We start from the raw sequence: 139,049 nt of genomic DNA, 5'->3' as shown, positions 1-139,049 counted from the left end.
GATTTTCTGGCTGTGAGGTCATATGCTGTGCTTACAACAGCTGGGTTATGGAGTTCCACAAGGGAGCCGATCCTTAAGTTGCTAGAATAACTTTTTCTTTTGTTTTGCTATTGCTACCTGTAGCTCATGGTAATTTCATTCTGTCAAAATTTCAGGGTTGAGTACCCTACTCTATTATGTTGTTGTAATAATAGAACACAAATTTCCAACTGTGTAGGAAACTCCTACAAACTTTCTATTTGTAAAGCTACAAATTCATTAAAGCTATATGTTCCAGTTGTATTTGATATTGGTTTGTCACTTTTTGCTGGTTGCTGTTGTTTTTTCAGTGGGAACACAATTAAAGTGGCTCCAGTGGGTGAAGTGTTCTGTGTGAAAATGCAATGTAGAGAGTGTACGGCCCCCGATTGCTATACGGTTGTTTTTAAATAAAATTGCGGGGAGTGACCCATTTAAAAGTACGTTCGAAAAAAAAATTGCTATTTTAAAACATAGACAATTTTACTTTTTTGTGTAGGAGGATAGTGTGTGTTTTACGTCGATGCAATTTTTGGTCTGAAGTGTTGCTAGTCAACAGTATTTCTTTGTGGTTAAGCTTCGAGTTGGATTTCTGTACGATAATGAAATTCCTGCAAAATAAGAATATGGTCAAAGGGTCTTCGGTTGGAGCCGAAGACTCTTTGATGCTTAAGTTAGCATTTTATGTGTGAATAAAAATATATAATGATAATATGCCTCTAATATCATATAATTTGTATATAAAGTGAGATATATAAAAGAGAGCGAGAGAGATTATGGAGAAATAATAGTTTCTTTGAGAAAGGGAGACGTGGAAGAGAGTCATGGAGAAAGAGAGACATTTTTGTTTTTATGAGCCAATGGTGACATGTGTCACCATATGAATAAACAATAACAAATAGTAAATAAATATAAATAGGTGGACATATTTTATCCTTAACATTTTAAAAATTATATAATTTTAAAGATTGATGTTCAATCTCAATAAAGTTTTCCATATAATCTGTTGTGAAAGACTATTTTATTTTTTATTATTAAAATTAAATAGATTATATTAAATAATGAATCAAAATGAAAACCCCTCTTTTCGTATTTAGCAGACAAACAAGGGCTTAACCGGTTAACCCGCGAAAGGCTAATACCTTGGTTTGCTGGTGCCAAAAAAAAAAGCACAGAACCCACAGCACATCTTAGCCGTCAAAATTCAAACCTGTGCTGACGATTGTGAACCTCCAAAGCCTCAGGGTGGGTCCACTTGTTGACAAGTCAGCATTTTTGGCAGTCGGTGTTTGGTAAAAACGAGGTCGTATAATAGCCAAAGTTTATCGTACCATATTCCTCTCTGGTTCTTCCTCTGCTCTCCAGTTTTCCCGACAATCTCAGAGGAAAAACCAATTTCTCCATTCTCATGGCTTCAGGTATTATAATTACTCCCCAAATTTTCTAATTTTCGGTTCAATTAGATTGATTAATCGTCGAATTCCCGTACGGTTTTAGCCGCTAAACCGTTTCAATTCATTGGAATTAAGCGTGAAGTTATAATCTTTTGTAGAATATTCGTGAAACCCATATGCTAGCTTGTTGGATTTTTTTTCGGATTTTGATATTTTTCGTTTTGGGTATCCATCAAGTATCCACATGTACTATAATTTTCATCTGGTTGTTTCGAAGATTGGATATATTTGTATGAATTCAAACTAAATCTCAATTTAGCAAGCATGCTATTGTGATGCTGTGGAAATGCAATAATCAATAAATTTGGAATCTTTGCGTTTCATTTCCTTTCAATCTTTTAGAGAATTAATCAAGTGTCTATATTTCCCTCTACAACTCACCGCACCTGAGTCAAGAAGTTGCAATAGGCACATTTTGATTTGGTTTATTGTTTTCTCAACTCCCACATGGTGGACAAATAAAATTCAAGTTATATTGTTTTGCTTCGATTGAGCTTGAAAGTGAAAAGGCATGTGCTTCTCGGTTACATCAATCTCAATTAGTTATAACTCCTTGCAGATTTTGCCTTATCAGTTCCTGCTGAACTTGAGTCGGCTTTGCGGTTGAAGGCGGTTCAGTACTTTGTAACGAAAAGGCCTTGGCTTGGTAATCATTTTATTTTATTTTATTATATCTCTATTAACATATATTGTCTCCTCCATGTTGAGGGTTCCTATTGTATACTTCTTGTGTACTAGGATTGGGGCCCTATGCACTTTTAATGAGATTAAATTACTTTAAAAAAAAAAACTATTAACATATACTTTCTGTGTGATCTAAATTTGTACTTTGGAATTAGATTTTTATGAGTTCTTATTCTTTTCAGGTTTTATGTTTCAGATCTCTATGGGATTAATGTGAAGCCTGTTGCACCATTTGGAAGTGTCAGCAGAAAACCATTTGTTGATCCAGCACTAATTCATCGTTGTTTGCCCGATGAACTGCTCTTTGAGGTATTGCATGTTCGGCCAAGAAGCTACTGGCTATGACCTATTTTATGAAGAAGACTTACTAGCTACTGGAACTATTTTTATTTATTCTCTACCCATTATCTTCTGTTTTGTTTAGCTGAGGAATGGTATGCAAAAGAATAGAACCAAAACCCTTTTGTTACGAATATAAAAGTACTATAGAGGAGAACCGTAATGGATATTTATACCCAGGTCTTTGCAAGAATGACTCCATATGATTTAGGAAGGGCAGGTTGTGTATGTCGTAAATGGAGGTACACAATTCGTAACCCTGTGTTTTGGCGCAGTGCATGTCTGAAGGCTTGGCAGGTAAACTTGGTATCTATTGGGAAACATGAACCATTTCTCATTTATTGCATGTAATGTTGAAGCTTAAAAAACTGCGACTTCTTTTATGAAGCTCTCTGGAGTGGTGGAAAATTATAAAGTTTTGCAGTCCAGATATGAGGGGTCATGGAGGAAAATGTGGCTTTTAAGACCAAGGGTCCGTACAGATGGTGAGATATGCTTACACAAATCTTCTTGTTTAAATTTTGAGCATTTTACATGTCTGTATCTCATATACTTCAATGCTGTTGATCTCTTAGTCTGGCCATAAAGAGAAGATATGCACTTCAGGACCTTGAATGTGTTCAATGTTTATAAACAAAACCTGAATGCCATTCTTTTAATATTGTTCCATTTATCTTAACTTTTGGCTTGCTGAAGAACATTATGAAGTTAACACAAGTTTTCACATCTCAGGCCTTTATGTGAGTAGGAATACCTATATTCGTGCCGGAGTTGCAGAGTGGAAAGTTACCAATCCAGTCCATTTGGTATATTTTTATTATTTGTCGTACGTATGTGATTATTCTTTACAATTTATACTGTTCATTAAAAGGTTTGTTCCTGTAGAAGATGCATATTTGTTTCATGGACGAGGGATCTACACTATCAAGAAAGCCAAAATCCCAATTTAGTGTGCTCAGCCCTACTGCTTCACTTTCTTACAAATCAGAAAAATAAATCCCACTACCCATTGATACTAAGATTTTAGTTGTGAAAAGATAACTGGATTTGAGAAAAATAAGATATGGTAGGATCATGCTTGTAGTTTTTGGCACATTCTCTAGTGTGAAATTGTGCCTACACTGGGCATAGAAAAATTAAAGCATTATAAACTAAGAGAAACAGAAGTCAGATTTTGGGTGCCCCTTGAATTTTATGAAATAGGGGTACCATACCATAAATTATAATTTTATGTAATTTGAGAAGCTAATAGCATCATATCTATTGTATGAAAACAACATAACATTATAGAAGATTTCTATTTTTGTCTATTCGAGAAGGAAGAGTTGAATTGTAATATAAAAGTTGCCTCAACCTAGTTGTTATGCAACCAATTCATTTTCTCTTCTGTTAATATTTCTTTATATTTCTGGGTTTGTAGGTATGCTATTTCCGTTACATGAGATTTTTTCCTTCTGGAAGATTTCTGTACAAGGTTATTGTCCTTCTAACGAACTTGGTGCTTCTAAAAAGTGGAAGTGTTTCTCTAGCTGATTACTTCCATTTACTCTGTTAATTTGCAATCAGAATTCTTCGCAAAAAGTCAAAGATGTGGCAAAATACATGAACTTTCGTGCATCTAAAGCAGAGGGTGTTTTTAGAGGCCATTACACATTGTCAGATGACCAGGTCAGGTTCTACTTTTTACCAATTCCTGAACATCTGAATTAATATTTGCAGGTTTGGATATCCTCTTGTTTATATTACGTCTGATTGATTACACAAATCGAATTGATCCCTGCTTTACAGTTCCATCTTATTCTGCTTTTCTATTGCTCAATATGCCTATTGAAGGTATGTATGGTTACTCTTTGATTGCAGATAGAAGCTGCTGTGTTGTATCCTGGTATGCGCCCAACTGTGTTGAGAATCCGTCTAAGGTATTCATCACCTATTATTCTTTTATTTATCATTTTTTACTTCCAAAAGAAGAAGATTTAAAATTGTTTCTTTATTTTTCCGTAGGTGGCTTCCTGTTATTGTTATTGTTGCTATTTTTTTTTTTCCTTCAAGTAGTTAAGTGACGGAAGAACTCAAACATACATGATGTTGAAAACTGTCACATAGGGGTTGAAACAGTGCTTTAGAGAAATTAACAATGGGCCAACTCTTATGGTCTTTTGCCTCAAAGCTTGGTAATCAGCCACCTCATTCTTGATCTTCTTCTTTTTTCTAAATGAGTTTAAAGCTCTTTATCATAACGTATGGGCAGCAAAGAAGGTAAATTACACCATAATTGTGAATTCACTTTGGAGAGATTGATCTGACAAACGCCTGTTTGGGCAACCACTCATTGTTGTTGAACCTATTGGCAGGCTGTGAAATGAACTCTTAAATGTAACCTTTAGTTGCAAGTTTTTTCTTTTCACCAAATTGCAAGGATTTGTGGGCTTATCTGCTTTTTTCACAGGTTAAGAGGAACAACAGCAGGGGCTAACAATCGGATGGATCTACTCTCACTTGTTACTAGTGGTGTGAACGATAATGAGGTCCAAAATCCTGATGAGGAGGACATCCTTGGAGTGGTCGAAGGGTGGCAGGATGATGAATCACACAACCCAGATGTGCCTGCAGTCTCACACAAGAGGGGCATGGGGCCTTTTGTCTTCATTCCTTTTGAAGAGGTATACACACAAATTTCTACTGTTTTTCCCCCTGAATTTAGGAGAGCATTAAAAGGTCTTCAAACTCCTCCACCAATGGTTGCATGCACCGCTTGTCATAGTGTTTGATTTTAATTATGAGTGGAATGAGAATAATCAAGATGTTTGCCCAGAAATAATTTTCCACATTGAAGATTCCATAATTTATTTCATGGTAGACAAAGTTTCTTCTTCTAACCTCCCAGCCTGTGGCATGAAAACTAGAGAGCATGAAAAAGGATTTTTATTTTTTATTTTATTTTTTTTATGATAGTAGCATGTTGTGCTTTATTTTAAATGTTTGGCATTTGTTGTCTTTCTTGGTACAGGTGGAAACGTCGGTTCTGAATCTGCCTGTGGAGAAGATGGATTATTTTGTACCTGGTTGATACCTCAAAAGACCAAGGATCTCCATTCTGTAAATAAAAATTTGAATTCCTTGGCATTATAGGTTACCTGGATTGCTGTATTTTATGTATAAAATAACCGAGAAGTCATAAAATAGCTTGATGTTGTAATTCATGTCCTTGATTATGGTGCTGGTTTCAGTGTGTTCTCTCCTGTATTTGCTTCTGCCGCTTACTGTTGTGTGATGGCATCCTATGTATCAAATAACAGTCTTGTGTTGATGGTGAATCATGAACTACTGTTATCCTTTTTTGACAATTTTATGGATTCAAATTTTTAATGCCGATCAGTTCCAAATGGTAACTGGACAAGATAGGAAAGAAGATTGGAGGAAAAAGAAATCAATGAATGGTGATAAGTAGAAAGTGTCAGCCTTGTATTACAACTTTTTAACGTAAGATGTAGGGCTAAAAGTGGGATTTCTTCGGCTCTAATGCTAACAACTTTTTCATTTCTTTTCAGGGTTAGATATACTATACGGGCCTGTGTCGGCTCACTCCAAAAGGAGCGTAGACTCGTTAAATGTTTAACATTAGAAGATGCCACAAGTTGCAAAAATAAATAATTAATGTAGGAGACTCAATAGCAGAGATAAGAAATACCTGGAAATGAAATATTCTTATTACTTAAATGCAACACAGAAACAGTTCTGGCTACGAATGACACAAATCCCTTTACGATGAGAACAAAGTAAGCAAAAGAACATCTGCTTAATTAGGTAGTTTACAACTTAACAAACACTTTCCCCAAGCACTCCTCAAAGAGCAGAACTCGTTCCAATATTAGATTTGGCATCTTCTGAGTATAACAGAGAATTCCAGGTGGGGTTTCGCAGAAGAAAAGTGTCCTGCCAAGGGGAAAAAGAAAAGAGCATGAGTTAATTCAAAGCATTGACTAGGCAAGTCCTAGAAACACCATGTTAGAGGAGGCGATATGAGAGCTTGGGTGTTCGGAGGAGTTTGAGCATGATGTATATAAATTGCGGGACAGCTTTCTTTTAGAGATGATGATCACAGAGTCAAACCCTTTGGATGACTAGTTCTGTTCTTACTTCTTAGGCCTGTTTATCATATATACATATATAAATATAGCCGAAAGAATCCAAGAGTTTTTTTTTTGGCCGGGATCAAAATTAGTACTTCTGATCATCAAAACTCGCGTAAAAAACACACAAACTTAAAAATACGCAGAGATAGTCCCAAGACAAAGCACATAGAAAACAAACACGAATTCATTACAAATGTCCAAGAAATCAGAGGAAATTGAGAGAAACCCAGAAAGGGAAATAGAGAAATGAACTGACCGAGACGTAAGAACAGGTTGGTATGACAGAGATGGAGTGGGATTTGGCGTGGTTGAAGGCCGCAACGCAGAGGTGGGAAGCCAAACCTAGGCCTCTCTTGGAAGATGGTACGAAGGTGTGGAACAAGTCCATCACTTTTCCATCGTTCCTGAGCACGTATTCTATGTATGCCTTCTTGTCCTCTGTCTCGAACCTGTGTTGTGCCTCGTTCCACACTATCTTTGGAGCCTCAGCGGCAGCGCCACCCCCTCCTACTCCCGATATTCTTGTCGTTGCCATCCCTCTCTCTCTCTCTCTCTCTCTCTGTGACTCTGCGTTTAGGTCCAAAAGTTTGAAGTTTGAACACGTATGGACCATTTTGAAAAATCAGGACCGTCCGATTTTTATACAAATAAGGTTTTTTTTTTTTTTTTTTCTAAGCTACACACAAGTAATTAATTGAACAGAAGTGGATGAGAGATAATAAACACAATTTTAAGGTAGTCTATTTTTTATTCCACCTTTTTTTTTTTTTAAAAAAAAAAAAAAAAAAAAAAAAGGATAGGAGGACGGGACAGTCGGAGATCAACACCCATCGGCTAAGATTCTCCCACCCATCGCAGTTTGATATATAAAAGTTGAGCAGCAATGGAGGCCTCGCAGAAGAAATATTAGATGTACATTCTGGTGAAGGTTGAGGATTAGGAAGAGGTGATTTTGGCAATTGATTGCAGATATCGTGGAACTGTGAAGAAGATGATGAGGAAGTAATGCATAGCTCTTATGTGAATGCTATACAACTATGATGATGCTGAAATAAAAATTAACTTTTAAATCAATAAAGACTTATAAAAAATAAAATAAATAGTTAATATTCATTACCACATCATTATAGTTATATAACAATAGTATAAAAGTACTAAATATCATTTCTCAATAAATCTAGATATAAAAGAAGAAGACGATGATGATGGCGAAGAAATTAGAGAAAACTCTTAAGCATACTGCCGAATTGTAATGGTAGTAATCCGTTCTTATTTAACAATGTATCGTCACAACTACGCTCATAAAGTACTGTCCGAATAAACTCGTTTCAGTTAAATTTTAATACAGAGAAGCAAAAAAAAAAAAAAAAAATCAAGAAACATGGCCTCCTTTAATCTGCGCGAGATTGGCCTGCTCGGGATGAAAGGATGATCCCCACAATGAGACCATAGAGAGCAAGTGCTTCAGCAAAGATGAGGATCAGAATCATGCCCACAAACAGCTTCGGCTGCTGCGCATTAGCCCTGAAAACAATCCCAAAAACAAAAATATAAGTACAAAAAATCATCTCATGTGGCATGTTATTGAATCTCATTGTTCGTAGTACTACCAACATGTGGCATGGTGTATAATCTTATGAAAAAACATATTGATTCAACTCAAATACAATTTTGTGTCAACAAACATAACTAAAAATGCAACTCAAACAAAAAACATTTCATTCAGAACTGGAAAATAAGCCATAAGATTATTGGAATAGGATCCTCTCCTTCTACTAAAGCAAAGCATCGTCTCTAACAAATGTATTTTCTCATTATATACAAAGAAATGCATAGGAAAGCCATTAAGGTATGTGGAATTCCAAACTAACACTTCTTAACCAGCTTCACTTTACGATTTTCATGCCAAAAGCAAGAGAAGAGAAAAGGAGGATGGGGGGAGGGGGGGCGCAACTCAATTTTTAAAAGGCACTTTCGTCCCCATTGTAGCATGGAAATCAGTTCTAATTCAACAACCAAAAACCACTACATGATCACAAAAATTATACTATGGTGCCTGAGATTGCATCACCAGCACTCAGATGAGTTATAACCAACAATTTCTCCTGAAATGAAATAAAGCACGTCCCACTTCTTAGAATTATGAAGTAATGAGAATTTATTAACTCGATGGCTATCAGAACATTAATCCAGCCTTTCATCACAATTTTATAAGAATAGAACTAGGGGCTGATCAAGGGACCTGAAAATCTGACCCAACTGACGCTGCCAGCTTGAAACCACTAGATATCAATCAGTTTATAATAGTCTAATGGAGCCAATGCAGGCGAATTTCAGAAATAGATGCCCATTAGGTTGGTAGTCAGTTCTTGGAATCATTTGTTCAAGAAAACCCAACCTAACCGACTTCAATAAAAATCCGAATTTCCTGCACTTTTTTAAGTTTTTGAAACCTCAACCAGCCATAGCCTTTGCCGCCCTCGTCAGACCTCACACCTGAAACCCAACACATCCCTTGAACCACCACACCTATGGGTGAACCCAAACCTGACACTCAACAACGTGTGTTAGCCACTGTGACCAAACATGAACCCATGTATCCCAACCGGTGAACATGGACAACCAGGGCCCATGATCACCGTAGCACCTCAAACCCACCGTGTAAACGCCGAGACCTAATCCCCACAATCCTCCAACCTTCAACCGACCTCAACCACCATGAAAGAATCATCCACGGGCATTGAATCACATGACTACCACAAATTGATGATCCAATCACCACATGCTGCCAGTCACCTCTAAAGTCGCCAAAGCTCTGAATTAAGGAAGGACTTTATTTATTTATTTTTTTTTTTTCTATTCGAACTAAGGAAGGACTTGATGATGAACCGGTGGATCTGTTGCCCAATCATCACAGTCTCTTCTCTTTCTTTCTCTTGATTTCCTATTTCCATGGTTTTAATTTGAATCCAAGCCAAACTTAATAACCAAACAGGCCCAAGCAGAAGGTCCAGGAGACAAATATTTGCCCTAATGATACAATGGGCCCACAATGGCCAAATTAAAACTGAAAAGCCAGCCCAATTGGCCAGCCAACCTGCACAGCACCGAGTGCAGACGATGCAGGTCAGCTCAATTTCTGTCCACCGTTCGATGTGGTCCAGTAGATGGTTTCTGATAAGCAACAGCATCAGCTCAGTCACTGGACAGACGAAAACTGATAGCACTGATTAGTGGTCATCCCTAAACTGAACTTAAGTTTTGCCCTCAAGACCAGCAAACAGAAAAAATATGACTTATAATTGGCCCCTAAGATGGGCATTGGGCAACCTAAACCCCAATCATCAGAAGATGCAGCACCCTTCCCATGCACAATTCGAAAGTTTAACACAAATCTAAATTCAAAAGCAAAACTAACACTAAAATGAAATGTAAGCCCCCCTGTATTTTGGTAAATTGAAGCATAAACCCAGTATGCGAGGGGAAACTGATCCCTTCATAAGCAAGGCATCTCTTGCCTTCCAGGTTTATAATAGACAACCATCAAACCTTTCGAACTAAACCATAGACCACTTACCAAATAAAATTTAACCATTCTTTAAATCAACCCACTTTGCGCTCCACTTGATCAGCGAGCTTGTCAACAAGACACCATTTCATTGTTCAACCTTAGGTGAAAATCCCCAGTACCAGTGACCAAAACAAATTCTAGTGGAAAAGATAACAGAGGGATAAATTTGGCACAACTACTTTTATATATTGTGCTCCCCAACCCCAAATGCGCAAAGACATTATTTACTACCTCATATATAGAACACTCAATAGCCAGTCATTCAATAAAAGGTTAAATATTTCACCATGTTACACTTCAAGACAACCAACGTGTTATTTTATTAACGCAATCTCATACTTAATAAAAAAAAAAACTTCACTTTACTTATCGGAGCCAAATGCACTAAAAAGCGGGTAAAAAAATTAAAATTTAAAACAAAAAAAATCATTTTATTAAGTAAAAATAAAAGGTATGGTAGTAGAAAGATATAATCACCGGACTCCGGCGTCACCAACGATCCCAATGGCCATGCCGGCTGAGAGGCCAGCGAGGCCACAAGCAAGCCCTGACGACAAGTGCGCGTAGCCATCAAAGAGATAATACGACTTGGCCTTGGGGTTTATTCCAGTGCTGATAATCACCGCTATGATCAGCCCGTAGATCCCCAACACTCCGGCCATAACCACCGGTACAATTGACTTCATTACCAGCTCCGGCCGCATCACTCCCATGGACGCCACGCCCACTCCGCTCTTCGCCGTCCCGTACGCCGCGCCCATGCCTGAAAAGAGAAATTCGAGGGTTAGGTCGATTAATTTTCTCGGGAAAATGTTTCCCCACGAAAGCAACAGTGGAATTACATGAGAAGACGAGAGCCGCGGCGGCCCCGAGGAAGCCGAAGAAGGGGGCGGTTTCGTCGCCGCTGAAAGAGGACGAAGACATCTTCCCGGTGTTTGGTTGCCGGGATAGGGTGCGCTAATCACAGTTTTGGACAGAATTCTGTTCTTCGTTTGGCTGTCGTCTGCGAGAGGAAGAGATCGGATCGGTGGTGATGATGATTGACTGAGAGAGAGTGGCTGATGAGTCACGGGCACGGAAAGGAAACGTTGGGGTGTGGGTTTACGAGAATGCCCTCGCGGTTACGTGGAATTCTGGCGACAGTTTCTGATGTGGCATGTGCTGATAGGGTCGGCGGGCAAAGGAAGCAAAATGACATCTTTTACGTTAAAATCTAATAAAAACTCCACATTTTGTCCATAAAAATTCATGTAAGAAGATGGTACATCATATTTTTTAAAAAAAAAATACTAAAATCTAATAAAAACTTCATATTTTGTTTATAAGATTCCACGTGATAAGATGTCACGTCATTTTTTTTTGAAGAAAAAAGACAATAAAAAAAAGATGATGTGACATCTTGCCACATAGACTTTTATGGACAAAATATTAAATTTTTATTAAATTCTAGCATATATCTATTTTTTGTGAAGAGAAAAAGACAACAAAAAGAAGATGATGTGACATCTTACTACATAAACTTTAATAGGCAAAATGTAAAATTTTTATTAGATTCTAGCATATCTTTATCTAAAATTCAAGAAAATTAATCCATACAGGAAAATAAGTTTTTTTTTTTTTTTTTTTGTGAAATCGGAAAATATGTAATTTTAAGGGATCCCTTGCAATCCCTTTTATTTTTTATTTTTTGGTTTCTCTTTTCATCTTTTTTTTTTAAAAAAAAAGGCACCACTTTGTACAAACTTTTGCACATGTTACCTTATTGAATAAGTCGAGTTTGGTTTACAACTTGTACACCAAACAATATAAAGCCAATTAGGTCGGAAGAAAGTCTTTTTAGATGGTAAAAGGGTTTGGGTCAATTCTCAATTTTCGATATATGGGTGGTTTTTTGAGCTGGAAAAGCCACAGATCTATTAGGATGGAATCTATAGAACAAAGGATTCTTATTTTATTTCTTCTTTCTGTTTTGCCTTTTTAATCATACTAGATTTTCCTTTAATTTCAATTTAAATATTACACTTGTTTGTTGGAGGATCAATTTTACTGTTATCACATGGCATCATTTACACATTTAGATCAATTAGTACATTTGCAATACAATTCTTGCCTACGGGAAAAATACATTTTATCCCTTAAACTATTTACTCATTTACACTTTTAACCCTAATGTTTAAAAAGTGACACTTTACCCCCTCCAAACTTTCAAATTGTTGCAATTCGACCATTTTTTCCTAAAATGCCCCTATTCCAAGTTTAAAAAAATAATAATAATAATTAAGGGGTGGTTTAATTTTTTTTATTATTATTATTATTATTTTAAACTTGAGATAGGGTCATTTTGAAAAAAAAAAAAAAAAGTCAGAATAGTCGAATTACAACAATTTGGAAGTTTGAGGGGGTAAAGTGTTACTTTTTAAACATTTGAATTAAAAGTGTAAATTAGTGGATAGTTCATAGGATAAAGTGTATTTTTCCCTAGGTTTTTATGTCACGTGACATTAACAACTAAAGCTGAAAAATTTTATGTCACGTGACTTTAACATTACTATTATTATTATGGATAGAGTTTTCCTTTAAATTGAGTTTGAGAAACTTAATTTAACACAGTCTATATAAATGACATGTGTCTATTTTTTAATAACAATTGAAATGCACATTTGCATTTTATATGCTCAAATAATATATGTCATTTTTATAGAATAAGTTCCAGGAATTTTTTCCGACCCAATTTAGATGAAAACTATTTATTCGAAATTTGGATTACAAATTTACAAAACTTTTTACCTCGCGGCAAAAGAACATGTATTCACTATTCACGAAGTATGACATGTTCAACGGACACAATAGAAAAAGACGTAATTCGTAAGCACAAAGTCTTCGCGGCTTCCCCTGTCTGTCCCTCTCTCTCTCTCTTTCTCCCCCTCAAAAGCACAGTTAGACTTGCAGACTGAGAGAAGAGAGAGAAGCGCGTAAAGATGGCCGATTCCAAGGTGGAGACGATCTCAAGACTGGCGCAATGGAAAATCGACAATTTCGGACCCTGCTCTTTCAAAAAATCCGAGCCTTTCAAGGTCGGAATCTGGAACTGGTAACCCAACACCCCCCCCTCTCAGTATTTGTGGATGTAATTATGTGTGTGTCGTTGAATTTTGAGCTGGTGGTTGATGTTTTGGAGATGGGTTTGCAGGCATTTATCCATAGAGAAGAATCGGTACCTCTACATTCGCCTATTTCCAGAGCCCTCGCGGGTCTCCAAGGAGCAGCCTCCGCTTGCTCGCTTTGTCCTCCGAGTCTCTAACACTGGCGCTAACCGCAGGCCCTACATCTCCCCAAGTATGCATCGCTTTGTTCTCTTCCTCCCTCTTGTTATCGGCATATGTGCATGTTGAGTTGTGTTTTTTTTTTTTTTTAGTTGGATAATTAAGTTTTAGGATCATAGCAGGTATTGGGAATTTCTAGTATTTGGTTGATATATATAAAGGAAAAATGTACTTTAACCCCCCGGAGTTGTACACTTTTTCGATCTCGTCTTTACGTTTAAAAAGTGACGATCAACCCACCAAAGTTTTGAACAATTAGCAAATTTGCCCATTCGCTAGCCTTCAAATGCATTGCATGTGATTTTTTAGGGGATGAAGTCTTCAAAATGCCCCTATAAGGTGTTAAAAAGAAAAAAAGTTAAATACAAATTAAAAAAATAATAATAATTAAACCCCCCCTCCAAAAAAAAAAAAAAAATAGGGTGACCGAAACCACCCCATAAGCCATTTGGAGGTGTCCGGTCACCCTCATTTGGCCGGGATGGGGGTGGCCAAAACCATCTCCAAATGCTTAGGGGTGGTCTCGTGGTTCCCCGTTTAAAAAATAAAAAACAAAAAATTGTATTTAAATTTTTTTGTTTTTTTTTTTTTAACACTTTAAACCCTAGGGCATTTTGGGGACTTCATCCACCCCCTTAGGGGCATTTTGGAGACTTCATCCCCTAAAAACTCACATGCAATGCACACGGATTATTTTCCATCTTTCCTGACGAAAAATGCTAACAAATGGGCAAACTTGCTAATGGTTGAAACTTCGAGGAGCCAATTGCCACTTTTTAAACAATGGAGGTGAGATCAAGGTAAACCTTTATGCAGGCCAGGAACTGAGATGCAGAAGATGTTTTGTTCTTAATAATGTATAATAATTTGTATTGTAATATGATGGGGATAACTACTTGTTAGGGAGATTAAAGTGAGATTGTGATATAACATGTTGAGACAATATTATATTCACCGCTCACTTTTGTTCTTATTACTCCGACGTGAGATTCTATCATAGGTGACACTCTAACACTATTATATATACGTTGTTACAATGAATTGAGAAGCCAATGTGTGTTTTGAAGAAATCTTAGTTGCTTGCTCTTTTTGTGTGTGTATGCCTGTGTGATATTAACTTGGACTACTACTTGTATGGGGATGGGATTTGAGATTTGATGGCAAGTTGGCAAGTCAGTTTAGGACTCTGCTTGTTGTGGATGAAACACAAACTTAGCTAAATATGTGTCTGCACTCTAATTTTGATCAATGCATGATTGTTTTGCAGATATATAAGTTATAATAACATCTGTATCTGAGGTTGGCTAACTAAAAATTAAAAAGCATCCGTATTATAGTTTTAAAAAAAGGTAGCAAAAGCCATAAGGAATATAGCTAATGGAGAGTAGATAAGGTAGTGTCTATTTGATTGCTGTGACAAACTACATCGATTTTTAAACTGATCCCATTTACTTAAACCTAACTCTGCTCTTAGTCTGCTGGCTAGGAGGCATGGCAACACTAGAATCTTGCACAAAGGAGATGAAACTGTGAGGATGTACCTTGATGCCCCAATAGAGTGGAGGTATTCATCAAAAAAAAAAAAAAAGTAAGAGGGGACAAAAGGCAAAGTGGGGTGGGTTTTTTAGTGGTCGGTTGACCCAGTTTCTTGTCAAAAAGAGATGTACTAGATATAGGCAAGATTTGAGACACAAACAGATGCCAACAGGAATGTTTTGTCCTTAAAAAGTTGGTTGAACATCTTGTGATCAAGTGTTCAACCACATGCTATATTTCTTACTTTTTTTGTGAGAAAATCACATGATCTTTTTGCCCCAGTGATTCCTTGAGGTGGATCTCACTTGTTCCCCTGCATCTATTATGCTAGAATTTTGACAGATGGTCAGGGTCTTGTTGTTTGAACTGGATGAGATCTATTTCTTAGTAGATAGATTTTGCTCGGTGTTGCTGAACCTAGTGTGCAATGACTCGAGTTAAAATAAGCAGGTACCATGCTGTTTCCCATTTAATTTTTGTTTTGAACGCTCAATTGAACTCTTTGTACTCCATATTATAGGTATGCAAAGCTTCTGTGCTGCTCTTTTCTACAATATGTTTCTGTCTTTCTTGCAAATAATCTAACTCTTGTCTCTTAATCTGGTTTTTAGTTGACAGCATGTAGTTGTTATACCTTCATTTTTTTTCAAAAGAAAAAAAAGAAAAGATAAGAAAAGGAACTTTAAAGTATAATGCTATAATGAGCCACTGAGTAGTGTTCTTGTAAATATTACATACAGAGGAGATGAAGTCAGGCTGCAATTATATTACAGTGGGTAAAATAAAACAAAGGTTTGACCTACTTGACACAAAGAAGTAAAATCAGTTCTAAGAAGTTGTTTATTGATCATCCAACATAGAGTATTGAAATTCATGTATCTTATTTTAAGCTCCAGTGTGGTGATATATGTTTTGCATATAAGCATCAGGTGGATAATGCTGTATTGTGTCATACTGCAGTTCATGAGAGACTACTTCGGACATCCGAAGACTTTGTTTGGCCTGTTGATTCCACGTTCCTTGGTCGCTTCATCATTGACGTTGAGTTTCTGGACCTGAAGATCTGCCCTCTGAATGTGAGTACCTTTCTGTAGTCTTATTTGAGGTGCTATGACGTTGGTTTGTGCAAAGTTGTTTTAGTGAAAAGTTGTTAATGTGCTCTTGGAGATCCGGCTTTAATATGAATGCATTCAAATGTATGTCGTATAATTTCTCTAGTGGCAGAAAGTTGAAATTGTGAGCCTTTCAAATTTACTTGTTTCCAGTCTGCTTCCTCTATGATGAAGTAGCTTTTAACAAAAAAATACATTTTAAATGAATTTATTCTATTTTTTTTAAAAAAAAAAAAAAAAAAAAAAAGCGCTTAGGAAATCATGCATCGAAACAAACTCAAAGTGCGTCATAATTTCTTTAAACCTTGATATGCCTTTGCTTCATTAATTGTTGGTCTTTGCGTGCTTAAACACAGGGTGGGGAATCCTGTTCTATATGGCCCAGTGATGGGATGATGCAATCTTTGTCAGCCCAAAGCACTCTTCGGTGTCTCTCTCGTATGCTTGATGAGGCCATCCATGCTGATCTCACCATTAACACTGCTGACGGCACTTTAAGATCTCACAAGGCAGTTTTGTCTGCAAGTTCTCCCGTGTTTCATAGCATGTTCCATCACAACCTCAAGGAAAAAGAATCCTCCACAATCTACATAGAAGACATGTCACTGGAATCTTGCATGGCCCTCCTCAGTTACATTTATGGAACCATAAAACAAGAGGATTTCTGGAAGCACCGGCTGGCACTACTTGGGGCAGCCAACAAATATGACATTGCTGACCTCAAAGACGCGTGTGAGAAAAGCCTCTTGGAAGACATTAACTCAGGAAATGTTCTTGAGAGGCTGCAAGAGGCTTGGCTTTACCAGTTGGACAAGTTGAAGAAAGGATGCATGATGTACTTGTTTGATTTTGGCAAGATATATGATGTTAGAGATGAAGTTAATAACTTTTTCAGGCATGCAGACAGGGAATTGATGATGGAGATGTTCCACGAGGTGCTTACAGTTTGGAAGCCTGTATAAAATACTAACATGGGAATCATAGGTACCTGTATATATACTGCTGCATATATGAGCATGCTAGGTTTTGCATGTCAGGAAGCAATAGTTTCAGTTGTTTAAGAATGTTTTAATTTGGGACCATTGTGAATCTTGATCTGGGGATAACAATCCTGTAATTATGTTTGAAGTAAATGAGGCAGTGTTTTGTTGCTCCTATCTATGTGTTTCACCTCGAATGTTGTCTCATATCATGTGCGCTCTTAGGCAAGAATATGGGTGGCCTCTCCTATTGTTGAGTATTTAGATTATATTGGTCCTCTGTTAAATTATCATTTGTTTTAATAGTTTAAACAGTTAGAAAATGAGAATTTAATAATTTAATTAAAATTTTAACTATTTGTTAAAAATACTATTATCATTCGTCAAGTATATTTACCTTTTTTTAATAAGTCAATAAGACGAAGATATTTATGGCCTTATGGGTGCAATAATTCATATAACTATCTTTAACATGAAAACCCACTTATTAAGATTAAGAGGCAAAGATAAGTACGTTGAAATCCCAAAAATACACACAATTTCCACACTCCTTTTACCCTCATATTCACCATTAACTTCGCTCTTACTTGATTTTTTTTATATATGATTCAAAGAAAAAGGCTAGAAATTACACTTTTATGTAGTCAATATATATTTTGTTTGTGGCAGTTTATTTATTTTGTTTGTTTTTGTCTATGCAAATCAACCCTTAATGGATTAGCCTTTATTGAAATAAATATGAGAAACTTCACAAAATCTCCCCGCGCGTTTTGAAATTATCCCTTTCAATATTTAAAAACTCTCAATTTAAGGTATCAAACTTTTAATTTTTTCCAATGTCCTCACTATGTTAGGATTTTCTATTACATCTTGTCAAAATTCCTAAAATACTCATTTTTGTATAATAATATTTTTTTTCAAAGATTCATATGTAGATATTTTTGCAAATTCCATTAAATCCTGACCAACATATAAATCTTTGCAATTTTTCTTTTTCTTTTTTCATAATAATAATAAAAAGGATAATTTAAAAATTTTAACAGGATTTAACCAAAAATCCTAACGGATGGATAATATTACAAAAAAATGGAAGTTCCATATACGAACTAAATTGAAAGTTTTTAAACTTTAGAAAGTAATTACAAAAGTGATGAAAGTTCAAGGAATTAAGTGAAATTTTTTCAAATATATAAATGTAAGAGTTGATTGGTACTGTTACATCAGCAGAGTGAGATAATAATAAATTAAAAGTATGATTTATAGCATACTTAATCCCTAATTCTTAATCCCTAATTTAATAATTGATTTGCACGGTCACATCATCGGAGTGAGATGTTATAGAGTTAGAGTAGAATTTGTAGTCCTTAATTTAGAGATGAGATGTTATAGAGTTAGAGTAAGATTTGTAGTCCTTAATTTAGAGATAAAAGAAAAAGAAAAAAAAAAAATCATATTTCTCAAACCTTCTTTGCCAAGAAACCATCTTCGATCACTCTCTGTACTATCTCCACCGATGGAATCCATATACGAATACCACATCTGCAGGGAAGAGCAAGAGCAAGACGACGACAATCACATACAACTCCCCTGCGATTGTTTCCTCATCCACCTGTACTTCCGCCATGTGCTCCAAGTGGATTACCCACAACGCGCTGTCATCCCCATGGCCTCCTTTTGCCAGCCATTCCTGGTACCATGCGACGCCTTCTTTGCTCTCGGCCCGACAATCTTGCACGACATGTTCTCCGAAACGGGGGTGTCTCAGGACTTCTTGGAAGCGGCTACGCCTCACATACTGTCCTTTGCCTTGGACATGGTTGAGGAGGGCACAACCCGTAGCGCCGGGGGTGCCTTGTTGCCTGTGGCTTTGGTGGTTCTGGTTGCGACACCCTATGACGACCGCGACGAGATCGAGAGGGCAATAAGGGAATCGACGGAAGAAGCCCGGAGTGTGATTGTGACAGTGCCAGCGACTAAGTCGTCCATTGATGAGGCGTTGAGGAATGTGAGAATTGACGACGGTTCTTGTCCGACGAGAGAATGTAGCATTTGCTTGGAAGAGTTCTGTAATGGGTTGGAGCCGGAGGTTGTCTGCATGCCTTGCTCCCATGTTTATCATAGGAGTTGTATTGTCCGGTGGCTGCAGACGAGTCATTTGTGTCCGATGTGTCGCTTTCCGATGCCAACTTGATTACAGTTCATAAATTGGTTTAATTGGGGCAATTTTTTCAGTACAGTAATATTGGAGGCTGCTGGTGGTGGAGGCGAATTCGAAAGGTAAATTATTTAAAACATTTCGGATTTACTGGTACATAGACATCAACCTAGTGATCGATCATCATTGATTTATTGAGCTGCCATTAGCATTCATATAAAATTACTAATCTCTTGGTGATTGCAAACTTTCTGTTGCATTGGAAAATTGAGTATGAAATGGGACAAATTTTTCATTCAACATGCTCTATTAAAAATGAAGGTGGGTTGGACGAAATTCTTCCGATCCAATTTGAAGGAAAACTTTGTTTGCAAATACAAGCTCCTAACGGCCTTGTGTTGATCAGCTATAGTAGTTCTGTCTCAATTGTTATTGTTCTTTCTATGTAGTTGCCTGTTTTAAATTTGTTCTGTCACTAAAGCTATCAATTCTCTCTGGATGTCTACCTTACTAATGATCAATGATGAGATTTTAGTTGGATATTATAACTAAACATTTGTAGCACCATCCAGGCAAGGGAAATGGGCTAGCTGTGCAGAGCAAAAGTGGAAGCAGGGCCACAGACTCTCACACTCAAAGAGCGTTTGCACTTGATTTGGGGATTTAAGGCGCAGGGCTAGCTGGACCGGAAGAGAATGTTGGGACCAGGTACTTTTTGTTGCTCATTATCTTTCCAACTATACCATCATTTGTGAAAGTTTTGGCACCTTGAGTTCCTTGCAGCTCAATACTGTAAGTATTAAGTTTTATGATTGTTTGTTTTAATTTCACATATGATTCTTATCAATGATGATAAAAAGGGTTTATATCGAATGAATCCTCTTATGCTACTGACTACAACTCTAAAGATAAGGGCAATATCTCATACATCTTTTGCGCTTGTTGCTCCCATAATTCTTGGAAAAATAGTTCCTGGGACTCCCATTCGAATCATTCCAAGAGCTCCTGAATCTCTGCTTTTGTTCTCGTTTCAACCCCTTTTGTTGAGCTCCTGTCAAATCTAATGTAGATTCAAGTATATCATATCCTGATTCTACCATGTCCCATAGATCTATGGAAACAAATAAAGTCTTCATCTTTATACACAAAAAATCATAATTCTCGAACCTTGAACATTACTCCAGTTTACACTAGTCAAAGTCTCCTTTGTTTTCTTTTCGACTTTCTGCCCTAAACTCTCCTTTAAACGTGACTCTATTGCCAAATCTGTTGGCTGGATGTTCCAGCAAGACGATCACCAAATGGCTGTAAAGTAGACAAAGAAAACAAAAGGCAAGAAGAGGAAATATTGACGCAGAATTTTCTGCAGAAAGAGAGCTCAAAAACAGAGGAGGTGGAGATATGAACTGAACTTTTTCTTCTTCTATTTTCTACATCTTCTTTTCATACAAGCTACCTTTTACACTTTTAAGAATACAAACTTTCTACAACATACATGTGGGCTAAGTTAAAGTCATTCATTTTCACCTAACACAAACCAAGGTTAACAAAATACTAAAGTAAAACAGGAAATTTCAAGGCATATTATCCGTAACACAACGGCACTACTAAGACGGTTAGAATGACATAATGGAGTTCCTAAACATTGTTGGTTCGATTTCAGACACAGCCACATTATTGTGTTGATAAACATTTCAATATAGATGGAGCAAAAGCATGTGATGAAATGGGGTAAAATTATAACATCTTGGGGATTAATTGACAAAACTGTGCACATGTATATTTCTCTTGTTGACTTTACACTTTTATTCAGATTTCATGTCTGTGACAGTGAAACTCTCTTGCATTCATATTAATTTTCTGTTTATTCCACAGGATATAATAGAATTTTGTTTGCGATAAACATGGTGAATGAGAACCGTACATGGATGAGAAGTGTATCACACTTGCGGAGTTTGCAGCTACAGCTGTTGATTTTCCTAAGACTGGGCAGCAGCTTTGTCGCCATGCCTCCATGGGAAAGAGGATTACCAATCCTACAAGTCGACTAAGATTTTGGGAAGACTTTATTGCCAGATTAAGGAGGCTTATGATCAAGATGTTGCTACTTGCAACATCTTCAGAGCTAAAAATTTTGTTCCTGCTCAAGTACCTTTTGATACAGATGTTGTCGTTCCAGGATCTACTGATTTCATTATGGAGGCATGGGATCAAAAGTGCTCTTATCATGGGTAGCTGAATGGTCTACTAGGACAGTATGTATAAGGTGAAGAGGGAAGAAGAGATTGTAACTACGCACATCTGCTCCTTGCCCAAGTACAACACTAGGAAGCTCAAGGAGAAGCTCAAGCATTCCTACAGTGCTATGAAGAAAGAGTTCAGGAAAAAGTACACCCCCTAACAACATTTTTAATAGGTAGCATTTCTCAAGTATTCATGGAAATTTCATAAGTTTAGAATTTACAATTTTTTGAAAAGAAAATTCTTGTATACCCATATTTGAACATTTGCACTTAGAGAGAGAGAGAGAGGGGGCCCTCTAGGCCCATTAGACGGATGCTAATTGCGGCTATAGGAATCAACTTTTTCTTCAAGTGTTCAAGGCTGCCCCCATATTTCCTTTCTATTGCTCTAGGCCCTTTACTTGGACAGGTTCGGGAGGCAGCTCCTTTTGTTGTTGGGCTCGGCTGGTTAGCTGGGCTAGGCTTGGGCTCGAAGTTTCTCGACCATTCGGATAGTACGCCAGCATGGGCCATTGTGCGTGCATTCAGCCTGTCTGGGCTAATGTATCCTTTTTAATTGGGCGTCAGCCCATCATGCGGGTTTACTCATCGGAGCTTTTTCCTATGAAGAGATTAAGGGCCCAAGGTTCGAGCCTGGCCATTTCGGTGAACAGCACGAGGAAATGAATCCCCGTGTTAATCTTCCTTTTATCCATGGCTGCACCTGCACCATCTGCCTGAAGGACTACCCATAGGAGACTATAAATTATAATTATATTTTAATTAATGGATAAAGATTCAAACCTAGAGCATTCACATACTATCTTTAATAAAGTAATTCCAAATACAAAGTAAAGATCATATATATCATATATGATTATAATATATTATTTATTGATATTGTCTATATTATCATTTGAATTGTTGATATGATAATTTGGTATTTGATTAGTGACTTTAATGGTATTTGAATTGTGGATTTAGAATATTTGTAATTTGTGGACCTGGATTTAGGTCGAATAACAAGTCCCCAAATACTTTTGGGTTTGCCACTGGTGTTTCTGTGCAGTGTCAATCTTCTTTTGGTTTTCAGATTTTGCATTTTCGCATTTCTTGCTTTTATTTAGGACCTCGTGGATGGTTTGTACTCATGGTTATCTACTATGTCACTTTCTGATAAATGTTACATTTAATATAAATACAATCTCAGTTTATTTCCTAGTATCCGTACTAGTTCTTTACTTTTTTTTTCTTTTTTTCTTTTTTTGCCAGACGAAAAAATCATTGGATATCTTCTCTGAAAAAACAAAGGACGGAGGTTTAAGACCAGTTTGGTAAATATGCTTTCATTAGAATTGAACTAAACAAAACTGAAGGAAGAAAGATGAATTAAACAAAACGGCATAAATGCAAACCCAAATCATGGGACTCCATGGTTCTTCATCCTCCTCTTTTGAGTTTATAAGATTCCGGACTAGATCCTTGTATTTCAAACCTCTTCCGAAGCATCACAAATGGCATAAAACTTAAATTATGTAGATAATGCTTGAAAACTAGTATTAAAAGGTAATTCAGAAACCAGGAAAATTAAATAGTAACTATTACCCATCCAACATTTAACATTTTCAAACAAAAAGAAAAATTGCTATTGAACTCCCCCACATGCAGCAAATGAAAAGGATTCTGCTTAAAAATCGAACTGTCAAAACCTTGCAATGTCGGAATCATCACTCTCAAGCAAGATTTGAGCTCTCTGGGGCCCCACCAACACCACCAGATCCACGACCAAAGCCAGGCCTTCCACCAGGACCCTGCAAGTTTGGCGCAAGAAACATAATCAATAGAGAAACTTCCGAAACTATAGTCCCATAAAAGACATGTAGGCTGCCTGAACAAACAAGTCATCCCCAATTTTTTTACAAATAACACAACCACCAATGGACATCTGGTGACTTACAAACTATAATCTCACATATTTCCCAATCAACTTAGAACCTATTTGAGATTGCATATGAGAAATAGAGCTTTTATCTAAAAAAGCTTCATTTGTAAGTTTCACCCAAAATGCAATTTTGGGCTTTTTAGAACAAAACGCGTTAAAAAAAAAAAGTGTACTTTAAACTTTTTTACCAGACAGACCTATTTTTTAAGTACTAAAAGCACTTTTAAGCTCCTTAACACAATCCCAAACAAGCTCTTAAAATATTACAAATAATTATTCAAATGTAAACAGTATCTGCAAGATTAAAATAACAAAGACTAGAATGGACAGAAAGAGTGATACTATTAATGGGCAGCTAACAATCATCAGGCAGTCAAAATTCTTAGGCTACCATATGTAGGATTGACCTCCTCGATTGTTTTTATAAAAAAACGACAAGACACCTGAGACGATAATAATTAGGGCATAGCACTAATGCATTCTATTTAGCTATAACTCCACATACAATCTAACTTCTACCTCACATCAACACAATTTAATCATTTCTCCTTTTGACCACAAATGGAAAGCTGCCAATGTGTCTCAAAATTTTCTGTTGGCTACTCAAACATCATTTCATAACACATTAAGAGGCAACTTGTTCAAACAACTAGATGAACATCAGAAACCATGCTATAAATAGAGTCAGATCTTGGTTGACAAACTGAACCAAATGAACCCAGCATTATTAACACATGATACCGCAAGAAAATAAAAAATAAGGGGGCTTAGAGAAGCCATGGGGTGGGGGGACAGGAAGCAGGGGTCAAAGACCCAAATCCTCCTTCCACACAGGTTCAGACCAGAACTTCCCCATTGTAATGGGCTGATGTACCAGTGGGCTATAATAATTACTCTTGTATGCAGCAGCAAAAACTTGTCTAAACTCTGAACTGCAGGAAAGTAAACACCAACCCCATTGGCTTAAAAGAAAACTGGATACACTAGTTTCCCTCGCTCAATGGACTCACCAAACCCATCAAACCTAACCTATAAATGGCATATTTGAAGAAAAGGAACAATGTAAAAGAAACATCATGGTGTCACTAAGAAAGAACCAATTTGTATGTTCCCCTCTCAACCTTTGGCACCAAAAATATGATACATACAGCAATAAAATCACACAAACATAATAGATGCCAAAAGAATATACTAAAGAAAGACCACAATAAAATTACCCCAAAACTAGGCCGGTAGTCAGCAGGCGCTCCACCCTTGTCACCAAAGTCACCACCTGGAGCACGGGGACCTCCACGGTACCCATCTCGGTCGCCAAATCTCCTCTCTCCCTCAAAACGAGGAGGGCCACTGATTCATTGCAACAATTTTCAATTAATCACACAAACGCTCCAAAAAATACAAATTTAAAAACAAACCTATATCATATCACAATCAATTAGAGCAATATCAGTACCCAATCCACCACAGAGAACAAGAATTTACCGGGGGCGATCTCCGGATGGGCCACCAAAGGGCCGACCGGTAGGCCGGGCCTGCTTTTTCAGAGTGGCTGGCACAATCTCTGAGGGAAGGTTGAGGTAAGTCCTGAGGAACTCAATGCCGTCGTTAGTGAGATACCAGTAGTAGTGCATCCAAGCAAAGGTCTCGCGCACGTACGCCTTGGACTTGAAGCTCTGCATCAGCTTTATTACCTGTAGATTCGGCACATCGATTTCCGGGTGCTTCGCCAGATTGAAGTCCTTTTTGGCATAGCAAACTCCCTCTGAACACAAACATTAACACAGAATTCAACAATTAAGTATAGAGATAGCTACATAGCATATGTATGTACGTATATAGAGAAACCTTGGAAGAGGTACTTGGAGATCTCACGCCGATTCTTCTCTGTAATGATCTGATAGGGAAACAATTAGACAAGTCAGAGACCGATTTTATATCTGTTTGGATGCCAAGAAACTGCGGAAAAGGAAAGGAAAATAATTTGAAGGCTTTAGACTTTCATCTAAAACCCTAATCACATGCGTTTCGTACATTTTCATTTTCCTTTCCTTTCCTAGGAAAACTTTCTCGGCAATCAAACAGAACATATAACTCTTTCACAGACAAAGTGACAGTGAGTGAGAGGTACCATGGTTGCGATGAGGTTGAGGACGCGAGGGTAAGACGAGGCGGCTAGCTCTCTGTCACGTCACACGGGAGTAAGGCTGAGGTTATATGGGGATAACTTCTACAAGCCCTGCCAATCAAAGCTGGCCACCTAAGATTATTTCACCAAACCATAACACTAAATTACATAGCTTTTTTCAATTTTTATTTTTATTTTTATTTTTATGTTTATTTTTTTTGGTAATATGGAGGAAGGCTAGCGAGCCACCCTTGGGTGGAGGTGGGTACGCAACCATCCCAGGCAAATTTTGGGTGGCTCTCTGGCCACCCTAGATGGGCCGAGGCTGGCCGCGCGACCACTTTAGCCCATCTAGGGTGGCTCTCCGATCACCCCAAATAGAGATGGGGTGGCCAGCAAGCCACCCCTTCAATTTTTGTTTTTAAAGAAATTTAATTGGTTTTTTATTTTTATTTTTTTCTTTTGAAACTTGGTATAATTTGGTGTGATAGTGTTTTCTCTTTAAACTTGGGTTTATTCTAAAATGTTATGGTGCCACTTGCCCAATGGTAAGCACAAAGGGGTGGCTTTGTGCCACCTCCGTATAGAAGTCACTCTCAATACTATGATTTATATTTTTGTCTTCTTTTTATTTTTAAAAATTAACTGTATTTTTTAAAATTAAAATTAATTCTTAAAGAATAAATTAATTTTTAAGAATAAAATAATACAAAAGTCCTTGTATGCTCATAATAGTTAGCACAAAAGTTATTTATTATTATATATATATATTTTTTAATGAAAATCTAAGGATTCCATTGACTAAAGATCACGAGAATAAAGCTCTTACAGAGTATAGTAAAAAGCTTTTACATCACTGCAAAAATCATAGCCACATGCTATGAGATTACAAAGTCATAAATATAAACAAAATTAAATACACTTAAAGAGCTGACCTGCTTTGAGTAGACTAGATCTGAAATATTAGTCAAATTTCCTAACAAAATTTATTTAAACTGGCTGTGAGATATAAACCCTCACACTCAGGCCGTGAAAAATAACCTTTCACCCCGAATTATTTATCTTCACTCATGAGAGTAGATCTAGAAAGATAAAACTCTTATTCAAAACACAAACAAACAACCAGCAAACAACATCAGCGGCCAATGAGGAGATGAATGGCACAACAAGATGAAAGGTGGATGGATGCATAGCGGAGAGGCCGAAGTTGCTGATATAGTTAGAAAACACTTACAAACATAAGGAAAAATAAAAAATAAAAAACAGAAGGGTAGAAGTAGGAGTAAGGAGTTGAAGGGGAATAAGAGAGGAAGGAGCAAATCTTGCTCCTTCCTCTTCTTAAAACTGTTTTATGAGGAGAATGACCGCTAGACGGCTCATCCCTCTTGCTAGACGGCTCATCCCTCTTGCTTCTTGTTTATATGTCAATGTATGAGGTACTCGAATTGCTACTTGATTCTTGAACATGAAAATATTTTGTCTGGAAACGCTCATTCTAAATCCAGGACTACTACGACTCCACAATGCAACGCGCTTACAAAAGTTATCTTTTCTAGATCTAAGATAGATACGATCATACGACTCCACAATGCAACGTGTTTACAAAATTTATCTTTTGAGCATCCGTAATAGTTATCACAAAAGTCCTACATATGCTCATAATAGTTATCAAAAATCTTAATCGACTTATAAAAATTTAATTTCCTCAAATATTTTAAAATCTCTTTTTGAAGTACTACAACTCTCATTAAGTTGAACAGAATTTAGACCCAGGTCTGCAATTTTAGTTATAAATACGTAACACTCATTATAATAGCATGTTGATGCTCATCTTAACATCATGATTATATGTATCACAATAATTTAAACGTAATAACATCATGCAAATAGAGCCCATCAGAATTGTTGCTTTTTGGAATCAGAAGGCCACTAATCAAAACAATTATATGTCACAAGGCCAATAGCAGGCTTGTATCAAAAAATAACCCTAATTGTTATACTTAATTTGTAGAGTTTGTTTTTTATATTTTGTTTGAAAAACATTTTAATGTGATATAAAGATAAAAGTCGTTTTTGAGTATTTTTGTATTTTAAGTTATTTATTAATATATATATATTTTTTTAAAAGAAAAAATAGAAGCAAGAAGGAAAAAACTTTTATCAAACAACCACACGTCTATCTCTTATTGTACTTCGTTAAATGAGTGGAGGTTTGTATTTTTTTTTGTTATCAATGGTTGGGATTGTTTAAAAAAAAAATTGAAGGGTAGGGATTTTTTTGGTACTACAACTTCAATAGCTTTATATATATATATATTTTAAAATTTTTTGAAATGAAAGAGGTCATATTCTTCACAAAACACCTCTTACACAAACAAATACGGAAATTGAACTTGAAAAAAAATAAAAAATAAAAATAGAGGGCCACCCTTGAATCACTTAGCGCGCAAGCTAGCAGAAACCCCCCGAATCCTCCAGAATAGGCAGAACCGGAAAAATATAAACGTTATTAGTAACCGTATTTTTGCACCGCCTCGCGCCTCTTTCCCTTTAATAAAAACAGAACTGTTTAGAAAGAAAAGGAAAAGGAAATAAGGCAAAGACACAAAGACAGGGAGGAAGGAAAGGAAAGGGAAGGAAATGTTCTTCTTCTTTGCAGGAGGAGTAGAGCAACAGGTCAGGCAGGTGCTGAAATATGGTGCGGGCAGGTGCATAGCGTGCCGATCGCCGGCTGATCTGGTGGAGTACGAGAAGGTCCTGAAGCTATTCTTCGTTCCGGTGTGGCGGTGGCGGGGGAAAGAGCCCGTGATGCACTGCAACAACTGCAACCTCTTCTTCCCTCGCTCCTACTCTCTACCGCCGCCACCGCCACTGACCGCCGATTCGGTCTCGGCCGTCTTGCGGTGCCGTTCGTGTGACCAGGCGGTGGAGCCCGATTTCAGATTCTGCCCCTTTTGTGGCTCTGCTCTGTGAGCGTTGTTTTCTCTTTTTTTGGGTTCTCTTTGGCATTGTGTCAGATGGTTGTCGTGTATAGGCGAACACTTGAGGGTTTTGGGTTTTTGTGTGGGGTTGTAATTCGTGAAATGGGTTTGTAAAAATTATGATCTTTTATAAATAGTTGTGTTAATCTCTTTGTTATAGCCTGATTTCAACGAGAGTAATTGGTGGCGAACTTTTCTCTGTAATTTCGTGAGATGGGGTTGTTTGTCTGATGCAACTTTAATAAGAATTAAGAGGCAAGTTCAATACCCATTTGGATACTAAAAGTAAATTCTTTTGAGCGTGATTTGGTAATTATCAAGTTACACTATTTGATAATGGCATCCATGTAACAATCTGCTGGATAATCAGCCCCCAACTCCTTGTTTTTGCTCATAGGCGGCATGGAAGTTGGGTTTGATTTATCGCCACTTGATGCATCACTTGTCTCTTTTTCGACAGAACTCTATTGAAAGTTTATATTGCGAGCTATGGGAGATCAGAGATCTTGGTTTTCCATTTGTTCAAAGCGATGCAGTGTAAAAGAACCAAAATTTTTTATTAGAAAGGTAAGAGACTAACACCAGCCTCTAAGACCAGAAAACAGTCTTCATCACTCCGTCAAGTGGTGAATTATTCGAGGAAAAAATTGATTTGACTGTACACAGAAACAATAAAAATTAGTGTAACAGTTTCTTTTAGTTTACAAGGGTTTGTGTAAGGACCGTTTGTTCTCTGCCTCGAATCACTAACAATTTCCGCCAAGGGGGTTTTTATTTGAGAGAGCAAGGGTATGGGAAACTGCACAACATCGGGTGCTTGTTTGCGATTCTCCGCCCTGATATCCATTAAATGTGCAAGTTGTTCGGAGGGCTCATCTACAGAAGTTAAATCCATCATCAAATGTGATTCTACATTGATTTGTTGAATGGTAGTTTAGCTCCTTTCTCCACAGCATCTCTCCATAGCCTATACCTTACACCGAGCTTGTCATAGGATACCGGCCAATTCCAGACGTTTGCACCGTTGATCATGCGCTCTTGCTGGCCGAGTACAAGCCGGAGATCCTCGTTCAAGACCTGTGTCAATTCAACATCAAGAATGTTTGGATAATAAAGTCAGTAACGAGTATAGCTGGGCAAGAAATTGACATTTTTTTCTTCTTCCACAAGAAACTAGTTAGATCCTTCTGCAACAGGCTAAACTAACAAAGTTGAGAAACGAATAAGTGAATTCTCTTTACCTGTTCTGCAAAATGCCTCCACAGATATTGCATGAAAGGAATGTGCTTAAGCAGGGGAGCAAAATCCAATGACATTCTGTATAATAACCTCGTTTTCTGCCTCGATGAAGGTAAGCACACGTGAAGTTGGTGAAGGTGTGTTGGACACTGCTGGGTACTCTGTCCTCCCAGTTTTCCGGGCTTTGAGATCCCTATGGTTGATAGCACCATACAAGGCGGCCGAAATTCCATATCTATCGGATAAGGGTCCCAATATCCTTGGAGGCCAGATTCAGGAGTCAAAAATTTCACCAAGCTGAAAGAACAGATTATTCGAATTGGTAAGAGAGTTTTGACTGGAATTTTGCATGAAAGGAATGAGTTATGGGAAACAAAGAAGCATTTCAATTGTTGGTGAGATATAGACTTGATGCCTAAACTGGGGCCGATCAGTTTAGCTGACTTCATGCCCTGCACCCCAAAACGATCCTATTTTTCTCTGTTTATGCTTTGTCTATGTTATCAATATTGTAGTATATCATGTCATTAGGTTACAAATATAAATCCTGAATGCTAAGGAGAAAAGAAAAGAAAAAAATAATGATATAATTGCTATGTAAAACAAAAATGAGAATGAGATAGCCTCATTTTTCTATGGTATCCCTCGAAAACTTCATATATTATGTATTTTTTCTTTAACTGCTTTTTGAGTAAAAATGGGTAATCTTGAGAATGATTACAGGAACCATTCTCTTGGGAAAAATGATTATGTTAAATACTAGTAATAAGAGGAACTAACCTTGGAACGCTCCATCCCTTAGCGAAGGTGGAAGTGTGAGTAAAAGGGGCATGCGCAAGATCCAAAAGATTATCTAAAAGTAGCCCATGTTCCACTGGAAGCTCCATTACAATCTGTCATATGCAAGGACATAAAAGAGATTGAGATGACCCATGTTCTCTCATAGAATCATCTAAAGCAGAATTCACATGCTTCATGCATTCACAATAATTAGAAGCCAGAAGGATATGAATGTCTGTAGCCATACCTCAGCATGGATTTGGAATCCTGGAGGTGGTTGTAAAGAAGGAATGGTGGCTGCTGGAGGGTCATTGCCAGGCCAAATCCAGATCATCCCCTCTTGCTCAAAGCATGGCAATGACTTTATCTTCACATTAAGTAATCGCGTAGATGGCATTTTCTCACATTTTCCATCTGTTGAGTACTCCCATCCTGACATTCACCCATAACGCATTATCACATAGGTTTTCATTGTTGTAGTAGCTTACAATTAAATTTTCATGTATGACCCATATATTATCGGACCACATAAACTTTAGTTATTTCACTGATTCTTACTTACCATGGTAGGGGCATTGGATGCGACCCTCATTTATTGAACCAAGGTGAAGAGGGCATGCTCTATGTGCACAGGTGTTCTGGACACATCCAGGTTTCCCATCTTTTCCACGAAAGACAACCCACGGTTCCTCAAAACAATCAATTGGTATCTGAAACAGAAAAGTGATGAGGATTTCATAAGATGACTTTCACAGAGTAGTTACTTGTGGAAAACAGAGATGATTTACACCATTAAAGCATGACAAAAATGCAATGCTCACAAAATAAGTAATCAATACATAAAAGAATGAATCACAAACTTTTCAAGCTATAGCTTACCATTGTATCATCCTTCAGATCATTGGAGAAAGCAACTGGATACCAGAAATTCTTTAAGAGTGGATGGTACGGTTGAACAGGACCCGACACATCCAAGCTCTTACGGGGCAACCTCCTCTGGACGACATCATGAGTATGTGTGGAAGTACTGGGAGATGGGGATGTTTGGTTTGATGCTGTTGCACTTCTGTCTTGTAACAGCCTATCATTCACCAATGCTTCCATGTAAGCTAGTTTATCTAAAGCAGTGGCGACCCTTGCTTCAGACATGTGAACCTGTTGTTATTCAAGGGTTAGATATCAAATGCAAACAAGATAAGATTTGTATGGAACATAAACATAAGATTCCTCAAGATCTAATAATCAGTTGGATGGTCTAAAATGAAGGGTATGTTTCAATGGAAATGTGAAATGAATTGCAATCTAATGATTTGTACGTCATTGATGGTATGTACCCTGACAGACATGATTTAATAAAAACAATTACAATTATCAAGTCAGAATTCATTATCTCATTAACTAATAATTTCAACACCTGTCTGTGAGCTTGTGATAAGTCTTCTTGCAACCCCGCGAGCTCCTTCTTCATTGTGCCAATGGACTTGTAATCACGGGCTAGAGGATTTAGAACTTCTACAACCTGCAGGCCATTTTCTAAAAATGAGAATTGCCTCACAAAAGAAAGAAACCCCTTAACAGAACCAAACTCCAAAGGATCAAATTCAGCAATCCCATTAAGGCATGATTTGCATGGACTCTAAGCTAGTGAAATCATGAAAATGAAGAGGTATCAAAAGTACCTTTTCATGAAGGAGCATGATTGTGAGCACATCTTGTCGAGCCCTCCAGTCACAGTACTGAATATCAAATCTGGCCACTTCCAGGGCTTGGTTCACATCCAAGAACTTCCCTTTGCATTGCGGGACTCTAGACCTCGGATCCTCCACATCAAACAGAGGTCCCCAGGAACTCTTCTTTTCTATCCCTCCTTCCTCTCCAAATACAGCAAAAACCCCAAATCCTCCTCTGACGCCCTGAAATTCAACCAAACCCACAACGATCTGAGTTAAACATAATCCAATCTAAGAATCAGCTAATAAATAGGTACACTTTCCCGATAAAATTTAGCAGGTGCCCAGTGCACATAAAAACTTAAAACAGAAACTTACAGTCTACAGAGAATCGTGTATTCTGGTATGAAACAACTTTCCCATACATTTTTTCGGGTGCCCATTTTATTTTATTTTTTTCAGATAAAACAAATGAAAGATCATAGTCCTTGCCCATTAAGACCATTCTTATAAGCTAGAGATCAACTAACATGTTGTTCCAGTTCTTTTACCATACACCCAGAAGAAAAAAAAGAAAGAAATTTAGTACCTTTTTAGTGTTGAACTTAGATGATCTACCAAGAGAGATTGGCAAAGAGAGTGCTGAAGCAGTAGCTACGGTGTTCATGTCTTGGCGTCTGAAACTGACAGACTCTTGGGGTGAGAGAGAGAGAGAGAGAGAGGGAGGGAGAGAGAGGGACTGAGAAAGAGAAGGAAGGAAACATGCGCAATATTAGTGAGAGAGATTTATTTTGGGGATTTTGTAGATAAGAGGTTGGTATTTCCCGCGATCTAGGTTGTCCGTCCAAGGGTTGACACGTGGACAAGCGTGGACTCCTTGGTCGAACACGTGGCCTCCCCTGCCTCCACATGCTTTTTTTGGGTCTGGGAGAGTATCGTCGCACAGTGGGGCCTGACATCTTTCCAGCTCGGACGGCAAAGACCGAAGATAAATCACTCTATCTGTTGTGTTTTGGGTTGTTTGTCTTGACTCTAGCTGCTTGGGATTTTGAAAATGTCAGGGCTGTGATCGTATGAGATCGGTAATAGCCTAATAGGCCTTTCTAAAAGCTGATGTGGACCATAACTAAATCTTATCCGTCCATCATGTTGGATATTGCAACTTCTTGTTGATTGCTTGGCACCTCAGAACCTTGCATGGAAAATGAAAGAATTGTATGGGTACAACGTTATTAATTCGTTCAATTCAGGAAAATTATTAAACCATCTTTTATGCTTTGTTCTTATTTTTTTGCCAAAACCATAAAATCACCTCAAATTGGATTCAACAGTGCTATAGTATCGTCATTTATCACTTCATTAATTATCATATTAAATAATAATTAGATAATAAATGATGATATGACAAAATCTCAATGAAAAGAAAATTACAGTTTACCCTCCTAAAGTTGACATTATTTTCCAATTTAAACACTAAAGTTTTAATTTTTGCAATCCACCTTCACAAAGTTTCAATTTTTTTTCAATTCAACCAATATTATCCCAAAACTTTCATATTGCCCCTAATTTTTATTTTTTTATGAATAAATAAATAAATTTAGAGCTGCAAAAAATGGCTAGATGGCCAAAGAGCCACCTCGAATATTTTTAAATTTTTTTTATAAAAAAATAAATAAAAATTATGGGCAATATAAAAAGTTTTGGATGCAATTGGTCAAATTGTAAAAATTTGAAACTTTGGGAGGGTGAATTACAAAAATTAAAACTTTAGTGTTTGAATTAAAAAACGCTGTCAACTTTAAGAGAGTAAACTGTAATTTTTCTCTCAATAAATTATAATGCCATTTTATCATTGGGCTTGAGTTCCGATATTTTTGGGCATGGAGGATCTTTCGAAGACACCACCTCGTCATCTTATATCGTTATTTATTAAAACAATATATCACATCAGATTGTGACATCGCACTTGAGAACCAAATTTTTTTAAAAACCTTATGATTTCTACCTCCTTCCTTCCTACTTTTGTGAATGATGGTTTGGTACTGCATTAAAGCTTTCAATGCTTTTTCATCATTAACTCCCAGTCACTATCCGCAATTGGATGGAGATTTCTTGTATTTAATGCCTAAAATTTTAGATGGTGCTCGATCTACCAAACCCTAAACAACTTAAGTTATAGATTATGCAACCCCTCTTCTCTTAGGTTGCCTAGATTTCAAAAATTCAGATAAACTAATCATAGAAGATCCCAATCCCTTACACCCCTTGATGACAAAGAGTTTTTTTGGTTTAAAGATTTTATAGTGTAGTGGTATTTTTCTTTATATATCTTAGAAGAAAATTTAAGGCTTAACTCACTGGTAGTGGAATTTATGGGAATTTCATCTATAAAAAAGTTTATGGGGAAAAGAGGTATTTCATCCATCCTTTGAAGGAAAAGCAAAGAAAATCTCTTTCCCTCACATGAAATCACTTTGAAAATATTAAGGTTTGTTACACATATACATGGGCCTATGATTGAATGCATGCATATTTATTGCATTCTGTTGAATAAATCATTTAGATTTTCTTATAAACATTATTATAAATAGAAAAAAGAAAGAAAGTAAAATTAGTTCATGTAGTTTACATGATTTGCAATTAACTAATTGTAGTATCAAAATGAACTCAAAGGTTCTCGAGGTATGCCAAAAAAATAATTTAATCCCTACAGTCAAATTATGTTCACTAACTTAATAAATTTTGATAGCGTAAAACGTTAGAACCAATAAAATTATGATATTTATCCTATTTAAATTAGTGTCACACTAACGGAATATATTAAATTAGTGGACGAAATTTGACTATAAAAACTAAATTATTTTTTTGGCATACTTCAGAGACCTCATTTTGATATCAGATGGAGCTAATTGTAAATCAAGTAAACCACAATGACTAATTTATATTTTTTCCTTATAAATATCACCAAATATAAATTAATAAAAAAAAAATTTCCATGACGATAAAGACCAATTTAATAAACTCATAAGATTAACGGTTTGATTCACTTTTTTTTTTTTTTTTTAATATCTTCATTAATATTAATATATGAAACATAAAATTTTATTGGATAACCAAAGCAACTCAAAATCTTCCCTTAATATTCCTACAAAGCCAAAAATTGTGTCTCCCTGCTGCTTGCCCGAGAAGTCTACAAGAGTTGGGTCGGCAATCGGCATCTGGTATTCGGTTCGGGACGGGTCTCGTGGACAACCCAGTGACCCACTACAAGTTTGCGGGTATTGGAAGCAAAAGCAATCCTTTTCGGTCGGCGACGAACTGAATATTTGAATCCCCAAGAAAATCAGTGGCTGGCTGCCTTTGTGTACAGCGTGGCCAGAGAAAGGGAGAGATAAGAGCGAGTGATGGCTAGAACAGCGCAAAATGAGAACAAAGCGGGGATTTTCTTCTTGGCTACCCTGGTGCTTTGGTTCGTGTCGGTTTGGTTCGAAATAGTTTTCAACAAGCGCAAGGAGCTGCTGTGTGTCATCGCTGGCTGTTGCTTTTACCAAGCGGCCAACCGGGTCATCCGCTTTTGGCTCTCTCGGGACCCTCTCTTCGTTAACACCTCCGTTTCTCTCCTCCACTCCTCCATCACCTCCGTCTCTGGTTCGTTTATTTCCAATCATTCACCTTCTCTTCGTTTCTTATTCTGGGTTTTGTTCCATATCTTGAATTGGGGTTTTTCCCTTCTTGGTATTGTCAATGCTAGTGATGAGTTATTGTTATTTCTGCTCCTGATATTTATGTGTGCTAAAGAGTGGTTTGTATTGTTTGTATTGTTGTGGTGGTAATTCTCTTTTCTAGAATTATGCATGTCCGGTAGGAATCCAGTTAGTATCCTTTGAAAATTGTTTGGAATTACGAGTCTATGCCCCTTCCTATGTTGGCATGCTTGTTGAACGCATGGTTTGGAAAATTCTTCTGATACAAATCCCATATTGGCAATACCCAATTAATGCAGCATCATGTTCAATGTTGTTATAGCAACCTTTTCAACATTCATTATTTCTTATTTTTTATATATGGATTCCTCGTCGACTCTTCCCCTCGATCCTTTTATCTTGGGCATCAGGTGTCCAAGTAACAGAATATTTTCTATAAATTAGGGTGAGGAAAGTATATGCACCATCAAGAGATGACAACTAAAAGCTCTTGTTATGCGTTCTAAGAGTGAGGATCTCAACACATGCTCCTCCAAGCTAGAAGGACTAGGTGATTATACTAAGGTGGAGTTGTTGGCTTTGTAGGAATATTAAGGGAGGGTGTGCACCTTGGTTTCTTTCACATGTTGGTTGAGAGTGTCTTTGCTTCTTTCATTTATTTGGCCGCATTGGTTTTATCCAGGTCTTGGAGGCAGGCCAATCTTATGCTGAGATTTTAAATCTTAACTTCCTTTTACTCATAATCTTTTTATATGTCAGCCGATGATTAATGTGATTTCCTAGTTAGGAGGAGGTGTTGTCAGTTGTCCCTTGAAGAATTTTTGGCTTTTATTTTTTTCTTTATACAGAGTTACTACTTGGTAAGTCTTAGCTTGGTCATCATTGTGAGGCAGCCAGAACATGGTTCTGTGGAGCTATGGAATGTTGACAATTGAGCTTCATCAAGGTTACTTGTCCAAAAAAAAAAAAATTGAGGTTCATCAAGGTTCAGATGATGGGGTGCTTTAAACATGTAAAGCGGTGAAGTTGGTGTATCGAGGAAATCCATAAATGGGAATTTGTTTGAACACTTTTCTGTAATAGATATCTTGATCAAAAACTGATTTTTAGGACTCTTCTGGGGCAGGGAGGTGGTCTTGCCTTCTAAATAAACTTACTGGTCTTGAGATAAAAATAAAAAACTGATTCAGAGATCAGTAAGTAAATTAAGTGATGAATGTCCCCTCGAAAAGATGGATTTTCTAACCTAGACAAACAATTTGGGCTGGAGGGAGTTTCTCTTTACCCCTCACACTACCATATTCAAGTTTTCAAACTAGAGGTGGGGAGAATTGTTACATTTTGAAACAGGTGTTGACTGTCGAGTTTAGCTTGGTTATCTTCTGGGTAGCTGTTGTTGGTTATCCCTTAGTTGTAGCTTTCAGGTCCATATGTGCATGTTTGCTGAAGATATACACGAATATAGGTTTCATACCTTTATTCAGTCATGCAGGCATATAAATATTAGAATTAGCTGACAAAGAGTTTTAGTATATGTACACTTGTCAAAGCTTGTTTATGATTTATACTTTGGCTGCTATTGGTTGTTAGACTTAAAAAATTAGGCTATCCTATAAATAAAATTCCATCCCCCTGATGTTTTGGTCAAGTAAGTATCTCAAAGGCTTTCTTCAGGAGATGCTGGCTAAGAGGTGTAAAGAATTTTGTTTAGTTTCTAAGTTTCCTTTGTCTTGGTTTGCGGGTTCTCCTAAGTGTTTCTGAAATGTACATTTTGATTTTTCGCTCTTATAATTTCAGATACTCATATACTCTACTGCAAATTGTGTTGTCTTAGACATTTTCGCTCGTTCTGAATTTGAGTTTTCATGTCTTTGTATTCTTAGTAATTTCAATTTTTTGTTTATCTCCTCTGCAGTGGTATTCATTTTGGTTAATGAGTGGTTAAAAAATGGATCAAATGGAATGTTTGAGCACTCACAGCTGTTTGGGGGTACTTGGCCATGGGCATATCCTGCTTTGTGTTTCTCATGTGGTTACTTTGCATATGATCAGTTGGATATGCTGCATTACCAGTTATACAGTGGTCGGATCCCTGCCATCTTAGTCCATCATCTAATACTCCTAATATGCTTCACTCTTGCTTTATATCGAAATGTCACCATCAACTACCTTATTCTCACTCTCATTTGTGAGGTATGTTTCTTTTTCTTCCCAAAAGTTCTTTCCTGTCTCTATGCAATTGTTTTTCCCTTTTCCCCATCTATATTCCTTTTGTTTAAGTATTTCCAGTTTCTCGTTTGAACTAGTATTATGGTAATGTAAATGTTGAATTGGCTTAGGCATAGATAGTGGATTATAACGTCTAGATGTTTACATTGTACCCAAGGTGAGAATCAGATCTCATAGGATGAAGTGTTTGCTCAAACAACTTGAAGAACCCTAATACTTCAAATTTTTTATTGTGGTGTAAATCTAGTGTTTGTGTTCTGTATAGTTAGTGATCTTTAAAACATGCAAAATTTTCAGATAACCAAGCCATTAGGTAAAGTCTGTGTGCTTTGCATACACACACAAGTCATGAAAAGTGGTATCCCAATTTCTTTATTTAATTTTTTTCATGGCAAAGGCTTCAATATCCATTTATCAACAAGGTGTTGGGCAATTCAATATTAGCCCTAGCCTATGTGTACCATTGATATAACTGAAGGTGAAATCTGTTCTGATGATATTGCAGCTGCATTCGATATTTCTGCACGTGAGGAAAGTAAGACGAATGACTGGTATTCGTGATGCCAAGAGCAAAATTGTAAAGTTAGAATGGGTGCTTAATTGGCTCACTTTCTTTTTAGCAAGGGTTGTATCCCACATTCTCATCACCGCCAAGCTCATCAGAGATGCTCATAAGTTCGGACGAGGCGTCGAGCTGCCGCTTGCCTTATTCGGGATGGCCGGAATGAACTTGCTTAATATTTTCCTTGGCATTGATCTTTTCAATGCTTTCAGGAAAGAGAAGAATTCCCAGGCAAATGGTCGTCGCCATCATGAATGACAGAAAGAAGGGTAAAAAGGGTTATATAATATATACTGTATCTTATGTTCAACCATTTGTTATCTTCATTTTGCATAGGAAGTTGTCAGCAAAGAATGAAATTCATTGAGAAAGAAATTAGCCATGTATATTTATCTTAGAGAGATGAAAAAGATTTATTTTTCCTTTCGGCATCTACTAATAACGCAGATAATATGGTCAATTATTATATGTTTTGAAGATCTACGATCAAAATCTCAAAGATTCTTAAAAAGCTAATGAGTCCAATACAGTATATCATCTCATGATGTCTCTAAAAGTTTTTCTACATGGGGATCTACATGAAAGGAAAATTATGAGTATTAAGGATGTGTATGTAGGTCGAAGAAGGCCTTGTATGGCTTGAAATAATCGGATTTAAAAGTTCTTATTTTATGCTCATACTAAATAAAAATAATTAAATGGTCTTTAGCCGCTTTACACCTTCAAGTCCTTTGAATATGCGAAATTCCTGGCGTTACACGTGGCTTACTTCTGGCCATTGGTGACAAATCTGCATCTTCGTCTGTTTAAAGGGATAGGAACAAAAAACAAACCAAACAAAACAGTTGGCAACCCCGGTTGGCCTCTACATTTGTTCAAACAATTGAATGGAAATCTAGGTAAAGGAGAAAAAGAAGAAAACGAGACAAAAAGAGGTCTCACCGGGAGTCGAACCCAGGTCGCTGGATTCAAAGTCCAGAGTGCTAACCACTACACCATGAAACCTTCATGTTTCTCGACATTTTAGAGTCAAACTAAAATAGTGATCCTCTTGAAACATAATGTAGATTTCTTTTGGGGCTTACAAATTATGAGGAGAATGGATCATTGTGAAATGTACGACAATAAAAGGTGAAGAGGAAAAAAAAAACAAAAAATTGCCTTGTACCCAAATCCACAGAGGGTAGCAAAGAGTCCAATCAATACAATGTAGGTAATTGTGTTGGACAAGGATCTTTTGTAGCAAGGGTTTATGAGAGAAGCTCTTAAGTTATTATGCCTCCTCTTTTATGGACAAAACAGGGAATTTGGATCAACCTATATATGCTGCCCAATTGAACAAACCAACAATGTAAAAGTACCTGCTTCTTCGAATTAGTTGGGTTTGACAACGTGTTTTAATGTCACTTAAAGGTGAATATATTTTTTAGAAGTATATTTTGATGAGCTCCACATTTGAAAATGTATTTTCTATTTAGACATGAGCTTATTTTGAAAAAAATTTAAATAAATGTAGAGTCCTTTTACATTTAAATATTTTTTGTGTGGTCAAATACCAAAACGGGGTGGTGGCGCAGTTGGCTAGCGCGTAGGTCTCATAGCTTCTGAGTTATCCTGAGGTCGAGAGTTCGAGCCTCTCTCACCCCAAATATATTTTTTCCTCCTCCGTCAATGTTATGCTAGCAAATTGTTTTTCTCCATATTTTCCTATAAACTTAATAGATTAACCATTAAATTTGTCGGAGAGAAATGTTAAGGGTCAATAAATTTATCATATTTGGCTCATATTTTCCTACAAATTTAACAAATCAATAATTAGACTTATGAGATCCATCTTTGACTTATTTGGATCTACATATAAGTCTACAAATCTAGTGGTTAATTTATAAGATGAGATGTGTCAAATATAGAAAAAAAATATTGGTCCCCAAGGGCTAGCTCAATCGACTATGAACCACGCATCATGAAGCGAAAATCACTAGTTCAAATCCCCCTTCCTTTTCCTTTGTGTGTACATGTCAAAAAAACAAAAATATTGACTCATAAGTCATAACATTTTTTTTTTGTGGGCTCTACATTGACTTTGTGTGCATTCGATATAAAGCCAAAAATCTAATAATTGATTTTTAACATAAAAAATGAGAAAAATATGAGAGAAAAAAAATATTAACACCAATTTTTTTTTTTTTTTTCTTTTTGTTTTCCAACTTCTTTTTGTATCTTCCTACAACTTATAACCTGATAAAGCTGAAGTGGATACGCCAGGGCCAGGCAAGAATACTTCGCTGAGATTAAATATAGACACATAACCAAAACAAAAGCACAATATAAGTGAACATAACCAGAGGAATTGTTTGAAATTTCAGATTTCATAGAACCCTGCTCATGTGAAACAAAATCAAACTAATTCTTTTGCCGCTGATTAATCAGCAATGTAATCAGCAGCTTTCAAATGGAAAAGAATCCTAAGCTCTCAACTCTCTACAACTGAGAAACCAATTACACCTTGTTTTGTATATCCTCACTAAATTTCTAGTCGTACCCCACTCTTGGTGCGAGAGAAAAATTTCGCAAACCCGTTTCGATTCTTCTCAGAGCTGACATGATTTGACAATGCAGCAGATGAAGAGGAAGATGGGGGTGAGTTCTCTTCAGTTTTCTTTGTTAAAGGACCAGAACTTTCATCAGCAATTTTTGAAGAGTCGGCAACTACTCTTTTAGGTGAATATGTTTCATTAGAATGCAACTTCCACGGTTCTCCATCCGCTTTGGGAATCAGTGGTGTGGCTGCAGATATCTCTGGTAGGTTGGGAGTGTCAATCAAGAAGTCTTCCAGTGTCGCTAGAGATTTCAGTTGATTCCCAAGAGACGCTATCGTTTTCTGGCACTCTGCAAGTTTTCCAGCAGCCACAGCTAGATCCTCCTGAGATTCACAAAATCTTGTAATTGTTATATGAAGGAAACATAACATTTGTCTCTAATGCCTCCAGCAAACAAATGATAGAAGTAAAAACATGCAATGTATAGTAGATAGCAAGAGTTAGCGATGACTGACCTCCTTTATCTTAAATTCACCATTTGAGCTTGCAGTTTTCTGAAGTTCAATTTCCTGCCTCTTTCTTGATAGCTCTTCTTCTAATTTCCGACACTTACCTGCAATTTCTGCTGACAAAGCCTTCTCTTTTTGAACCTCCACTTCTAAACATTCAACTTTGGCAGCCATGGTCGTGGCTTCTGCTTCCATGCTAGAGAGTCTAGAATCAACAACTTGCTTTTTTTCTTTTGCAATATTTAGCTCTCTTTGCAACTCCTCCAACTTCATTTCTGCCTCCTTCATCTGAAGTTGAGATGTCTCAATACAGTCTTGACTAGTAATTAGAGCAATCTCCAGTTCAGTTTTCTGTGCTTCCATCTTTTCTAATGTCTCTTCTAATTCAGCTATCCGACGACTCATGGTTCCAAGCTCGGTTCTCAGGGAACTTTCTACATTATTGGTTTGATTGGAAACCTCTGATGCAAGGCAATGGCTTCCATTCTTGGTTTCAGGCAGTGCAGCAAGTCGTTCCATTTCAAGAAAATCATCCATAAGATCGATATGCACAGAAGAGGCTGGGAGATTCCTTTTAACAGCCTTCTCATTTTTGAATTGATCAAGCTCTGCAATTAGGGCAGACGCCCATGTGTCAGAGCAACTAGACTCACACTTGTTTGGCTCTGAGCTACTCATCTTGCGGGTATTAACCTCTCCCAAGCTAAGCCTCTCCTCGCTCTCTGATTGACTATCTGTGAGAGATTCAACACAAATTGAGGAGGCAGTAACAGATTTATGATCAGTAACCGGGGATGATTTGGAAGCCATTGATTTTAGCCTCCGGCACTCAGCCTCAAGCTTGGCCACCTTCTTTATGCTCTCCAAATGTTGCTTGCTGGCCATCTCAGCTGCTTGGGTACTCAAGTCTCTCTCAATTGTCCGGATTTCCAACTCTTCAGATTGAGATTGGAGCTCAAGTTTGAGAGCTGAGTTCTCTCTCTCTAAATATTCAATTCTATGGCAAAGTTCAGGATCAGCATTGGCAGGAGAATCAGATTCAGCAGCTTCTGCTTTGCTCTGGAGCTCAAGAATCTGGTTCTCAAGTTTGAGTCTAGTGGTTTCCCACTCACGGGTTTTCTTCACCACAGCTTCATCGATCTTTTGTTCGTGCTCCTCTCTTGATTGTCTTAGCTGCCGAACAAGCTCTTTGATAGCCCCATCAAGATGGCTTACCCGATCTTCAAGCACCAAGTTTTGCTGAACTGCAGACTCAAATTGTTGCTTTAGAACAACCACTTCATTTTCAGCCTTCTCCCAACCTATAATTATATTGTAATGAAAGAAATATTATTAAAGATGCAAAGTGTACAGCAATCATTACCATGTTTGGTAGAGATTTGCAAAAACATTTTTTATACAGACTGTTACAAGAATATGGTCCTAAAAAGAGTACTAGTTTATTATAATATTTCAATAAGGAAGGTTGTACTCCACGTAGGGTAAGTAGAATAATTATTTATGATTTCAATAAGGAGTAATACTCCATTGCTATTTTTAGAGTCAGTAGGAGATCTTTCTAGATTCTCCTAGTTTGGGTAGTATAGGGAATTATTCTCCTAGTATGGGAAGTATTAGTAGTCAGAGTCCTATGGGGATTTGTCTTTGTTTTGTAACTCTATTTAAACCCCACAGTTGGGTGAATGAAGGCATGCAAAAGTTTATTCCTCAAACCTTGCGTTTTTGAAGAGGCTAATGATCCTCTTACAAATCCTACCGCTAATTCTCTAATTAGCAAAAATAGGCAAGAAGAAGAGGCTGGATCCAGCTTCGTTCTCGTCTTGGTTGAGAGGCGAGTTACACGATCGGTTACAAATTCTCATAACACAGACTTTGAATTCATGCAAGCTACTAGGTTTGAAACATTAGGGGCACAAATCCATTGCAACTGAGTGCTGTAACCAAACACAGTACTGTGGTTGGTTGTTGTGAGGATAAGAAAAGGCAGAGATACTTCCATGCATCATGTATTTGAGTACTACCTGCAACAGCTTCCTCTGCAACTTTGGCATGCTGCCTCGCCAAGTCATCTTTGGCACTAACATTCACAAGAGCTGCGGACAACTTCTCCATCAGGCTTTTCACACTATCATTAACATCTTTCTTTGATGAACCATCATCAACATCTTCGGCACTTGCCACAGCTTTTGATGTGACTTCAGGTGATTGAGTATTATCATTAGGAGATGACTTGAATGTCTCCTGGGTCAACAATGAGACATTGGATAAAACAATGTTTTGATTTCAAGCAAACTCACCCACAATTCAATTCTATGTTAAGAGGAAAGGGAAGAACACAAGTTTTTAACTGATTTCAGGAAATCAGGAAACAGTATGCAAACTTGAAATTTTATAACAGCTCAGATTGGAGTGACTGGCCTGTGAGGCCATGCATTTGTGCAATTCAAATCCACTTATTTATTGCCTCTGCTGCAATGAGGCCATGGATTCAAATCTGTTCACAAGACAATAATTACAAAGAAAGAGAGAGAGAAGTAAACCATAACCCTGGCATCTAGAATTAGCAATGTAAATGACGACCCTGCCTTAAAACAAGGTTGTTACATAGAGGGCAGACAATGCCAAGGATGCATTTAGGATTAACTTCACTTTTTCGAATTTTGGACATCTGAGCGTACTAGGCTTAGTTGGCTACATCTCTTGCTTATTTGGCTATGTTTACTGGCTTTGAGCATTCCTATTATATGCCTCTCTTCTTTCTTTCTTTCTTTTTTTTTTTAACTGGAATCCTGCTGGGATCTGTTTAACATCATGGACTTTCATAATTTCATCACAGAACACAACCATGTCAATAAATCTGCACCACATGCCCAGCTAATAGCGCCTCAAACTCCTGCCAATCAAAGCTTAGTTGTTTGAACTGCCATGGGTAACACTTAGGCTTTTGAATTACCCTTTTGCAACTCCCAACACGAATTATATTAGTAGCTTTACATGATGAATAATGGTCCCAATATTCAATGACTGGAGAGCAACTATCATCTCTAGAGCTCAGTAAAACCAACCTTCCTTGTTGCTCTGACAGGGTTTGTCAACATATGAAAAATCAACAAGAGGTAATGCTGCCTAGGAAGCAGACTAGATATTATACAAGATACTCCCAAATGCAATTAAACATTGCACAGTTATGGATTCACAACTTTTGTTGCAAAGCTATATATATTGGAAAACACAAGTTGCGAATCAACTCGCTATAATCTGATGTCTTAGACATAAGATAAACTTCTTCATTCAAGATAATTAATCAGCGGGGACAGCCTGAGAAAGAGTGGCCTGCTCATGCATGTTAGAGGAAATTTAGTTATGCTGAAAGAAATGGGAGGGGGACTTCAAAGAGGTTGGACAAGCAACCAAGTACCAACACTTTTTATAACTGCAAGATACTCATATTTCCTTTTTGAGATCAGACGACACTCAATTGGACGGTTAGAAAGTCAGCAAAGAACCATGTTGAGCTTTTGAAAAAAAAATTCTTAAAAATTTATCTGTAGAGCAGGTTCACATGGTAAAAGGTTGATGCCCAAATTTTTCATAATGGTAAAAATCAGAAGCAGAATGTCACACTTCCGAAATGTCAGCGAAACTTGAAACATTGCATAAATGTTTAAGTGATTTAGAGAAAAGAATAGTTTCTAACAAAAAGAAAAAATGGAGTGCAGAGATACAGAGGTTTCTGTGGTCATTATCAGTTAAAGGCTTTGAAGCTTCCTAGAAGTCAAATGTAACACAAATTTTGTTGTAGTGAGGATTCAGCTGCATACCTGATCATCAGAGTATCTCTCTGAATGCGAAGATATCGAACCTGAACTCTCAGTTTCGCCCGTGCTTTTGTCAGAAGACTTCCTCTTCCACAACCATTTCTTTTTTTCCATTGCGAGGTACAATACTGTAACATCAACAAGCACATTACAAACCGTTCATCTGCACACACATTTACACCACTTTTCAACAGGTCACTAAAATCCTATTGTAAGATCCTCCTAAAAATTGTAGGAGAAAACAAAGAACACATCAAATGGATATAGAAAAGCATCCCCGCCCTTTATTGTTAGTAACAAAACTCCCACCAGAATAAAGCCTTTGAAAAGCAGAAATACACATCCACCAACAAACTAAAAACAATTCACACAAAAAAGATGACGTGGCTTATCATTCTTTCAGCTTTGCTTCAAATCCACCCCAGGACCATCCAAACCCAACAACAAAAATATATGACATCCCAACAACCAAAATGGGTTCTCTCTAAGTTTAAAAAACCCAATTGGTACTTTACGAGAGCAGGGTAGAAAACACAGAGACATACATCTAGAAGATGAAAACGTTTCGAGCTTTTATTCACGCTTAACACCTTCAATGGCTCCTGAAACGCCCTCAAGCTGGGAAATCGCCAGAAACCCAGTACTAGAATCACAAAATGAGAACTTCCCAACTGTTAAAACTAACAAAATTTGCCAAAACATGAAGAAGATAATTAAAAACTAATGAAACAGTGGCTGGAAATAAAACGAAAAACCCAGAAATGAGCAACAAAATTTCTAAATTTCCAATCAAAAAGATCCCAAACATGAGTGACCCATCAAAGCTAAAAAGCCCAAAATCCTACTAGCTTTACCGATGACGCAACAAATTAACCAATAATTTTTCTTGATATACACATCATATTCAAATATTTTTAAGAAGTAGCTAATTAGAAGGAGCAAGACCCAGATCAAATACCTTTGACTGGGAGATTAGACAGCAACCAGTCATCAATGATTAATGAAAGAAACCAATGGATAGGTTCAGTTCAGACTTGAGATTTAAGATTGCAGAAACATGATGGCAGCATTTAATAGCAACAAAATGACTCTGCAAAAAAAACTGTTGAATGTCAGTGGGTTTTCAAATATATAGAAACAAACTGAGTAGCAGAGCAGATTTATAAATGGGGTTTCCTCTATTCCTTGGTTTTTCACTTTTACCTTTTTTTTTCCTTCCTTTTCCAAATATGTAAAAAAGAGGATCCGCATGTGACTGTCGATGTGAAGTTCAAGAATTGATAGACTGAGTGAGACCTCAAAATGCCCACTTTTTCAGCTTTTCTATTTTGAAAACTTATTACAATCGATTTTTTTTTTTTTAATTTTTGAAAACTGAGCTGCCCTTATTGAATTATTCCCGCCCTTGGATTAGGGATTATGGATTTTTCAATTAATTAATTAGTGCAATTTTCTTTGTTGCAGAGAGCTCTGTCTCTCCACTCTCTCTCTCCTCAGCTTTTCAAAAAAGTGCTTTTATATTCTTTGTCTCGGCATGGTGACGGGATCTTTATATGTGAAGGCGCGGTAGTACTAACCGTGGACTTCCTCTCATGGACGTTGGATTGGTTGCATTTCTCAAGATCTAGACCTCATTTCATGATCGCACGGTAGGGAAAGCGTGAGAGATTAGGACCCGCTTGGTGTATGCGACTTTAAAATGGGTTTTCTACGAACCATCTCATTCAATTTTTATTTTTTATTTTTTAAGCCATCTCATTCAAATTTTAAATTAGAGAAAAAAGGTCATTATTCTTAATGTCATTTTCAGCCATTAGTTTGCTGTAGATTTTAATTTGATGGCTACGTTTTTATTTTCTTGCAATCAATTTCATAATTTACTACTATTTTTTTTTATTTTTTTTATTTTACATGTCCGCATAAGAGGGAGAAGAGGATTTGAACTAGTGACTTTCACTTCATTAAGCGTGGTCCCAGCCGATTGAACTACCTCTCGGGAACTTTTTTTTAAGTACTGTATACATTACTTACTATATTTTAAATTTAACTTTGATCGACAAATCTTCTTAAATGTCAGGAGCAAAAAAATGCTAGAGGACCTATCGCGTCACTCTAAAAATGATGTAACTTTTAAAATTACCATTAAATTTATGAATAATCAGTATTAAATTTTGATCAATAAATGATTTTTAAAACCACATCATTTTTTGAGTGACAAGAATGACATAAGAGTGACTTCTAGCAAAATGTTTCGTACAATGCCAAATATACAATTTGAAATCTTCACAACTCAAACATTATCAATGAAGGGATAATTTGTTCCAAAACAAAAAAAAAAATGATTAAACTAAAGAGATAATTCTTCATTTGATTGTTATATCAATTAAGAGATAATTCGTTAAAAGAAAAAGTGTGACTTATAATATTACTCTATTAGGAGTTAATGAGTGCATATAGCCATAAAGAGTAGCATATTTTTTACTATAATTTTTTTATAAATTGACCTAACAATTTAGGTGACATTTTTTTACATCGGCCAATTCGTTGTGAATTGCCACCAATCTATCCACGTGACACTTATTTATATAAAATGTGAATTTTCACACAAATTTCAGAAAAATATAATAAAAACTATAGTACCGTAGGCATTTTTCGGGATATTTTTGGAGAGCTAATACTCCGAAGCTAGGATGGTGGATTGGTAGTATCTAGAATGGTGGTCCAATTTCGTATATTACTTATTATCCGAAGTGGTGGTCCTAAGCTTGACATCTCTTTATTATTGTTGGACCATCATGATTATTTAATACGGTGATGTTTGAATTTTTCGTTGGATCTTTAAATGGAAAGTTATTTCAACTATGATATGTGAATTGACTATATTTCTTTATGCATATAATTACCATATTTGGTGGGATCTTTCTTTCAATAGTTTTAGCTATAAAAAATAAATAATAATAATAATAATAATTACATTCTACAACTTTTGAGCCCAAAAAAAATAAATACAACTTTTTATGTGTCATTGATGTTTTGCCTCTTTTTTATAACATGCATTGGAATATAATTGAACTCTAGATTTCTTCCTTTTTCCTTTTATTTTATTTTTATTTTATTTTATGCTTGGAGTTTGTATATTGTTAAAAATGTATTAAACTTTTTTGAGAAGCTTCACATTTTGTGAAGCTTCCACTCGTTTTGACACTACTCTCAAAGTTTTAAAATTTTTAATTAAGGGTATCAAACTTTTAATTCATTTCAATTACCAAATTCCGGTAGGATTTTTCCGTTAAATCTAGATAGAATTCTCAAAATACACAATTTTTATAAAAAAAAAGGAAATTATATCTAAAATCCTTAGGTAAGCGCGCTTTTATTAAAAACTCTTTTTTTGGAAATTTAGTCCCTGGGTCACTCGAAACTACTAGAAAACTCCCTACCGTCAATTTTTGTTAACTTCCGTTTGTCTACTCAAAATTCATCATTTTATCTGATTAAAATATTATTTTTTTATTAATTTAATTTTTTTTTTTTAAAAATAAAATAAAATAAAAAATTGAAGGGTGGCCAGGGCACCACCCACCCATCCCCCCCCCCCCCCCGGCCACCCCACCCACCCCCATCCTCCCCCCCCCCCCCCCCCCATGGGGTGGCCCGCAGGCCACCCCAAACCACCCATGGGGTGGCTCGCGGCCACCCCTTTCCACCCAAGGGGTGGCTGGGGTGGCTCGCGGCCACCCCATGGGTGGAGGGGTGGCCCGCAGGCCACCCCAAACCCCCAAGGGGGTGGGTCGCGGCCACCCCTTGTGGGTTTGGGGTGGCCCGCAGGCCACCCCTCCACCCATGGGGTGGCCGCGAGCCACCCCAGCCACCCCTTGGGTGGAAAGGGGTGGCCGCGAGCCACCCCAAGCCACCCAAACCACCTGGGGGTGGCCGCAAGCCACCCCTAGGGTGGCTTGCGGCCACCCTTTAATTTTTTTTTAATTTTTTTTTTTTTAATAAGATAAAACGGTGAGTTTTGAGTAGACTAACAGAAGTTAACAAAAATTGACGGTAGAGAGTTTTCTAGTAGTTTCGAGTGACCCAGGGACTAAATTTCCAAAAAAAAATACCCAGGGAGTTTTTAATAAAAGCACTTTTACCTAAGGATTTTAGATATAATTTCCCTAAAAAAAATAAACGTCTAAATCTTTAAAATTTTTTATTTTATTTTTATAATAAAAAAATAAGTATTTTGATAATATTTGACTGAAAATCATAACGAAATGGGGTAATTGAAAGAAATTGAAAGTTTAATACCCTTAATTAAGATTTTTTAAACTTTATGGAGTAATTTTAAAACGTGTAGAAGTTCATAAGGTTTTTTGAAGTTTTTCCTAAGTTTTTTTAATTTTTTTGTTTTTTTAATTACTTTTACTATTTGAGTTCAAAGTTCAAATGTACAAATTACATGCAACTTTGAAGGAAAGAAATAGCTTGATGGGTTCTTTTTTTTGTTTTTTTTGGACAAGTTATGGTGAGCTAAAAGTAGAGAATTGTTAATTTTGTTTTTTAAGCATTGTCCATTATTACAGAATAAGTCATACATTGATTTCTTGTTAACTCTATGTTTCTTAAGGAGATAGACTTATTACAGATTAAGTCTTGAACAAGTTACTTTTTTTGTTCCTAACCTTTTAACTATGTTTCTTAAGGGCATAGATTTCCTACAAATCGGCCTCTAGATGTGACATGCATATATCTCTTAACATGTAAAATTTATATATATTTTTAATAGCACGTGCTTATTAAATATTTCTTTAATAATATGTGCTTATCAATTTTTTTTTACTAACATTAATAAGAAAACATGTATTTCACATGCTTAAAGAACTTATGTTGCTTTTATAAGTTAGTTTGTAAAAAACTCTTGCAATATAATTTGTAAGGATTTTTTTTTTTTTTTTTTTCCTGTACGTTTCTTAATTGCCTAATTGCATGTCTGTTTTGGAGACATCCAATGGAATTTTGTTTAACCTAATGGTGATTTATGACGTTTCTAAACCTAACAATCACTTGGTGATCAGCTATCTCATGAGTCATAATCTATATTTTATTTTGTTTCATGTAACGTGTACACGGTGCAGTGTTAATGTATAGTGTTGTCAATCACATCATTTAAAACTTAAGACATTATTCTTCCAACTCTTTTTTAATCTACCATTGGACCTACATATTCAATGGTAAATTTGACAAAAAAGAAATATATATATAGATAGAGTTGGATGGGTGAAAAAAAAAAATAACATTTCTCTTAAAATTTTATTTATGATAAATTAATTATTATTAGATTTTGATATAATAACAAGAGTGAAAGTCACATATAATACAAACATGAAGCAGAAACCTACTCTTAACTTACAAAGAGATGGTATCCAAAAATTTATATACGCATGGTTAAAATTATATATATATATATATATATATATATGTTTGTAGCATTACTCAACGTAGAAGTTGGAACACTTCCGACAACGGCCGCGAATATTATTCGGGCATGCTACTCTTTCTAGCCTTTTCCTTTGTCATTTGATTTTGGGTCGTCGTCTACTGGGATTCTTCTGGTCATTCGATAATTAATTTATGGACACCCGTGACTCTACCCTCTCAGTCACATGTACACTCTCTCAAGTCCTAACATTTACGTCACTGTCTTCTCTTTTCCTCAATTTACGCCACATGTACATGTTTGAATAATACTTGCGATGTTTGTTTTCTAATAGAGAAGTTATTTGTAATATATGGAATGGATGCAACAATCTTCGACTGGAATGGAAGTCCACTATCCAATTTTTAACTTAATTTGGTTAAAGATAATAGGGTATTACTGGAATGAAAGTCTGAGTTTCTGCATGTTAGGTCTACAAGCTCATCGGATAGCCTACCATTCTACTAAGCTCTGTTAATTACTATTTATCCTAAAAGTTTAGAAAAATGCTAGAAAATCAAGCAAATGAACCTATAAAAATTTTCAAACTAACGTGGCAGACCGTGAGTGGCATACAAATGAGAGAGAATTGCATTTTTTTTAAAAAAATTTAAAAACATTTGTCACGTCAATTTGAAAATTTTTCTGGGTTCATTTGTTTGGCTATTTAACACTTCTCAAAAGCTTAAGCTATGAATAGATAAATTTAATCACTTAATCATTACTTTAACCTCTCCCTCACGCGTGAGCTTAAATTCTTTTTTAATAGGTGAGGTTCAACATGTGAAATATTTAATTAAATTGAGGGTAATTTGATGGAGTCAAGGTTTGATCACATGACCCTTTGGTTTTGATACCATGTTAAATTACCATTTGTCCTAAAAGCTTAAGCTTATAGGAAAATGTCAATTTAATCACTTAATCATTACTTTAACAAGCTCATAGGACAGCCAATCCAAACACGGCCACAAAAGATTAGCAAACTTATTAAAATCCAACCTTATATGAAGTATATGTTCATGAGAGAAATTTATATCAGGCAACCATCCTCCATGGAAAGTAATGAATGCACCTACTTAACAAAGATAATTCACTAGAGGAAAGTAAATCAAAATCACCTGCACAATCGAATGCCAAATTAATGGGCGTTGTTTGACGATAATGAAAGCACATGACATAAATGATATTTAGCCTAATAAGGTCAGTAAGATACTAGACCAAAGTACACTCCGATTCCTTAATCTTCATCTATCTCTTTCATTTTCATTGTGAGAAAATCTGCATAATAATAATACTAAAAATTAGATAAAAAAAAAAAAAGTATTGGACTGCAGTTTAGAATCCAGTTTAGACTGCGTAATAATTTGGGCTTGGGTTGGACCTGTATTGGACTGCAGTTTAGAGCCAGATAATACACCCATGAAATTTTACTGGGCCTGCTGGATTGCTGTTCCTTAATTTGTTACAAAAATTGTAAAGAAAGAGATGCTTTGTGCCAAAAGAATCTTGAACCAACCAGGTGGATGGATGCTTGCTGAGGTGTCAATTCAAGATTTGTCATCTTCAGATAAGTTAGTTCCAATTCGTACTTTTGCAGGATGGGTATTTTCAGCATACGTGTGATTCTGTGTGCTACACATCCCCAACAATCTTGGGTTGCAAATTTAGTAGAAGACCCGAGTGAGACCTAAGAGAAAATTCCAAGACATGTTATTTTGTCAAGATCCTTCATGCATCTTGATGGCCGATTCATTCCTCGATGAACACAGCTATGGGGGACAGTTTTGTGAGTGGTTAAAGTATTAATTAAATGATTAAATTTATATTTGTTTTATTAACTTAAATTTTTAAAATAAGTAATGATTTAATTTAATGCGAGAACAAAATGTTAAGAGTTTAAACTTTAATTTCAATTAATATTTTTCATGTTGAGCCTCAATTATCGAGATGAATTCGAGCCACACGTAAGGAGAGTATTAGAATATTAATTAAATGATTAAATTCATAATTTTATATCAGTATCGGGAGTGATTTAACTGAATTTAGTTCGATAAAAATCTTGGAGGAAACTGCATTTACCCTCCCTAACTATTATATTTTTTTTGTAATGTCTCATTCTGCGACTCAAAAAGACAGACATTTTTTTATATTATAAACAATGAAGAACATTGTTGTCATTTTGAGTTGTGGAAGGAGAATATTGTAGCACTAATAGTAAATTAGGGAAAACATTAAAAAATACATTAATTGCACAAAGAATAGTTATTATAGGAGGCAAATGTAGTTAACCTTAAATCTTGTTCCCTTATATTCTTGCTTATAAACAAGAAAGAAAAGTTATAAGTGAAAATATAATATATTTTTTCTTTGGCGAAAATGGTTTTGTCAAAAAAAAAAAATTCCATTTAAATTCTTCTTTTCTTTGAGGCACATTGGGCTGGAGTTTACATGGCTGACAAGGGAGTCCACTTATCTTGTTTTGCGAAGTTGAATATGAGAGGTTTTTGTGCTTCAAATGAAATAGGATTCACTAGAAACGTTATCTTCAAAATACTACAAAGTACACAGAGACGTGGGCACTCTAGTTGCCCGTCATTAACTCTCACACCATATCCACATCTCTCACCATATGAACCTCAAAAACATTTGCATTAAAAGAGAGAGAGCACAAGTGTTTTGTTTCCTCACTGTCAGAAAAACATCAAACCAGCTGAAGCCATGGCTCAAACCATGTTGCTCATGTCTGGTGTTTCTACTAGCCATGTGGTGGATCTGAAGAGAGACACTTTACTCAATTTCCAAATTCAAAAACTAAGGCCCAAATCCTTCTCTCATCTACTGCTCCCTCCTCTTCCTACTGATCATTCTTCTTTATCCCAACCATTTACCACTTTTGCTCTCTTCAAATCAAAAACCAAAGCCCCTCCCAAGAAGGTTTTCGTCAATCTCCTTCTACCAAGCTTTACTTTCAACAAATGTATGCAAGAGTTTTTCCTGATTGTAATTTGCTTTCGTTTGCTAGGTTGTAGTGCCAAAGCCAAAGGTTGAAGACGGCATCTTTGGCACCTCCGGGGGCATTGGCTTCACAAAGCAGAATGAGCTCTTCGTGGGTCGCGTTGCCATGATTGGCTTTGCTGTGAGTATAGATATAATATATATACCCTCTTTTTTTCTTCCTCTTCTTCTGTAATTTACTTGCAATATGCTGATTTGTGTTTGAGGAGGAAATAATGGAGCTAGACTAATTATAATTAACCATGATGTAGATTTTGTTTTGCTGAATTTAATGGATATTTTTACAGTATTATAATTGCATGCTACATCTGAAAAGGATATATATGTTGATATGTATACTCTTGTGTGAGCAATGTGCATGGTTGATTAAGTAATAGAATCCCATATGTATGAAATAGTAATAACAAGAGTGGCCGATTAATATAATATTGTTGAATCCATTTTAAATTAAGAAAATATTGTTCTAACATAGTGTAACTGAATAATGCTATTATTCGTACTCATTTATCACAATTATTTTATATTGACTGATGTGACTTATTTTAAGTGATTATGTAAAATGGGTATGTGAGAAATAAGATTGGTATTAGAAAATTATTATTTTAGACTTAAAAGAAGGAAAAATGCTAATGATCATAATTACGGGTTTCTAGTGATAAAAAGACGTTGATTTGTGTCCTTCTAGGCTTCTATCGTGGCAGTATATAAAGAAACATAAAAGGAAAGAATGGAACTAATATATATATATATATATATATATATATAAAATATTAATTAAATGATTAAATTTATATTTTTTTACCTGAGTTTGGTTTCACACGTACTTGTTCCGGTTAAGTATTGAAAACTCAAGAAGAAAAAGAAATGTCAATCATGACAACAACAAATGTAGAATGATCACTACAATAGGCATGGAGGTTTTCAATGTCCTGCTTTGTTAATGTTATGATATGCCCTTTTGTGCAGGCATCCTTATTAGGTGAAGGAATCACAGGGAAAGGAATTCTAGCACAATTGAATCTGGAAACTGGAATCCCCATCTATGAAGCTGAGCCTCTTCTTCTCTTCTTCATTCTCTTCACCCTGCTTGGAGCCATAGGCGCTTTGGGTGATCGTGGTAAATTCGTTGATGACCCACCCACAGGTCTTGAAAAGGCTGTGATCCCCCCTGGCAAAAGCATCAGATCCGCACTGGGCCTTAAAGAAGGAGGTAATTTGCCACTCGAGCTATAATACACATTTACTAAAGAACTTGAATGTTGATTTAATTTGGTATCATTATAACATATTTGGCAATGGTTTGAAATGCAAGGTCCGCTGTTTGGATTTACAAAGTCAAACGAGCTGTTTGTAGGAAGATTGGCTCAGTTGGGGATTGCTTTCTCTTTGATTGGAGAAATTATAACCGGGAAAGGAGCTTTAGCGCAACTAAACATTGAGACAGGGCTTCCCATCAGTGAGATTGAGCCACTTGTGTTGTTCAACGTAATCTTCTTCTTCTTTGCCGCATTGAATCCTGGAACTGGTAAATTTGTGACAGATGAGGAAGACAATTAAGTAGGTGCTAGCTAGCTACTTGTGCAATTGTAAGAAGCTTTCTTGAGTTTCTTTGATGTAAGAACAATAATCTCGCCCTCTTAATCTTCATGTTCTATTTATCTGCAGCTTCGGTTTACAAAAACAGAATACGTAATATAAAGTTAATGCTTTCTTTTTCAGCAACACTTTGGATATAAATTTTTTCATGTCGTCAATACAACCTTTGACGATCTTGGATCCCGACATTGACTATAATATAGGATTAACAAAAGTAGGTACGAACAGAAAACAATCAGCTAGGTTGTTTCTCTAAAGCTGGGAATCCATGGCATTCGAGAACAGAGCCAGCCAACAGAGCATTGTTTGTGAAAGTTTAGGTTGGTCGGTCCCATACATCCCAACGTTTAGATTTTGACCATTCATTGCCTTATCTCGTGGTGGTCGGTGCAAGATTTAAAGCAGCACCATCCAATTAACTCACGTATTACTCTTCTATTAGGTAGCTCAATCGGCGGTGAACCACACTTTATAAAATGGAGATTATTAGTTCGAATTCTCTTTCTTCTTCTCTTATGTGAACATGTAAAAAAAAAATTACTCTTACTTTATTGTTAAATTTGTTTTAAACTAATCATTTTATCTGTTTATGCCACGTGAACTACCCGTTCACATTATAATAACTTACATAATAAGTATCACGTGATTTGTTGCATCAATTTGTAAACATAATAAGTGTTAAAAAAAAAAGGTACTAAATAACGCTTTAATTGTGAATTTGTTTTGAAAAGTTGTTTGTTAATATTTTTAATTTATAGAGATAAAACAAGTCATTGGAAATATATCAGAGGAGGGGGATTCGAACTAGTGATTTCTGTTTTATTTGGCGTAGTCCCAGCCGATTGAGCTATCTCTTGAGGACCTAAAATGAAGGATTTAATTGTTTATTAAGACCTCCATAATCACGTAACCTTAAAGCAAATTTAATTGTGAAAGCAAAAAGATAATTTTAATGCATTATATATCGATCCCACGTAGGTACGTGGCTGGTTATCATATGATGGCCATTTCATGATTGATGCACCCCACTTTCTTAAAGTCATATCGTGGCCAACTAAAAATGCTTTTTTTAACAAGTTTCAACGTTAACAATTTGAAAAAGGACACATGTAGGGTGTACGTAACACAATACCATTAACACTTCAATAATTCATGTCAAATGCCTTTTGCAATGATCTGGTAATGAGTCATTATTAGTAATTCAATTCTGTTAAATAACAAATTTAAATTATACGACTGAATTTATAACATATATTTTATATAAAACATTAAATAAATACCTTAAGGATTTTACAAAAAAATCTTAATTGATGTATTTTTTTTGTACAAGCTTTCTAGATGGAGGTTATAGTCGATCTAGACTCTAGAGCACTTGTAAGTTCAATAATAGAGAGATATTTATTCAAATTTAAATAGATAGAAAAGACTAATCCGATAATTAAATCAATCTCTATAAGAATTCGATAACTTTAAATTATTCCTAGTCGATTAAGCTTATGTTGTAACACCCTGGTCCCATATTGGGAAGATGAGAAGAAGCCTACATTGATTGGGTAGTTTATAGAGATAGTCATGGGTGCTAAGTCCCACATTGCCTAGTTACTAGGTGAAACTAGGCTTTATAATGAATTCTAGGGAAGCTCCAAATTGACTAGTCCTTTTGGGGTAATAGCGCAGATGTGGCTAGCGCTTTTCCCTGGGATGTTACAAATGGTATCAGAGCATTACCCAGCCTGAGATGGTGGGAGTGTGCACAAGCCTATGAGGGTCGCTAGTGGACACACGTTGGTGATGCCAAAAGTGGGTTATATTATAATGGTGTCAGTTAAGACACAATGAAATGTATAAGGGCCAAAAGTTAAGGGCCTTTAGAGTGCTTGTTAAGACACAATGAAATGAAATGAAATGTTAACGGTGACACTGGTGCCCAAGAAGAGTGCTTGTAGAGTCTCACATCGCCTGGGTATGGAATATGTTATGATATTTATTTATGAACAGATTGAATTTAAAAATTTTTATAGTAACTTGAGTAAGTTATGGTTCAAGTATGATTTGTTTTTAATTTGGGTTGCTCAATTTGAAGATAGGTGGTAATTTATGGGCTTTAATTTCGAGGACGAAATTCTAATAAGGAGGGAAGATTGTAGCACCCCAGATTTTTAAAGTCTTATTTTAGAGATATTAAATTTATGCTATGATTATATTAATATTCATATTAGGCAATGATATTAATTCTTGGGAAATTTATGAGAGTGGTAATTAGAGAATGGTAATTGGTGAAATAATAGGATAGTAAATGGTAGGTATAAGGATGGTAGAATAAGAAGGTAGAATAGTATAGGGTAGGTAGAATAGTATAGGGTTGGTGAAATAGTATAGGGTTGGTGAAATAGTAAAATGAGGGTATAATTGTAAATTGAAGGTAGAATAGTATAGGGTTGGTGAAATAGTATAGGGTTGGTGAAATAGTAAAATGAGGGTATAATTGTAAATTAAAGGTAGAATAGTGTTTGATTTTCTCCTATAAATAGAGCTCTTCTCCTTCACAATTTTCACCACTCATCTCCTCTCCCATCTCTTGCATATATTCTTCCTTCTTCCGCTTTTTACTCGGTCTTTCTTCTTTCTAAGAGTGTTTACTCAGAACAGAGAGAGAAAGGGCGAGACCAAGCGCTACAAGAAAGAAAGAACACAAGAGAAACCGAGAGTGAGATGGGAAATTTAAGACAGAGAGCTGAAGAGGAAGAAAGAGAGTTTAGGCGAGAGAGAGAGAGAGAGAGAGAGAGAGAGAAAGTCAGTGAAGGGATTGTTATGGGTATGGACCAACTGCAGCAGAACGGGTTTCAAGTAATTACCTTTGATGATCCATTCATGTAATCCACTGTAAGTATTCTTACTTACTGAGTATGATATTGATATCCAATAATACGGATTTTTGTGGTTTTATAACTTGTCTAGCATTGTATGATATTGATATCCAATAATACGGATTTTTGTGGTTTTATAACTTGTCTAGCATTTTGCTATATATGATTCAACAATGATTTATATTGTCGGAAATCAATTGACTCACTACTTCACAGTTTTTTGTAGTGCTTGCAGGAATGGAAAATCAAGGTAATTATGCAGTTGTGATTAGAGATTCATATTGAGATGTACAGAGATTCCAAGTTGGTTAAGTTTTGTCTAGAGTTTAGACTGTCGGATAGATTTGTATAAATGTCTTGTACGACATAGCTTTGGGTATTTTTGTATAAAGAAAAGTATTTTAACAGTATTTTTTTGTATTGATAATTACAGTTTTTCCGCTATATGAGATTATTTCAGCGTAACATTCGTGTTTATCTTCAAGATAAAAGAAGAGAAATATCGGGATGTTACAAAAGAATTTCAAAGCTATTTAAATAGATTATTTTGATAATAATGTTATTTTAATATCCATTGTAGCTAAGGATTTTAATTCTTGGAAAATTTATGAGAGTGGTAATTAGAGAATGGTAATTGGTGAAATAATAGGATAGTAAATGGTAGGTATAAGGATGGTAGAATAAGAAGGTAGAATAGTATAGGGTAGGTAGAATAGTATAGGGTTGGTGAAATAGTATAGGGTTAGTGAAATAGTATAGGGTTGGTGAAATAGTAAAATGAGGGTATAATTGTAAATTGAATGTAGAATAGTATAGGGTTGGTGAAATAGTATAGGGTTGGTGAAATAGTAAAATGAGGATATAATTGTAAATTGAAGGTAGAATAGTGTTTGATTTTCTCCTATAAATAGAGCTCTTCTCCTTCACAATTTTCACCACTCATCTCCTCTCCCATCTCTTGCATATATTCTTCTTTCTTCCGCTTTTTACTCGGTCTTTCTTCTTTCTAAGAGTGTTTACTCAGAACAGAGAGAGAAAGGGCGAGACCAAGCGCTACAAGAAAGAAAGAACACAAGAGATAGCGGACTTTAGAAAGTAGTTTCAAAAGATATACTAGTGGTGTTAGTCATATTGGAGCAACTAGATTCCTTCATACCACTTTTAGCTTCAGTCTAGAGGTAAGTAAATTCACTATCCCTTCTAAAGTTACTTCATGTCATGCTATTTATTCATTCTTTAGTAAATTGTAAATGATTATTTTATTTACGTATTATGAAGTTATGTTGCATGCATGAAGGATTTCTAAATGAATTATCTAGAAAGTTTCTATTTCTTTAAACGCTTTCTAAGTACAACAAGTTTATATTTGAAAAGGTTTCCATTTTTGAGAAAAGAAAGTTGAGAAATGATGATGATTATAAGAAAGAAAAATGATGATAAACCCTCCTGCATGTTGCCCTAAGATGCATCAAAAGAAGTATAAAGAAAAGTACAAGAGATGAGATAAATGTTTATGAAATGAGGGCACATGTATGGAGGAGAGTATTTTTGGCCCCAAGATAAGTAAGAATGAGAAGAGTTCGGTACCGATACTCGGATGGAGGCGAAACCACTGAAGGAGGCTATGCCAGAAGGTGGTATTCCATCAACATGACCGTTGAGTGCACCAAGAAAAGAGTTAATTAACGGTCGGGCATGGCTGAGGCCACAGTTCAGTGCCATGGTCACAAGGACCCGCAACCCTCGTACACAGGGGTAATAGTGTACATGAGCCTTATTATGAGAAAATGATACTATATTTTCAACGAAGATATGCTAAGATGATTTACAAAGATTATTTATAATGATGCATTATGATGATGATTTATAAAGATGATTTACAACGATGATCTATTACTAGATGTAATAGTATGTATATGTTACGGGAGATGCAACCGTACGTACATATATTATTATGGCTGGATGTATATTTATTTGTGAAAACGATTTTCAAAACTGAGAACAAGGAGTAAAACTATTTATGGTTGTGGATTTTACTTGCTGGGCCCCTTTTGGGCTCATTCAGTTTTATTTCTTGTTTTCAGGTAGAAAGGATGCTGGAATAGGAGGCCGGAATGGGGTGGGAATAATTATTAATTTTCAAAGTCTTTTCATATAAGTTATTGTAATGATATGATATTCCGCAACTAAAATCTAATGTTTTCTAATTCCGCTTGTAATAAAATCTCTTGAAAAAAATGTTTTACGCATTTATTGTATCTTTTAAAATCAAGTACTCTGATAGACCTTATAGATCTTTGCAAGAATTTTTGTTGAAAAAGAAGAAAAGTGGCAAACTCAGTCTTAACGGACTGGAGATGTTACAATTTTGGTGAGTTTGCCACTTTTCTTCTTTTTCAACAAAAATTCTTGCAAAGATCTATAAGGTCTATCAGAGTACTTGATTTTAAAAGATACAATAAATGCGTAAAACATTTTTTTCAAGAGATTTTATTACAAGCGGAATTAGAAAACATTAGATTTTAGTTGCGGAATATCATATCATTACAATAACTTATATGAAAAGACTTTGAAAATTAATAATTATTCCCACCCCATTCCGGCCTCCTATTCCAGCATCCTTTCTACCTGAAAACAAGAAATAAAACTGAATGAGCCCAAAGGGGGCCCAGCAAGTAAAATCCACAACCATAAATAGTTTTACTCCTTGTTCTCAGTTTTGAAAATCGTTTTCACAAATAAATATACATCCAGCCATAATAATATATGTACGTACGGTTGCATCTCCCGTAACATATACATACTATTACATCTAGTAATAGATCATCGTTGTAAATCATCTTTATAAATCATCATCATAATGCATCATTATAAATAATCTTTGTAAATCATCTTAGCATATCTTCGTTGAAAATATAGTATCATTTTCTCATAATAAGGCCCATGTACACTATTACCCCTGTGTACGAGGGTTGCGGGTCCTTGTGACCATGGCACTGAACTGTGGCCTCAGCCATGCCCGACCGTTAATTAACTCTTTTCTTGGTGCACTCAACGGTCATGTTGATGGAATACCACCTTCTGGCATAGCCTCCTTCAGTGGTTTCGCCTCCATCCGAGTATCGGTACCGAACTCCTCTCATCTTTACTTATCTTGGGGCCAAAAATACTCTCCTCCATACATGTGCCCTCATTTCATAAACATTTATCTCATCTCTTGTACTTTTCTTTGTACTTCTTTTGATGCATCTTAGGGCAACATGCAGGAGGGTTTATCATCATTTTTCTTTCTTATAATCATCATCATTTCTCAACTTTCTTTTCTCAAAAATGGAAACCTTTTCAAATATAAACTTGTTGTACTTAGAAAGCGTTTAAAGAAATAGAAACTTTCTAGATAATTCATTTAGAAATCCTTCATGCATGCAACATAACTTCATAATACGTAAATAAAATAATCATTTACAATTTACTAAAGAATGAATAAATAGCATGACATGAAGTAACTTTAGAAGGGGTAGTGAATTTACTTACCTCTAGACTGAAGCTAAAAGTGGTATGAAGGAATCTAGTTGCTCCAATATGACTAACACCACTAGTATATCTTTTGAAACTACTTTCTAAAGTCCGCTATCTCTTGTGTTCTTTCTTTCTTGTAGCGCTTGGTCTCGCCATTTCTCTCTCTGTTCTGAGTAAACACTCTTCAAAAGAAGAAAGACCGAGTAAAAAGCGGAAGAAGGAAGAATATATGCAAGAGATGGGAGAGGAGATGAGTGGTGAAAATTGTGAAGGAGAAGAGCTCTATTTATAGGAGAAGATCAAACACTATTCTACCTTCAATTTACAATTATACCCTCATTTTACTATTTCACCAACCCTATACTATTTCACCAACCCTATACTATTCTACATTCAATTTACAATTATACCCTCATTTTACTATTTCACCAACCCTATACTATTTCACCAACCCTATACTATTCTACCTACCCTATACTATTCTACCTACCCTATACTATTCTACCTTCTTATTCTACCATCCTTATACCTACCATTTACTATCCTATTATTTCACCAATTACCATTCTCTAATTACCACTCTCATAAATTTCTCAAGAATTAATATCATTGCCTAATATGAATATTAATATAATCATAGCATAAATTTAATATCTCTAAAATAAGACTTTAAAAATCTGGGGTGCTACATATGTATTCTTCAAATTTGAATAGACTTATCTAAAGTTATCTAACGAGTTTATTAGACCATATACATGACTTATTAATGTATTTTGGGAGGGTTTTTTATTTTTATTTTTTAGTTTTTGGTTTGAAAAAGTATTTTAACTTTTAACATGAATTTTATGCATGTTATTATAAATATTTGATATTTTTAGTTATTTGTTAAAATATTTATCTCAAGAACACACCACAAAAGACAAAAATAAATGGATAAACTATATGCAAAAGTGATGTTTTGCAGCATCCAATAGAAGGTGTATACATCAGCTAGTTACACATAATAGAATAGGAACAAAAATATTGAATTTTTTTTCTTTCTCTCCCACTTTCTCTTCTTCTCTCGTTCATCTTCACAGAAAATTTTATTTCCTCTTCTTCTCTTTCTCTCCCACTTTCTCTTCTTCTCTTTCTCTCCCACCATTCACCCACCACATCCACTATAGCCGCACTAGCAACATCCACGACTGGGTCACGGCAGGCGGCAGCCCTCTCCGGTGGATCCCTTTAGGGTGATAGAATCCCTAAATGATTAACCTTCCCCCTCTAGGTTTTAGTTTAGAATCAAAAAACGAGTTTCGAGGCATTAGAAACGAATTTTAAGGTTGGGTTTAGTAGAAAGTGGCCGGAGAGGATGACCCACTGCTGGGTCGTGGGTCATGGCCAAGCCCATGACGTGGGTTCGGCAAGACCCACGGCGTGGGTCGGTGTGGGTCTCGCCCATGTCCTGGGTCTAGCTGGACCCATGGCGTTGGTCTGGCCTAGGTCTTGCAGGCTAGGTTTTTTTTTTTATTTTTTTATCTTTCTCATTTTGATTTGGTATGGTTGTTCTCACCTTTTTTTGTGTTTTTGTTTTTTTTTTTTTTTTTTAAATTGATGATGTATCACATGGTAATTGGAGACTGTAAAAGAGGTGTTATCAAGATGAACATGATAGTAGGGGCTCTCAAAATAAAGAGAAAGAAGAAATAAAAACTTAATAAGCTTAATAGGTGTCGTTTATCATAGTCTATTTTGAAATAATATATAGGCAGAGTTTGTTTTTAAAAAATGTACTATTTTAAATTCTAAAACTTAATTATAAAAATTAATAAAACATTTAATTATATTTTTAAAAATTACGTTTTTAAATAATAATACATTTTAAAACTGCAAAACGACATATGGTTAATCAAAATTGAGTCAAAATCTCCGTGTTTCCGTTGTAGCCCACGTCAGACGGTCAGAGAGACAAAAACCCAGCTCTTACGTCTTTCATATGATTCCACTCCGCTCCCTCAGAGGCTCTTCCTTTCGTCTACTCTCTCTCTCTCTCTCTCTCTCTAGAAACTGCTTCGTTTTGGATCCGAATAGCCAACTCGGGTCGTTAAAGTCACCCGGACCAGCCGCACGCGCGCACTCGTCACCTCTGTCTCTGATAAACCGTGCCTTCGAGAGTGGGGTTTCTCAAGTCGGTGACCGTCACCGTCACAGCCCGCGATCAGAGCCATTGGTTTCGCGCATGAGATGGAGAACTCAAACGGCCATCACCATCAGGATTCCATATCTTCTTCTGGCCCTGCTTCCTCCCGCAGAGACGTCTCTTACAGGTCCAACCCCTCTCTGTCTCTGAATTGCTTGTTCGTTTGCACAAATTGAATTGAAATTCTTGATTTTTATTTGATTGGGGTTTGTGACAAGTTATAGCGACGATCGTATCGGAAGCTTGGATGTAGAATTACCAAATAATTAAGGAAAGTTTAATCTTTGGAATTAAAATGAAAAAAGTACTTATTGATTGACTTTGACTATAAATTTATTAAATTTGTGACTTTCTTGCAAAAAAAGGGTCGAACAAATTTGGTATTTCTTTCCATTATAGTTAACTATTAACCTCTTCCGGGAGTGAATTGTATTGATCGAATTTATTTGGTTTCTGCACATAAATTTTGTGCACTTACTTTGATATCTGTTTGAATTAGAAAAGTTACGGCAAATTCCACTTTGATAAGTGGGTTGGAGTTTCATTTGTGATGGGAAATCCTTCATTGAGCATGAACAACATACTTCAGTGTTTGATATAGTTAAGTATTAATTGAACGATTAAATTTACATTTTTTTATCAATTGTTTTAGGCTTTTGAGATAAGTGATAATTTCACAGATATACTATAATTGAGTATAAGTCCATAGTTTTAAACTTTTGGGTTAAGGTTAATTAGTAAGGTGGTGTCGTCCTATCTTTTGCGGTGATTTTGGAGGAAAGAAAATGATAAAAGTTTTGAAGACATTCGCAAAATGTAAGTATTTATTTTTCAAAGTTATTTATCATTGGACAGCTGCTATAGATTGCAATATGCATAGTTTTCATGATTTTATTGGCTTTGCTCTTTTAATGATATTTTGATGAATTATAAGTAATAATAAAAAAAGTAGGGGCTTTTGCTCGAGGCAGAGTATAATAGTTGTGATAGAGGCTTACATGTCACTTGAAGATTGGTTGGTTTTTAGCATCCCCACATTAACTATAAATAATTTTTGTTATAATATTTTAGTTAGGATATAAAAATTGAGGTTATTTTGCCTAGAATTGTCCACTTGTTTTGTAGGTTACTATAAATTACAAAATGGAATGGTTCCTCGTTTAAAGGGGATGTTCATTAGGCGACATCTATCTTGTATAATTTGCACAGTATTTGATGATCAAGACTGACGCAATTACTATGTAGGATGCTAGTGTCATAAGAATTATCTTTTGATATTGTTTCTCTTTCATCCTATCCATATTTAGACATATGTAATCAAGGAAGGGATTGGATTGAAAAAAGTCATATTGAGTGCTCCCCCGTCCTATCCCCTTATTGGCTTAGTGCTTCAACTTGCCGCTACCCAATGCTATTGGATTTGAATGCACATAGCCTTTTCATTTAATAAAGGGGTTCTTAACTGATACACCAAAATGATTTTGGAGGAAAGGACAAATAGAATCATTTTCAGGACATTCTGGTAATAGAACTAAACCATCATAACCTCAAGGGGTTGGCCTAGTGGTTGAGGCTTGTAGTCTTGGGGAGTTTTACCCCTTAGATCCCAAGTTCAAGACTTACTTATCAAAAAAAAAAAGATCCCAAGTTCAAGACTTGCTAGGTGCAAGCTCTCCCTTGTGGCCACATTCCCTGGTGTAAAAAGCCAGCAATTTACCCTCATCTGTATAGGAAAACTTCTGAGGGTGCGATGCACGGGTCCGAGGTTTACTCTGCAGAGGTGGGTCCGAAGGGTTCTGCCTTGTTAAGGTTTCCCGTCATAAAAAAAAAGAACTAAACCATCCTACAAATAATTTGAAATATTGTCTTTCCTAAGGTTATGGTTGCTACGTTTGTTAATACTTTTTAGACGGTGTTTTATGTTTTAAAAAAATATTCTAATGTGACTAAAGGTAAAAGTATTTTTGAGTGTTTTGTGTTTTTTTGTTTATTAATGTTTTTGTTTTGAAAAGTGAAAAAGAAACAGTGTTATCGAACAAAGCTGATATCTTTATTTGTAAGCTCGTCTCAGTGAAATCATCGAAGTTTGATCGGTTTTTATATTCTGATCATCTTGTTTAGGATAACTCCTATACCCCTTTTCAAGCTGTGAGGGACCCGATCTATTCTTCTGTGGTTTTCGGTTGCTTTTGTCTTTGTTTTCTTGTTGTATATGCAAAAAATAAATGTGATGGTGGTTCTTGACATGGCATTGACGAGATAGTCTCTTTCATGCAGCTGTGGTTCTTGTGGCTACGAGCTAAACCTAAGCTCCTGCAACCGGAACACCTCGACCATTGGCTCTAAATATGGAAAATCTATAAAGAGAGGGATCATATCTTTCTTTAACATCGACGAGAGCAGATTTACTCAGGTTGATGAAATCCAATGCATACCCCACCTTTCTAAGCACGCTTGGGGCTTAATCCGCCGGAGAACCAAACTTCTTTGCCGCAAGTGTGGTAACCATATTGGAATTGCTTACAATGATTATACTTCATCCCTTCCACTTGTAACAGATGGATCGGATTCTTCGACGGGCAATGAACTTTCAAGTCGCAGAAAATATGATGTTAAAATCCGTGCTTTGCAGCCCTCGTCTTCTGAAGAATCCGGCGTTCCGCTTTTCATGTGACATACTTGAGCAAGCTTGTTTATATGTTCTTTTCCTGTAAAAGTAATATGATCCGCAGCAACCAAGCCTAGAATTTTCTTGGAAGAATATTAATCTAAAGTTATTTTCCTTTTGTATTTGTTTTGTGTTTTGCCCCCTTATTTTTATTGTTACTTGTACATAACAGTGATTTTCCGAAACTGAAACTATAAGGAATATGGTGTATGGTTGATGTGGTTTTGGTTGAGAAAATTTTGTTAAAAATTTCCAATGCTCAGTTAAGCCATTAATTAGTGTGATATTTTGAAGTTATAAGATTGATATGAGTTTGGTGGAGCACTATAATTGTTTTTTTCCTGCACGTCGGATGAGAACAACAAAGAAAGGACATAAATTTCTCTCAAACTTGTTTAGAAGAAATTTTCTTCAACCTACTATAATAAGTGCAAGTCTCATCTCTCACATGTTTTGTTTAATATTTTAAAAGTCAATTATTGCTATTCTACTAATCTAAAAACCTAAACATTAATTATTTAGAAACCCAAAATGTTGAATAACACTTGTCACTTATTAGAGTAGGCTGAAGGAAATTTACTAAAAACTGAAAAATTTTTGTCCAGAAATAAATGAGAAAGTTTAAACGTCATTCTCCATAGAGCAATATCAGCTTTTGCTTTTGCCCGAATTTGAAATCGATTCTTTAATTTCTAAATTATTCTAGGGTTTTCAATAATTGTAAAAGATTTTTCTCATCCAAATGCCTTGTTATTTTTTAGACCACATTTGGTACAATGGCAATTCTTTTAGGAATAGGAATGAGTACTATTGAGAATACAAATTTGAATGGAATGACCATTTATATTATTTTGTTTGGTGACAACACAAGATGATGTTCTCACTAGAATTGAAATAAAAATTTTAAAATGCTCGAGCCCCTAAAATTATTTTCCAAAAAATTAATTTTTATTTTTTCACAACCAAAAATTAATTTTATTTGAATGGAATGACCATTTATATTAGACACTTACATTCACTACTAGGGTAAAACCCTATAAAGCTTTATTTATAGAGCTTTCAAGTGATTTGAATTTATTCAAATCCAATATAATTCTAATTAAATCCTTCATTTATGCCCAATATTAAAAATTTTAAAAAAATAATTAAAAAAATTAATGACTAAAAATATTAAAATAAATAATTAATTAATTATTTGTATATATATATTTTTTTTGAAAAAGGTGCCTTTGGGCAAAATGGGGTGTTTGGCCACCCCACTCCACCCTAGAAGGCCAAAAAAAAAAAAAAAAAAAAAAAAAAAAAAAAAAAAAATGTTAGGGCTTGGTTTTATGAGGTGATCGGACTACCTTCATGGGCCTAACAAGATTAAAGTTTTTTTGGAGCGGCCAAACCGCCCACAAATGAAAATCATCTAACAAAATATTAAATATCCATCCTAACAAGACTAAACCAATGAAATCACTAGAAGTCATTTTACGTTGAGGTTGCTCCTTCGCCCACAGCGTCACCCAGCCTCAAGCATAGGTGACCCACTCCACAATCACACCTCTCGGTCTCATTCCCTCTCTCAGTGACCTCTCTCTCTCTCCGATCACCTCCCTCTGTCTTGGTCTCAACTCTCTCGATCTCTATTTCTCTCTCTCAGCTCGCCAATGCTTCTCCTCCTCTCACTTTCAAGGTGAAAGCAATATGCTTTCATGTGGAAGGCATTTGCCTTATTTCTTTGTCTTTTTATTTCCTTTCTCTCTTCGCAACATTCCTGTGAGAGTCTTTCCTTTTATTTTGTTCTTTTTCTTTTATCCTTCCCTCTTCACACCTAAACACGTGAAGCCCCTCATTTCTTTTATCCATAAAACATGTATTCCTCTAAAATTAATATTTAGGAAATAAATTTCATGTTATTTCAAATAGAATATTGATATTTTTCACAAATCGATCGGTGCTCCTTGACCGATATGTCGGTCTCTGGGTAGTGATTGATCGGTGAAGGCCATAAACTAAAAATTAAGGTTTTAAGTGATAATTAGAGTTTTGTGATTCAGGACACTCGCTAATAATAAAATAAAAATGCAGAATAAGGATGTAGACTTTGCGAAAAGTTGAAACTTGGACTTTTGTGCACAAGGTAAGTAATCGTCCATGAGAATGTCAAAACAATTTATTCATTGATAGCGATTGTTTTCATGGCTATAAATTGTGCATTTTCATTGTATATGACTCATCTTTAAATATAGAAAATATGCCATTTATTAAGAAATCCTGTAACTTTTTGAGCCACAAAAAATTATTGGCAAGGTAACTTGTTGTCATGACTCATGACCGAGATGGGTCATTGTTGTTTAGAAATAGAAATGGCTTCATTATTATTATTTTTTCTAACAAATTTAAAGATTGAAAAAATATTTTTTAATAATTTTCTTTACAGGTGAGGCTGGTCGGGGGCCTCCCTTTGTTCTGTCTCTAGGTCTTAGGGCGTAATTTCAGAATCTTCTCGTCTGCAGAAGCTGTAAGCTGACAATTTCTTCCCAGTTTATGTCGTCATTTAATTTGAAAATTATACACTTGATCTTATGGTCAAATCATCCAGATTTTGTTCATCCTCAGTTCCAATTCAACTTGTACGATAAGTGGCTTTGAAGGATATATATATATATATATATATAAGACATGGAGTTACGTACATGTAACTATAAATTAAAGAGGCAAACTTAATAGATAGATTTTGTACCACATACAAGAAGATGTAGAAAGTGACATGAACATTGACCCAACTTAATTAGATAGTAAAGCTCACACGAAACTCTAAAATAAATGAATGCCAGAAAGGTTTCTTCCACGTACATTTTACATAACAAACACACACCGACTAATTTCTCTATAGGATAAAATTTTTAGAATTAATTGGGAAATGCATAGTTACTGCACATTTGACTATAATTCTCTTACAAATTTAACATGTGTTGAACGATAAAGAGTGAAATTATTTAATCAATTATGAACTCTCACATTGAATTTATCAGTAACTTGTAGTATAAGTAATAATAATCTTAATCTATATATAAACGATTTTTAGTCGTACGATTATCACTATATTTGAAAGATGAATGGGAAAGCAATCTTTTTAGATAGAGTAATACTGCTACACATGCATATATACTTTCCGTCTTAAACTCTTACTCTCGTACACCCTGGCTTAGGTGGCTCCCACTCTCACCACTAGATATATAATTTTGTGTATATATATATGATAAGATGTCCAGCTTTCCTTCCATCCCAAATATCAAAGAGTATTCCCTTTTTGGTTCCCTTACCATTTGCAATATCTCTCATTCTCTCTCGCTTTGTTTCTCCAAATATGGAGTCTCCTATCATCCTCAACTACTTCACAATTTCTGTCTCTTGCTTTTGCATGCTTTTGTTGTATGCTTCCACACTGAACCCTGTGTTTGCTCTGAAAAATTGTACCTTTCCGGCAATCTTCAACTTTGGAGACTCAAATTCTGATACCGGTGGATTATCTGCTGCCTTTATACCACTGACACCCCCTTATGGGGAGACCTTTTTTCACAGGCCTGCTGGAAGGTTCTCAGATGGCCGGCTCGTTATCGATTTCATGGGTAGGCCCATGGAGACCCAGATAAACTCGATCTAATTAATATTCTCATTGATTCTTCGCAATTTCTCCTTCATACAAAATATATATTCAAGGGCTATCCTGCAGAAAACTGTCCAAGAGCAATTTTTAATTCCAATTGTTGTCAAATCCAAACTTTCGGTAGCACTAGTTCCAAAAGCCTTTTCAAGAGTTTCTTGACGTAATGAAAATATATTCGTCGCTTTTTTTTTTTTTTTTTTGTGTGGGCCGGTGGGGGGGGGGGGGGGGGGGGGGGGTGTGTGGCGGCGGCAGATGAAAAAATAATATTGGTTAGTGTAGTTTAGTTTTTTTTTTTTTTTAAAAAAAAAATTTAATTTAATGATGCAATATATTACTTTTTTATTTCATAATTATTCTACAATATTATTGTGTTAGTCATAACCAACCATATATATATATATATATATATATATATATATATATACACTAGATTTATAGGGTATGATTGAAATTGTGATTTCGTAAGAATAATCTGTCTTTTTAAAAAGATATCGTAAAACGCAAGGCGTTTGGCATTGTGATTTAAAAAGCACGAATTTAAACTAAAATCACGATTTTCATAACAAATATTTGATAAAAAATATTTTTTAACATGTTTTACCAAAAGCTTGTGTGATTTTAAAAAGTAGTAATTTCAAAAATGTAATTTTAAAAAAAAATTAAAAATTTAAACTGCACTTATTAAAACCGCAATCCCAAAACTAACATTTAATCTTAACCCTCCTTCAAGAGATTAGGCTAGTTATTAAGGGCCTATGAACCTCCGTTATTAAGGGCCCAGGCCAGCTGAAATCACATTCGCTCATCTCTCTTACTGATCCCTTATGTGTGAGCTCAACACGCAAAATAAAAAGTGATAAATTTAATTATTTAATTTATATTCTAATACTACCCACCCTTGTACCTTAATTGTATGGCTACAGCATCGAGTTTTGGTCTCCCATTTTTGAGCGCATATCTTGATTCCTTGGGGACCAACTTCAGGCACGGTGCAAATTTTGCCACGGCTGGCTCCACAATCAGGCTACCAGCAACAATTTTTCCAGCTGTAGGTGGATATAGTCCCTTCTACCTCGACGTCCAATACATAGAATTTGTGCAGTTCAAGATCAGATCACAAATAATAAGGCAAAAGGGTAAACTTTCTCCAATTCAATGTCCAAAATAAGTACATGTCAATTTAATAAATTAGTATTTATTTGTTTAGATTGTGGGTGCTTAATTGTAGATATCTATATTATCAACTTCCTTTGTTTTCCTTGCAGGAGGAATATATGCAAATTTATTGCCCGAGAGTGAATATTTTCCAAATGCTTTATACACATTTGATATCGGTCAGAATGATCTTAGTGAAGGATTCTTTAGCAACATGACTATAGAGGAAGTCAATGCTTCTGTCCCCGATATAGTCAACAACTTCTCTATTAATGTTAAGGTAAAGTGAAACTATGATTAATCATTTATGGAATCCTCTAGGCCTATTACTCAAGGGGTCAGATTTTCCTGTCCGGTTTTCAAAGAATTAGGGCAGGGGATGAAAGAGCAGTACGGGTGGTCTTGGGGTGTACAAGCAGGTATCCAGTAGGGGTAAAAAGATAATTACTGCTAATCATAACCACTTAAGCGTTTAGTAAAATTCGCTAACCGCCTAGGCGGTTAACCGACAGTTAGTGGTTAGTAAACTTAATAACAGATAACCGCTTTTTAAAGAAAAAATAAAAAAATGTCGTTTTTATGGTAATATGATAATATCTTACTACATACGACATCATTTCTAGATTTTTATATATTTTTATGTTTATTTAAACACAAAAATGACTTCGTTTCATGTATTTATATATATAAATATAATATATATTATATAACATACATAACCGCCCACCTTTTCACCCCTAGTCTCCACATGTTTTAGAGTGTGGGTAAGAGTGATAATTCGTTTTCGCATGTCAAAGTATAGATAAAAAAAACTATATAGATCGGCCTTATTCTACCAATTGAATTAAACAGATCAAACCCTTCAACCCTAATTTGCTAATTTTGTGTTGGATTTGTGAATGATGTCAATAATTTGCCAACCCTAGATGTGGAGCCTACCTATTCGGGCACTTCGAGACCCTCACTTATCTCTCTCATTCCCCTCCCGAATTTTTTGGGATTTAGGCAAGGAATCTCAATCCATTAGTCCAGGAGAAATATTTGCGTTTTAGGGCCTAATTAAGGAATAAGATATAAAAACAAGTAACTGGGTTTTGTTTTCTGTTAATGTCTATTGCCTAATCAAGTGAAGTTTAATGATGATGTAGAGAATATATGATTTGGGAGCTAGATCATTTTGGATCCACAACACAGGGCCAATTGGTTGCCTTCCCTATATCTTGACCAATTTTCCATCAGCTCAAAGAGACAACTATGGTTGCGCAAAGCCTTATAATGATGTAGCTCGATATTTCAACTACAAGTTGAAGGAGGCCGTAGTTCAGCTCAGGATCAATCTTCCTTTAGCTGCAATTACATATGTAGACGTCTACTCTGCCAAGTACTCTTTATTCCGTGAACCAAACAAATATGGTAAGCGTTATGTGAGAATCACGTGCTTTAAAAATAGACGTTAATGCATGTAAGAATTTTCAAGTATATAATTTTGGTTGGAAATATGCAGGATTTGAGCTTCCACTTGTTGCTTGTTGTGGGTATGGAGGGAAGTACAACTATAGCAGTAGTGTTGAGTGTGGAGGAACAATCACAGTGAATGGAAGCCAAATATTCGTGGGTTCATGTGCACGCCCCTCAGTCAGAGTAAATTGGGATGGAATTCACTACACTGAGGCTGCTAACAAGTTTGTTTTCAACCAAATTTCAACCGGAGCCTTTTCAGATCCACCCATACCCTTGGCAGTGGCGTGTCATCGTGTTTAGTAAAATGCCCCCACTCAAAAATAAATAAAATAAAATGCCCTTGCATGTGGCATCATATTTGAAAGATGATATTAAATATTATCAGTATAATATATATATATATATATATATATATATATATATATATAAAGTGTTTAATTATTATATATATTAATGTCTAATAATTGTAAACCAAGCATAGGCTACGTAATACTCATTTCAAGATTATTAAAATGGAAAATGCTTAAAGTATTACAACTGTTTTACAAATTTACGTGACTTAATTTTAATGGTGAATAAATTATGAGAAATGCTATTGTATATCAATGCATTATTGTTAGGTTCTTTTATTTTTTATTTTTAGAAAATAGAAATGGTGTGTCATCCTTCTATAGATTCAGATTGCATGTGTTCTTATAAAGGCAAAATAATGAAATAGCAAGTATCCAAATACATGCACCATTGAATTCCAAATACATGCACCAAGTTACAATTTCAAGTGTCACACATTGCTTAAACTACAATCGTTATCATATGTGTATAAGTTATACTTAAGGTTGTATTATTTGATTTGAGAGTCAAATACCACGTTATAGATTCAAGTTACGGAGGGGGTGTCTTATGAGATAGAGTGGATCAATGTGAATGTCGGATACAAATTTATAATGGTACGCTACGGTCCTAAATATCCCACATGGCTTAATAATTATACTAACTCATAAATATAAATTAATCCAACCCGTATTATACTAATTTCAACTCACTTGAGTCTTATGATCCTAAATCCTCAATGTAACTAATAGTGTATGCTCTCACAATCAAGCAATGCAAAACTCTCAACTGATCATGTGAATAATTAATACTTATTTACATGTTTCAATTCTTGATTTTTGATGGACTAACAATATTAAGTTATTTATATAACAAAAATACCGCATTTAATTTCTTCCATAATAGGGAAAATTCAAATTTAAAATAAAAACTTGAAACAATTTTCAAGATTAAGAAAAAATTGTTCCCATGTGTGACCGACTTTCAACTATTATAAAAGGAGTAAAGGACATGTTACGTCCTTGTGGAGTGTGCAAAATTGAGAGCACCATAGGAGAGAGAAGAGACAAGCACAAAAGAGGAGAAGCCTTTAGAGGTGAGTGTTGTACCTCATGGGATTTTTGGCTTTGTAGAGCCGGTGCTAGAGGGAGAAAGAGAGATATAAAAGGTGAGATAAGAGGAACAAGGGCTGCTACAGTGTTTTTTTGGGTGTTTTTGGAGGGAAAAAAATAAATGATTAAAAGTAAAAAGTGCTGCAGAGTGAGAATAAAATAGAGATCAGTCGCCATTTATTTTAGTAAAAGAAAAGTTTGTACTTTTGTCTTTTACATTCTATTTTGAGAATAATTTCTCTTGTGTAATAGTGAAATTTTGGTGTATTGGGGTTTTGAGATGGGAGTGATTTTCTCTCTACTATTTTTGTACTCCATCTTTTTTGATAGTAGATTTTCTCTGGGTCGTTTCCGTTAGTAGATGTAGGCTTGTTAAGCTGAATCACTTAAATCTTTGTATTATGTGTGATTGCTTATCTTTATTATTTTGCATTTTTCTTATTTTTTGCACATCACTTGTGTGGAGAAATAAGATTAATTTCCTAACATATAATTCCAGATTTTGTTTATCCTCGGATCCAACTCCACGTGTACGTTAAGTTGCAAATTCTAATAAAGAGCTGGCCAGGACAATTAATTGATCAAGCTTTGACTGTTAAACAGCTATCAAACACGAAGACTTAAAAAGATAGATTTTTTTTTTTTTTTTTTTTTTTTTTTTTTCAAGTACCGAAAAAAAAAAAAAAAAAAAAGAAGAGCCTAGAGGGGAGGTGGGTCTTTTCCCACTATGTATGTGGTTCGAAATGATAAATTTTGAACCACATATATATAAAAGATGTACAAAGACACGTGAATACGAGAAAAGGAGATTTTGAACCACATATATAAAAGATGTACAAACAGTGACGGATTCAGGAGTTCATTCTACTAGGAGTGTCAATAAAATAATAAAATATAATGATAAAATAATTTTTTTTTATATATTATATTTTTATTATAATATGGTAAATACAATAAAAAAAATAAATATATCACAATATATGTATCACAAAAAGCATATTTATATGTTAAATTGATATATTAGTTACCATGTAGGCACTAGTACAAAAGTAAAGGAAAATACAAAATACAAAGTATCTAAAGTTGCATTCTATGTGGTCTTAGAGAAACAAAATTATTAAGTATCAAATCTGAATCGAAGCTTTCAACAATTTTCCTTTCAATGTAGGCAAGTAAATTATCTTCAAGAAATTCATCTTCCATTTTGTTACGAAGTATTGTTTTAATAATTGTTTACTTCTCATACTCTAATGATATTATAATAAAATTATTAGCATATTCCGATAGCTATTAGTTTAAAATGAATTAATAAAAAGAACAAATCTAAGATTGGCAATAATCTTCTAAAACTCGTTGATACTTGACAAAATCCCAAAGTATATAAAACACACCACACACAAAAAAACAAAATAACAATATTGTTTTAGAATAAGATAAACAAAATGATGAAAATGAGAGATATATCTCAATTAAAAAGCTTAAATTATAACCAAGGCAAATTAAGGGCACTGTCATAACGAAGACAAATTAAGGCGTTAATGGCTTTAATTATAAACTTTACTCTCAACTTACTCGGTTGGGTACTTGGATTATGACAAGAAAATGCCAAATATTGATAAATAAACATTAAATTTCTTGACTCTTTTATTTTTATTTTTTTAACAAAATTTTGTTACATGGGGCTGTAAACAATTCATGCCAGAAAATACTTTTAAAAAAGTTTTATTTTTTACCAGGGGCGACCGCCCCCAGGTCGCCCCCACTTTTCTCCGCCACTGCCTAAAATCCCAAAAAAGCCCTAAACTCGCAAGGCCGCAATCCTAAACTCTCATTGCTACTTTGTCTTTGCAACTTTACCTCAACTAGAGCCCCTAACTCGAGCCTCAAAATTAATGGAGCATAAAAGTAATATTCATAGTCCTGAAAAACCAATACACCTGTGGTGATGATTTGCCGAGTAACACATGTTACCATTGCTCTTGTGGGCAAATGAGCCACTCAAATTATGCATCCACAATTTGGTAGGAGAGCATAAACATCAATATCTTCCTTCACAAACTATTCTGACAACTGATAACACTAAGCCTTGAACAAGTTTTGCCAGAAGTTCCACGTGTCAGTTAAATGTCTTACCATGTTTTCAAAAATCTAAGAATATAAATTTTCTCTCTATTTTTTTCAAATAATTTTATGCTCAAGAATGTAACAAGCATAAAATAAATATATAAGTGAGGCCCAAAACCAATAGTCAGCTTACATCAACTCAAATAAGGACCTAAAGCCGATAAATACAATTAGCTTCAATAGGTCTATGACCCAATCTTTCATGACACGCCATATGACACTAATAATTAAATTACAATTAATTTTACTAAATAATTGTGACTGCACTCTAATTTATATTTTTAATTTAAATGAATTAATCCTCGTGACATACATTTACATTTCATATTACCATTTTATGGAATCATTCTGTAGTTAAACTAAAATCCATATACTATCATTTTGTGTACTACTTATTTTCTTTGAGTAACTAATTTAACTGCATGATTATTCTTATGTATCCTGTGAGACTCAATCTCATCTTGTATATATATAAGTTTCAATAAATCCCACTAAAACACTTCAGAATAATCATTCCCAATAAAATTTAAACAAATGAGAATATTCTTTATCGCTTTGATCCAAACAAAGGACTTGGATTCCTTATTAAAGAAAGTGTTTGCATAATATTACATGCGAACACACAAAGATATTAACCGTCATAAGATCTGACTCATAGATACATCAAAGTGACCTATACCTTAATAATTTAGTTATAAATTTTTAAATATTTTATATTTTTAATTAGGTATATAGACACATGTTAATTTTTTTTAAAGGTAGTGACGTGAATTTTCGTTCTAAATAAAATATCTCTTGCTGCTAGATGCTAGTATTTCTCTTATTATAACTATTCTATCTTAATATGTGGAAAAGGTTTAAAAAAAAAGAAAAAAAATGGAGGTTGTGCGAGAGGATGCGGAGGAGCTTGCAGGCTGGAGGATTTCTCCGCTGAATCTCTACGGCAAGTCGTCCAGTTCAAAATTTAAATTCAAGAACGGCAAGTCGTTCGTCCACCGCCTTTAGCTAAGGCGGTGGACCTAAGTCGGTGGCACGGGCTTCTATATAAGGGCAATGGCTTCAAGAGGGAGTGAAACAGAGAGTGAACAGGGAGTGAAACAGAGAGTTGCGAGTGTGAATAATGATGATGATGCCAGTGGGATTTCGTTTTGAGCCCACCGACGAAGAGCTGGTAGGCTTCTATTTGTTGAACAAGGTAAGGGGAGAAGATATAGGTTGGGATGGCATCGGAGAGTTTGATATTTATGGTGAAAAGGATCCCTGGCAATTCTGTGGTGATCAGGAGAAGCTTTACGTTTTTACAAGGCTAAAACAACTCAGCAAAAATCGAGTGGCACGAACATCGGGTTGCGGTGTTTGGCATGAGAATTCTGCCGACAAAATCTACGATGGTCAGGGTGATGTTATTGGGGTCAGGAAACTCTTCTGTTTCAAGGTGAAGAAACAGAAATCCAACTGGTTAATGCACGAGTTCTCATTAGTTGGGGAGGGAGAACGAGAACGGGCGACTGACTGGGTCTTGTGCACCATCCAAAAGAAAGAATCACGATCAAGAGTTGGCGTTAAAAGATGCTTTCAAGATCGTTCTTCTCCCACCGTCATCTCTGTTCAAACTCCATCTCCATTGCGAAATTCCATTAATACAGAAGAAGAAGAAGAAGAAGAAGTACTGCTACTTGAGGACGGATCCCAGCAGAGAAAGAAGATGCGCTGCTGCGATGTCGAATGTCAAGCCACTGCGACCCCATCATCAGAATGTCCATCTGAATTTGGAACGCCTGAGTCTGAATTGGAAACCCGTCTACCAGCTAGTGATAACTCTGACCCTGAGTTGAGTGTTTCATATGAATATTTGGAAACCTTGATGAGCTGTCAGCTAGCCAGTAATGATGACTCTGCGTCTGAGTTTTATGCTTCATACGGTTATCTGCCGCCACCGCCTTCCCCCGTGGGTGGACGTCTGCCGCTTGATGCATGGGTGGATTCTTGGGATCCTGAGTTTGCTACTTTACTTTCCTAGCACCTTGTGAATGATCAAAACAGAGAACCAAAACTCTGTTTTACTGATGGTGTTTGTTAAGATAGGAAAAGATTGTAATTTTTTTTTTTTTTTTGTTCAATTTTGTTGGAGCACATTGGTGTACTTGTTCCTTAATTTTGTTATGGGATATCCAATTTGTCAACTTTGCTCGAAATATCTCTTCTCTTGATTTTTTTTTTTTTTTTTTTATAAAGAATGTCTTCTAACACAAATAACATGTCGTTTACTCGTTTGTTACAAGTTAAAAATCGATGGGATTTTTACGGCTGTGGTTCCAATTGGTTCAAAGTTGATTATGATCCATCAAATTGCAACTAGCGATTATTGAGAACTTTGAGGTGCCCTAATCCCAATAGATTTCGTGTTAAAATATGCCTATCAAATGGAAAAATGTTGATTTATAACATCTACGTTTACCAAATAAGGTTCTGGCTGATAAAAATGATAGAAAATTACTTCTTGTTGCTTGCAAATTGTAAGAATGTTGAATTGTTATGACTAAACAATTGGCAACTCTATTCAGGTTTGCTTATCTGTGTATGGTTTTTCTGGTTTACTTCTAGTCCAGACAATTTCATGTACTTGATCTTCTTCTGGATCTTCTTCTGGTGTTTTTCATGTGGGATTTTGTGTGTTGGAAGTGAGTAGACTAATTTGTTTTTATCATCCAATTGTGCTTCTCCTCGTGAATTTTAATGCAAGCTTGATTCCAGTGAGCTCTAGCAGAAATGGCATTCTCCTCCCTCCATAAGAATGGGATGGAGCTGAGGTTATAGGTTGAACACTCACTACATGTCTATGTAAATTATCAATAATAGTTTTAAAAAAAGAAAACATCTTCATCCAAGCTTGATGTTAATTATATATATGCTATGCCAAGTTGCTTTGACATGGTAAATTTACTGTTTCACCTTGGAATCACAAACAATATATCAGAATATTCTTTCCCATAATGCTAATTAAACATTGCTGCATCTATCAACGCAGGAGCATGCGATTAAGATCTGACTTGTCAATTTAATTAGTACTAAATTTCTGCATTTTTGCTAGCATTATGAATTATAGTCTAATTTAGAGCACGCATTATGTTTGTAACCATACATAAAATTCCTAAGCAAGTAGCGCACTATTCTTTTGCATATTGAACCTTATTTCTATTTGAGAGATGCAATCCATGAAATGTTCTCCTTAATCTAAATTCTAAAATTACCTTGTACTTTTACTTGTTTGCACTTTTGCAAATTCAACAAACAATCAACCAGTTGAGTCTGAAGAACCCAATTATTTGAATTTGAAAATCTTACTCCATAACCTGTATTGGATTCCAAATTTCATGTCCTGTGGAATTGAGATTATTTGTTCTATTCTAGGAGACTGTTTGCGATTGCACTATTTTTGTTGGAGTGTTCATTTTTGCACTCCATTGGCAAGTCTCTGAATAATCAGACATAGTTTTGGTTATTGTTCTTTTTTATTGTCATCATTTGTGGCCATTACTACCCACAGGTGACTATTCTGACTAAACCAAGGCTTAAGTTTTCATTTTTTTTTTCAACTCCAAAAATTTATGTGATTTGCTCATGTATTGTTTGGTTCAAGTTGTTGTAAGGGTGATTAGATTCCATTATGGCAGCCTGACTTTTTCAGTAAATACTTATGGTGGCATGAACTCATCTTTTTTTAGTTTCCTTTCTCTTGGTAGCATTCTTCTTCAAGGAAAATGAGTAGACAAAAAGGTCAATCATAAGTGATACTTCAGTGCATAGTGCTGCACAGAAGGTGGAAGTCAAGAAGGTAAAATAGGATCAATTAACCAAATTATTTGTTGTTTGTTTCAAGAAATTGATTCTAGTAAAGATAGCTCTAAATACAAAGTGTTTCTGCAGCAATGAACTTGAATTCTACTTTGTAGTTTTAAGTGTAAGAATTTTGCTTTCTCTTTAGTAGCTAAGCTCATTTGGTTGATTTCATATGCCTGAGAAAATGGTTCATTGAAATAAAAGTAGTATTTGAAACTTACACTGTTTGATGGCATGTTTTGTGGCCTTCTAATCTGCCATATATCTTCCTCAATAATCAAAATATATGGGCACTGTAAATCTGTAATGGTGCACCCTTTCACTTTCAACATGAAAGCTGCCTTTTTATTTTCATTAGGATATTTTTCAAAATTGAACGTCACCAACTATATACTAATCGAATTGTAAATGGTATCTACTCCATCTTTGACCCAGTAAAAATGGGTAGGTTTGAAAATGCATGGCAACATTCAAACAGGAGTGCCTATATATTACTTGTTATATTCGCAAGCCTCCTCCACAAGGCAATTAACATGAGGTTGAAGGTCAAGAGACGCTTCCTCCATGGGTTTCTTCTGCTTGCTACCCTGTTCCTTGCATGGAGCTTGTTCGCCATCGTTAAGAGGGGCACCTTTTTTCTCTCTAAATTTTGTTATATTGTTTGACATGCATATATGTATAGGCTATTGCTTCACATTTTGTGTTGTTTACTTGTTTATTTATCATCTTTTAACACTTGCTTTTTTCTTGTATGAAACTGTTTGTGGTAATTACTCTGAGAAAGTGAGAAAATGGAGAAGTTAATTCATTCATGGGATGGGGAAGGATTGTGTGGACCTGTTGCCGTAAAACAGAGGAAAGGCCAGCCTTTGCTCTTGGCAAAACTAGTGCAGCAACGACCACCTGAACCCCCGCCGCCACCTCCTACGTTGCCCACAGGGCCAATCCCCTAAGGCATTCCATGTATTAGACATCTCTTGATGTGGGGTGAATGTCATCAATAGCTAAATATCCAAATCAAAATAGTATTTAGTCTAAATGTTAGTTCATCATCAACCAACCATTGAATATTGTATTTGTATTTGTTTTTGTTGTTTGTGGGTTTCAATCACCCTGTTTATTGTGGTTTTTTCTTGTTGTAGGGACTTTTGTATCTAGAGTTTGTTACTCCTTGACAACATATTTCATTTTGTTTCGGCCATGTCTGCGTGTCCTCAACTTCTTCCCGATGGTTGTTGTTGTTGTTACCTAGCATAGGTTCGAGTAGGGTTAAAATATCTTTCGAGGGTCATGCCTCTACATGCACCGCCTTTATTGGGGCTCGGGTAAGATTGAAGGATCTCGCAATAGTCATGCAATACCCGTGTCCTTTCTTTTGTGCCTATACCGCTTTATGCGACATTTTTTTTTTGGCTTTTGTCCAAGATGTAGAGAATTGGGTTGTTTATGGTTCCTTTGAGATCATTTATGAATCAATTTCCTATTTTCTACTTTTAGTTCTGACGCTTTTTTTTTTTTGGGGGGGGGGGGGGGAGAGGCTTTATTTAAATGCGTCATTTATGTAAAATGTATATTCTCACGTTCATTTTTAAAAGTAGTTATAAAAGTCAATTTAATAGATTAATTTTTTTTTTCAAAAAAAAAAAATCAAATCTAAGGAAGGAATTTTATTAATCTAAAATCATGGTGTACGTTGCATTTTAATTAGTACTTGACTAAAAGGGCACACCTAGTTCTCACGCTACCAGTCTCTTAACTTCCTCCCACTTTAACTAATTTTAGTACTACTATATTAATTTGAGCATACCCTAATGCAACCTGCAAATATTTAAGCAAGAACCTTTTTTAAAAAGCTGTAAATTTAGGACTTTTCGGTCAGCCTACCAGGAAAAAGCTTTTGATTATCGAATCGGATCAAATTCTGCCTCTACTAGGTTTAGCCATTCAGGGCGTTTGTTGTATATGAGTTCCCTTGGCCAAATTGTTTAGTATGTCCTGCTATTGATCATTGACATTTGTCTGGGCCATAATATAAGAAATTATATTTTACGAGAATTTTCAAATTCCTTGAGGCTGCCAAGGACCCTTCAACATATAAGGCACGCGTGTGCGCTCACATACAATAGCTAACGAGTTAAGCCAAACTTATACAAGTTGTGTTCACATTATTAATTAAGTTGAGCTTGGTTTATAAAAGCATATCTCGTTTAATTATCAAAATTAATTTTGTGTCCACAATTGGCTCAATTATTAAATACACCGAGTTTGAGTATGAACGAGTCAAGCCGTACTTATATGAGTTGTGTTCACATTATTAACCGAGCCGGGCCAAGTTTATACAAGCATATCTCATTTAATAATCGAGCATAATTTTGTGTCCATAATCGGCTCAATTATTAAATATACCAAGTTCGAGTCGAGTCTTTCTGAGTTAAATCTAAGCATGTTCGCAATCGACTCTATTCGTTTTTAACACCACTAATTGTAATCACATTTCCGGCACTCAACTGAGAACCCATTCATTGAGTTGAAAGACCCCAATATTGATTAACGAGAAACTATAGTTTGAAAGTACAATATCTGAAAATGTGCCAACATTATTATCACATCTGCTGAAGCCTTCCTCCAAAGGACCCATAACAATGCCAATTCATGCATTATATAAGAATTTAAATAGCTTCCCGTCTTTAAATTTTGAAGTTTTAATTTATGCCTTTATTTGGCCCTGTGCTGATCTGAGCTCCACGTACTTGGCCTGGAATTTGGGAGAAATGGGAGACTAATATGGTTATATCTCTTCCACCTTAATCCAGTTGCCTAATTTTTTTTTTTTTTTTTATAAGTAATGTTGTATATATCAAAAAGTGTAAAATGCCCTTGAGTATGTAGGAAAACCAATGTTAGCCCACAATATGACCCAGATAAGAGGGCCCTAAGCCTTAAAAACCATAGGGCCGCAAAACAGACCCCTAAAAGTGTACAAAGACACGTGAATACGAGAAAAGTCTCATTTTTAAAGGCATTCACGGAACCGCATTTTACATCAAAAGCACACACCGACTAGGATAAAATTTCTAGAATTAATTGGAAAATGAATAGTTATTACATCTTTTTACTGTATTTTTTTAATTTTTTACAAATTTGACGTGTCAGTTAAGCTTTTCTTATAGACATGTGAAGGATGAAGAGTGAAAATGCTTAATAATTTCATCAATTATGAACAATCACATCAAATTTGTCAACGAGTTGCAATAAAAGCTAAACAATATACGGCTCTGAAACAACTTTTCCTTGTAAGGTTATCACCATATTTCAAAGATGAATGGGAAAGCAACCTTTGACAACAAACAATCTTTCTAGACATATGCTTTTGTATATACTAGTGGGATGGCACGTGCAATGCACGTGTTTGGTTTTTGGTATTAAAATATGAGAAATAGTTAATTTACATAACATACATATGTCTTCATCTTGCATGATTACTTTAAAATTTGTTTCAAAATACTTACTTTACAATTTAGTGAAAGGAGAAGATGAAGCTATGGATTAATAGGTTGTCTGGAGAACAAGCTCTTTATATATATTACAGACCAAATGTTCATTAATACAGAAAAAAAAGAAGTTGTTGCATAAAGAGACTCGTAGAAATAATGAGCGGATGTGCTGCTTTAAGAGATTACTTCTACAAAGAGAAAACATAGTATGAGCAAAAGTTTAGATATTTCAGATTTATCAGTTATCAAAGGGAATATTAATTTCAAATGAGGTACCTAGCTAGAGCTTGGGCATAGAGACGCGCAACACTCTTGTACATGTACATCGACCAGAAGCTTTTCTTGCTGTTGCCGGAGACGGGTGGTAGTCTTCTCCATTTCTACCACCTTTACTCCTAGGTCTTCTGTGTACCACACCACCAATTTTTTTCAACTCATTTTTTTTTCCTGCTTTAAATTCACGTGTTTCTGTTTGTAGTATATGAGCATATGTTGTAAAACTCCAACCTGATTCCTTAAGCTCTTCATCTCCTCATTTCTGACACTTAGACGTCATGTCATGTCAGAAACTGAAGCAGCACCTTGGATACTAAATGCCAATGAATTATTAATAGCATCAGCATCAGACCTATTAGCCAACAATCTTTGATTCTGTGGAGTTACGAGGCCTTTGGCCACTGCCATAGTAGTCGAATCATGTAGAATAACAGAATCATGAATGCTGATGGGACGATTGTCAAAGACAAAAATTGGATGCCATACGTCAAGGTGCATAGCAGGTTTGCCGGGTGATCAACGGGCATGTCAGGGTGTGCATCAAGCACTTCAGGGTGAACAATAGGCAAGTCAGGTTGTACATTAGGCATAACAATGGGTTGTGTTGCAAGAGCAACATTTAAGTCGATGTTGTTAATGGATGATGATGATGTTGCCATGTTTAGGAGAGTAAGGAAAATATTTGAGAATATGAAGAATTTACGATTCTTCAAGTATAAAGGTTGTAGTACATAAAGAATTATTTTATAAGGCTAATAACAAATTTGAGGATGATTAAATAGTGAATGATTGATTATTAAGAAGGAAATGATGGAAGAATAAGTTAAGAAGGGTATAATAATGCTGTCAATTAATTACAAATTATTGGAGGTGTGTTTTGAGTGTCGGTAGACGTATGACTTATGAGGATATATGATGTTTTGATCAAATGGTGATTTTAATAGCCACATTATTCTTAGTAGGACACAAGCAGGCCACCTAGAATTACTCAAGAAAACTACACCCCTACTCAATCAATATACATCTTCTATTACTTATACTACTCTAGAATATTATAAAATTTTAGATTAAGCTTCCACATGAGACAGTAGATCAAGGAATAATGCGAAATGAAATGATAAGGATGAGTTAAATGGGTCAAAATCCAACTTCATATTATCACTAATAAACTTTACATGGGTTTAGAACAATTAAACTCTTACAGTCAATAAGAAACAAAACCCAACCTGTCTTTCACGTGCTTCTGTTTCAATTATGTAAATATGTGTAAGATTGAGAAATTGATACAATAGTTGACTAAAAGCTGCTTGACACCTTCTATGGTTTTGTTGCAAAATCTGAATAGCATTCATTATCATGAATCGATGATTGAAAAAGATAAGAGAGATGAAGGATAAACCAAATTTTTTTAAGAGATGAGGGACCAACCGGATTATTTACCGGAAATCCAAGTAATAGGTTGATAGAGTTAGTAGACAAAATTGAAGAAACAAATTGAAAGAGATAAGAAAGATGAGGGACAAACCGGATTTTTCGCCGGAAATCCAGCTAATAGGCCTACCGCCTATGCACGTTAATTTTTTACAGAATTCCATTTCCTGCAACATTTAAGGAGAGAAGGAGAGAAAGAAAAAATTAAAAGTGTAATCTTGCCACTTGTTGAGATTTTAAAATAGCACTTATCATTCGGTTATATTTGTCTTGAAAGTCCGGGTAAAAAGTCAAATCCATATCATATCTTGATAAACATTTGCAGAATACACAGAAAAAGAAGTTAAACACATATTTGAGAAAGTTTTATCAAAGGATACTCACTTGATTGTAGAAAAAAAAATAAAAAATCATGTCCTGACATATGGAGGAAAAAAAACCTAAACACAGATTTGAGCTGGAAGCTTCATCAAAGGAGACTTTCCCGATTGTAGGAAAAAGAAAAAAAAAATTGCAGTAAAAAATAGAAAAGGGGAAGCGGGAGTGGGAGTAGTTGGGGAAAGGAGAAGAAAACAAAAAGTAATTAGGTGGGTTGGTCGGGTATGATGTGGAAACAAATAAATAATAAAAAATACAATAATAAAAGAAAAGACGAAGATAAGCTCATTGTCGGCAATTGCCAAATGGTGCGGAATTTTCCAAAACTCAGAATAGTAATGCTAGGGAGAAGCATTTTATCAGCGACCCATCCGCACCTTGCTGAGCTGGCGTGGTTAACTGAACCATAGTTATCAATTTTTTTATTTAAAAAAAGAAAAATATCTCGTGATGGACTAAAGGCAGATTACGATTTCAAATTTTTCCTTTCTTCCCCCAAATCCCCAAAACGTTTCCCTCTCTTCCTCTCCCACGCTGCTCCCTCCCTCCCCTCATCTTCCGCCGCCGCCAACCTCCAAGCACTGCCGCCACCGAAGGCCACCCATGCCACCACCGGTTAAGCTGACCATCCAAAACCACCGAACGTCACCAGCTCGAAATCCGTCTCTGAGTGAACTGAACACGCTGACGTTTGCCTCAGCCACTGCCGTAGCCATCGCAGGTATGCGTCTTCTCTCTTTGAGTCTTGCCATCTTTCCGTTTCTTGCCTTTATTGTTGTGCTGCTGTGCAGGTGTTGAAGCAAGCCTCTAGGCTTTTTGCTGCGAGCTGGGTCCGGGATACCGGTCCGGAGCTTCGGCCAAATGATTATAAGAAGCATGAAGAGAGTGAGAGTAAGAGTGAGGATAAGCCCGGTGGAGCAAAAAGTAAGACTAAAGAGGAAGAACCATCGGCGTTGGAAGATGTTGGTAAGAATTTCATCACTTTCTTTGTCATGGGTTTTGGCGCCATTTGGGTTTTGTGGGGGTTAGACTGTAGGTGGGTGAGGGTGAACTCCAAAATTTTTTAAGGGAAAATTTTTTTCTTAAGGCCCAGCCCCCACGATTGTGCTCTAAGTCTAGGCCTATCACCTGCTTGTAGAAAAAACTGTGTGGATTTTCCTTGAATTTGTAGTTTATTGAGTTGAATTCTCACTGTGCGCCTCTGTTTTTATTAAGTGACTTACATAATTTGTTCACATTTCCTCTAGGGATTTGATAAGAGAACATAGCAAGAGAGAAGTGCCAACCCCATTAAGCTATTGTTAATGCCTTAGATTTTCTAAAGTTTTCGTTCAGTTTTGGATAATCATTATGTTCATTCTTGCAGATACAATGATGAAGTTTCCATTTTTTCTGACAACTCTGGAGCTTATCTATAAGCATGCCGAAACGTGTAGTGTTTTGGGGGAAAAACATTGCTATGGTCTATGGAGTTTGTATCTTCATAAGGCTATTCGATTGTGAGGAGATTCCCAACCAAGTTCAAAGATTATATGGAGTCACTTCAATCACACTTCCTTAAATCGCATTCGATCGGTGGAATCAGGATGCAAAAAAGTTAAAATTGCCATCCCCACAAGACATTGTACTTGAATGCACCAAAAATAGGCAGTACAAGGAACAAATATCAACGTGTTGCATCAAAATATCCAGTTAACATCTCTACTCCTTTGAATATAAATGTTTCCAGTTAGAATGTAGGAACAACCTAAAGATACAAACAATGAAGACAATACGGTACATCGTGTAATAGAAAATTGTCTTCTCCTTTGCTATTGCTTTGGGTTGCCTCTCCAATAACCACGGTGTGTCAATTCTCCCATCTCTTCTACCTCCGGATTGTATCCAGTTTTAACCCAGCTTGCAGTATAAAGCCTAGAGGCTTCCTTCAACACCTGCACAGCAGCACAACAATGAAGGCAAGGAACGGAAAGATGGCAAAACTTGAAGAGAGAAGATGCATGGTGGCGTTTAGTGGTGGCAGTGCTTGGAGGTTGGCCGCGGCGGAAGATGAGGGGAGGGAGGGAGCAGCGTGGGAGAAGAAGAGAGGGAAATGTTTTGGGGATTTGGGGGGAAGAAATGAAAAACTTGAAATAGTAACCTGCTTTTAGTCTATCACGAGTGATTTTTTTTTTTTAAATAAAAAAATTGATAACCATGGTTCTGTTAACCACGCCAGAGTACTCCCTTCCATTCCAAACAATCAAACATCAAAGAGAACTCCCTCCTTGGTTTCCGTACCATTTGCAATCTCTCTCTCTCTCTCTCTCTCTCTCTCTCTTTGTTTCTCCAAATATGGAGTCTCCTATCATTCTCAACTACTTCACAATTTCTGTCTCTTGCTTTTGCATGCTTTTGTTGTATGCTTCCACACTGAACCTTGTGTTTGCTCTGAAAAATTGTACCTTTCCGGCAATCTTCAACTTTGGAGACTCAAATTCTGATACCGGTGGATTATCTGCTGCCTTTAGTCCACGGACACCCCCTTATGGGGAGACCTTTTTTCACACGCCTGCTGGAAGGTACTCAGATGGCCGCCTCATTATCGATTTCATGGGTATGTTATATGTCTAACCTTGACTGTTATATATATATATATATATATCATGGAATTAGATCCTCAAAATAGCCTACTTTCCAGCTACCCATTTCAGCTGTTTTTTATTGTGTAAAATATTATTGCAAAAATAGAAAACATAGTACATAGATTGAATTAACGCTACTAGCTACTAGGCCCATGGAGACCCAGATACACTCATTATTTTTCTCATTGATTCTTCGCAATTTCTCCTTCATTCAAAACATGATGGAAAAACAGAGTATATATCCGGGGCAGCATATTGGAGGGCTTGATATCACACTTATCCAAAATGCTTAAACTAATCGGAAGAGGTAAATTTAATCATTTAATCGACACTTAGCACTCTTCTTCACATAAGTTTGATCACAGGTCCTTTGACTCTGATGCTATGTTAAATTACCACTTATTCAAAAAACTTAAACTGATAGGAAGCGGTAAATTTAATTATTTAATCAACACTTAACAATTACCATATTAGATAATTATTTATCTTGAAAGTTTAAGTTGATAGAAAGTGATAAACTTAATCATTTAATTTAGATTTTAACATTATGATCAAACCCTTATACCTTAATTGAATGGTTACAGCATTGAGTTTTGGTCTCCCGTATTTGAGCGCATATCTTGATTCCTTGGGGACCAACTTCAAGCACGGTGCAAATTTTGCCACGGCCGCCTCCACAATCATGCTACCAGCAACAATTATGCCAACTGTAGGTGGATATAGTCCCTTCTACCTCGATGCCCAATACATGGAATTTGTGCAGTTCAAGATCAGATCACAAATAATAAGGCAAAAGGGTAAACTTTTTCTAATTCAATGTCCAAAATACATGTCAATTTAATAAATTAGTAATTATTTGTTTAGACTGGGAGTGCTTAATTGTAGATATCTATATTATCAACTTCCTTTTGTTTTTCTTGCAGGAGGAATATATGCAAATTTAATGCCCGAGAGTGAATATTTTCCAAAAGCTTTGTACACATTCGATATCGGTCAGAATGATCTTGGTGAGGGGTTTAGCAACATGTCTATAGAGGCAGTCAATGCTTCTGTCCCCGATATAGTCAACAACTTCTCTATTAATGTTAAGGTAAAGTGAGATTATGATTAATCATTTATGGCTTCCGCTAGGCATATTACTCATGGATTCAGATTTTCCTGTCCGGTTTTCAAAGAATTGGGGCAGGGAATGAAAGAGCCGTATGGGTATTGGGGTATACGAGTAGGTTTCCGGGTGTTTTGGAGTGTGAGTAGGAGTGACAATTCGTTTTCGCATGCCAAAGCATGGATTAAAAAACTATATAAATCAGCCTTATTTTACATATTTAATTAAACAGATCAGACCCATTAATCCTAATTTGCTACTTTTGTATTGTGTTTGTGAGTAATGTCAATAATTTGCCAAATCCTAGATGTGGAGCCTATCTATTCTCCTTATTCTCCTCCTGAATTTTTTGGAATTCAGGCAAGGAATCTCAATCAATTACTCCAGGAGAAATATTTGCGATTTAGGGCCTAATTAAGGAATAAGATGTAAAAACAAGTAACTGGGTTTTGTTTTCTGTTAGTGTCTATTGCCTAATCAAGTGAAGTTTTATGATGATATAGAGAATATATGATTTGGGAGGTAGATCATTTCGGATCCACAACATAGGACCAATTGGTTGCCTGCCCTATATCTTGACCAATTTTCCAACAGCTGAAAGGGACAACTATGGTTGCGCAAAGCCCTATAATGATGTTGCTCAATATTTCAACTACAAGTTGAAGGAGGCCATAGTTCAGCTCAGGATCAGTCTTCCTTTAGCTGCAATTACACATGTCGACGTCTACTCTGCCAAGTACTCTCTATTCCGTGAACCAAACAAATATGGTAAGTGTTACGCGAGAATCATGTGCTTTAAAAATAGACGTTAAGAATTCTCAAGTTTATAATTTTGGTTGGAAATATGCAGGATTTGAGCTTCCACTTGTTGCTTGTTGTGGGTATGGAGGGAAGTACAACTATAACACTAGTGTTGGGTGTGGAGGAACAATCACAGTGAATGGAAGCCAAATATTCGTGGGTTCATGTGCACGCCCCTCAGTCAGAGTAATTTGGGATGGAGCTCACTACACCGAGGCTGCTAATAAGTTTGTTTTTGACCAAATTTCAACCGGAACCTTTTCAGATCCACCCATACCCTTGACAATGGCATGTCATCGCCTTTAGTTAAATGCCCCCACTCAAAAATAAATAAAATAAAATGCCCTTGCATGTGGCATCATATTTGAAAGATTGATATTAAATATTAATATCAATGATTCAATATAAAGTGTTTAATTATTATATAAGTTAATGTCTAATAATTGTAAACCTAGTATAAGCTGTAATACTCATTTCATTAAAATGGAAATTAAATGCTTAGGGTATTATAACTTTTTTATAAAATGACTGAATCTTAATGGTGAAAAAAGTTTAGAACCAAAATTTGATAGATAAATCTAATTGCTTAGTTGTTCTGAAAAAAAAAACTATTTGAGTCATGGAGAGAGTCCTATGGGATAGAATTATAGAATTGACCATTGTGAATGTCGGATTCGGATTTGTGGTGGTATGGTCCTAAATGTCCCACATGACTAATAATACTAACTCATAAGCATAAATTAATATGACTCTTACTATACTAATTCCAACTCGCTTGACTCTCTCTCATGATACTAAATCCTCAATATAACTAATAGTGCTCTCAAAATCAAGCAATAAATAAGTATTCAATTCTTGCCTTTTGATGGACTAAACAATATTAATTTCGCCATAAAATGTTTGTGGTTGGAAAATGTTTGGCACGTACAATTTTTATTTATTTTTACTTTTTTATATATATTTTCATTCAATTATATTAAACTTTAAATTACGATAATGTCTCGATTGGGTCTTACGAGTCCCGATCGGTTCCAATCATTGTCCCGACTAGGTTCTGGTGGAGGTCCAATTAGGTCCTGGCAGGATCTTGGCTAGTCCCGATCAAGTTCCGGTGATGTTCCGACGGGGTGCCAATTAGGTTCCAACCGGGTTCGGGTCGAGTCTCGGTGAAGTCCTGGCGGGTCCATGCGATATCTCGACTAAGTCTATCAATTTGAGAATGAGATGCTCAAACTTGAAAAATAGTTTATGGTTTTAAAAAATGAAAACAATTTTTCAAAAATTAAAGAAGTTTTGTAGGTCAAATCGAAAATATTTTTCATTGACTATTATTTTCCATCACACCAAACACTCGAAAAATACAAAAAAAATATTGTTTTTTAGAAAATCATTTTACGTCAAAACATACCGAATGTAAGTTACTTATTTAACAAAAATAACGCATTCCAAATTCAAATTTTAAATAAAAACTAGATACAGTATGAAATGCCAACAGAATTGACAAGATAACGTGTGTTTTCCTTACATTCTCGGAAAGTCTTTCATTGGAGTATAATTCGGTTTGGTGAGAAAGACTTGGATTCCTCAAGGTAAATTAATATTAGGTGTGTATGTCATTCTTGGTCTTATTATTGATTTGTTTTTTATTAAAAAATTTGGTGTGAGTTAGTTTATTAATGTTGAGCTCTGTTTTTAAAAATTGCGATTGTTTTTTATTATTATTATTTTCCTTCCTTTTCCTGTTGAATTGTTTTTTTTTTTTAAAAAAAAATAAATAATAATGCATGAAAAAAAAAAACGCATAACGCGGGTTATAGGACACAGTACTCTCCCCTTTTCTTACGGTTAGAAACATTGAATCTTGAACAGATAAGCTCACAATTTCTTCCCATTCCTTTCTTTTAATTTGAAAATTTTATTCACTTGAGTTTGTGGACGAATATTATTCCAGATTTTGCTCATCCTTAGTTTTGTTAAATTATCAATTATTCCAAAAGTTTAAGTTGATAGAAAGAAATAAATTTAATCACTTAATTATTACTTTAATACTCTTCATGTGTGAGCTCAAATTTCTTTTTAATAGGTGAGGCTTAACACGTAAAAGATTTAATTTAAATAAGGGTCATTTGACAGAGTTAATGTTCAAACTTAAAATCTTTGCTCTTGTTGGTGTATGACTTGAATGTGGCCCATCCGTTGGACTACTTGTCCTAGTAGGAGAAGTAGCCAACTTACTTCTCCTCCACCAATAGGTTTTGTTTTGTCCTTTTACTTCTCAATCAAGGAGAAGTTGTTTGGTCGGCTACACACCTTATCCAAGGAGCAGGCTGCCACATAGCGAAAGGGGGAGAAAAATTAGAAGCCACACATTTCATTAGGGTTTTCTCACTTTGTTATGCCTTATGACACTTAGAGAAGAAGAGAGTTTTCTTTGTTAATTTTTTTTCTTTTTTGTATTTTTTTCTTTTGTGTGAGAGTAAGGTTTGGGTGTATTGAGGCTTTAGGTTTTGAGTGATTTTTTGCCTGTTATCTTTGTACTCCATAGTACTTCATCTTTTGATAGTGAATTTTCTCCTAGTTGTATAAGCCAGTGGATGTAGGCTTGTTAAGTGGAACTACTTAAATCTTGGTGTGGTGTGTGGTTGATTTATTTTCTATTATGTTCTTTTCTGCTTCTTTGGGATCCTCTATTAAATTCCATGCACAACAGCTTTGATACCATATTAAATTATCAGTTATCCGAAAAGCTTAAATTGATAAAAAAGATAAACTTAATCACTTAATTATTACTTTAACAAGTTCTAACTTAAGGCGTAGGATAAGTGGCAAAATTCTAATAATAAGACATGCAAGACAATTAATTGATCAAGCATTGAAAGATAGCTATCAAAGACTGAAGACTTAAAAAGGATAAGATTATGAACCACATATAAGATGTAGAAACTGACAGACAATAAATTAATCAAGCTTTGAAAGATAGCTATAAAAGACGAAGACTTAAAAAAGATAGATTATGAACCACATATAAGATGTAGAAACTGACATGAATATTGACCCCAAGTTATAAGTTAGATAGTAAAGGCCACATGAAACTGACATGAATATTGACCCATGTAAGTTATTTTGTAAAGGCCGTACGAATTACTACACCTTTTGCTATAATTATCTTACAAATTTGATGTGAATTAAGCTCTTGTTGGATGAAGGGTGAAAATGCTTAATAAATTTCTCAAATTATTAACTCCGACATCATATTTGTTAATAAAAGCTGCAATAATTCTAACAATACTTTTCAAGAATTTAAACTAGTCAAATTCACTAATGCACATCTGTGGAACATTTTTTCCTCGTAAGCTTATCACTACATTTCAAAGATATTGAATGGGAAATTAAGCAACCTTTGACAACAAACAATCTTTCTAGATATATGCTAAGAGATGTCCAGCTTTCCTTCCATTCCAAACATCAAACTCCCTTCTTGGTTTCCTTAACATTTGCATCATATCTCTATCTTTGTTCCTCAAATATGGAGCGTCCTATCATTCTCAACAACTTCACAATTTCTGTCTCTTGCTTTTGCGCGCTTTTGTTGTATGCTTCCACACTGAACCCTGTGTTTGCTCTGGAAAATTGTACCTTTCCGGCAATCTTCAACTTTGGAGACTCAAATTCTGATACCGGTGGATTAGCTGCTGCCTTTATACAACCGACACCCCCTAATGGGGAGACCTTTTTTCACATGCCCGCTGGAAGGGTCTCAGATGGCCGGCTCATTATCGATTTCATGGGTATGTTATGTTATATGTATAACCTTGACTGTTACCATATATATATATATATATGGTAATGGTAGAAATGGTAGAAACTAAAGGCTGTTTTTTGGTCTGTAAAATATTGCAGACATAGAACACAGTAGATAGATTGAATTAGTAGACCCATCAGATGCACTCATTTTTTATCTCATAGATATTTAGCAATTTGTCCTTCATATAAACATGATGGAAAAGCAGAATATCCAGGGCAGCATATCCTGTAGAAAACTGTCTAAAAGCAGTACCCCAGAAGAAAACAAAAAACCATTAGCTATGTTTGGGGAGAGCAGGCCCGGCACTGTAGCTGGAACGGTACTGTTCCAGCTACAGTGCCAACTGACACGTGGCGCCAGAAAATAATTTTTTTATCTTTTTTTTTTTTAAAAATCAAAAAATTAAAAAAAAAAAAAAGGGGGTGGGAAACGCTGGGGTGGTTCCAGCCACCCCTTGGCCAAAAATGGGGTGGTCGGCCAAGGGGTGGCCGGACCACCCCATTTTGGCCAAGGGGTGGCTGGAACCACCCCAGCGTTTCCCACCCCTTTCTTCTTTTTTTTTTTTTTTTTTTTTTTAATATTTTGATTTAAAAAAAAAAAAAAAAAAAAAAAAAAGATAAAAAATTATTTTCTGGCGCCACGTGTCAGTTGGCACTGTAGTTGGAACAGTACCGTTCCAGCTACAGTGCCGAGCCTGCTCTCCCCAAACATAGCTATTATGATCCATGGGGTACCAAACTCCCAATCCAGTGTTTTTTTCCACTTCTTGTCAAATCCAAACCTTTTATATATATATAGTTTCTTGATGTGATGAATTTTTTTTTTTTTTTTTTTGTGTGGCTGACGAAAGAAGATTGGTCAGTGATGAAGTTGTAGCCAACACTCAATCTAACCTCTCCTTCAAGAGATTAACCTAGTAGCTGGTAGTGGTGTACGGTCACAATTTTCTATAGTGAGATATCAGCTATGAACCTCTGTTATTAACGGCCTGGGCCATGCTAAAATAACATTGGCTCATCTCTCTTGCCTGCCATTGGAGCAAGCAGTAACACTGTCAAAGGGTCAAAACTTGCAGTCTAGACCTATTGACTAATCCTCCTCGTCACTTGGATCCACTTGGCCTACCCTCTTAATTTATTGAGGCCTCAAATTAATTCCCTTTTTTTTTTTTTTTTAATTTATTTATTTTTATGAATAATTCCCATTTTCCTTACATTATTAAAGTACATAGATCTAACCCTTCAACCTTAATTGTGTGATTACAGCAAAGAGTGTTGGTCTCCCGTATCTGAGCGCATATCTTGATTCCCTGGGGACTAACTTTAAGCACGGTGCAAATTTTGCCACGGCTGGCTCTACAATCAGATTGCCAGTAGGAATTATACCCAGAGGTGGATTTAGTCCCTTCTATCTCAACATTCAATACTCACAATTTGTGCAATTCAAATCCAAATCACAAACTATAAGTGAAAAAGGTAAATTAGTTCTACCCTCACCCCCACTTTCTCCATACTAGATTGAAAGAATTTTCTCCGATTCTATTTGAGTAATGTTATATATTACACACTTATTTTACTTGTATTTTACTATGTTGATATGATAGTATTCATCAGCTATTGTGATGACGTGGTAGTGCTAATTAGTCATTGATTTTTTATTTTTAAAACAAGGATTGATCCAACATGAGTAATAAAACATGTTGATGCAACAGTCATAATCAATCTTTGGATCAGTTATTGTTAAAAAAATAAAAAATTCAAGGGTTGGTTATGACTAATATGTCAGCTGTCAGCATTATATGATAGTTATGCAATAAAAATGCAATTGTTATCATTACTTTTTTTAAAAATGCATGTAAGAATCACATGAATTTTGATCACATTAATTTAATAAATTAGATAAAAAAATTTGGAGAAAAACTTTATCCATTTAGTTGTTGAGGGTGCTTATAAACATCTATATTATCAACTACCTTTCCGCATTAAGCATGGCCTTTGTTTTTCTTGCAGGAGGAATATATGCAAATTTAATGCCCAAGAGGGATTATTTTCCAAAAGCTTTATACACATTCGATATCGGTCAGAATGATCTTGGTGAGGGATTCCGTAGCAACATGACTATAGAGGAAGTCAATGCTTCTGTCCCCGATATAGTCAACAAGTTCTCTACTATTGTTAAGGTAAATTAAGACTATGATTAATCATTCATAATGGGTTGGCTTGGGCTAGCCCTATTACTCATTTCCCTGTCGGATTTTCAAAGAATTCAGGCAGGGGAAGAAAGAGAGGAATGCGGGTTCTCGGGTGTTCGAGTAGGGATCTTCATGTTTCTTGGGGTGTGGGACCAACCTACTCGGATTGTATTCTTGGACCTTTACCTTTTTTCTTATTTTCTGTCTAAATTCAAGCTGAAAATCCCGACCTATTGCTCCTAGGAAATATATTTACTTTTTAAGGCTTAATTAAGAAATAATATTTTAAATGAGGTAATTGGGTTTTGTTTTATGATGACGTAGGCAGTATATGATTTGGGAGGTAGATCATTTTGGATCCACAACACTGGACCAATTGGTTGCCTTCCCTATATTTTGGCCAATTTTCGATCAGCTCAAAGGGACAGCCATGGTTGCGCAAAGCCTTATAATGATGTGGCTCAATATTTCAACTACAAGTTGAAGGAGGCCATAGTTCAGCTCAGGATCGATCTTCCTTTAGCTGCAATTACACATGTAGACGTTTACTCTGCCAAGTACTCTTTATTCAGCGAACCAAACAAACATGGTAAGCGTTACGTATGAATCACATGTTCTGAAAATAAACGTTAATGTACGTAAGAATTTTCAAGTGTATAATTTTGGTTGAAAATATGCAGGATTCGAGCTTCCACTTGTTGCTTGTTGTGGGTATGGAGGGAAGTACAACTATAGCAATAGTGTTGGGTGTGGAGGAACAATTACAGTTAATGGAAGCCAAATATTTGTGGGTTCATGTGAACACCCCTCAGTCAGAGTAAATTGGGATGGAGTTCACTACACCGAGGCCGCAAATAAGTTTGTTTTCGACCAAATTTCAACTGGAGCCTTTTCAGATCCACCCATACCCTTGACAATGGCATGTCATCATGTTTAGTAAAATGCCCACTCAAAAACAAATAAAATAACATGCCCTTGCATGTGACATCATATTTGAAAGATTGATATCAAATATTATCAATATAAAGTGTTTAATTAGTTATTATATATATTAATGTCTAATAATTGTAAACCTAGCACAATACATGGAGTAAATATTCAAGGCCAATTACATGGACCTATAAATTATTATTTGTTATATTACATGGAGTAATTTGTAATTTAGGCTCACCATAAGGACTAATTTTCAATTTATCACTAACTTTTTTATAAGCTTACATGACCGTATCTTAATGGTGAAACAAGTTAGGAATCAAAATTTGATAGATAAATTTAATTGCTTAGTTGTTTTGGAAAAAAACTATTCGAGACATGGAGAGGGTCTTATGGGATAGAACCATAGAATGGACCACTATGAATGTCGTATTCGGATTTGTGGTAGTACGATCTTAAATGCCACATGACTTAATAATACTAACTCATAAACATAAATTAATCCAACTCCTACTATACTAATTCCAACTCACTTGACTCTCATGATACTGAATCCTCAATATAACTAATAGTGCTCTCACAATCAAGCAATAAGTAAGTATTCAATTCTAGCAATAAGTAAGTATTCAATTCTTGCCTTTTGATGGACTAACAGTATCTATTAATTTCGGGGAAAAATATAAAAATGTCTCTCAAACTATCAGTTGTTTGCAATATAGCTCCCTAATGTTCAAAATGTACTAAAGTAGCCCACAAATTACCAAAATGTATCAAAAAGGCCACCTATTTTTTTATATTCCTATAATATCCTTATTCTTTTAACAAATAAAATAATAAAATAATTGTAAAAAAAAAACAAAAAATTAGTGAAAAAAAAATGTTTTTTTGGAATAAATAAATAATTAGTCATTATAGTTGGCCTAAATTACAAATTGCTCCATGTCGTATTAAAGTAAAATCAATGGGCGAATAAAAACAAATTTTTAACAGAATTTGACTCTAGGGACTAAATTATCTTTTTTTGGAATATCTCAATAACCGTACCTTTGATTTTACTTTAATACGACATAAATAGTCACTGTAGTTGGCCTAAATTATTTATTTATTTCAATTTTTTTTTTTTTGGGTATTTATTCGCCCACTGGTTTTTTTGTATTTTTAAAAAACTTGTTTGTTTTTTTTTTTACAATTATTTTATTATTTTATTTGTTAAAAGAATAGGGTTATTATAGGAATATGAAAAAATAAGTGGCCTTTTTGATATATTTTGGTAGTTTGGGGGCTACTTTAGTACCTTTTGCACAGCAGAGGGCTATATTGCAAATGGCTAGTAGTTTGGGAGGCTTTTTTATTGGAGACTCTTAATTTCGCTGTAAAATGTTTGGTACGTACAATTTTTTTTCTTTCTTTTTGATATATATTTTCATTCAATCATATTAAACTTTAAGTTACAATAATGTCTCGATTGAGTGTTTTGAGTCCCGACCGGTTCCAGGCATTGTTTCGACCAGGTTCTGGCGGTGGTCCGATTGGGTCTCGGCCGATCTTGGCGAGTCTCGACCGGGTCCCGATCTGGTTCTGGCGATGTCTCAACTATGTCCCGACGGGTGCCAATCAAGTCCCCAACGAGTTTGGGTCAAGTCTCGGTGAAGTCATGTCGGGGTCCTGGAGATGTCTCGACTAGGTCTATTAATTTGAGAATATAATGCTTAAACTCGGAAAATGGTTTATAGTTTTAAAAAATGGAAACCATTTTTCGGAAATTAAAGAAGTTTTTTTGGTCAAACCGAAAATATTTTTTGTCGCGCCAAACACTCGAAAATACGAAAAATATTATTTTGGATAAAGTCCTTTTAACCTCCTCAAACTACCACTCTAATGACAATCTCCCCCCTTCTTCCCCTTTCTCCTCTTCCTCCTCCCTTTAAACTACCAATTATGACAATTTACCTTATAAACTATCTAGACAATGACAATATACCATCAATGCTAGTAAAATGACACAATTACTCTTACTAAAATAAAAACAAAATTCTAAAACTTAAAAAAAATAAAAAATAAAAAATAGTTTTAAATCAAAAAAATAAAACTAAACCAGGGTGCCGGACCACTCTCTGCTGCTTTTTTCGCAACCCTTTACTCTGTTGATCTTCGCCATACTCGCAACACAGCCCATTGTTTCCAAAAAGCCACTCATTTTCAAATGGAACAGGATCCTCTCCAATCCATTATGGATTGGAGAATATCCAATTTATGGCTAAGATTTCATCTCATAAATTCTATGGCCACAAATGAGACACATATTTCACTAAAATATATATATATATATACATATATTATTTTAAATTAAGAAAAAAATTAAAAAAAGAAAAGAAAAGAAGGCCATGGGGGTGGTTCGGCCACCCCCTAGCTGGCCATTGGGGGTGGTTCGGCCACCCCCTAGCTGGCCATTGGGGGTGGCTCAAGCCACCCCCTACCCAAAATGGGGGTGGCCGGCCACCCCCTATGATGGCCAGCCACCCCCTTCTTTTTTCTTTTCTTTTTTTTTCTTAAATTTTTATTATTATATTTTTTTAATTTAAAATAATATTTTATTATTATTTTTAGGGAAAACTTCACTAAGCCCTCCTGAACTTCCGGCCGATTTTGTAGACCCCCTGAACTTCCAAATCTCTCATTTTGGACCCCTAAACTTCTATTTTCTCTCACTTTGGACCCCACTGTTAGTTTTCAACTTTAAATGCCCATTATACCCCTATCCAGCCCACTTGAAATTTTAAAAATGCCCAAAACTACAGCACCCACCCTAGCCCAAAACGACACCGTTTTGGGCATTAAAATTATATATATATATTTTTCTTTTAAAAAAAAAGAAAAAGAAAAATATTAAAAATATTAAAAAAAAAAATGGGAGAAATATCGGGGTGGCCCTTGGCCAAAATGGGGTGGCCGAACCACCCCATTTTTGGCCACCCCCTGGGCCGATCTGGGGGTGGTCGAACCACTCCCATGGCTAAGGGGGTGGTCCGGCCACCCCCTTAGCAAAAAAAAAAAAAAAAGGAGGGGGGGGGGGGGAGGATCGGTGCATTTGGGGGTGGCCAGCCCGCTAGGGGTGGTTTCGGCCACAGCATACGGCCGGTATGGGGTGGCCGAAACCACCCTAGCCCCTTGGGGGTGGTCCGGCCACCCCCAAATGCACCGATACCCTTTTTTTTTTTTTTTTTTTGGCCATGGGGGTGGTTCGACCACCCCCAGATCGGCCAGGGGGTGGCTCCAGCCACCCCGATATTTCTCCCTTTTTTTTAAAAAAAAAAAAAAAAAAAAATTAATGCCCAAAACGACGTCATTTTGGGCTGGGTAAGTATTGTAGTTTTGAAGTCCAAAACAATGTAGTTTTAACGTGGGGTATAATGGGTATAAAAAAGTCAAACCGTTAAATCTAACGTTAAAAACTGACGGAGGGGTCCAAAGTGAGAGCAAATGGAAGTTTAGAGGTTCAAAATAAGAGATTCGGAAGTTCAGGGGAGTCTGCAAAATTGGCTGGAAGTTCAGGGAGCTTAGTGAAGTTTTCCCTTATTTTTATTAGTAGGATATGTGTCTCATTTTTTTTCCATAAGATTTCTAAGATGAAATCTTAACCATAAATTAGATATTTCCCAGTCCAAAATGGACCGGGGAGGATCCTGTTCCTTTTGAATACCCATTATCCTAAAAGCTATAATAACACCATTAAAACCTGCAAAACCTTATCAATTATGTAAACCTTAATCTGCTTAGAGAAGAAAATCTAAACGTTAATTTAGTTTCATGGAAGCTGCTAATCACGTCGGGCTCAGGGGCTCTCCCTGGCGCCAGGTTCCCGCGCCGGTCCGCCCCATCGCCTCGATCGGCACGCTAGGGCGCCACTTGACACGGCGGCTCGTGGAGATCGGCGTGAGGGACTTGTTCTCCGTGGCCGGCGACTTCAACCTTACGCTTCTGGACCACCCGATTGCCGAGTCGGAGCTGAACCTGGTCGGCTGCCGCAACGAGCTCAACGCTGTGTACGCCGCCGTCGGCTATGCGCGCTCCAAGGGCGTGGGCGCTTGCGTGGTTACCTTCACGGTCGGCGGGCTCAACGTTCTCAACGCTATTGCAGGCGCTTACAGTAAGAACTTGCCGTTGATTTCTATAGTTGGTGGGGCCAACTCCGACGACAACGGGAACTAACCGGATCCTCCATCACACGATCGGGTTGCCCGATTTCACCCAACAAAATTTAATATATTTAATTTTTTTTTTTTTACAAATTTTAAATATATTTAATTTTTTTTGTCTTTCAAATTTTAAGGGATATGTTTGTCTTATTGACAATTTTATAAGAGTAATTGTGTCATTTTATTAGTATTGGGGGGTACATTGTCATTGTTTTTGATAGTTTAGTGGGTAAATTATTGCAATTGAAAGTTTGACGGGAAATATTGTCATTGGAATGATAGTTTGAGGAGATTAAAATGACTTTATTCTTTTTTTTTTTCTTCATAAAATCATTTTACTGAGCCTAAGTTACTTATTTAACAAAAATAACTTATTCCAAATTCAAATTTTAAATAAAAACTAGAAACAATATGGAATGCCAACAAAATTGACAAGATAACGTGTGTTTTCCTTACATTCTCGGAATGCCTTTCATTGGTGTAATTCGGAGAGAGAGACTTGGATTGCTCAAGGTAAATTAATATTAAGTGTGCGTCATTCTTGGTCTTCTTATTGATTTGTTTTTTTATTAAAAAATTTGGTGTGGGTTAGTTTATTAATGTTGAGCTCCGTTTTTAAAAATTGCGATTGTTTTTTATTTTCATATTAATTTACTTTTTTATTTTCCTTCTTTTTCATGTTGAATTGTTTTAAAACAATTGTTTTTATTAAAAAAAATTAAATAATAATGAAAAAATAAATCAGCACATTACACAGGTTATAGGCTAGTTTCTTCTTAATTAGTTTTTGTACCTCAGATTTTTAGACACGGTACTCTTCCATTTTCTTACGGTTAGAAACATTGAATCTTTGATAAGCTCACAATTTCTTCCCAGATCCTTTCTTTTAATTTGAAAATTTTGGATTTCTTGAGTCATCTTTTTGTAGTTATTTTACTTGAGTTTGTGGACGAATATTATTCCATTCCAGATTTTGTTCATCCTCAGTTCTGTTAAATTACTAATTATCTTAAAAGTTTAAGTTGATAAGAAGAGATAAATTTAATCACTTAATCATTACTTTAATAAACTCTAACTCAACATGTAGGATAAGTGGCAAAATTCTAATAATAAGACAGGACACTTAAATATTGATCAAGCTTTGAAGTTTGAAAATTTTTTTAATTTTTTTTTTTTCTTTGATTTCAGCCTTGTGAAAAGCATAAAAAACATGTATAGGAAAGAAAAAGTAGATACGTAGGCTTGTGTAGTTGTGTACATGCACGACGAAGGCAAAGCCCACAGCCCACGTTCTGCTTTGATTTTTTCGGCTTGAAATCAGTTACAAAAGCACCATCAACTTTCCGATAGCAACACCACGTATCCACGTCTCTCTTCCAATTTGACTTGTATGCGATTTCTCAATTAAGTCCATTTGGTTTGGCGGGGTTTGGCTATTTTGGGGTGAAGTACATAGCCCACAAATTTTTTCAGAAGTCTAATCGGAGAGGGAATTGATGGGCAGTGAGTTTGATGCCGTCGGTAGCCGGTGGTGTTGACGCCGGCGGTGGCCCCTTCTAGTCCTTATTATCATCTGGATTCTCAACACAAAGTAGGTAGGCGATTATGAATTTTTGGTTGAAAAAAGAGGGCATGATCTAACATCACGTGCACGCCATGATCTGTTGGTATGTTTCAGGCCGTTGAATTCCGAGGACTTAATTTGGTCCCATTAGAAGCATTTTGTTTCCAATTTTGGCTCTTGTTGGATGAAGGGTGAAAATGCTTAATAATTTCTCAAATTATGAACTTCGACATCATATTTAATAATAAAAGCTGAAATAATTCTAACAATACTTATCAAGAATTTGAACTAGTCAAATTGTGAAACATTTTTTCCTCGCAAGCTTATCACCGCATTTCAAAGATATTGAATGGGAAATTAAGCAAACTTTGACAACAATGTTTCTAGGTATATGCTTTTGTATATATATGATAAGAGATGTCCAGCTTTCCTTCCATTCCAATTTCCAAACATCAACCCTTCTTGGTTTCCTTTCCATTTGCATCTTTCTCCAAATATGGAGTCTCCTATCGTTCTCAACTACTTCACAAGCTCCCTCTCTTGCTTTTGCATGATTTTATTGTATGCTTCCACACTGAACCCTGTGTTTGCTCTGGAAAATTGTACCTTTCCGGCAATCTTCAACTTTGGAGACTCAAATTCTGATACCGGTGGATTAGCTGCTGCCTTAATAACACCGACACCCCCTTATGGGGAGACCTTTTTTCACATGCCTGCTGGAAGGTTCTCAGATGGCCGGCTCATTATCGATTTCATGGGTATGTTATATGTATAACCTTGACTGTTACCATATATATATATATATATATATATATATAGACTACTTTCCTCATTAATGGTACAAATGGTAGAAACTAAAGGCTGTTTTTTGGTCTGTATTGCAGAAATAGAACATAGTAGATAGATTGAATTAGTAGACCCATCAGATGCACTCATTTTCAATCTCATAGATATTTAGCAATTTGTCCTTCATATAAACATGATGGAAAAGCAGAATATCCAGGGCAACATATTCACGGGCTATCCTGCAGAAAACTGTCTAAGAGCAGTACCCCAGAAGAAAACAAAAAACCATTATGATCTATGGGGTACCAAACTCCAAATCCAGTGTTTTTTTTCCACCTGTTGTCAAATCCAAACCTCATATATATATATATAGTTTCTTGATGTGATGAATTTTTTTTTGTGTGGCTGATGAAAAAAGATTGGTCAGTGATGAAGTTGTAGCTTAGCGGAAATGACAAAAAAAAAGAAAAAAGGATTGTTTCTTAAAATTAGCTTTTTTCCTTTTATGTTTTCTCTTTTTAAAATAAAAACATTAATTAACAACTTAAAATACAAAATATTTAAAACTGTTATTACTTTTACGCTAAATCAAAACACTTTTTTTCTTTAAAAGAATAAAACACATTAACAAACTGAGCCATTAATGTACTTGTGCAAAACTGAACCTTCCCTTCAAGTTTTTTTGAGTTGAATTGTGTTGCTTTTTTCCTTCTTTCCATTATATTCTCTCTCACAGCTGCTACTTTCTACTAGATTTATGGGGTATGATAGACTAAGACTAACACTCAATCTAAGCCCTCCTTCAAGAGATTAACCTAGTAGTTGGTAGTGGTGTACGGTCACAATTTTCTATAGTGAGATATCAGCTATGAACCTCCGTTATTAATTGCCTGGGCCATGCTAAAATAACATTGTCTCATCTCTCTTGCCTGCCATTGGAGCAAGCAGTAACACTGTCAAAGGGTCAAAACTTGCAGTCTAGACCTATTGACTAATCCTCCACATCACTTGGATCCACTTGGCCTACCCTCTTAATTTATTGAGGCCTCAAATTAATTCCCTTTTATTTTAATTTATTTTTTTTTATGAATAATTCCCATTTTCCTTACATTATTAAATTACATAGATGTAACCCTTCAACCTTAATTGTGTGATTACAGCAAATAGTGTTGATCTCCCGTATCTAAGCGCATATCTTGATTCCCTGGGGACTAACTTTAAGCACGGTGCAAATTTTGCCACGGCTGCCTCCACAATCAGATTGCCAGTAGGAATTATACCCAGAGGTGGATTTAGTCCCTTCTATCTCAACATTCAATACTCACAATTTGTGCAGTTCAAATCCAGATCACAAACTATAAGGGAAAAAGGTAAATTAGTTCTACCCTCACCCCCACTTTCTCCATACTAAATTGAAAGAATTTTCTCCGATTCTATTTGAGTAATATTATATATTACACACTTATTTTACTTGTATTTTACTATGTTGATATGATAGTATTCATCAGCTATTGTGATGACGTGGTAGTGCTAATTAGTCATTGATTTTTTATTTTTAAAACAAGGATTGATCCAACATGAGTAATAAAACATGTTGATGCAACAGTCATAATCAATATTTGGATCAGTCATTGTTAAAAAAAAATAAAAAATTCAAGGGTTAATTGGTTAGGACTAATATGTCAGCATTATATGATAGTTATGCAATTGTTATCATTACTCTTTTTAAAAATGCTTAAAAATGCATGTAAGAATCACATGAATTTTGATCGCATTAATTTAATAAATTAGATAAAAAAATTTGGAGAAAAACTTTATCCATTTAGTTGCTGATGGTGCTTATAAACATCTATATTATCAACTACCTTTCCGCATTAAGCATGGCCTTTGTTTTTCTTGCAGGAGGAATATATGCAAATTTAATGCCTAAGAGGGATTATTTTCCAAAAGCTTTATACACATTCGATATCGGTCAGAATGATCTTGGTGAAGGATTCTTTAGTAATATGACTATAGAGGAAGTCAATGCTTCTGTCCCCGATATAGTCAACATGTTCTCTACTAATGTTAAGGTAAATTAAGACTATGATTAATCATTCATAATGGGTTGGCTTGGGCTAGCCCTATTACTCATTTCCCTGTGCGATTTTCAAAGAATTCAGGCAGGGGAAGAAAGAGAGGAATGCGGGTTCTCGGGTGTTCGAGTAGGGATCTTCAGGTTTCTTGGGGTGTGGGACCGACCTACTCGGATAGTTTTCTTGGACCTTTACCTTTTCTCTAATTTTCTGTCTAAATTCAAGCTGAAAATCCCGACCTATTATTCCTAGGAAAAATATTTACTTTTTATTTTTAAGGCTTAAAAATTAAGAAGTAATATATAAAATTATGAGCTAACTGGGTTTTGTTTTATGATGATGTAGGAAATATATGATTTGGGAGGTAGATCATTTTGGATCCACAACACAGGACCAATTGGCTGCCTTCCCTATATTTTGGCCAATTTTCTATCTGCTCAAAGGGACAGCCATGGTTGCGCAAAGCCATATAATGATGTGGCTCAATATTTCAACTACAAGTTGAAGGAGGCCATAGTTCAGCTCAGGATCGATCTTCCTTTAGCTGCAATTACACATGTAGACGTCTACTCTGCCAAGTACTCTCTATTCAGCGAACCAAACAAACATGGTAAGCATTATGTATGAATCACATGCTCTAAAAACAAACGTTAATGTACGTAAGAATTTTCAAGTGTATAATTTTGGTTGAAAATATGCAGGATTCGAGCTTCCACTTGTTGCTTGTTGTGGGTATGGAGGGGAGTACAACTATAGCAATAGTGTTGGGTGTGGAGGAACAATTACAGTAAATGGAAGCCAAATATTCGTGGGTTCATGTGAACACCCCTCAGTCAGAGTAAATTGGGATGGAGTTCACTACACGGAGGCCGCAAATAAGTTTATTTTCGACCAAATTTCAACTGGAGCCTTTTCAGATCCACCCATACCCTTGACAATGGCATGTCATCATGTTTAGTAAAATGCCCACTCAAAAATAAATAAAATAACATGCCCTTGCATGTGGCATCATATTTGAAAGATTGATATCAAATATTATTAATATATAAGTGTTTAATTAGTTATTATATATATTAATGTCTAATAATTGTAAACCTAGCACAATACATGGAGTAAATATTCAAGGCCAATTATATAGACTTATAAATTATTATTTGTCATATTACATGGAGTAATTTGTAATTTAGGCTAACCATAAGGACCAATTTTCAATTTATCTCTAACTTTTTTATAAGCTTACATGACCGTATCTTAATGGTGAAACAAGTTAGGAATCAAAATTTGATAGAAAAATTTAATTGCTTAGTTGTTTTGGAAAAAACTATTCGAGACATGGAGAGGGTCCTATGGGATAGAACCATAGAATGGACCACTGCGAATGTCGGATTCGGATTTGTTGTAGTACGATCTTAAATGCCCCACATGACTTAATAATACTAACTCATAAACATAAATTAATCCAACTCCTACTATACTAATTCCAACTCACTTGACTCTCATGATACTAAATCCTCAATATAACTAATAGTGCTCTCACAATCAAGCAATAAGTAAGTATTCAATTCTTGCCTTTTGATGGACTAACAATATATATTAATTTCGGGGAAAAATATAAAAAAGTCTCACAAACTACCAATTATTTGCAATATAGCTCTATAATGTTCAAAAGGTACTAAAGTAGCCCACAAATTACCAAAATGTATCAAAAATGCCACCTATTTTTTTTATATTCCTATAATAACCCTATTCTTAACAAATAAAATAATAAAATAATTGTAAAAAAAAAACCAAAAAAATTAGTGAAAAAAAAAAAAAAATTTGGAATAAAAAAATAATTAGTCACTATAGTTGGCCTAAATTACAAATTGCTTCATATCGTATTAAAGTAAAATCAATGGGCGAATAAAAACAAATTTTTAACAGAATTTGACTCTGGGGACTAAATTATCTTTTTTTTGGAATATCTCAATACCGTACCTTTGATTTTACTTTAATATGACATAAATAGTCACTGTAGTTGGCCTAAATTATTTATTTATTCCATTTTTTTTTTTGGTATTTATTCGCCCATTGGTTTTTTTTGTATTTTTAAAAAACTAGTTTGTTTTTTTTTTTTACAATTATTTTATTATTTTATTTGTTAAATGAATAGGGTTATTATAGGAATATGAAAAAATAAGTGGCATTTTTAATATATTTTGGTAGTTTGGGGGCTACTTTAGTATCTTTTGCACATTAGGGGCTATATTGCAAACGACTAGTAGTTTGAGGGGCTTTTTTATTGGAGACTCTTAATTTCGCTGTAAAATGTTTGGTACGTACAATTTTTTTTTTTATTCAATCATATTAAACTTTAAATTATAATAATGTCTCGACTGGGTGTTGTGAGTCTCGACTGGTTCCAGGCATTGTCTCGACCAGGTTCTGGCGGAGGTCTGATTGGGTCCTGAGCCGATCTTGGCGAGTTTTGACCGGGTCCTGATCTGGTTTTGGCGATGTCTCAACTATGTCCTGACGGATGTCAATCAACTCCCAAATGGGTTTGGGTCAAGTCTCGGTGAAGTCATGTTGGGGTCCTGGAGATGTCTCGACTAGGTCTATTAATTTGAGAATATGATGCTTAAACTCGGAAAATGGTTTATAGTTTTAAAAAATGGAAACCATTTTTCAGAAATTAAATAAGTTTTTTTGGTCAAAACGAAAATATTTTCCATCGCACCAAACACTCGAAAAATACGAAAAATATTATTTTGGGTAAAGTCCTTTTAACCTTCTCAAACTACCACTTTAATGACAATCTCTCTCCTTCCTCCTCCTTTCAAACTATCAATTACGACAATTTACCCTATAAACTATTTAAACAATGACAATGTACCCAATTACTAAACAAAATTTGATGTGTGAGTTAAGCTCTTCTTATAGACACGTGAAGGATGAAAATGCTTAATAATATATAATTTTGAAGGATTTGTGAGCAAGGTGGCACCACTCTCACCATTAGATATATAATTTTGTATATATATATATATATATATATATATAGAAAAATTACAGTTTACCCTCTCAAAGTTGATAGTATTTTTCAATTCGAACATCAAAGTTTTAATTTTTGCAATTAACCCCCACAAAGTTTCAACTTTTTTCAATTCGGCCAATATTATCCCAAAATTTCCATATTGCCCATGATTTTTATTTTTATTTTTATTCTTTTATGAAAAAAAAAAAATTTAGGGGTGCAAAAATGTCCAGATGGGCAAAGGGTGGCTAAGACCACCCCGAATTTTTTTTTTTTTTTTTAATTTTTTATGAAAAATAAAAAAATAAAAATTATGGGCAATATGAGAAGTTTTGGATACAATTGGTCAAATTGCAAAAAATTGAAACTTTGGAGGGCTAGATTGCAAAAATTAAAACTTTAGTGTTCAAATTGAAAAACACTGTTAACTTTGGGGAGTAAACTGTAATTTTCTATATATATATATATATATATATATATGATAAGATGTCCAGCTTTCCTTCCATCCCAAACATCAAAGAGTACTCCCTTCGTGGTTTCCTTACCATTTGCAATATCTCTCTCGCTTTGTGTCTACAAATATGGAGACTCCTATCATTCTCAACTACTTCACAATTTCTGTCTCTTGCTTTTGCATCATTTTATTGTATGCTTCCACACTGAACCCAATGTTTGCTCTGGAAAATTGTACCTTTCCGGCAATCTTCAACTTTGGAGACTCAAATTCTGATACCGGTGGTTTAGCTGCTGCTGCCTTATTAACACCGACACCTCCTTATGGGGAGACCTTTTTTCACATGCCTGCTGGAAGGTTCTCAGATGGCCGGCTCATTATCGATTTCATGGGTATGTTATATGTCTAACCTTGACTGTTACCATATATATATATATATATATATATATATATATAGACTACTTTCCTCATTAATTTGCTAATGCTCAGTGGGGTCTTCCAGCTACCGATTTCAGTGTGTAAATGGTAGAAACTAAATGCTGTTTTTTTGGTCTGTAAAATATTGCAGAAATAGAACACAGTAGATAGATTGAATTAGTAGGCCCGTCAGATGCACTCATTTTCTATCTCATAGATATTTACCAATTTGTCCTTCATATAAACATGATGGAAAAGCAGCATATTCACTATCGTGCAGAAAACTGTCTAAGAGCAGTAGCCCAAAAGAAAACAAAAAAACAATTAGGATCCATGGGGTACCAATCTCCAAATCCAGTGCTTTTTTCCACTTCTTGTCAAATCCAAACCTTATATATATACTTCTGCATAGGAAAGAGCCTTGTCAAAAAAACCATTAGGATCCATGGGGTACCAATCTCCAAATCCAGTGCTTTTTTCCACTTCATGTCAAATCCAAACCTTATATATATACTTCTGCATAGGAAAGAGCCTTGTCAATAGTTTCTTGATGTGATGATTTTTTTTTTTTTTTTTTTTTGCCAATGAAAGGAGAATATGAGAGTCTGGTATTGTTAATGTTGACCTTTCAATTTCATTCGGCTCATAATATGTTATGTATCTCACTAAAATTTAAATAATAAATTATTATTTAACTTTTAAAAAAACTAAAAATAAAAATAATAAAAATTTAAAATTAAATGATATAAAAGCAGGGTGGCAGGCCGCAGGCCATCCCTATTGAGCAAGGGTGGCTTCGGCCAACTCCGACTGGCCACCCCCATGAATTTGACCAGAAAATCAACAGATAAAACCCAAAATCAAATACCCAGAAGCTACAATATTAACCCAGAAAATTAACCCACAAAGAGAACCGAACCCATCTCCTTCCCCCTGTTCCCTTTTCTTCCCTTAGCCGTTTCTTCTTTCCCTCTCTTCTCCTTTTCTTCGAGTTGAGAGAGAGAGAGTGGACGGGCTAGTGTGAGAAAAATGGAGAACCAACCTGAGAGAGAGATCATCGTCGTGGGTGGCTGAGCAACGCCAAACCCAGTGGTCTCTGAGTTCAGAAATCGCTCCCAGTAGCTAAGAATTTCTGGTATTTTCCGTTGGGATCTCTTTGTGATTTATTGGGTCCTCTGTTTTGGGATTCCTTGTTCTGTTAGGTAGTTATGATTGATTCTCGGTTGAGAATGGATTTAGGTTGTTTGGAGTATTTTGTTGATGAATTTTCTGGGTTAATATTGTAGCTTTTGGGTATTTAATTTTGGGTTTTATTTTTGGTTAAATTCATGGGGTGGGCGAACCACCCCAAGGGCCGGCCACCTCTAGCTTTTTTATTATTTAATTTTTTTTTTTTTTTTTTCATTTAAATTGTAGTGTGGGACACATGACATGTTGTAAGCCATTAAATGAAATTGAACGGTCAATATGAGACTCTCATATTCTTGGTTTGAGCCGATTCGATGAAAAAGATTAGTTAGAGAAGTTGTAGCTTAGTAGAAATGAAAAAAAAAAAAAAACAAATAAAAGTTTGTTAAAATTAGCTTTTTCCTTTTTCTTTTTACCTGTTTTCTCTTTTTAAAATAAAAATATTAATTAACAACTTAAAATACAAAATATTTAAAATTATTTTTACTTTTATGCTAAATCAAAACACTTTTCTTCTTTAAAAAAATAGAACACATTAACAAATGGAGCCATTAATGTACTTGTGCAAAACTGAATCTTCCTCCCTTCAAGTTTTATTGAGTTGAATTGTGTTGCTTTTTTTCTTCTTTCCATTATATTCTCTCTCACAGCTGTACTTTCTACTAGATTTATGGGGGTATGATAGACTAAGACTAACATTTAATCTTAGCCCTCCTTCAAGAGATTAACCTAGCTAGTAGCTGGTAGTGGTGTACGGTCACAATTTTCTAGGGTTTCATAGTGAGCTATGATTATGAACCTCCGTTATTAAGGGCCTGGGCCATGCTAAAATAACATTGGCTCATCTCTCTTGCCTGCCATTGAAGCAAGCACTGTCAAAAGGGACAAATCTTGCAGTCGACCTATTGTCTCATCCTTCTCATCACTTGGCCTACCCTCTTAATTTATTGAGGCCTCAAATTAATTTCTTCTTTCTTTTCTTTTCTTTTTTTAGATGAATAATTCCCATTTCCTTACATTATTAAATTACATAGATGTAACCCTTCGACCTTGATTGTGTGGTTACAGCAAAGAGTGTTGATCTCCCGTATTTAAGCGCATATCTTGATTCTCTAGAGACCAACTTTAAGCACGGTGCAAATTTTGCCACAGCTGCCTCCACAATCAGATTGCCGGAAAGAATTATACCCAGAGGTGGACTTAGTCCCTTCTATCTCAACATCCAATACTCACAATTTGACCAGTTCAAATCCAGATCACAAACTATAAGGGAAAAAGGTAAATTAGTTCTACTCTCACCCCACTTTCTCCATACTAGATTGAAGGAATTTTCTCCAATTCTATTTGAGTAATGTTATATATTACACCCTTGTTTTACTTGTATTTTACTATGTTGATATGATAGTATTCATTAGCTATTGTGATGACGTGGTAGTGCTAATTAGTCATTATTTTTTATTTTTAAAACAAGGATTGATCCAACAGGATGAGATAATAGTAAGATAAAAGTGTGTTTCTAGCATGAGTAATAAAACATGTTGATGCAACAATCATAATCAACCTTTGGATCAGTTATTGTTAAAAAGATGAAAAATTCAAGGGTTGGTTAGGACTAATTAATATGTCAGCATTATATGATAGTTATGGGATAAAAATGCAATTGTTATCATTACTCTTTTTAAAAATGCTTAAAAACGCATGTAAGAATCACATAAATTTTGAACGCATTAATTTAATAAATTAGATAAGAAAATTTTGGAGAAAAACTTTATCCATTTAGTTGTTGAGGGTTGTTGAGGGTGCTTATATATAAACATGTATATTATCAACTACCTTTCCGCATTAAGCATGGCCTTTGTTTTTCTTGCAGGAGGAATATATGCAAATTTAATGCCCGAGAGTGAATATTTTCCAAAAGCTTTATACACATTCGATATCGGCCAGAATGATCTTAGTGAAGGATTCTTTAGTAACATGACTATAGAGGAAGTCAATGCTTCTGTCCCCGATATAGTCAACAAATTCTCTACTAATGTTAAGGTAAATTAAGACTATGATTAATCATTCATAATGGTGCCTTGGGGTACCCCTATTACTCATTTCCCTGTCCGATTTCCAAAGAATTCAGGCAGGGGAAGAAAGAGATCAGGAATGCGGGTTCACGTGTGTTCGAGTAGGTCTTGAGGTTTCATAGGGTGTGGGGCTAACCTATTCGGACACTCTTGGACCCTTACCTTCACTCTCATTTTCTGTTCGAATTTTTTAGAATTCAAGCCGAAAATTCCGACCTATTACTCCTAGGAAATATATTTACTTTTTAAGGCTTACTTAAGAAATAATATTTTAAATGAGGTAACTGGGTTTTGTTCTATGATGACGTAGGCAATATATGATTTGGGAGGTAGATCATTTTGGATCCACAACACAGGACCAATTGGTTGCCTTCCCTTCATCTTGACCAGTTTTCCAACGGCTAAAAGGGACAACTATGGTTGCGCAAGCCTTATAATGATGTTGCTCAATATTTCAACTACAAGTTGAAGGAGGCCATAGTTCAACTCAGGATCAGTCTTACTTTAGCTGCAATTACACATGTAGATGTCTACTCTGCGAAGTACTCTCTATTCCGTGAACCAGACAAATATGGTAAGTGTTACGCGAGATTCACGTACTTTAAAAATAGACGTTAAGAATTCTCAAGTTTATAATGTTGGTTGGAAATATGCAGGACTTGAGCTTCCACTTGTTGCTTGTTGTGGGTATGGAGGGAAGTACAACTATAGCACTAGTGTTGGGTGTGGAGGAACAATCACAGTGAATGGAAGCCAAATATTCGTGGGTTCATGTGAACGCCCCTCGGTCAGAGTAAATTGGGATGGAGGTCATTACATTGAGGCTGCTAATAAGTTTGTTTTCAACCAAATTTCAACAGGAGCCTTTTCAGATCCACCCATACCCTTAACAATGGCATGTCATCGTGTTTAGTAAAATGCCACCACTCAAAAATAAATAAAATAAAATGCCCTTGCATGTGGCATCATATTTGAAAGATTGATATTAAATATTATCAATATAAAGTGTTTAGTTATTATATATATATATATATATATATATATATATGTCTAATAATTGTAAACCTAGCGCAAGCTGTAATACTCATTTCAAGATTATTAAAATGAAAAATGCTTAGGGTATTATAATTTTTTTATAAACTTACGTGATCGTATTTTAAAGGTGAAAAAAGCTAAGAACCACAATTTGATAGAGAAATCTAATTGCTTATTGTTCTGGAAATAATTATTCGAGTCATTGAGAGGGTCATATGGGATAGAATCATAGAATGGACCACTGTGAATGTCAGATTCGGATTTGTGGTGGTACGGTCTTAAATGCCTCACATGACTTAATAATACTAACTCATAAACATAAATTAATCCAACTCTTACTATACTAATTCCAACTCGCTTGACTCTCATGATACTAAATCCTCAATATAACTGATAGACTAATAGTGCTCTCACACTCGAGCAATAAATAAGTATTCAATTCTTGCCTTTTGGCGGACTAACAATATTAATTTTGCTGTAAAATGTTTTTTTTTTTTTGAAAATGTTTCTAGTGCAAAACATTTTTCGATATTTGACACGTACAATTTTCTTTTTTTTTTTTAAAAAAAAATATTTTCATTCAATCATATTAAACTTTAAATTATGATAATATCTCGACTAGGTCTTTTGAGTCTCGATCGGTTCCAAGTGTTGTCCCAACTAGGTTCCGGCGGTGGTCTGATTGGGTCCCAGAAATCTGAGTCCCTCCCAGGTCTCGATCAGATTCTAGTGATATCCCGACTAGGTGCCAATCAGGTCCCAATCGGGTTCTGGTCGAGTCCAGGTGAAGTCCTAGCGAGGTCCTGACGATGTTCCGTCTAAATCTGTCAATTTGAGAATGAGATGCTCAAACGCGAAAAATAGTTTATGGTTTTAAAAAATGAAAACCATATTTCGAAAATTAAAGAATCTTTTTCAGCCAAACCAAAAATATTTTCCGTTGACTATTATTTTCTAACGCACTAAACACTTGAAAAATGCAAAATTTATTATTTTTCAAAAAATTATTTTACACCGAAACATACAGAGCTTAAGTTACTTATTTAACAAAAATAATGCATTCCAAATTCACATTTTAAATAAAAACTAGAAACTGTATGGAATGCCAACAGAATTGACAAGATAACGTGTGTTTAGTGTTTTCCTTACATTCTCGGAAAGTCTTTAATTGGGGTAATTCGGTCAGAGAGACTTGGATTCCTCAAGGTAAATTAATATTAGGTGTGTGTCATTCTTGGTCTTATTATTGATTTTTTTTTTATTATTAAAAAAATTGGTGTGTGTTAGTTTATTAATGTTGAGCTCTGTTTTTTAAAAACCGCGGTTGTTTTTTTTATTTTCATGTTTACTTTTTTATTTTCCTTCCTTTTCCTGTTGAATTGTTTTTTTTTTTTAAAAAAAATAATTAAATAATAATGCATGAAAAAAAAAAATAAGCGCATAACGTGGGTTATAGGACGCAGTACTCTCCCCTTTTCTTATGGTTAGAAACATTGAATCTTGAACAGATAAGCTCACAATTTCTTCCCATTCCTTTCTTTTAATTTGAAAATTTCATTCACTTGAGTTTGTGGACGAATATTATTCCAAATTTTGTTCAACCTTAGTTTTGCTAAATTATCAATTATTTCAAAAGTTTAAGTTGATAGGAAAAAATAAATTTAATCACTTGATCATTACTTTAACACTCTTCATGTGTGGGTTCAAATTTCATTTTAATAGGTGATGCCCAACACGTGAAATATTTAATTTAAATTTGAGTAATTTGATGAAGTCAATATTCGAACTTAAGATCTTTACTCTTGTTGGTGTATGACTTGAATGGGGCCCATCCGTTGGACTACTTATCCTAGTAGGAGAAGTAGCCGACTTACTTCTCCTCCTCCAGTAGGTTTTGTTTTGTCCTTTACTTCTCAATCAAGGAGAAGTTGATTGGCCGGGTATACACCTTATATAAGGAGCACGCTGCCACATAGTGAAAGGGGGAGAAAAATTAGAAGTCACACATTTCATTAGGGTTTTCTCACTTTGTTGTGCCTTATAGAACTCAGAGAATAAGAGAGTTTTAATTACGACTATATATGATTAATCATTCATAATAGGATAGCCCTATTACTCATTTCCCTGTCCGATTTCCAAAGAATTCAAGCTGGGGAAGAAAGAGAGGAATGCGGGTTTTGGGGTGTTCGAGTAGGTCTTCAGGTTTCTTGGGGTGTGGGACCGACCTACTCAAACAGTACTCTTGGACCTTTACCTTCTCTCTCATTTTCTGTTTGAATTTTCTAGAATTCAAGTTGAAAATCCCTACCTATTACTCCTAGGAAAAATATTTACTTTTTAAGGCTTAATTAAGAAATAATATTTAAAATGAGGTAACTGGGTTTTGTTTTAAGATGATACAGGCAATATATGATTTGGGAGGTAGATCATTTTGAATCCACAATACAGGACCAATTGGTTGCCTTCCCTATACCTTGACCAATTTTCCAACAGGTCAAAGAGACAACTATGGTTGCGCAAAGCCTTATAATGATGTAGCTCAATATTTCAACTACAAGTTGAAGGAGGCCATAGTTTAGCTCAGGATCAATCTTTCTTTAGCTGCAATTACACTTGTAGATGTCTACCCTACCAAGTACTCTCTATTCCGTGAACCAAACAAACATGGTAAGTGCTACATGAGAATCACGTGCTCTGAAAATAGACGTTAATGCACGTAAGAATTCCCTAAGTAAATAATTTTGGTTGGAAATATGCAGGATTTGAGTTTCCACTTGTTGCTTGTTGTGGGTATGGAGGGAAGTACAACTATAACACTAGTGTTGGGTGTGGAGGAACAATTACAGTGAATGGAAGCCAAATATTCGTGGGTTCATGTGAACGCCCCTCAGTCAGAATAAATTGGGATGAAATTCACTACACCGAGGCCACTAACAAGTTTGTTTTTGACCAAATTTCAACCAGAGTGTTTTCAGATCCACCCATACCCTTGACAATGGCATGTCATCTTGTTTAGTAAAATGGCCCCGCTCAAAAATAAATAAAATAAAATGCCCTCGCATGTTGCATCATATTTGAAAGATTGATGTTAAATATTATCAATATAAAGTGTTTAGTTATTATATATATTAATGTCTAATAATTGTAAACTTAGTGCAAGTTGTAATACTCATTTCAAGATTATTAAAATGGAAAATGGCTAGGGTACTATAAATTTTTTATAAACTTACGTGATCGTATCTTTTTTTTTTTTTTTTTTTTTGAAAAATATGAAACTTACATTGATGAAATTTCACGAACATAAAGGTATTACATTACTGAGCATATAGCTCTGAAAAATCATAGCCAAAAGCTATGAAGGTTACAAAGTCATAAAAATGACTTTAAACTCCGCTAACCCATGTACAATTACATTTAAGGGAACAGATATGCTTCACACAGACTAGATCTAAGACATGAATAGCCCAAATACAAAAAAAAAAAAAAAAAAAAAAAACTAGATACTAAAAATTCGGCCGTGAGAGTTAAGCCCCCACACAGATCTACTTCATTCTCAACCCGAAGGCCCAGACAACAAATCCATCATTAACCTGAAGGTCAGGACAAACAAAAAAAAAAGCAAAAAACAAAAACCCCACAAGCAGCGGAGGAGCACGGCATCGTAGACATCCTTTTGGAAGACACGCCTTGGACGAAGAAGACGATCAGATCTAAGGTTGAAGAGACTAGATCTAGATCTACAAACTATATCTATAGCAACTCACCAGAAATAGAGACCGAAGGAGCCTACAAAAAAGACACCGAGCACTGCTACTGTGAAAGGGGATGAGGGATCTTCCCTCCTCTTGAAGTTCTTCTTGGTATCTTAATAGTGAAACAAGTTAAGAATCAAAATTTGATAAGCTCACAATTTCTTAATCATTACTGTAACACTCCATCTCACGTGTGAGCTCAAACTCCTTTTTAATAGGTGGGGCCCAACACGTGAAATATTTAATTTAAATGAAGGGTCATTTGACAGAGTCGATGTTAGAACTTAGGGCATTTGCCCTGATACTATGTTAAATTACCACTTATCCGAAATGCTTAAGTTAATAGAAAAAGATAAATTTAATCACTTAATCATTATTTTAACAAGTTCCAACTCAACGTGTAGGGTAAGTGGCAAAATTCTAATAATAAGCCAAGACAATTAATTGATCAAGCTTTGAAAGATAGCCATCAAAGACGAAGACTTAAAAAAGATAGATTCTGAACCATATATAAGATGTAGAAACGGACATGAATATTGACCCAAGTAAGTTATTTTGTAAAGGCCATACGAATTACTACACCTTTTATTATAATTCTCTCACAAATTTTATGTATGTGAGAATTGCCCTTCTTATAGACACGTGAAGGATGAAGGGTGAAAATGCTTTATAATTTTCCGAGATCATATTTGTCAATAAAAGCTACAATAATTCTAACAATACTTTTCAAGAATTTAAACTAGTCAAATTGTGGAACATTTTTTCCTCGTAAGCTTATCACTACATCTTAAAGATGAATGGGAAATTAAACAACCTTTGACAACCAACAATCTTTCTAGATCTATGCTCTTGTATATATATGATAAGATGTCCAGCTTTCCTTCCATTCCAAACATCAAGCTCCCTTCTTGGTTTCCTTTCCATTTGCATCTCTCGCTTTGTTTCTCCAAATATGGAGTCTCCTATCATTCTCAACTACTTCACAATTTCTGTCTCTTGCTTTTGCATGATTTTATTGTATGCTTCCACACTGAACCCTGTGTTTGCTCTGGAAAATTGTACCTTTCCGGCAATCTTCAACCTTGGAGACTCAAATTCTGATACCGGTGGATTAGCTGCTGCCTTAATAACACCGACACCCCCTTATGGGGAGACCTTTTTTCACATGCCTGCTGGAAGGTTCTCAGATGGCCGGCTCATTATCGATTTCATGGGTATGTTATATGTCTAACCTTGACCGTTACCATATATATATATATAGACTACTTTCCTCATTAATGGTAGAAATTAAAGGCTGTTTTTTGGTCTGTAAAATATTGCAGAAATAGAACACAGTAGATAGATTGAATTAGTAGGCCCATCAGATACACTCATTTTCTATCTCATTGATATTTAGCCATTTGTCCTTCATATAAACATGAATTCATGATGGAAAAGCATAATATCCAGGTCAGCATATTCACGGGCTATCCTGCAGAAAACTGTCTAAGAGCAGTAACCCCAGAAGAAAACAAAAAACCATTAGGATCCATGGGGTACCAAACTCCAAACCCATTGCTTTTTTCCACTTCTTGTCAAATCCAAACCTTATATATATATATATATATATATATCCCTTCTGGGTAGGAAAGAGCCTTGTCAAGGGTTTCTTCATGTGAAGAAAAGTTTTTCTTTATCTTTTGTGCGGCTGATGAAAAAAGATTGGTCAGTGAAGCTGTAGCTTAGTAGAAATAACAAAAAAAAAAAAAGGGGGGGGGGGGGGGGGGGGGTGGGGTTTGTTTGTTAAAAACTTTTTCTAATTAACTGTTTTCTTGTTTTAAAATAAAAACATTAATAAACTACTTGAAATACAAAATATTTAAAACTGTTTTTACTTTTATGCCAAATCAAAACACTTTTTTCTTTTAAAAAAAATAAAACACATTAAACTGAACCTCCCCTTCAAGTTTTATATATTGAGTTGAATTGTGTTGATTTTTTTCTTCTTTCCATTATATTCTCTCTCATAGCTGCCATTTTCTACTAGATTTATAGAGTATGATAGACTAAGACTAACATTTAATCTTAGCCCTTCTTCAAGAGATTAAGCTAGTAGCTGGTAGTGGTGTAGGGTCACAATTTTCTAGGGTTTCATAGTGAGCTATGAACCTTCGTTATTTAAGGGCCTGGGCCCTGGGCCATGTTAAAATAACATTGGCTCATCTCTCTTGCTCACCATTGAAGCAAGCACTGTCAAAAGGGACAAATCTTGCAGTGTAGACCTATTGTCTCATCCTTCTCATCACTTGGCCTACCCTCTTAATTTATTGTGGCCTCAAATTAATTCTCTTTTTTTCCTTTTTCGGATGCATAATTCCCATTTCCTTACATTATTAAATTACATATATAGATGTAACCCTTCAATCTTGATTGTGTGGTTACAGCAAAGAGTGTTGGTCTCCCGTATCTGAGTGCATATCTTGATTCTCTGGGGACCAACTTTAAGCACGGTGCAAATTTTGCCACGGCTGCCTCCACAATCAGATTGCCGGCACAAATTATACCCGGAGGTGGATTTAGTCCCTTCTATCTCAACATCCAATACTCACAATTTGTGCAGTTCAAATCCAGATCACAAACTATAAGGGAAAAAGGTACATTACTTATACCCTTACCCCCACTTTTTTGTAATATTATTTAAGATTGAAGGAATTTTCGCTGGTTCTGTTTGAGTAATGTTATATATTACACCCTTATTTCGCTTGTATTTTACTATGTTAAACATCTATATTATGATCAACTACCTTTCTGCATTAAGCATGGCCTTTGTTTTTCTTGCAGGAGGAATATATGCAAATTTAATGCCCAAGAAGGATTATTTTCCAAAAGCTTTATACACATTCGATATCGGTCAGAATGATCTTGGTGAAGGATTCTTCGGTAACATGACTATAGAGGAAGTCAATGCTTCTGTCCCCGATATAGTCAACAACTTCTCTACTAATGTTAAGGTAAATCAAGACTATGATTAATCATTCATAATGGGCTGCCTTGGGCTACCCCTATTATTCATGATCATTTCCCTGTCCGATTTGCAAAGAATTCAGGCAGGGGAAGAAAGAGATCAGGAATGCGGGTTCTCGGGCATTCGAGTACGTCTTGAGGTTTTATAGGGTGTGGAGCTAACCTACTGGGACACTCTTGGACCCTTACCTTTTTTCTCATTTTGTGTTCGAATTATTTAGAATTCAAGCCAAAAATCCCGACCTATTACTCCTAGGAAATATATTTACTTTTTAAGACTTAATTAAGAAATAATATTTTCAATGAGGTAACTGGGTTTTGTTTTATGATGACGTAGGCAATATATGATTTGGGAGGTAGATCATTTTGGATCCACAACACTGGACCAATTGGTTGCCTTCCCTATATTTTGGCCAATTTTCTATCAGCTCAAAGGGACAGCCATGGTTGCGCAAAGCCCTATAATGATGTGGCTCAATATTTCAACTACAAGTTGAAGGAAGTCGTAGTTCAGCTGAGGATCGATCTTCCTTTAGCTGCAATTACACATGTAGACGTCTACTCTGCCAAGTATTCTCTATTCAGCGAATCAAACAAACATGGTAAGCGTTACATGAGAATCACATGCTCTAAAAATAAACGTTAATGCACGTAGGAATTTTCAAGTGTATAATTTTGGTTGAAAAAATGCAGGATTTGAGCTTCCGCTTGTTGCTTGTTGTGGGTATGGAGGGAAGTACAACTATAGCAGTAGTGTTGGGTGTGGAGGAACAATTACAGTAAATGGAAGCCAAATATTTGTGGGTTCATGTGAACGCCCCTCAGTCAGAGTAAATTGGGATGGAATTCACTACACCGAGGCTGCAAATAAGTTTGTTTACGACAAAATTTCAACTGGAGCCTTTTTCAGATCCACCCATACCCTTGAAAATGGCATGTCATCGTGTTTAGTAAAATGCCCTTGTATATGGCATATATTTGAAAGATTCATGTTAAATCTTGTCAATTTAAAGTGTTTTATCATTATATATATTAATGTGTAATAATTGTAAACTAAGCAAACGCTATCTTAATACTCGTTCCAAGATTATTAATATGAAAATGCTTGGAGTACTACAATTTTTTTACAAATTTACGTGACAATATCTTAATGGGGAAAAAATTTAGGAACAAAATTTAATAAATAAATTTAATTGTTTAATGGTTGAAGTGGTAAGCGTCACAAAGACTACCATAAAAGCTATAATATCTCTAATAGTACTCCATTAAAATTTGAAGAAAAAGTTTTATTGACCATGCTTTTAGGTAGGTGTTATTATTATTTTTTATTTTTCTGAGCAATAAAGAAAACAAGGGAAGGAGATTGCAAGATGGAGTCTGTAGCGTCCCATATCGCTTGGGTGTGGAAAAATAGATTTGTTTATATAGAGCATGTTCTTTGTAAATGATATAAGGTCTTTTGAGGTAAACCCAATAAGCCAAAAAACAAATGCTTCGAAGTCCCTAAATTTGAATTACAAAGAGGACAAGAGCATGGATGGCAGGTAGGTGCTTGGATTTTGCTAAAATCATAATTAAATAATTAAATTTATTTTTTCTAATCAATTACGGTTTATAAGACAATTGGGCCTTGTTGGGTAATGGACATGTATATGATTTTTGATTTGAGGTGATTGATGTGATATAAAGTAGGTAGAAGTTTTAAATTTTTTGTATGAAAAAATTTTGTTTTATTGTGATTTTTTTTATTTAAATAACAATAAAAAATTATTAATATGGTATAAAAAACAAAAATGATGAAAAATTATTTTATTTTATTTTTAAAAAATGAGATTTGTAAGCCGCCAAACAAGGCCTCAAATATTGTAACAGGCCCTTGAGATGAAAGAAAAATTTTCGGGGTAATTACCTTTTGCCCTCATGAACTACAGCGTCTTGGCACTTTTCCCCTATGAATTATCAACTATGACACCTAATCCCATCAAACTACCATCGTATGACAAAAAGCCAAATTCTGTCAGTTAAAAGGGTTAAAATTGACGGTCAACGGTCATGTGTAAGTCATGTGCCATTTTAAATTTTTTTCTTCCACTTTTGCCCTCACTTCAAACAAATAAAGTTAATATGTTTAAAAGGTATAAGCGTCATTTTCTTGATTTGAAGTGAGGGCAAAAGTGGAAGAAAAAAATTAAAATGTGTGAGTTAAGCTCACACATTTTAATTATTATAATTATTATAATTATTATCTTACAAATTTGATGTGTGAGTTAAAACTTACACATTTTAATTATTATAATTATTATCTTACAAATTTGATGTGTGAGTTAAGCTCTTCTTATAGACACGTGAAGGATGAAGGCTGAAAATGCTTAATAATTTATCAAATTATTAGCTCCGACATCATATTTGTCAATAAAAGCTGCAATAATTTTAACAATATTACTTCTCAAGAATTTAAACTAGTCAAATTGACTAGTACACATCAGTGGTACATTTTTCCACGTAAGCTTATCACGTACTTTTCAAAGATGCATGAATGGGAAATTAAGCATCCTTTGACAACAAACAATCTTTCTAGATATATGCTTTTGTGTATATATATATATATATATATATGATAAGATGTCCAGCTTTCCTTCCATCCCAAACATCAAAGAGTACTCCCTTCGTGGTTTCCTTACCATTTGCAATATCTCTTTCGCTTTGTGTCTACAAATATGGAGACTCCTATCATTCTCAACTACTTCACAATTTCTGTCTCTTGCTTTTGCATCATTTTATTGTATGCTTCCACACTTAACCCAGTGTTTGCTCTGGAAAATTGTACCTTTCCGGCAATCTTCAACTTTGGAGACTCAAATTCTGATACCGGTGGTTTAGCTGCTGCTGCCTTATTAACACCGACACCTCCTTATGGGGAGACCTTTGTTCACATGCCTGCTGGAAGGTTCTCAGATGGCCGGCTCATTATCGATTTCATGGGTATGTTATATGTCTAACCTTGACTGTTACCATATATATATATATATATATATATATATATATATATATATATATAGACTACTTTCCTCATTAATTTGCTAATGCTCAGTGGGGTCTTCCAGCTACCGATTTCAGTGTGAAAATGGTAGAAACTAAATGCTGTTTTTTGGTCTGTAAAATATTGCAGAAATAGAACACAGTAGATAGATTGAATTAGAAAACGGAACCGTTAATGTACTTGTAGAAAACTGAACCTTCCCTTCAAGTTTTATTGAGTTGAATTGTGTTGCTTTCTTTCTTCTTTCCATTATATTCTCTCTCACAGCTGCTACTTTCTACTTGATTTATGGCGTATGATAGACTAAGACTACCATTTAATCTTAGCCCTCCTTCAAGAGATTAACCTAGCTAGTAGCTGGTAGTGGTGTACGGTCACAATTTTCTAGCGTTTCATAGTGAGCTATGATTATCAACCTCCGTTATTAAGGGCCTGGGCCATGATAAAATAAAATTGGCTCATCTCTTTTGCCTGCCATTGAAGCAAGCACTGTGAAAAGGGACAAATCTTGCAGTCTAGACCTATTGTCTCTTTCTTCTCATCACTTGGCCTACCCTCTTAATTTATTGAGGCCTCAAATTAATTTCTTTTTTTTTTTCTTTCTTCTTTTGGATGAATAATTCTCATTTTCCTTACATTATTAAACTACATAGATGTAAACCTTCGACCTTGATTGTGTGGTTACAGCAAAGAGTGTTGGTCTCCCGTATCTGAGTGTATATCTTGATTCTCTGGGGACCAACTTTAAGCACGGTGCAAATTTTGCCACGGCTGCCTCCACAATCAGGCTACCGGAAATAATTATGCCAGCCGGAGGTGGATATAGTCCCTTCTACTTAGACGTCCAATACTTACAATTTGTGCAGTTCAAGATCAGATCACAAATAACAAGGCAAAAGGGTAAACTTTCTCAAATTCAATTTAATAAATTAGTATTTATTTGTTTAGATTGGGGGTGCTTAATTGTAGATATCGATATTATCAACTACCTTTGTTTTTCTTGCGGGAGGAATATATGCAAATTTAATGCCCAAGAGGGATTATTTTCCAAAAGCTTTATACACATTCGATATCGGTCAGAATGATCTTGGTGAGGGATTCCGTAGCAACATGACTATAGAGGAAGTCAATGCTTCTGTCCCCGATATAGTCAACAAGTTCTCTACTAATGTTAAGGTAAATTAAGACTATGATTAATCATTCATAATGGGTTGGCTTAGGCTAGCCCTATTACTCATTTCCCTGTCGGATTTTCAAAGAATTCAGGCAGGGGAAGAAAAAGAGGAATGCGGGTTCTCAGGTGTTCGAGTACGGATCTTCAGGTTTTTTGGGGTGTGGGACCGACCTACTCGGATTGTATTCTTGGACCTTTACCTTTTCTCTAATTTTCTCTCTAAATTCAACCTGAAAATCCCGACCTATTAATCCTAGGAAAAATATTTACTTTTTATTTTTAAGGCTTAATAATTAAGAAGTAAAATATAAAATGATGAGATAACTAGGTTTTGTTTTATGATGATATAGGCGATATATGATTTGGGAGGTAGATCATTTTGGATCCACAACACAGGACCAATTGGTTGCCTTCCCTATATTTTGGCCAATTTTCTATCAGCTCAAAGGGACAGACATGGTTGCGCAAAGCCCTATAATGATGTGGCTCAATATTTCAACTACAAGTTGAAGGAGGCCATAGTTCAGCTCAGGATCGATCTTCCTTTAGCTGCAATTACACATGTAGACGTCTACTCCGTCAAGTACTCTCTATTCAGTGAACCAAACAAACATGGTAAGCGTTACGTGTGAATCACATGCTCTAAAAATAAACGTTAATGTATGTAAGAATAATTTTCAAGTGTATAATTTTGGTTGAAAATATGCAGGATTGGAGCTTCCACTTGTTGCTTGTTGTGGGTATGGAGGGAAATACAACTATAGCAGTAGTGTTGGGTGTGCAGGAACATTTACAGTAAATGGAAGCCAAATATTCGTGGGTTCATGTGAACGCCCCTCAGTCAGAGTAAATTGGGATGGAGCTCACTACACCGAGGCCGCAAATAAGTTTATTTTTGATCAAATTTCAACTGGAGCATTTTCAGATCCACCCGTACCCTTGAAAATGGCATGTCATCATGCTTAATAAAATGCCCTTGTATGTGGCATATATTTGAAAGATTCATATATATATATATATATATATATATATATATATATATATATATATTAATGTGTAATAATTGTAAACCAAGCACACAGTATATTAATACTCGTTCCAAGATTATTAATATAGAAAATGCTTGGAGTACTATAATTTTTTTATAAATTTACGTGACAATATCTTAATGGTGAAAAAAATTAAAGAACAAAATTTGATAGATAAATTTAATTGTTTAATGGTTGAAGTGGTAAGCGTTACATGGACTACCATAAAAGCTATAATATCTCTAATAATACTCCTTTAAAATTTGAAGTGGAAAAAGTTGTATTGACCATGCTTTCAGGTAGGTGTTATTATTATTTTTTAGGGTTAAATTCACTTTACCCCCCTAATTTTCAGAAAATTTTCAATTCGAAACCTAATGTTTAACAATGTATCTCCCTAATGTGTCAAAAATCTTCAATTCAAATCCTCCATTACTAATTTTAGTCTAATTTGACAGAAATAATCTCACGTGCGTCTCACATGGGATTTTGATGCTCTCTATTCCAATTTAGCCCTCATTAAAATCTATGAAATTACATAATTACCCTCAATTTAATAGGTTTTAATGTGGGTAATTACATAATTTTATAGATTTAGTAAGGGCAAAATTAGAATAGATGGCATCAAAATCTCACATGAGACGCACGTGGGATAATTTTTGTCAAATTAGACTGAAATTAGTAACGGAGGGTCTGAATTGAAAATTTTTGAAACATTAGGGGGGTACATTGCCAATTTTTAAATAGGGTTAAATACCTCAAAACCCCCTAGGGTTTAGCAACTTTATTTTTTCCCCCCTGAGGTTTCATTTTTATCACAGGAGGTCCCTGTGGTTTATCACAGGAGGTCCCTGTGGTTTTGGGTAAAGTCCACATACCCCCCTCAAACTACCACCCAATTGACAATGTCCCCCCCAAACTTTTAATTGCGACAATGTACCCCCCAAACTACCAAAATATTGTCAATATTCCTCCTAAAGCTAGCAAAAAGATCAAAATGCCCCTATATATTTATCAATATGACAAAAATACCCCTAAAATTCAAAAAAAAATTAAAACGAAAATTTTAGTTTTTAAACCGAAATTTTTATTTTTTTAAAAAAAAATCAATTTTTATTTTTTTAGATTTTTTTAAAATATGTTTTAAAAAAACGAAAATTTTATTTTTTTTTAAACGAAAAATATTTTATTTTTTTTTAAACGGAAATTTTATTTAAAAATTATAAAAGAAAACATTTTTTTAAAAAAACAAAAAAAACAAACGAAAATTTTTCAATTTTTATTCAAAAAAAAAATGAAAATTTTTTAATTTTTTTTTCTAATAAAAAGATTTTTTATTTTATTTTATTTTACTAAGGGTAGTTTCGTCAATAAGGGGGACATTGACAATGTTTTGGTAGTTTGAGGGGTACATTGTCGCAATTTAAAGTTTGGGGGGGACATTGTCAATTGGGTGGTAGTTTGATGGGGGTATGTGGACTTTCCCCTTTATTTTTTTAATCAATTTCGGTTTATAAGACAATTGGGCCTTAATGGGTAATGGACATGTATAGGGTTTTTAATTTGGAGGTGATTGATGTGATATAAAGTAGATAGAAGTTTTGAATTTTTTGTATGAAATTTTTTTTTTTTTTTTTTGTTTAAATAGCAATAAAAATTTATTAATATGGTATAAAAAATAAAAATGTTGAAAAATTATTTATTTTATTTTATTTTTTTAAAATGAGATTTGTAGACCTTTGCCAAACATGGCCTCAAATATTTTAGAAGGCCCTTGAGATGAAAGAAAAATCCTCAGATACAACAATTTTTTTCTTATTGGAGACTGTTGCAGGGATTTTAACAGGATCCTTTGGGTCAAAAAACTAATCAAGTACAATCTTTTCCACTGTGCTTGTGGGACACTGTTGCAATCTTTTCCACATGACATGATTTCAACCCAATAAAAGCAATGGCAAAAAAAAAAAAAAAAAAGTCTACATAATCTCCTCAAGCTATTACTTAATTGATAATGTCTTTTTCAAATTACCAAAAATTGTCAATGTTCCCCCAATGACGAAATTACCTTTAGTAAAATTAAAAAAAAAACTAAAACTTCTAGAAAAAACCTAAAACTAACAAAAAAAAAAAAAAATCCAAACGTTGGCCCAATTTTTTTATTTTTTTTAAATCAATTTTATAAGAAAAAAATTTTTAAAATTTCGATTTTTTTTTTTTATAAAAATTGAAAATTTTCGTTTTTTTTTTTTTGTTTTATAATTTTATTTAAATAAAAATTTACGTTTAAAAAAATAAAATTTTTGTTTAATAAAATGAAATTTTTTTGTTTTTTTAAACTAAATAAAAAAATAGTTTTTTTTTAATAAAAATTTCAGTTTAATTTTTTTTTAAAAAAAAAATTATAGGGGTATTTTTGTCTTATTGAGAAATCTATAGGGGCATTTTTGTCTTATTGCTAGTCTTGTGGGGACATTGTCAATGTTTGGGTAGTTTGGAGAGGACATTGTCACAATTGAAAGTTTGGGGAGAACATTGTCAATTGGGTGGTAGTTTGAAGGGGGTATGTGGACTTTACCAAAAAAAAAAAAAAAGTTTGTTTGTTAAAATTAGCTTTTTCCTTTTTCTTTTTTTTTTTTGGTTTTTTTTTGTTTTACCCGTTTTCTCTTTCTAAAATAAAAACATTAATTAACAACTTTAAATACAAAATATTTAAAACTATTTTTACTTTTATGCTAAATCGAAACACTTTTCTTCTTTAAAAAAATAAAACACATTAACAAACGGAACCATTAATGTACTTGTAGAAAACTGAACCTTCCCTTCAAGTTTAATTTATTGAGTTGAATTGTGTTGCTTTCTTTCTTCTTTCCATTATACTCTCTCACAGCTGCTACTTTCTACTAGATTTATGGCGTATGATAGACTAAGACTACCATTTAATCTTAGCCCTCCTTCAAGAGATTAACCTAGTAGCTGGTAGTGGTGTACGGTCACAATTTTCTAGGGGTTTCATAGTGAGCTATATATGAACCTCCGTTATTAAGGGCCTGGGCCATGCTAAAATAACATTGGCTCATCTCTCGTGCCTGCCATTGAAGCAAGCACTGTCAAAAGGGACAAATCTTGCAGTCTAGACCTATTGTCTCCTTATCACTTGGCCTACCCTCTTAGTTATTGGGGCCTCAAATTAGTTTCTTCTTTTTTTTTTTTTTTTTTTTGATGAATAATTCTCATTTCCTTACATTATTAAATTACATAGATGTAACCCTTCGACCTTGATTGTGTGGTTACAGCAAAAGGTGTTGGTCTCCTGTATCTGAGCACATATCTTGATTCTCTAGAGACCAACTTTAAGTACGGTGCAAATTTTGCTACGGCTGCCTCCACAATTAGGTTGCCGGAAAGAATTATACCCGGAGGTGGATTTAGTCCATTCTATCTCAACATCCAACACTCACAATTTGTGCAGTTCAAATCCAAATCACAAACTATAAGGGAAAAAAGGTAAATTAGTTCTATCCTCACCCTACTTTCTCCATACTAGATTGAAGGAATTTTCTCCGATTCTATTTGAGTAATATTATATATTACACCCTTATTTTACTTGTATTTTAATATGTTGATAGGATGGTATTCATCAGCTATTGTGATGACGTGGTAGTGCTAATTAGTCAATGGTTTTTTATTTTTAAAACAAGGATTGATCCAACAGGGTGAGATAATAGTAAGATAAAAGTATGTCTCTAGCATGAGTAATAAAACATGTTGATGCAACAGTCATAATTAACCTTTGGATCAGTCATTGTTAAAAAAAAGAAAAATTCAAGGGTTGGTTAGGACTAATATGTCAGCATTATATGATAGTTATGCGATAAAAATGCAATTGTTGTCATTACTCTTTTTAAAAATGCTTAAAAACGCATGTAAGAATCACATAAATTTTGAACGCATTAATTTAATAAATTAGATAAGAAAATTTTGGAGAAAAACTTTATCAATTTAGTTGTTGAGGGTTGTTGAGGGTGCTTATATATAAACATGTATATTATCAACTACCTTTCCGCATTAAGCATGGCCTTTGTTTTTCTGGCAGGATGAATATATGCAAATTTAATGCCCGAGAGTGAATATTTTCTGTTGTGCAAAAAACACACGATCACAATTACGGCTAAATAAAGTGAGAGCAATCACACACAAGATAACACCAAGATTTAAGTGGTTCCCTCAATGTGAGGTACATCCACTGGCAGAGGCGATCACGAAGAAATTCACTATGAAAGATGGAGTACAAAAATATAGTAGAGAAAAAAAATCACTCAGACCCAAAACCCCAATACACCCAAATCTCACTATCACACAATAGAGATTATTCTCAAAAAGGGAGAAAACAAAAGACAGGAATACTAACTCTTCTTCTTTTGCTGGGATACGATGGCGGTTGGTCTCTATTTCTTTTTCTCTTTCTCACTATGCGGCTTCACAAGGCTTCTTTTTCTTTCTCTCTTGCTATTCTCCGTTGCCAAGAAAAAAGAAAACAGAACCTAAACTCACTGTCTTGCCCACATCCAAAATTCCAAGGCTGCGGCGCTAGTGTTGTGAGGCCTCTCAAACAGCAGCCCACAAATTCACTTGTGCAGCTCTGTTGATGTTTTTCGCACACCCTATTCACGCACAAAACTTTGGCTTTATACATGGGCAAAGTCGGTGCACTCCAATTCTCCTAATACAAGTCATTCTTGGATTCCATATAAGACAAAAACTATAAAGCCTTTTACAAGAAAGACTTGTACACCACGTGAGCCCCACACACTCCAACTTAGAGAAGGATTTGGAGAGCTAGTCTCCCACGGCAGTACCCATAAACCAATAAAGCAAGACATGGGCCCATAACTAAATTGAGGGTTGAAAAGTCACATAGTCAATAATCTCCACCTTAACTTGAAACCCATCAAGTCGCAATAAAACGAATCTCCTTCTGATGCCTCCGCCCAAGCCCCTAAGGGCTATCACAATCCACAAGTGACACTCAAGTCCAAGCACTTCTTGAACTTGAGCATAGGACCTGGTTTAGACAGACTACCATGCTTCTCTGCCAGTCCTCTTAGCCACACAACTTTCTCTGTTGGCTCTTTCTTTCTGTAGACGCATCTGCACCCTTTAGCCTTCTTTGCCTTGAGCAATTATGTCGATTCCCAAGCTTTACCTTTCTGTAGTAACTCCACCTCTGTCGACATGCCATTCTGAACAGACGATGAGACTCCACTACCAGCTGTTAGAGCAAAGGAAACTATGTCCTCAAATCCATACCTCTCCGGTGCTTTTCGATCACGTTTCTCTCTGCCTCTTGCTAAAGAATAAGGCTCTTCTCGGTGCTCTGAATCTCTTGACGATTCTTCGTCATCACATATGTCCTTGAGTGAATACTTTTCATCAAGCTCCACCTCCACGACCTGTTTCCCTTTCTGGCTCTCAGTCGATGCTTCACTCTCACTCTTTCTTAACATATAGGCCTCATCAAATACCACGTCTCTGCTAACAATCTTCTTCTTTGAGACTGGATCCCAGAGCCTATAGCCTTTAACACCAGATTCCAAACCAAAACAAATACATTTTCTTGACTTTGAATCTAACTTTGATCGTTCTCCACTCTGCACATGAACGTATGTCGGACAACCAAATATTCTCAACATAGAATAATCAACCAGTTTACCTGACCATACTTCCTCTGGAATTTTGAAGTCAATCCCAGCGGCTGGAGATCGGTTGGTGACGAAGCATGCATAATTAACTGCCTCAGCCCAGAAACTCTTTGGCAATCCTGCACTTAACCTCATACATCTCGCCTTTTCCAACAATGTTCTGTTCATCCTTTCGGCAACTCCGTTTTGCTGTGGAGTCCCTCTCACTGTGAAGTGACGAGTAATGCCTTCTGTTTTGCAGAATTCCAAGAATGCAGTGTCTTTGTACTCTAACCCATTGTCGGATCTCAGATACTTTACTCTTCTTCCAGTCTGATTTTCCACCTGCGCCTTCCACTGCTTGAAGATGGTGAAAACCTCTGACTTGTGCTTCATAAAATACACCCAGACCTTTCTTGAGAAATCATCAATAAAACTAACAAAATAATGTGCACCTCCGTTTGATGGCACCGCCACTGGTCCCCAAACATCTGAGTGAACATAGTCGAGAACACCTTTGCTAGTATAAGATGCCACCTTAAAGCTGACTCTTCGTTGCTTCCCATATAGACAGTACTTGCAGAAACCCAATTTACATGACTTCACACCTTTTAACAAATTCCTCTTGTGAAGCTCAAACATACTACGCTCGCCTAAATGCCCAAGCCGCATATACCACAAAACTGTGTTATCATCATTTGGTTCTGCTGAGGTGGACACTGCAGCTCCACCTGTAACTGTATCCCCGAGTAACTTATACAAATTGCCAATTTTCTTGCCTTTCATTATCACTATAGCACCTTTAGTTATTTTCATAACTCCATCTTTGGCTGAATAACCATAGCCCAAAGAATCTAATGTGCCTAATGAGATCAAATTTTTCTTAAGGTCGGGAACATATCTAACATTAGTGAGTATCCTGACAATCCCATCAAACATCCTGACTTTTATGGTACCTAGTCCAATGGCCTTACACCTAGCATCATTGCCCATTAGCACTGTACCCGCATTACAGGATTTAAATGTGTCGAACCACTGCCTATTCGGACACATATGATATGAACAAGCAGAATCCAAAACCCAAGAGTCTATGAGAGAATTTTTACCTGAGGAAACTGAAAGAACATCTGCGCTAACCTCGCTATCATCAGACTCACCATCGGCCACACTGATTGAATCTCCAGAACCTTGTCTCTTCTTATCTTCAAGATCTTGTTTCATTAGCCTGCAAAATTTTCTGTAGTGCCCTTTCTTATGACAATAATAGCACTCCACATCTTTTGCATCTGACCAAGATTCTCCACTCTGTGCCGATCGTGACATAGACCGATACTGCTTACCTCTGCCATTCTTCCCCTTAAACTTATCTTTTCCACGCTTTGGCTCAAACCGTGCCACAAGCCCATCAGCCTGATCATTGATAGGTTTTCTTCGCGTCTCATGTGACAAGAGAGATCCTGTTACCTCTTCAAACGCCAGAGTCTCTTTCCCATATAACAATGTTGTAACCAGGTGATCATAAGAAGGGGGAAGCGATGCCAACAGAAGTATCGCTTTATCTTCTTCTCCAATCTTCACTGCAAAATTCAACAATTGTGTATTCAACATGTTGAACTTGTTGAGATGCTCCAGCAGATCTGTATTTTCCTCCATCTGTAAACCATATAGCTGCTTCTTCACGTACAGCTTATTCGTCAAATTCTTCGCCATATACAAACTCTCCAATTTCTGCCAAATTGATTCTGCCTTTTCTTCATCAATAACATTGTGAATGACTTCATCTGACAAATTAAGACGGATCGCACTGGCAGCCTTCGCATCCATCTCTTCCCAAACATCATTCTCCATCTTTTCGGGTTTCTTCGCCTTTCCTAATAATGCCTTGTGAACTCCTTGCTGAATCAGCAAATCCTTCATCCTTCTCTGCCAAAGAGAGAAATTATTCTTCCCATTAAACTTCTCCACTTCAAACTTGGTACTCGCCATATTTGCCGTCAATTTGATTTCTCGAACCTAAGCTCTGATACCACTTGTTGTGCAAAAAACACACGATCACAATTACGGCTAAATAAAGTGAGAGCAATCACACACAAGATAACACCAAGATTTAAGTGGTTCCCTCAATGTGAGGTACATTCACTGGCAGAGGCGATCACGAAGAAATTCACTATGAAAGATGGAGTACAAAAATATAGTAGAGAAAAAAAATCACTCAGACCCAAAACCCCAATACACCCAAATCTCACTATCACACAATAGAGATTATTCTCAAAAAAGGAGAAAACAAAAGACAGGAATACTAACTCTTCTTCTTTTGCTGGGATACGATGGCGGTTGGTCTCTATTTCTTTTTCTCTTTCTCACTATGCGGCTTCACAAGGCTTCTTTTTCTTTCTCTCTTGCTATTCTCCGTTGCCAAGAAAAAAGAAAACAGAACCTAAACTCACTGTCTTGCCCATATCCAAAACCCAAGGCTGCGGCGCTAGTGTTGTGAGGCCTCTCAAACAGCAGCCCACAAATTCACTTGTGCAGCTCTGTTGATGTTTTTCGCACACCCTATTCACGCACAAAACTTTGGCTTTATACATGGGCAAAGTCGGTGCACTCCAATTCTCCTAATACAAGTCATTCTTGGATTCCATATAAGACAAAAACTATAAAGCCTTTTACAAGAAAGACTTGTACACCACGTGAGCCCCACACACTCCAACTTAGAGAAGGATTTGGAGAGCTAGTCTCCCACGGCAGTACCCATAAACCAATAAAGCAAGACATGGGCCCATAACTAAATTGAGGGTTGAAAAGTCACATAGTCAATATTTTCCAAAAGCTTTATAAACATTCGATATCGGCCAGAATGTTCTTAGTGAAGGATTCTTTAGTAACATGACTATAGAGGAAGTCAATGCTTCTGTCCCCGATATAGTCAACAAATTCTCTACTAATGTTACGGTAAAGTAAGACTATGATTAATCATTCATAATGGGCTGCCTTGGGGTACCCCTATTACCCATTGCCCTGTCCGATTTCCAAAGAATTCAGGCAGGGGAAGAAAGAGAGGAATGTGGGTTTTCGGGTGATCAACTAGGTCTTCAGGTTTATTGGGGTGTGGAACCGATCGACCTATTTGGCAGTACTTTTGGACCTTTACTTTTTCTCTCATTTTCTGTTTGAATTCAAACAGGAAATTCCGATCTATTACTCATAGGAAAAATATTTACTTTTTAAGGCTTAATTAAAATATATATATATATATATATATATATATATATATATATATATATATATATATATATATAATGAGGTAACTGGATTTTGTTTTACATTGACATCATCGATGTAGGAAATATATGATTTGGGAGGTTGATCATTTTGGATCCACAACACAGGACCAATTGGTTGCCTTCCCTATATCTTGACCAATTTTCCAACAGCTGAAAGGGACAACTTTGGTTGCGCAAAGCCCTATAATTATGTTGCTCAATATTTCAACTACAAGTTGAAGGAGGCCATAGTTCAGCTCAGGATTAGTCTTACTTTAGTTGCAATTACACATGTCGACGTCTACTCTGCAAAGTACTCTCTATTCTGTGAACCAAACAAATATGGTAAGCGTTACGTGAAAATCACGTGCTTTAAAAATAGACGTTAAGAATTCTCAAGTTTATAATTTTGGTTGGAAATATATATGCAGGATTTGAGCTTCCACTTGTTGCTTGTTGTGGGTATGGAGGGAAGTACAACTATAGCACTAGTGTTGGGTGTGGAGGAACAATCACAGTGAATGGAAGCCAAATATTCGTGGGTTCATGTGAACGCTTATCAGTCAGAGTAAATTGGGATGGAGGTCACTATACCAAGACTGCTAATAAGTTTGTTTTCAACCAAATTTCAACCATAGCCTTTTCAGATCCACCTATACCCTTGACAATGGCATGTCATCGTGTTTAGGAAAATGCCCCCACTCAAAAATAAATAAAATAAAATGCCCTTGCATGTGGCATCATATTTAAAAGATTGATATTAAATATTATCAATATAAATTGTTTAGTTATTATATATATTAATGTCTAATAATTGTAAACCTAGCGCAAGCTGTAATACTCATTTCAAGATTATTAAAATGGAAAATGCTTAGGTATTATAATTTTTTTATAACCTTACATGATCGTATTTTAATGGCAAAAAAAGCTAAGAACCAAAATTTGATAGAGAAATCTAATTGCTTATTGTTCTGGAAATAACTATTCGAATCATGGAGATGGTCATATGGGATAGAATCATAGAATGGACCACTGTGAATGTCGGATTCGGATTTATGGTGATACGGTCCTAAATGCCTCACATGACTTAATAATACTAACTCATAAACATAAATTAATCCAACTCTTACTATACTAATTCCAACTCTCTTGACTCTCTTGGCGAGTCCCTACTAGGTCCCAATCAGATTCTGATGATGTCTTGACTAGGTCCCGAGTAGGTGCCAATCAGGTCCTAACCGGGTTCGGGTTGAGACCCTGTGAAGTCCTAACGGGGTCCTGACAATGTCACAACTAGATCTATCAATTTGAGAATGAGATGCTCAAACTCGAAAAATGGTTTATAGTTTTAAAAAATAAAAATCATTTTTCAGAAATTAAATAAGCTTTTTCAGTCAAACCAAAAATATTTTTGGTTAACTATTATTTTCTGTTGCATTAAACACTTGAAAAATACGAAAAACATTATTTTTCAAAAAATCATTTTAGGCCGAAAGATACAGAGATTATGTTACTTATTTAACAAAAATAACGCATTCCAAATTCAAATTTTAAATAAAAACTAGAAACAGTATGGAATGCCAACAGAATTGACAAGATAACGTTTGTTTTCCTTGCATTCTCGGAAAGTCTTTAATTGCGGTGATTCGGTGATTCGGTGACAGAGACTTGGATTCCTCAAGGTAAATTAATATTAGGTGTGTCATTCTTGGTCTTATTATTGATTTTTTTTTATTAAAAAAATTGGTGTGGGTTAATTTATTAATGTTGAGCTCTGTTTATAAAAATTGAGATTGTTTTTTTTTAATTTTTTAATTTTCATGTTTACTTTTTTATTTTCCTTCCTTTTCCTGTTGAATTGTTTTTTTTTAAAAAAAATTAAATAATAATGCATGAAAAAAAGAAAAAAAAAGTAAAATCTACATACCCCTCTCAAATTACCACCCAATTGACAATGTCCCCCCAAACTTTCAATTACGACAATGTACTCCCTAAACTACCAAAACATTGTCAATGTCCCCCTCATTGACGAAACTACCCTTAGTAAAATTTTTTAAAAAAAATGCTAAAATTTATGAAAAAACCTAAAATAAAATATAAAAAAAAATCTTTTTATTAGAAAAAAATTAAAAAATTTTGATTTTTTTTTTTTATAAAAATTGAAAATTTTTTGTTTGTTTTTTTGTTTTCTTAAAAAAATGTTTTCTTTTATAATTTTTAAATAAAAATTTCCGCTTAAAAAAAAATTAAAATATTTTCGTTTCAAAAAATAAAATTTTCATTTTTTAAAACATATTTTTTAAAAATATAAAAAAATAAAAAAAAATGATTTTTTTAAATAAAAATTTCTGTTTAAAAAAAATCGTTTAAAAATTAAAATAATCTTTTTACAAAAATTAAAATTTTCGTTTTATTTTTTATTTTTTAATTTTAGGGGTATTTTTTTCATATTGATAAATATATAAGGGCATTTTAATCTTTTTGCTAGCTTTGGGATGGACATTGACAATGTTTTGGTAGTTTGAGGGGTAGATTGTCGCAATTGAAAGTTTGGGAGGAACATTGTCAATTAGGTGGTAGTTTGAGGAGGGTATGTAGACTTTACCAAAAAAAAAAAAAAGTGCTTAACCCGGGTTATAGGACACAGTACTCTCCCCTTTTCTTACGGTCAGAAACATTGAATCTTGAACAGATAATTTCACAATTTCATCCCATTCCTTTCTTTTAATTTGAAAATTTTATTCACTTGAATTTGTGGACGAATATTATTCCAGATTTTGTTCATCCTTAGTTTTGTTAAATTATCAATTATTCCAAAAGTTTAAGTTGATAGAAAGAAATAAATTTAATTACTTGATCATTACTTTAACACTCTTCATGTGTGAGCTCAAATTTCATTTTAATAGGTAATGCCTAACACGTGAAATATTTAATTTAAATAGGGGTCATTTGACAGAGTCAATATTCAAACTTATGATCTTTGCCCTTGTTGGTGTATGACTTGAATGTGGCCCATCCGTTGGACTACTTATCCTAGTAGGAGAAGTAGCCGACTTATTTCTCCTCCTCCAATAGGTTTTGTTTTATCCTTTTACTTCTCAATCAAGGAGAAGTTGTTTGGTCGGCTATACACCTTATATAAGGAGCAGGCTGCCACATAGTGAAAGCGGGAGAAAAATTAGAAGCCACACATTTCATTATGATTTTCTCACTTTGTTGTGCCTTATGGAACTTAGAGAAGAAGAGAGTTTTAATTACGACTACGATTAATCATTCATAATGGGATAGCCATATTACTCATTTCCCTGTCCAATTTCCAAAGAATTCAGGCTGGGAAAGAAAGAGAGGAATGCGGGTTCTCGGGTGTTTGAGTAGGTCTTCAGGTTTCTTGGGGTGTGGGACGGACCTACTCGGACAGTAATCTTGGAACTTTACCTTCTCTCTCATTTTCTGTTTGAATTTTCTAGAATTGAACCTGAAAATCCCGACCTATTACTCCTAGGACAAATATTTACTTTTTAAGGCTTAATTAAGAAATAATATTTAAAATGAGGTAACTGGGTTTTGTTTTATGATGATGTAGGCAATATATGATTTGGGAGGTAGATCATTTTGGATCCACAACATAAGACCAATTGGTTGCCTTC

At 35.4% G+C, this 139,049-nt stretch overlaps 18 protein-coding genes, 1 long non-coding RNA gene, 1 other non-coding gene and 4 pseudogenes across 31 annotated transcripts in view; 18 read left to right on the top strand and 6 right to left on the bottom strand.

Moving 5' to 3' along the window:
* The window catches only part of LOC132184268 (caffeic acid 3-O-methyltransferase), a 3,747-nt gene extending 3,447 nt beyond the window's left edge, over positions 1 to 300 (top strand). The window contains exon 5 of the mRNA XM_059597837.2: positions 1 to 300. This exon is cut by the window's left edge and continues 232 nt beyond it. Within this exon, the coding sequence (XP_059453820.2) occupies positions 1 to 77 (77 nt within the window). The 3' untranslated portion in view covers positions 78 to 300.
* Positions 301 to 1,334: 1,034 nt separating this feature from the next.
* Positions 1,335 to 5,842, top strand: FBP7 (F-box protein 7). The gene is made up of 11 exons (XM_059579157.2): positions 1,335 to 1,436; positions 2,032 to 2,118; positions 2,353 to 2,465; positions 2,676 to 2,792; positions 2,884 to 2,980; positions 3,228 to 3,301; positions 3,916 to 3,969; positions 4,062 to 4,163; positions 4,356 to 4,414; positions 4,945 to 5,158; positions 5,506 to 5,842. The coding sequence occupies exons 1-11, from the start codon at positions 1,427 to 1,429 to the stop codon at positions 5,563 to 5,565; spliced, it is 987 nt and encodes a 328-aa protein (XP_059435140.1). The 5' UTR covers positions 1,335 to 1,426; the 3' UTR covers positions 5,566 to 5,842.
* Positions 5,843 to 6,174: 332 nt separating this feature from the next.
* Positions 6,175 to 7,244, bottom strand: LOC132167096 (Acyl-CoA N-acyltransferases (NAT) superfamily protein). Its single transcript, XM_059577992.2, has 2 exons — positions 6,888 to 7,244; positions 6,175 to 6,431 (listed from the first exon to the last, which is right to left on the bottom strand). Exons 1-2 carry the CDS (start codon positions 7,242 to 7,244, stop codon positions 6,342 to 6,344), a joined length of 447 nt encoding a protein of 148 aa, XP_059433975.2. The 3' UTR covers positions 6,175 to 6,341.
* A 624-nt stretch (positions 7,245 to 7,868) lies between these two features.
* LOC132167576 (V-type proton ATPase 16 kDa proteolipid subunit) lies at positions 7,869 to 11,273 on the bottom strand. Its single transcript, XM_059578587.2, has 3 exons — positions 11,045 to 11,273; positions 10,680 to 10,965; positions 7,869 to 8,155 (listed from the first exon to the last, which is right to left on the bottom strand). The coding sequence occupies exons 1-3, from the start codon at positions 11,124 to 11,126 to the stop codon at positions 8,023 to 8,025; spliced, it is 501 nt and encodes a 166-aa protein (XP_059434570.1). The 5' UTR covers positions 11,127 to 11,273; the 3' UTR covers positions 7,869 to 8,022.
* A 1,799-nt stretch (positions 11,274 to 13,072) lies between these two features.
* On the top strand, positions 13,073 to 17,330 carry LOC132189340 (BTB/POZ domain-containing protein). The gene is made up of 4 exons (XM_059604048.2): positions 13,073 to 13,293; positions 13,393 to 13,538; positions 16,022 to 16,137; positions 16,530 to 17,330. The coding sequence occupies exons 1-4, from the start codon at positions 13,181 to 13,183 to the stop codon at positions 17,133 to 17,135; spliced, it is 981 nt and encodes a 326-aa protein (XP_059460031.1). The 5' UTR covers positions 13,073 to 13,180; the 3' UTR covers positions 17,136 to 17,330.
* Positions 17,331 to 18,642: 1,312 nt separating this feature from the next.
* LOC132168155 (putative E3 ubiquitin-protein ligase RHC2A) lies at positions 18,643 to 21,640 on the top strand. The gene is made up of 3 exons (XM_059579295.2): positions 18,643 to 19,430; positions 19,881 to 20,016; positions 21,184 to 21,640. Exon 1 carries the CDS (start codon positions 18,667 to 18,669, stop codon positions 19,342 to 19,344), a length of 678 nt encoding a protein of 225 aa, XP_059435278.2. The 5' UTR covers positions 18,643 to 18,666; the 3' UTR covers positions 19,345 to 19,430; positions 19,881 to 20,016; positions 21,184 to 21,640.
* A 1,412-nt stretch (positions 21,641 to 23,052) lies between these two features.
* Positions 23,053 to 25,704, bottom strand: LOC132168143 (small ribosomal subunit protein eS10z). Its single transcript, XM_059579236.2, has 5 exons — positions 25,601 to 25,704; positions 25,318 to 25,366; positions 24,955 to 25,234; positions 24,690 to 24,819; positions 23,053 to 23,341 (listed from the first exon to the last, which is right to left on the bottom strand). Exons 1-5 carry the CDS (start codon positions 25,601 to 25,603, stop codon positions 23,264 to 23,266), a joined length of 540 nt encoding a protein of 179 aa, XP_059435219.1. The 5' UTR covers positions 25,604 to 25,704; the 3' UTR covers positions 23,053 to 23,263.
* Positions 25,705 to 28,052: 2,348 nt separating this feature from the next.
* On the top strand, positions 28,053 to 28,849 carry LOC132167282 (zinc-ribbon domain protein). The gene has a single exon (XM_059578199.2). It carries the CDS (start codon positions 28,238 to 28,240, stop codon positions 28,568 to 28,570), a length of 333 nt encoding a protein of 110 aa, XP_059434182.1. The 5' UTR covers positions 28,053 to 28,237; the 3' UTR covers positions 28,571 to 28,849.
* A 265-nt stretch (positions 28,850 to 29,114) lies between these two features.
* CH1 (Pheophorbide a oxygenase family protein with Rieske 2Fe-2S domain-containing protein) lies at positions 29,115 to 33,013 on the bottom strand. The gene is made up of 9 exons (XM_059578662.2): positions 32,857 to 33,013; positions 32,277 to 32,510; positions 32,012 to 32,116; positions 31,477 to 31,752; positions 31,160 to 31,307; positions 30,845 to 31,029; positions 30,598 to 30,710; positions 29,820 to 30,114; positions 29,115 to 29,655 (listed from the first exon to the last, which is right to left on the bottom strand). The coding sequence occupies exons 1-9, from the start codon at positions 32,932 to 32,934 to the stop codon at positions 29,488 to 29,490; spliced, it is 1,602 nt and encodes a 533-aa protein (XP_059434645.2). The 5' UTR covers positions 32,935 to 33,013; the 3' UTR covers positions 29,115 to 29,487.
* Positions 33,014 to 35,397: 2,384 nt separating this feature from the next.
* On the top strand, positions 35,398 to 39,245 carry LOC132166899 (TRAM, LAG1 and CLN8 (TLC) lipid-sensing domain containing protein). The gene is made up of 3 exons (XM_059577755.2): positions 35,398 to 35,915; positions 37,887 to 38,164; positions 38,706 to 39,245. Exons 1-3 carry the CDS (start codon positions 35,672 to 35,674, stop codon positions 39,018 to 39,020), a joined length of 837 nt encoding a protein of 278 aa, XP_059433738.1. The 5' UTR covers positions 35,398 to 35,671; the 3' UTR covers positions 39,021 to 39,245.
* A 450-nt stretch (positions 39,246 to 39,695) lies between these two features.
* On the bottom strand, positions 39,696 to 39,767 carry TRNAQ-UUG (transfer RNA glutamine (anticodon UUG)). The gene has a single exon. It is a non-coding gene; the product is annotated as a tRNA-Gln (tRNA).
* A 1,323-nt stretch (positions 39,768 to 41,090) lies between these two features.
* LOC132190906 (filament-like protein (DUF869)) lies at positions 41,091 to 46,917 on the bottom strand. 8 transcript variants are annotated; one of them, XM_059605937.2, is made up of 6 exons: positions 46,833 to 46,917; positions 46,588 to 46,719; positions 45,633 to 45,757; positions 43,833 to 44,052; positions 41,818 to 43,112; positions 41,091 to 41,685 (listed from the first exon to the last, which is right to left on the bottom strand). In XM_059605937.2, the coding sequence occupies exons 3-6, from the start codon at positions 45,741 to 45,743 to the stop codon at positions 41,287 to 41,289; spliced, it is 2,025 nt and encodes a 674-aa protein (XP_059461920.1). In that variant the 5' UTR covers positions 45,744 to 45,757; positions 46,588 to 46,719; positions 46,833 to 46,917; the 3' UTR covers positions 41,091 to 41,286. The 8 variants fall into 8 exon arrangements, with proteins under 8 accessions (XP_059461920.1, XP_088369844.1, XP_059461933.1 ...); XM_088513718.1 differs by lacking the exon at positions 46,833 to 46,917 and adding an exon at positions 46,175 to 46,309 and having other exon boundaries at positions 45,633 to 45,792; positions 46,588 to 46,787; XM_059605950.2 differs by lacking the exon at positions 46,833 to 46,917 and adding an exon at positions 46,175 to 46,272 and having other exon boundaries at positions 45,633 to 45,792; positions 46,588 to 46,787.
* A 6,788-nt stretch (positions 46,918 to 53,705) lies between these two features.
* On the top strand, positions 53,706 to 55,829 carry NPQ4 (Chlorophyll A-B binding family protein). Its single transcript, XM_059602868.2, has 4 exons — positions 53,706 to 54,030; positions 54,119 to 54,232; positions 55,078 to 55,321; positions 55,424 to 55,829. Exons 1-4 carry the CDS (start codon positions 53,815 to 53,817, stop codon positions 55,666 to 55,668), a joined length of 819 nt encoding a protein of 272 aa, XP_059458851.1. The 5' UTR covers positions 53,706 to 53,814; the 3' UTR covers positions 55,669 to 55,829.
* Positions 55,830 to 64,077: 8,248 nt separating this feature from the next.
* LOC132192356 (uncharacterized protein At4g08330, chloroplastic) lies at positions 64,078 to 67,229 on the top strand. The gene is made up of 2 exons (XM_059607674.2): positions 64,078 to 64,402; positions 66,553 to 67,229. The coding sequence occupies exons 1-2, from the start codon at positions 64,320 to 64,322 to the stop codon at positions 66,947 to 66,949; spliced, it is 480 nt and encodes a 159-aa protein (XP_059463657.2). The 5' UTR covers positions 64,078 to 64,319; the 3' UTR covers positions 66,950 to 67,229.
* A 3,014-nt stretch (positions 67,230 to 70,243) lies between these two features.
* On the top strand, positions 70,244 to 73,609 carry LOC132164123 (esterase-like). Its single transcript, XM_059574553.2, has 5 exons — positions 70,244 to 70,563; positions 71,525 to 71,737; positions 71,867 to 72,036; positions 72,905 to 73,169; positions 73,261 to 73,609. The coding sequence occupies exons 1-5, from the start codon at positions 70,302 to 70,304 to the stop codon at positions 73,515 to 73,517; spliced, it is 1,167 nt and encodes a 388-aa protein (XP_059430536.2). The 5' UTR covers positions 70,244 to 70,301; the 3' UTR covers positions 73,518 to 73,609.
* A 13,066-nt stretch (positions 73,610 to 86,675) lies between these two features.
* On the top strand, positions 86,676 to 87,699 carry LOC132165415 (uncharacterized). The gene is made up of 3 exons (XR_009438493.2): positions 86,676 to 86,923; positions 86,994 to 87,168; positions 87,569 to 87,699. It is a non-coding gene; the product is annotated as an uncharacterized LOC132165415 (long non-coding RNA).
* Positions 87,700 to 88,360: 661 nt separating this feature from the next.
* On the top strand, positions 88,361 to 91,229 carry LOC132165406 (esterase). The gene is made up of 5 exons (XM_059575952.2): positions 88,361 to 88,798; positions 89,411 to 89,623; positions 89,750 to 89,916; positions 90,435 to 90,699; positions 90,782 to 91,229. The coding sequence occupies exons 1-5, from the start codon at positions 88,399 to 88,401 to the stop codon at positions 91,036 to 91,038; spliced, it is 1,302 nt and encodes a 433-aa protein (XP_059431935.2). The 5' UTR covers positions 88,361 to 88,398; the 3' UTR covers positions 91,039 to 91,229.
* Positions 91,230 to 94,001: 2,772 nt separating this feature from the next.
* On the top strand, positions 94,002 to 97,866 carry LOC132164246 (esterase-like). 2 transcript variants are annotated; one of them, XM_088513849.1, is made up of 5 exons: positions 94,002 to 94,520; positions 95,803 to 95,928; positions 96,547 to 96,716; positions 97,053 to 97,317; positions 97,409 to 97,866. In XM_088513849.1, exons 1-5 carry the CDS (start codon positions 94,160 to 94,162, stop codon positions 97,663 to 97,665), a joined length of 1,179 nt encoding a protein of 392 aa, XP_088369975.1. In that variant the 5' UTR covers positions 94,002 to 94,159; the 3' UTR covers positions 97,666 to 97,866. The 2 variants fall into 2 exon arrangements, with proteins under 2 accessions (XP_088369975.1, XP_088369974.1); XM_088513848.1 differs by having other exon boundaries at positions 95,803 to 96,012.
* Positions 97,867 to 101,468: 3,602 nt separating this feature from the next.
* On the top strand, positions 101,469 to 101,870 carry LOC132168653 (pyruvate decarboxylase 1 pseudogene; annotated as a pseudogene).
* A 1,781-nt stretch (positions 101,871 to 103,651) lies between these two features.
* Positions 103,652 to 107,385, top strand: LOC132167052 (esterase). Of its 2 annotated transcripts, XM_059577946.2 has the most exons (5): positions 103,652 to 104,179; positions 105,368 to 105,577; positions 106,110 to 106,279; positions 106,628 to 106,892; positions 106,984 to 107,385. In XM_059577946.2, the coding sequence occupies exons 1-5, from the start codon at positions 103,813 to 103,815 to the stop codon at positions 107,238 to 107,240; spliced, it is 1,269 nt and encodes a 422-aa protein (XP_059433929.2). In that variant the 5' UTR covers positions 103,652 to 103,812; the 3' UTR covers positions 107,241 to 107,385. The 2 variants fall into 2 exon arrangements, with proteins under 2 accessions (XP_059433929.2, XP_059433930.2); XM_059577947.2 differs by lacking the exon at positions 105,368 to 105,577.
* A 2,440-nt stretch (positions 107,386 to 109,825) lies between these two features.
* LOC132167056 (esterase-like) lies at positions 109,826 to 114,450 on the top strand (annotated as a pseudogene). Its single transcript, XR_015911542.1, has 5 exons — positions 109,826 to 110,144; positions 112,426 to 112,635; positions 113,228 to 113,397; positions 113,740 to 114,003; positions 114,086 to 114,450. The product of XR_015911542.1 is annotated as an esterase-like (transcript).
* Positions 114,451 to 118,968: 4,518 nt separating this feature from the next.
* LOC132167055 (esterase-like) lies at positions 118,969 to 122,254 on the top strand (annotated as a pseudogene). Its single transcript, XR_015911541.1, has 5 exons — positions 118,969 to 119,430; positions 120,640 to 120,849; positions 121,037 to 121,206; positions 121,557 to 121,821; positions 121,913 to 122,254. The product of XR_015911541.1 is annotated as an esterase-like (transcript).
* Positions 122,255 to 123,936: 1,682 nt separating this feature from the next.
* Positions 123,937 to 126,510, top strand: LOC132166888 (esterase). Its single transcript, XM_088513847.1, has 5 exons — positions 123,937 to 124,201; positions 124,947 to 125,160; positions 125,267 to 125,435; positions 125,784 to 126,048; positions 126,143 to 126,510. Exons 1-5 carry the CDS (start codon positions 123,937 to 123,939, stop codon positions 126,397 to 126,399), a joined length of 1,170 nt encoding a protein of 389 aa, XP_088369973.1. The 3' UTR covers positions 126,400 to 126,510.
* Positions 126,511 to 126,675: 165 nt separating this feature from the next.
* On the top strand, positions 126,676 to 136,090 carry LOC132168735 (esterase-like; annotated as a pseudogene).
* Positions 136,091 to 139,049: the final 2,959 nt, after the last annotated feature.

Source organism: Corylus avellana, chromosome 2 (assembly GCF_965113065.1).
Source record: "Corylus avellana chromosome 2, dhCorAvel1.hap1.2, whole genome shotgun sequence".
Classification (NCBI taxonomy): Eukaryota; Viridiplantae; Streptophyta; class Magnoliopsida; order Fagales; family Betulaceae; genus Corylus; species Corylus avellana.
Note: the sequence above shows the minus strand (reverse complement) of the source record. Positions and strands in the feature narration are given on the sequence as shown.

Bases quoted from the DNA above. Each gene is read 5' to 3' on its own strand.
- LOC132167576 (XM_059578587.2), bottom strand. From the start codon at position 11,126: ATGTCTTCGTCCTCTTTCAGCGGCGACGAAACCGCCCCCTTCTTCGGC. The intron at 10,966-11,044 runs GTAATTCCACTG...TTCTCTTTTCAG, and splicing joins CGCGGCTCTCGTCTTCTCAT to GCATGGGCGCGGCGTACGGG. The intron at 8,156-10,679 runs GTGATTATATCT...GATTGTTTTCAG, and splicing joins GTTGGTGACGCCGGAGTCCG to GGCTAATGCGCAGCAGCCGA.
- LOC132167282 (XM_059578199.2), top strand. From the start codon at position 28,238: ATGTTCTTCTTCTTTGCAGGAGGAGTAGAGCAACAGGTCAGGCAGGTG.
- LOC132166888 (XM_088513847.1), top strand. From the start codon at position 123,937: ATGGAGACTCCTATCATTCTCAACTACTTCACAATTTCTGTCTCTTGC. The intron at 125,436-125,783 runs GTAAATTAAGAC...ATGATGATATAG, and splicing joins AGTTCTCTACTAATGTTAAG to GCGATATATGATTTGGGAGG. The intron at 126,049-126,142 runs GTAAGCGTTACG...GAAAATATGCAG, and splicing joins CAGTGAACCAAACAAACATG to GATTGGAGCTTCCACTTGTT.
- LOC132168143 (XM_059579236.2), bottom strand. The intron at 24,820-24,954 runs GTAAATTCTTGT...GCAATGAATCAG, and splicing joins CCATCCGGAGATCGCCCCCG to TGGCCCTCCTCGTTTTGAGG. The intron at 23,342-24,689 runs GTAATTTTATTG...CCAAACTTGCAG, and splicing joins ACTACCGGCCTAGTTTTGGG to GGTCCTGGTGGAAGGCCTGG.
- FBP7 (XM_059579157.2), top strand. The intron at 2,981-3,227 runs GTGAGATATGCT...TTCACATCTCAG, and splicing joins ACCAAGGGTCCGTACAGATG to GCCTTTATGTGAGTAGGAAT. The intron at 3,970-4,061 runs GTTATTGTCCTT...ATTTGCAATCAG, and splicing joins CTGGAAGATTTCTGTACAAG to AATTCTTCGCAAAAAGTCAA.
- NPQ4 (XM_059602868.2), top strand. From the start codon at position 53,815: ATGGCTCAAACCATGTTGCTCATGTCTGGTGTTTCTACTAGCCATGTG. The intron at 54,031-54,118 runs GTTTTCGTCAAT...TTCGTTTGCTAG, and splicing joins CCAAAGCCCCTCCCAAGAAG to GTTGTAGTGCCAAAGCCAAA. The intron at 55,322-55,423 runs GTAATTTGCCAC...TTGAAATGCAAG, and splicing joins ACTGGGCCTTAAAGAAGGAG to GTCCGCTGTTTGGATTTACA.
- LOC132167096 (XM_059577992.2), bottom strand. From the start codon at position 7,244: ATGGTCCATACGTGTTCAAACTTCAAACTTTTGGACCTAAACGCAGAG. The intron at 6,432-6,887 runs GTCAGTTCATTT...TCCCCTTGGCAG, and splicing joins CAACCTGTTCTTACGTCTCG to GACACTTTTCTTCTGCGAAA.
- LOC132167052 (XM_059577946.2), top strand. From the start codon at position 103,813: ATGCTTTTGTATATATATGATAAGAGATGTCCAGCTTTCCTTCCATTC. The intron at 105,578-106,109 runs GTAAATTAGTTC...TTTTTCTTGCAG, and splicing joins ACAAACTATAAGGGAAAAAG to GAGGAATATATGCAAATTTA. The intron at 106,893-106,983 runs GTAAGCATTATG...GAAAATATGCAG, and splicing joins CAGCGAACCAAACAAACATG to GATTCGAGCTTCCACTTGTT.
- LOC132168155 (XM_059579295.2), top strand. From the start codon at position 18,667: ATGGAATCCATATACGAATACCACATCTGCAGGGAAGAGCAAGAGCAA.
- LOC132192356 (XM_059607674.2), top strand. From the start codon at position 64,320: ATGGAGAACTCAAACGGCCATCACCATCAGGATTCCATATCTTCTTCT. The intron at 64,403-66,552 runs GTCCAACCCCTC...TCTTTCATGCAG, and splicing joins CGCAGAGACGTCTCTTACAG to CTGTGGTTCTTGTGGCTACG.
- LOC132166899 (XM_059577755.2), top strand. From the start codon at position 35,672: ATGGCTAGAACAGCGCAAAATGAGAACAAAGCGGGGATTTTCTTCTTG. The intron at 35,916-37,886 runs GTTCGTTTATTT...TCTCCTCTGCAG, and splicing joins CTCCATCACCTCCGTCTCTG to TGGTATTCATTTTGGTTAAT. The intron at 38,165-38,705 runs GTATGTTTCTTT...ATGATATTGCAG, and splicing joins TTCTCACTCTCATTTGTGAG to CTGCATTCGATATTTCTGCA.
- LOC132164123 (XM_059574553.2), top strand. From the start codon at position 70,302: ATGGAGTCTCCTATCATCCTCAACTACTTCACAATTTCTGTCTCTTGC. The intron at 70,564-71,524 runs GTAGGCCCATGG...GTATGGCTACAG, and splicing joins GCTCGTTATCGATTTCATGG to CATCGAGTTTTGGTCTCCCA. The intron at 72,037-72,904 runs GTAAAGTGAAAC...ATGATGATGTAG, and splicing joins ACTTCTCTATTAATGTTAAG to AGAATATATGATTTGGGAGC.
- LOC132164246 (XM_088513848.1), top strand. From the start codon at position 94,160: ATGCTAAGAGATGTCCAGCTTTCCTTCCATTCCAAACATCAAACTCCC. The intron at 94,521-95,802 runs GTATGTTATGTT...GTGTGATTACAG, and splicing joins GCTCATTATCGATTTCATGG to CAAAGAGTGTTGGTCTCCCG. The intron at 96,013-96,546 runs GTAAATTAGTTC...TTTTTCTTGCAG, and splicing joins ACAAACTATAAGTGAAAAAG to GAGGAATATATGCAAATTTA.
- LOC132165406 (XM_059575952.2), top strand. From the start codon at position 88,399: ATGGTTCTGTTAACCACGCCAGAGTACTCCCTTCCATTCCAAACAATC. The intron at 88,799-89,410 runs GTATGTTATATG...GAATGGTTACAG, and splicing joins CCTCATTATCGATTTCATGG to CATTGAGTTTTGGTCTCCCG. The intron at 89,624-89,749 runs GTAAACTTTTTC...TTTTTCTTGCAG, and splicing joins ACAAATAATAAGGCAAAAGG to GAGGAATATATGCAAATTTA.
- LOC132189340 (XM_059604048.2), top strand. From the start codon at position 13,181: ATGGCCGATTCCAAGGTGGAGACGATCTCAAGACTGGCGCAATGGAAA. The intron at 13,294-13,392 runs GTAACCCAACAC...ATGGGTTTGCAG, and splicing joins AAGGTCGGAATCTGGAACTG to GCATTTATCCATAGAGAAGA. The intron at 16,138-16,529 runs GTGAGTACCTTT...GCTTAAACACAG, and splicing joins TGAAGATCTGCCCTCTGAAT to GGTGGGGAATCCTGTTCTAT.
- CH1 (XM_059578662.2), bottom strand. From the start codon at position 32,934: ATGAACACCGTAGCTACTGCTTCAGCACTCTCTTTGCCAATCTCTCTT. The intron at 31,308-31,476 runs GTAAGCTATAGC...TTTCTGTTTCAG, and splicing joins ATCTGAAGGATGATACAATG to ATACCAATTGATTGTTTTGA. The intron at 30,115-30,597 runs GTTAGTTCCTCT...CTGTTCTTTCAG, and splicing joins AAGGGATGGAGCGTTCCAAG to CTTGGTGAAATTTTTGACTC.
- LOC132190906 (XM_059605937.2), bottom strand. From the start codon at position 45,743: ATGGAAAAAAAGAAATGGTTGTGGAAGAGGAAGTCTTCTGACAAAAGC. The intron at 44,053-45,632 runs GTATGCAGCTGA...TTGTTGACCCAG, and splicing joins AGAGATACTCTGATGATCAG to GAGACATTCAAGTCATCTCC. The intron at 43,113-43,832 runs GTAGTACTCAAA...ATATAATTATAG, and splicing joins TGCAGAGGAAGCTGTTGCAG to GTTGGGAGAAGGCTGAAAAT.